At 44.7% G+C, this 144179-nt stretch overlaps 1 protein-coding gene and 2 long non-coding RNA genes across 11 annotated transcripts; 2 read left to right on the top strand and 1 right to left on the bottom strand.

Annotated features, from left to right (window-relative positions):
- The first annotated feature begins 10265 nt into the window (after positions 1-10265).
- On the top strand, positions 10266-22887 carry LOC116975290. The gene is made up of 3 exons (XR_004412586.1): positions 10266-10276; positions 19653-19657; positions 22757-22887. It is a non-coding gene; the product is annotated as an uncharacterized LOC116975290 (long non-coding RNA).
- A 34098-nt stretch (positions 22888-56985) lies between these two features.
- On the bottom strand, positions 56986-136064 carry fign (fidgetin, microtubule severing factor). 9 transcript variants are annotated; one of them, XM_033024181.1, is made up of 3 exons: positions 135854-135974; positions 132834-133148; positions 56986-63721 (listed from the first exon to the last, which is right to left on the bottom strand). In XM_033024181.1, the coding sequence occupies exon 3, from the start codon at positions 63711-63713 to the stop codon at positions 61563-61565; it is 2151 nt and encodes a 716-aa protein (XP_032880072.1). In that variant the 5' UTR covers positions 63714-63721; positions 132834-133148; positions 135854-135974; the 3' UTR covers positions 56986-61562. The 9 variants fall into 9 exon arrangements, with proteins under 9 accessions (XP_032880072.1, XP_032880073.1, XP_032880079.1 ...); XM_033024182.1 differs by lacking the exon at positions 135854-135974 and adding an exon at positions 134271-134735; XM_033024188.1 differs by lacking the exons at positions 132834-133148; positions 135854-135974 and adding exons at positions 72335-72344; positions 78880-78884.
- Positions 117254-123637, top strand: LOC116975288. Its single transcript, XR_004412584.1, has 3 exons — positions 117254-117294; positions 122380-122465; positions 123296-123637. It is a non-coding gene; the product is annotated as an uncharacterized LOC116975288 (long non-coding RNA).
- Positions 136065-144179: the final 8115 nt, after the last annotated feature.

Raw genomic sequence — 144179 nt, 5'->3', positions numbered from 1 at the left:
TCGGAGAAAATTAGCAAATGACACCCTACATAATCTTTAATCTAAGTCAATCTGTAATAATTTATGTAACTATAAGCAACCACATGCCAAAAATCATGGAGCACCAGCGATGTTTAATAAAGAATAATAATAAAAATAATAATTGAAATAAATATAATGGTCTTGTTTCCCAGTTATATCCTTCAGATTCTTTAAAATGGAAACCTTTTCTCTTAATAAAATGATTCCAACTCATTTAGAAATAAGTTTTGATGTTTACCATTATTTTTACATTGAAGCAAATAGGGTCGCATATTAATTAATTGAAGAAAAATATTACTAGGCCATTTTAAATTTTCCAATCTGGTATGATGCATATTCAATTATTGGTTAATCAATGACAATAATAAGGTTGACTGCCCTTCACAGTGCCACACTGCCATATTAATTATTCATTTATCTAAGGCACAGATAGGATATCTTTGACCTGATTAGGTTTGATTTATTGGCAATAATATTAATGGATCCAGAGCACAAGTTGAAACCAATTTCAAAGTTCCTTGCAGATGGCTTACATCTAACAAGGGGGCACCATTCAACAGCAATTGTCTGCTTTTGCATAAGTTCACAAGTTTTAGGAGCAGAATTAAGCCATTCAACCCACCGAGTCTACTCCGCTGTTCAATCTATCTTTCCCTCTCAACTCCATTCTCCTGCCTTCTCCCCATAACACCTGACACTACTAATCAAGAATCTATCAATCTCTGCCTTAAAAATACCCGATGATGGCCTCCACAACCATCTTTGGCAATGAATTCCACAGATTCACCACCCTCTGACTGAAGAAATTCCTCCTTATCTCCTTTCTGTAGGAATGTCCTTTTATTCTGAGGTTATGGCCTCCAGTCCTGAACTCTCCCACTAGTGGCAACATCCTCTCCACACCCACTCTATCCAGATCTTTCACTATTCGGGAAGTTTCAATGAGGCCTCTCAGCCTTGTAAAGCCTCCTTTGCACATTGTTTTAATAATAATAATAATAATAAATTTTATTTATGGGCGCCTTTCAAGAGTCTCAAGGACACCTTACAAAAATTTAGCAGGTAGAGGAAAAACATGTAAGGGGAATGAAATAAATAGTAGAGACATGACTAGTACACAAAGTAAAGACAGAATTCAATACAAAACACAATATGAGGCAATTAATGCACAGATGAAAAGGGAGGGGGACGTGGGGCTAAGGATAGGCAGAGGTGAAGAGATGGGTCTTGAGGCGGGACTGGAAGATGGTGAGGGACACGGAATTGCGGATCAGTTGGGGGAGGGAGTTCCAGAGCCTGGGAGCTGCCCTGGAGAAGGCTCTGTCCCCAAAACTGCGGAGGTTGGACTTGTGGATGGAGAGGAGACCGGCTGATGTGGATCTGAGGGACCGTGAGGGTTGGTAGGGGGAGAGGAGGTCAGTGAGATATGGGGGGGCCAGATGGTGGAGGGCTTTGTAGGTGAGGATCAGGATTTTGTAGGTGATCCGGTGGGAGATGGGAAGCCAGTGAAGTTGTTTGAGGACTGGAGTGATGTGATGCCAGGATTTGGTGTGGGTGATGAGTCGGGCGGCTGCGTTCTGGACCAGTTGGAGTCGGTTGATGTAGGTGGAGCTGATGCCAAGGAGAAGTGAGTTGCAGTAGTCCAGTCGGGAGGAGATTAAGGCATGGATGAGTCTTTCAGCAGCGGGAGGTGTGAGAGAGGGTCTGAGTTTGGCGATGTTGCGGAGATGAAAGAAGGAGGTTTTAATGACATGGCGGATGTGAGGCTCAAGGGAGAGGGTGGAATCAAAGATCACGCCAAGGTTGCGGGCCTGGGGAGATGGGGAGACAGTGGTGCCGTCGATGGTGAGAGTGGGGTTATTGATTTTGCTGAGTGTGGCTTTGGAGCCTATGAGGAGGAATTCTGTCTTATCGCTGTTGAGTTTGAGGAAATTATGTTGCATCCAGGTTTTTATAGCTGACAAACAGGAGTTGATATGGGAGAGGGGGGGGGGGGGGGGTTGTGGGGGGATTTGGTGCCGAGGTAGATCTGGGTGTCATCAGCGTAACAGTGGAAGTCCAGGTTGAAGTGGAGGAGTATCTGACCAAGGGGGAGGATGTAGATGATGAAGAGGAGGGGGCCGAGTACGGAGCCTTGGGGAACGCCTTGAGTGACTGTGGCTGTAGCAGAGGTGTGGTTGTGGAGAGAGATGAAGTGGGATCTGTTGGAAAGGTAGGAACGGAGCCAGCTGAGTGCAGAGCCTTCAATGCCGAGGTCTTTGAGTCTGGTGAGCAGGATGTTATGGTTCACTGTATCGAAGGCTGCGCTCAGGTCGAGGAGGATGAGGATGTTGAGGGAACCAGTGTCAGCAGAGGTGAGGAGGTCGTTGAGGACTTTGAGGAGAGCAGTTTCTGTGCTATGGAGGGGGCGAAAGCCAGATTGGAGGGGTTCAAGTAGGTTATACGCAAGGAGGTGGGAATGAAGTTGCGACGCAACGATACGCTCCAGGGTTTTTGAAAGAAAGGGGAGGTTTGAGATTGGGCGGTAGTTAATGAGAGAGGAGGGATCAAGACCAGGTTTCTTTAAGATTGGTGTAACAGCAGCAGTTTTGAAAGCGGAGGGGACAATTCCTTGGGACAATGAGGAGTTGAAGAGATTAGTGAGGTAGGGGCAGAGAACGGGGAGGCAGGACTTCAGCAGGGGAGTGGGGAGAGGGTCGAGGGAGCAGGTAGTGGGTTTGGAAGAGCTGATGAGTTTGGAGATTTCAATAGTGGTGACCAGGTCAAACTGGGAGAGGAAGCAGTGTGGAGGAGGGGTAAGGAGGTCAGTGGAGATGTTGAAAGGAGGGGCCTTGGTAGGTGGTGGAGTAGATGCTGGGGAGTCGGGTACAGGGGATAAAGATTGATAGATGGTGCTGATTTTATCAGCGAAAAAGTGGAGGAATGAGTTGCAGAGATCCGGAGTAGAGGTAGGGAGAGTGTTGGCTCGAGGCTTGAGGAGGTTGCCCACTGTGGAGAAGAGGGTTCTGTGGTTTAGGCAGGGATCGGTGAATATGGAGGAGAGGTAGGCAGATTTTGCAGCAATGAGGGCATCTTTGAGTCAGTGAGGTGGAGTTTGTAAGCTTCAAGGTGGACTGTGAGAGATGATTTCTTTGTGAGTCGTTCAAGTCGGCGACCAGTCTGTTTCAGTTTACGAAGTGCAGGTGTGTACCAGGGTGAAGATGTGTTGAAAGTTACGGTTCTTGTTTTGAGGGGGGCCATAGTGTTAAGGGAGGTAGACAAGGTGGAGTTGAGATGGTTTGTGAGATCATCAGGTGAGATGGGGGTTGAGTCCAGGGGGAGAGTGGTGGAGAGCAGGTCAGAGAGATGGTGGGGATCAATGGATTTTAGATTACGGAAGGTGATTTCTCGGAGGAAGCGGGGGCGAGGTGTCGGAGAAGGGATGGTGAACCGTATAAGCTTATGATCAGAGAGGGGGAAGAGGCAAGGATGGAGGTCGAGTACCGGTTGATTTGTGGAGCAGACCAGGTCAAGGATGTGACCTTTGTCATGGGTGGGAAAGGTGACGTGCTGAGTGAGAGAGAAGTTGTCAAGTTAAAAGGCGCATTCAGATGCGAGCTTGCAGGTGGGGGAGTCCATGTGAATATTTAAGTCACCAAGTAGCAGCAGACGTGGGGAGAGGGATGAGGCAAGTGTGAGGAGTTCAGTGAAGTCAGATAGGAAGGAGGGGTTTGGTTTAGGTGGCCGGTAAATGAGGATGACTGTCATGGAGGAAAGGGCTTTGAAGGCGAGGAATTCAAATGATGCTACTGGGGGGAAGGTGAGTTCAGTGATACGAAAATTCTGGTTGAAAATAACAGCAAGGCCACCTCCATGGCGGGAGGGGCGGGGTTTGGAAATGTAATTAAATCCAGGTGGGGATGTTTGATTGAGGGAGAAGAAGACATTGGGTTGTTGCCAGGTCTCAGTGAGCAGAAGGAAGTCCAGAGTGTTGTCAAAGATTAGTTCATGGAGGGCAAGGGCTTTGTTGTTGAGCGACCTGGTGTTGAGGAGGGAAAAGTTGGCATTATGAGAGGGTGGAGGGATGGGGGCAGGCTGGAGAGATCTGAGGTTGTCCCGGTTGACAGTGCGTGCGGTCAGCTGGGGTGGGGGGTGACGCGGTTGAGGGGGGGCAGAGCGTGGTAGTGAGCAGACGGATGGAATGGAATGTCCGTGGTTGAAGTAAACAAGCCTGCGCCGAGAGCCTCTGTGGATGAAACGGGGTCGACGCAGAAGTCTAAGCTGTTTAACGACCTAGATGCAGGATGGGATGTGGTTGTTGAAGAAAACAGTCATCTGCAGAGTTGAGTATTTGAGCATGATGGTGAGGGTGCAGAGAGGTGTCCAGCGGTGCAGGTGCAGGTGGAGAGAGTATCCAGCGGTGAGGGAGCAGAGAGGTTGTCCAGCAGAGCGGGTGCAGCGAGGTGTCGAGCAGTGAGGGAGCAAAGAGGTTGACCAGCAGTGCAGATGCAGCGAGGTGTCCAGCATTGAGGGAGCAGATAGGTTGTCCAGCAGAGCAGGTGTAGAGGTAGTCCAGTGATGAGGGTGCAGAGAGTATCCAGCAGTGCAGGTGCAGAGAGGTTGTCCAGCGGTGCAGGTGTAGAGAGGATCCAGCTCCCTCACTGGTGCAGGGAGGTGTCCAGCGTCAATGATGCACAGGCACAGGTACAGGCAGGGAACAGACAGGCAGGGAACAGACAGGCAGGGAACAGACAGGCAGGCAGGTAACAGGTAACAGGTAGGTAACAGACAGGGGGGGGGGGGGGAACAGCGGGCGGAGAAGCGGCGAACAGTCAACGCCAGCGTCCTCTCCGGGCAGCGTGCAGGGATTCTAGCGGTTCTGGCGGCTAGCAGCTAGAAGCTAGCAGTATAGGCCGCAGGGGGACGATCGTTCAACGGCCGAAAACGGCCAAAAAACACACCACAGACCACCGCAACCGGAGCGACCCTCCAGTGGTCCCACGTCAGGTGGTAGGTCAAGACCTCGTCCAGGATGGAAATAAACCGCAGTCGGCAATTGAAGCAGATGAAGCCGATTCGCGGTAAGGGACCGTTGTTAATTTGAATTTCCCGCCGCCGCCATTTTTTCCCGTTTTACTGGCATCGAAAACTAGATTCTTGTTTTGCTCACAACCCAACGGGTAAGAACATTAGTTACTACTTCTACTGGTTACAACCATCCTAGTTCCACCCATTCACATCCTTGTACCCTGTCGTTAGTACACCTTCCCCAGCCAAGAATGGGCCATTATTGGACTCCATCTTTCCTGAGGTCATCTGTTACTAATCCTGAATTTTTCTGGCCTTTTCTCACCTACAGTTTTCCTGCAGTGTCCCCCTTGTCCTCACCTTCCACCCCATCAGCCGTCGCATGCAGCACATAATCCTCTGACATTTACACCACCTCTAATGGGATCCCTCTATTTGCCACACCTTCGCATCTCCACCCCTTTCTGCTTTCAGCAGAGACCGTTCCTCCACATCCCCCTGGTCAACTCGTCCCTTCCCACCCAAAACACCCACTCCCCAGGTACTTTCCCCTGCAACCGCAGGAGATGCAACACCTGTCCCTTTACCTCCCTCCTCGACTCCGTCCAAAGACCCGAACAGTATTTCCAGGTGAGGCAGAGGTTCACGCACCTCCTCCAACCTCATCTACTTTGCCAGGTGTTGACTGCTGTATATCGGCAAGACCAAGCACAGGCTCGGAGATCATTTCATTGAACACCTCCGCTCAGTCCGCCTAAACCTACCTGATCTCCCGGTTGCCCAGCACTTTAACTCCCCCTCCCATTCTCAATCTGATCTTTCTGTCCTGGGCCTCCTCCATTGTCAGAGTGAGGCCCAATGCAAATTGGAGGAACAGCACCTCATATTTCGCTTGGGTAACTTACACCCCAGCGGTATGAACATTGACTTCTCTAACTTCAAGTAGCCCTTGCTTTCCCTCTCTCCATCCCTCCCCCTTCCCAGTTCTCCCACTAGTCTTACTGTCTCCGCCTACATTCTATCTTTATCCCGCCCCCTCCCCTGACATCAGTCTGAAGAAGTGTCTCGACCTGAAACGTCCCATTCCTTTTCTCCAAAGATGCTGCCTCACTCGCTGAGTTACTCTAGCATTTTGTGTCTACCATGTACCTGTCCAAGTGTTTTTTAAACGTTGTTATAGTTTCTGCCTCAACTACCTCCTCCAGCAGCTCGTTCCATATACCCACCACCCTCTGTGTGAAATTGGTACTACTCAGATTCCCATTAAATCTTTCCCCTCTCACCTTAAACCTATGCTTCTTGATTCCAACCTTGCCAATCAAAACACCCTCACCTGGATCCACCTATCACTTGCCAGACTTTGTCCTGCCCCCACCTCTTTAGTGCAGCTCCCCCCCCCCCCCCTACTACTATGGTCCCGACATAAAACGTTTCCTGTCTATTCCCTCCACAGATGCTGCCTGACCCGCTGAGTTCCTCCAGCACTTTGTGTTTCTTGCTTTTGTTAAAACGCGACTGCATAACAAATCAAGTACACAGTATCACAGGGAAGACCTCCCAGGGTAAAGTATTTTAAACATTAACCAGAATTAAATCATAAATTGACATTCATTCCCACCCCGGGCTGTATGTGACTGATTGAAAATCGCAATGACAATTCAAATAACTAAGATTAAAAACTCAGCAGAGAATAATTATTCGCACTTTACTCCATGGACATCACTAAGCGGAAACAATATGTGCACATAACAATTACCTCCACCAAACAAGATATACACTCAAAAAAATTGTCCTTTCATAAATGGGCAACAAATTACCTTAGATTAAATATGTATGATACCCATGCAGAAGTTTTAACATTGATTTTTCTTTCAAAGCACTGTTTTGTATAAAAGGGGGTTTGCAATTCTTGGTAAACGGAACACTCATACAAATCGTGCACTTTATACACAAAAAAAATCATCTGTTTTCCACGAATGTTTGATCGCGAGTGGGAATACTGTGTGCAGCCTGATTCTTCTCAAGTGTCATAGGGTCATTCACTCAGACCTGACTTGCTGGTAGAAATCAAGTCAGCTCTCTACCTCTCCACCGACTGAAGATATTTTTTGCTCTGCTGCACGTTCACACTGGATAATAGGATTTCCATCTTCTCCCGGTAACATTCTGGCTGGATATATAAACATTAAAGTGTGTTTCACAGTAACAATAACATCTATCGGCTATAAAACAACACATAGTTCCTTAGCATAATCTTCAAGTTTTTATATTTTAAAAAGGCAATTTTTTTCTCATCTGGCTTCCAATCTACTTGCTATATCATGCACATTAAAATTTATATTCAATTTACTCAGCGTAAAATTATGGCCTACCAGCAGAATTAAAGGTAGAGATTTAACTTGGGCCACTTGTGCTGTATGGGGGCTAAAACATTAGGCACCCATTGTTGCTTAATGTAGTTCCACCTGCCCGCGCTTGGCCCATATTCCTCTAAACCTTTCCTATTTATCTACCTGTCCAAATGTCTTTTAGGCATCCGGATGGAGTTTGCACATTCTCCCTATGACCTCGTGGGTTTTCTCTGACGTGTTCTGGTTTCCTCCCACATCCCAAAGACGTGTGGGTTTGTCAGTTAATTGGCCCTCTGTAAATTGTCCCCTTGTGTGTGGGGAGTGGATGGGAAAGTGGGTTAACATAGTGCTAGTGTAAATGGGTGACCAATGGTCGGCATGGATTCGGTGGGCTGAAGGGCATGTTTCCATGCCGTACCTTCAAACTAAACTATATGTTCTTATTGTACCTGCCTCAACTAGTTTAGTTTAGTTTATTGTCACGTGTTCCGAGGTACAATGGAAACCGTTTGTTGCATGCTATCCAGTCAGTGAAAAGAGTATACATGATTACAATTAAGTCGTCTACAGTGTACAGATACTACCTCTTCTGACAGCTCCTTCCACACACCCACCACCCTCTGTGTGAGAAAATGTCGCCCCTTAGGTTCCGATTAAATCTTTCCCATCTCACCTTAAACCTATATCCTCAGGTTTTCAATTCCCCTACCCTGGGAAAAAAAGCCTGTCAAATTATATAGATTAGATGGTTCAGCATTTCTCTACAAAAACAAATTGATTTACTTTTAAGTAGTAAGCAGTATGATTTGCAGGATGTGTCCCCTGCAAACATAGATGCACATCTAACCAGTGATGTGGAAGACAATCAGTGTAAAATACAGGATCATTCTGGCTCTGTCCCAGTATAGTTTATTTTCAGAATATCGTGTGTTACTTATAAGAATATCTGACAAGGATTTACCAAATAGATAATAAATACAAAATATATATTTTTTGTGTATGAAATCATAAGGAGAACTGATAGGGTGAATACACTGTCTTTCATCCAGCGTAGGGGAATCAAGAACCAAATGACGTAGGTTTAAGATTAAATATTTAATAGGAACCTGAGGGGCAACTTGTTCACATAGAGGGTGGGTACTGTATATGGAACAAGCTGCCAGAGGAGGTAGTTGAGGCAGGTACTATAACAACAATTAAAATACATTTGGACAGGTACATTGATAGGAAAGATTTTGAATGATATGTGCCAAATGCAGGCAGGTGGAACTAGCATCTTGGTTAGCATGGGCGAGTTAGGCCGAAGGGCCTGTTTCTGTGTTGTCGTTCAGTTTAGTTTATTATCACATGTACCAAGGTACAATGAAAAGCTTTGCCTCTCAATTGATGACTCTATCAATTGATGTAACGGTGATCGATACAGTCTGACACTAATTGCATGGTGTAATTCCATGATCAAATAGCCGCATTAAGATGCCAGCCATGACTGACTACAAAGTGACGAAGAACTCGTTTATCCTTGCTCCGAAAAGACAGACGTCACTTTGTTTAGTCCAGGAACCAGAGTGACAGAGATTCTGCACTTGATGAAATGGGAATGCAGAAACACCAAGAGTTCCCTTGAGAATTCACTGATCAGTTTTGGACAACATAAGACCAAGAAAAGATGCTGAAACACCCCACCATAATTGATGAGTAAGGGTGTCAGGGGCTATGGGGAGAAGGCAGGAAAATGGGGTTGAGAGGGAATGATAGATCAGCCATGATTGAATGGCAGAGGAGACTTGATGGGCCAAATGGCCTAAATCTGCTCCTGGAATATGAACCGATGAGTCATAAACTCCAAGTGCACTGCACTGCAGTATGCAGTATAGGATAGCGCACAACAAAAACCTTGTCACTATACCTCGGAACACGTAACAATCATAAGCTAAACTGGGCGGCACAATGGTGCAGTGGTAGAGTTACTGCCTTACAGCGCCAGAGACCCGGGTTCAATCCTGACTACAGGTGCTGTCGGTGCAGAGTTTGTACATCCTACCCGTGACCGCATGGGTTTTCTCCGGGTGCTCTGGTTTCCTCCCATACTCTAAAGGCGTACAGATTTGTAGGTTAGTTGACTTTAGTAAAAAAAAATAATAAATGATCCCCGGTGTGTATGATAGTGCTAGAGTACGGGGTGAATGCTAATCAGTGAGCTGAACGGTCTGTTTCCGCGCTGTAGCTCTGAAGTCTAAAGTCTAATATATCTTAAGTTTTGCAAGCTCGGACTCATACAGTAACACATTCAGTTTTTAAAATGTTCCCGAGAATCTATTTTAAGCATTCATTCTCTTTACTTTATTAAACACTTTGGTATTCTGCCTTTTTAGCAGTTTGGATTTTGAAAGAATAGAAGGCCTTTGATTTATCTGTAAGTGATTAAGATAAGAGGGAAGTATGCTTAGGATAGGATCACTGACATCGAGGTGCAAAAGCTACTGGCTTGCAATTAATTGTGAGTGAGGGGGATTTGATTCTGTAGCCTTGTAAAACTACTCCCACGTGGCCGAACCTGTGGTCATAAGACGTTAGGCAACATTAACTGTCTGCACATTTCAGCGGGGCTCTTGAGAAGCAGTGTTGGCATAGGGGCTCCGTTCTCAGGCACTGGGGGATGTGAGGCATCACTCCGTCCCCTTTCATCTTTGCTGAGATTTGGAAAGGGTTCAGACCACAGAGGCTCCTTAATTCTCACTAATTCATTTGCGCTCCTGATTCATTTGGCATGGAGGAACCCGAGAATGATAATGAAGCTGTGGAAGTAGTATTTGCTCCCTTGCCTTTGGATGTGTTCGGAATGCATGGAGTGTGCTCTGTAAATTCCACTCGCTGAGGGCGTCTTGTTAGCACAAGGCGTCAGAAGCAGCCTTCTTGCAGTAAGGTTTTTGATGTCGAATGTCATTTAGGAGATTAAAGGTAATGATGTAAGTCTGCAAAAAATAAAACTGATTTATTAAATGACAGCAGTATTAAACATTACAGGAGTGTAGTTTGGATTCTAAAAAGGATTCTAGATAACAGCAGGTGAGATCATTGATCTCCTTTTGGTAAGCAAATTAGGAGATCACATTCTCACATACCTGTGGATGGTGTGTGTGTTGTGTGTGTGTGTGTGTTGTGTGTGTGTGTGTGTGTGTGTGTGTGTGTGTGTGTGTGTGTGTGTGTGTGTGTGTGTGTGTGTGTGTGTGTGTGTGTGTGTGTGTAAGATGTTTTAAGAAATAATCTATATTAAAATACAAAATCTGTTCCCCTGATATAAAATGCATAAGTAAATATATATATGTGTGTGTAAATATATAGACAGATAAATATATAATATATAGATATATAGGTAAATATATAGATATATATAGCTAGATATATGTATACTGTTTATAACTGTGTATATATATATATATATATATTTATAACTGAAACTGATTATTACTATATATATATGACTATAAATTAGATATATAAAATATGTGACTTAAATACATATATAAATACACACACACACACACATATATATATTTGGTAGGATCAATTACAGAACAATATATATGTGTGTGTGTGTGCGTGTGTGTGTGTGTGCGTGTGTGTGTGTGTGTGTGTGTGTGTGCGTATATATGTAATATATATATGATATACATTATAGAAAGGTAGACTATATAAATATATATATATATGAATATATTTATTAACGTGAATTTTTTGCTAGAAATTGCAACAAAAGATGAATAAATGTAATGATATCCATTGATATTTATCTAGCTCAAGTGTTTCAGTGTTGATATCTGAAACATCAGACAGTTCTGAAGGATCCTACAATTTTCTGATTCTGCATTGAATCCAAACAGTCATGTCTATATCAGAGGAACAGATTTTGTGTTTTAATGCATATTATTATTTCTTAAAACACCATCCCAATTTGCATACCCAGGAAACACTGTGAGAACTATATATTAATAAAGGTATCATAAATGTTGTTTGTTGTTTCACTCTAGAATGTGGCAGGGAACAGATAAAACGTAATTAGCTCCAAGATGCCTGAACCAACTATACATTTTGAGGCATTTATTCTGAGGCATTCATGAGTACACCCATGGATATGTTTTATGCTCGCTAGTTCACATGCATTTTGCTTTTTAAAAAAATATTTAAATATTCAAAGCACTTCTTAAAGGAAGGGTTGAATTGAACTACAATTTTGCTGTATTTTAATGTGATATTTTGCTATATCTGTTGTTACTTCGTGGTTTATTTTCATCTTTATGGCGTTTAAAAAAAATTAAACCAAACACTGCACAGTAAGATACAGAAGTAAATTTGTCCAAATGTTCACTTTCATATATTCAATTTATTAAATCTGCTCGGCTGATTTTTGCAAAATTTTACATTTCAAACTCATGATGTATAATTTTGATTAACAACACATTCTGCTAGTTTACCTGACAATCACTGGAATTAAATATGTGCACTTGTATTTAGAGATTTTTAATCAAACACAGCAACGTTTTAATGCTTTGGATTTTATTTTTCTCATAATCCATATGATAACCATGAATGAGCCTTAATACATCGGTAAGTTTTACAAATGAATACATCCTATTGTACTCAAGGATTAAGTAGACATTGTCCATCATCCTGGTTTAAAAAAAAATCAAATGCCCTAATAATGCAGTTCCACATTATTATTCCTTAGTGAAAATTTTTAATAGATATGTGCCTGCAAGAATTGTTTTCTTTCCCCGCATTTTTCACTAGAAGTCGTTCAATATTTTTTTAATACGTGGATGAAGATCTCTCCTTCATATTCATGAAACATCATATAACACAGTCCTCTGACTTTTTAGATATGAATATACATTAACAAATGATGGTTTTTTATCTTATTTCTATGTTTGTGAAATATTAAATGTAAAATAAAAAATATTCCAATGTTTCCACATTTCTGGAATTTATTATCAGATATGCAGAACAAATATTAAAGAGACGATTTCTGTCCTTTGCTAAACTGACTCAGGTAAAGAGATAATATATTCAGGATGCATTCATGTAGCTCTGGCATAAAAGCACACTGATATCTCCCATCAAATGCTTACAACACCAGCACAAGAGATGATCATGTAGAAACAAGGAACTACAGACAAGGAACTACAGACAAGGAACTACAGATGCTGGTTTATACCAAAGATAGGCACAAAGTGCTGGAGTAACTCAGTGGGTCAAGCAGCATCTCTCATGGAGAAAATGGATAGTTTAGCTTAGAGGCACAGTGTGGAAACAGGCCACTCAGCCCACTGTCTCTGCGCCAACCAGCGATCCCCGCACACTAACACTATCCTACACACTGGGGACTGTTTACAATCTTTACTAAAGAAAATTAATCTACAAACCTGCATGTCTTTGGAGTGTGGGAGGAAACTGAAGCACTCAGAGAAAACGCATTGGTCACAGGGACTCCGTACAGACAGCACCTGTAGTCAGGATCGAACCTGGGCCTCTGCTGCTGTATGGCAGCAACTCTACTGCTGTGCCACTGTGCTGCCCTGTGCCGCTCTGATGTGACCCGTTAAGTTACTCCAGCATTTTGTGTCTGTCAAGAGATGATTACGCTCTCTTAGAGATATCAAACAATTTGCCAACAAGCAACATCATTATATTTTTGGCTACCAGTATACATTCACTGAAAGGCAACAGATAAATGGTATGCATACCTTGACATACTTTGCACTGAATAATTTTGTGCACTTGAGGTCTGCAGATGATGGGGATCACTTGCACCAAAGGGGGTTTTACAGGCTGCTCCCTATTTATTTGCTTTGGAGCATTGGAGGCTGAGGGGTGACCTTATTGAGGTGTACAAGATCCTGAGGGGCATGGGTGAAGTGAATACTCACCATCTTTTCCACAGGGTCGAGGATTCTAAAACTATAGAGCACATGCTTAATGTGAGAGGGAACAGGTTTAAGTGGGACCTCGAGTGCAACCTTTTCACCCAGAGAGTTGTCCTTGTCTGGAATGAGCTGCCAGAGGAAGCTATAGAAGCGGGTACAATTATGACTTTTAAAAGACATTTGGGCAGATACATGGATAGGAAGGGTTTGGAGGGATATGGGCCTAATGCAAGTACATGGGATTACTCCAGTACACCAACTTGGTCAGCAAGGACAATGGCCTGGATCATTGCTGTACAGCTCTATGCCTCTATAGAGACTACATTTGGAGTATTTTGAGCAGTTTTGGACCTCACATCTGAGAAGGGATGTTCTGACATTGAATAGGGTCCAGAGGGGATTTACGAGAATGATCCCCGGAATGATTAGGTTAACATATAATTAACATTTGACTGGTCTGAAACTGTACTCACTAGAGTTTAGAAAACTTACCGAATAATGGAAGGCCCAGATAGAGTGGATGTGTAGTAATGGGAGAGTCTAGGACCAGAGGGCATAGTCTCAGAACAAAATGACATACCTTTAGAAAGGAGATGAGGAGATGAGGGGTAATTTCATTAGTCAGGGGGTTGTGAATTTGTGGAATTCATTGCCTCAAAGCATTGTGGAGGCCGTCATTGGGTATTTTAAAAGCAGCGATTGACAGGTTCTTGATTAGTGAGGGGGGTCAAAGGTTATGGGGAGAAGGCAGGAGAATGGAGTTGGGAGGGAAAGATAGATCAACCATGATTGAATGGTGGAGTGGACTTGATGGGCCGAATGCCCTAATTCTGCTCCTATGACATGAATTAATGTAGAGTTGTGGTCTGTTTCAGCATTAGTTACAGGGGGAAACACATTTCTATCTAAGACCTCCATTGTCTATGCGGATAGAAGTTACCTTGCTGCACATCCGCACAGCTGCCTTTGCTGCCAGAGTCTCGAGGACCACCTTCTTGTAGGTCCACCCTCACACCCTCACCTGATCCCAGCTGCATCAGGCACGGCAGGGACCACACCGGCTCTGACCCGAAACATCACCTATTCTTTTCCCCCAGAGATGCTGCCTGATCCGCTGAGTTACTCCAGCACTTAGTGCCCATCTTCAGTGACATTCACGACGTTCAGGCCAGCGGCCCCGGGTTCAATGTGGGGAAGCAGTGACTCCTGCCGAGCTGTAAGCGGAGAGAGAGTTAGGGAGTTGCTGGTTCCTCCTTCCAGCCTCATCCCTTATCCACCAGGCAACATTAGTAAACTGTTCCAACTCAGCCACCATCTGCAGAACACTAAGATGCACCTTCCGCAGTGCCCCAACATATGTTGGATGATTTACGATGTCCTTATTTTAAATACGGGACTCCAGATATATCTGCCTCTGACGCAGGTTTGGCCAGGCCAGATGTCACCCGACCTTCTGCTCAGCTGTCACCTCCTCCTCATCCTCCACCCAGCTGCTCCAGCTTACTGTCAGTTCTGGTCCAGTCCCGACCACAGGAAGGATAGCTTTGCCTTGGGAAAGATCACTGGAACAACGCCGGCAATGAAAGGGTTAAATTGTAAAGGCCACTTGTAATAAGTCAAGTTGCACTATTGTGAGTTCAAAGCGTTCAAGTTTAGTTTAGTTTAGTTCATTATCACGTGTATTGAGGTACAGTGAAAAGCTCCTGGTCAGGCAGCGGAAAGACTATACATGATTACATGAGCCGTCCATAGTGTACAGATACAGGATGGAGGGAATAACGTTTCGTGCAAGATAAAGTCCAGTAAAGTCTGATTAAAGACAGTCCGAAAGTCTCCAATGAGGTAGATAGTAACTCTCTATTTGTTGATAGGTCGGTTCAGTTGCCTAATATAGCTGGGAAAAAACTGTTCCTGAATGTGTGTGCTTTCACACTTCTGTACCTCTTGCCTGATGGGAGAGGGGAGAAGAGGGAGTGGCCGGTGTGTGACTCGTTCTTGATTATGTTGGTGGCCTTGCCGAGGCAGAGTGAAGTGTAGAGGGAGTCAATGGAAGGGAGGTTGGTTTGTGTGATGGCCTGGGCTGCATCAACAATTCCCTGCAATATCTTGCAGTCTTAGATGGAGCTGTTCCCAAACCATGCTTTGATGCATCCTGATAAATTCTCAAAATATCTTATTAGATTACAGCACAGTCTATATCTGGTCAATGGCCTAATTCTGATGTGGCATATCCTATGGTCACCATTGTGAAACGTACCACACTAGTCTGTTATTTATTTTCTTAACTTTTGAAATTCTCTTAGAAAACCGTTCTTCTTTGTTGGAATTGCCATATCCGCATGACCTGGTACAGCAATCCCACCGCACAGGAACGCAAGAGGCTGCAGAGTGGTGGACTCAGCCCGGTCCATCACAGCCACAGCCCTCCCCTCCATCGAAAGCATCTACACCAGGAGCTTGAGAAGACGGCATCTATCATCAAGGACCCCATCCATCTGGGCCGTGCCCTCTTCTCACAGCCACCATCAGGCAGGAGGTACAGAAGCCTAAAGTCCCACACCACCAGGTTCAGGATCATCTACTTGCCTGCAACCATCTGGTTCCCGAACTGACCCACACAAACCTAATCCTACCTCAGCAATGGAACACTATGGACCACCTCTTGCACTACCATGGACTTCAGACTTTACAGATACAGCGTGGAAACTAGCACTGAGCCCACACCAACCAGCGATCACCCATACACTAGCACTATCCTACACACTAGGGTCAATTTACAATTTACAGAAGACAATTCACTACAAACCTGTAAGTCTTTGGAGGAAGACAAAGGAGGAAACCGGAACACCCGGAGAAACCCCACAAGGTCATCCCATATACCCACCACCCTCTGACTGAAAAAAGATACAGCATGGAAACAGGCCGTTCGGTCCACCAAGTCCATGCTGACCATTTGTTTACCCTAGTTCTATGTTATCCCATTTTCTCATCCACTCCCTACACACTCGGGACAATGAACTCTACCGGAGCCAATCAACCTACAAACCTGCACATCTTTGAAGTGTGGGAGGAAACCTGAGCACCCGGAGAAAACCCACATGGTCACAGGGAGAATGTGCAAACTCCATACAGACAGCGCCCATAGTCAGAATCGAACACGGGTGTCTGGCGCTGTATGGCAGCAACTCTACCGCTGCGCCACCATCCTGGTTAAATACTATTCTGGTTCATATAATTCAAGAAGCAGCAACTAGTTAACCTTGGACTTACATCTCTAGGTGTTGCAAAATAGTCGAGAGACTATTATACCCAGCAACCGAGCAGGAGCAAACATCTTGGACAGATATGCCGGCAGAATCAATGCAAGGAGGAATTGTTTCACGGGCTGGGTGGATGTGGAAGAGCAGTATAGAACTCAGGGAGCCAATAACAGTGGTAACTGCAAGCTTTAGCATCTCAGGACCTGTGCCTGAGATCTGAAAAAGGTCCAATTACCTCACAAAGGTAAGTCAAGACACCTGTGCCACCACTAATTGAGTCTTTGCTCCCCTCCTGACCTCTTACTCTTTCTCTCTCCAGCACCATGTGTCAGGGGAACTTACTAATGCAAAGGGCATCTTCTCCAAACAGTCAACCACCATCAAAACTCATGAGCAACTTTCAAAACTCATATTACTCGTCACAAAGGCAATTGTTTATTCCAAGGGCATTTCATTTAAAGAGACAATGCATCTTTGGAGTTACACTCTCGCAGAACATAGAACATGTTCAGGGCGGCATGGTGGCACAGCGGTAGAGTTGCTGCCTTACAATGATTTCAGCTCCAGAGACCTGAGTTCGATCCCGACTATGGGTGCTGTCTGTACGGTGTTTGTACATTCTCCCCGTGACCGCGTGGCTTTTCTGCGAGATCTTTGGTTTCCTCCCACACTCCAAGTACAACACAGAGGTTTGTAGGTTAATTGGCTTTGTATAAAAATGTAAATTGGCTCCAGAGTGTGTAGGATAGTGTTAATATGTTGGGATCGTTGGTCGGCGCTGACTCGGTGGGCCAAAGGGCCTGTTTCCGCACTGTATCTCTAAACTAAACTAAACTAAAGAACACAGAACAGTACAGCACAGGAACAGGCGTTTCAGCCCGCAATGTCTGTGCCAAACATAATGCCAGGTTAAACTAATCTCACCTGCCAGCACGTGATCCATATCCCTCAACCACCACGTGGCTACCTACAAGTCTCTTGAACACCACTGTCATTTGCTTCAGAGTTGGCCTCTGCAATATTTGATTTCTTATTTGAAATGATCTTATTTGAAATTTCTTATTTCTTATTTCTTATTTGAAATAATAATTTTACAATGTTCACTCATCGGTGATGTTTGGGAGTAACCCTTGAACTATCTCACAAACTCTGCATCACAAAGTAGTTTTGCATTGGCGAGGAGCTAGCAACTTCAAGTGCGACATTTGCAATTTACATTAAACTAATCTCAAGAAGGGTCCCAACCCAAAATGTTGCCTATGCATGTTCTCCAGAGACGCTGCCTGACCCATAGACTTACCCCAACACTTTGTGCCTTTTTTTGTAAATCAGCATCTGCAATCTATTGTACCTACATCTTAAATTGATCTACTCTGCCTGCTCGTGATCCATAGCCTTCCATTCCCTCCATACCCTTGTGCCATCGTATCTGCCTCCACCACCACCCCTGACAGTGCGTTCCAGGCATTCACCACACTCTGTGTAGAAAATGTACACATCTGTACATCTCTAAAGTTGTCCCTCCAAATACCCACCTGGGTAAATACATGGGGAAAGATGTCTGCAGTTTACAGATCTTTCAGGGCGGCACGGTGGTGTAACGGTGGAGTTGTTGCCTTACAGCGCTCGAGGCCCTGGTTCGATCCTGATTACGGGTGCTCTCCATGTGGAGTTTGTACGTTCTCCCTGTGACTGCTTGGTTTTCCCCGGTTGCTCCGGTTTCTTCCCACATCCGAAACGTGCAGGTCTGTAGGTTAATTGGCTTTGGTAAAATTGTCCCTAGTGTGTAGGATAGAACTAGTATACGGGAGATTGGTGGTTGGAGGGGACTCGGTGGATCTAAGGACCTGCTTCCACATTGTATCTCTAAATCTGTACTGAATAAATTCTACCTTAAAGTACCATGAAACAATGCATGGTTAGAAATATGCTGACAGTGCGGTACCTGCACAGACACGCAGGCATACACGGTGCACATGCATCTGTACATAATAATAATAATAATGGATGGGATTTATATAGCGCCTTTCTAATACTCAAGGCACTTTACATCGCATTATTCATTCACTCCTCAGTCACACTCGGTGGTGGTAAGCTACTTCTGTAGCCACAGCTGCCCTGGGGCAGACTGACGGAAGCGTGGCTGCCAATCTGCGCCTACGGCCCCTCCGACCACCACCAATCACTCACACACATTCACACACATTCACACACAGGCAAAGGTAGGTGAAGTGTCTTGCCCAAGGACACAACGACAGTATGCACTCCAAGCGGGATTCGAACCGGCTACCTTCCGGTTGCCAGCCGAACGCTTAGCCCATTGTGCCATCTGTCGTCCATACACACATACACACATGCGCACACACACTGCCCCAGTGGTACTGGAAAAGCAACATGTTTCTTAATGGGACTGCAAGCAGTTCCAAAAATAACTAACCTTCATTTGGAGTGGTGAGACCACACTCAAAAAGACTCCAAATCTTTATCCCCGGGGGAGAGGATTAAAAAAAAGGCACAGGCTTAAGGTGAGAGTGGAAATATTTAAGAGGGATCTCAGAAGCAACTTTTTCATCCTTATCTGGAATGAGCTGCAATAAAAGTGGATACAATTACGACTTTTAAAGGACATTTGGTCGTCATGGACACGATGGGCTGAAGGGCCTGTTTCTGACTCAATGATCAGCCAGTGTTGTGACTTGTACATGGCTACCAACAGGAAGCATGAACAACTAATAGCCACACTGACACCACCACCTCATTCCACCTAATTCCCTGTTAACCACCATACCGTCTGCTCTCCACTTTGCTGCTATGCATCTACATCTGCTCTGTCATAAGACAGTTGAATTTCTTTGTGTGTAAAATTACCCAAATGGTCCCAATGAGACATTATTGAAGATAGACACAAAATGCTGGAGTAACTTAGCAGGTCAGGCAGCATCTCTGGAGAAAAAGAATCAGTGATGTTTCAGGTCGGGACCTTTCTTCGGACATTATTAGGGTCTCTCTGGTGACATCTAGTGGGCAACAGATTTGATGAAAGGTTTCAAATGAAAACAGACGTACTGGAGTAACGACACAAGGACACAAAGTGCAGGTGGTGCAGCGGTAGAGTTGCAGCCTTACAGCTCCAGTCCTGGATTCAATCCTGACTATGGATGCTGTCTGTATGGAGTTTGTACGTTCTCCCAGTGACTGTGTGGGTTTTCTCTGGGTGCTCCGGTTTCCTCCCACATCCCAAAGACGTGTAGGTTGGTAGGTTGATAGGCTTGGTAAAATTGTAAATTGTCCCTAGTGTGTAGGATAGTGTTAGTGTGCGAGGATCGCTGGTCGGGGTGGACTCAGTGGGTCGAAGGGCCTGTTTCCGTGAGGTATCAATAAACTAAACTAAACTAAACTAAACTAAACTCAACGGGTCAGGCAGCATGTCTAGAGAACATGGATAGGTGACATTTTGGGTGGGGCCCTTCTTCAGACTGCTATCAATCATATCTGATGGACACCCATGTCCTTTTACCCTCTGAGAGAAAGGTTAGCCCATCTGCAGTTCCAGGGAGGAGTGGCTGTACAAATACTATGGAATGTAGGAAGCTGGAGGGTGACCTAGTAGGTTATATACAGTTAAGAGATGTATCAATGATGTAGATTAAGATTAGAAATTAAGGCAAACTAAAAGATAGGTTAGAACCTAAACCACACCACCTTGGCCACTCTCTCATCTCGCTGCTCCATTGGGAAGATGGTACAGGAGCCTGAAAACCATGACCTCCAGGTTCAAGAACAACTTCTTCCCAACAGCATTCATGCTCTTGAACACTACAGAACACAAACCTCAAAATGCAGAGGATTTAAGGAGAAACCCGCAGAGCTCGGGATCTTGATAGGTGAAGATAAAGCTGCCAGTTATGCAGCAATTAAGTTCAGGGTGATTCATAGACCAGAATCGGAGGAGTGCTGATATCTTTGTGTGTTGAAAGGAGTGAAAATGATTACAGCACTGGTGGGAGTGGGACAAGGTGATGTACTAATGAGGGACTCGGGTAATGGAAGGAGCATTGGAAATTATGATAAAGAGTTGTCAGGACGGTACTTCTGTTCAAGAGGAGTGACAAATGAAGTCAGTATCAGATAAGTGAGAGATTAATTTCTGGAACAGGCAGTCAGAGCAGAGGGAAAAAATAATGCTTGTTTAAAAAAGACATGGATTAATGAAGGAGAGACAGAGAGGAATGATAAAAGGGAAATTGAGCCTGAAAATATTAAGTCTCCTTGCGGAAATAATGGAGATTAAGGGAATTCAGCAGGTGCTATGCGTCTGGATTTGAATACAAGTTAGTGTAAGAGGTTCAGTATGTCTGTCAATGCAGTTACAGACAAAACTATGCGTGGGATGCAAATGCAGATGCCGTTTTACACTGAAGATAGACACAGAAGATAGACACAGTAACTCTTCTCCAGACAGTCTTCTTCGAGACCAGTCTGGAAAAGGATCCTGATCCGAAACGTCACCTATTCATTTTCTCCAGAGATGCTGCATGACCCATTGAGTTACTCCAGCATTTATGCATTTGAAACTGTAGCTGGTAATGGAGATGCTAGAACAAAACATCTATCTATCTATATATTAATAAAACGTCATCTTGTTTGTTTCTATGTGTGTCTGTCTGATTCGGTGATGTCCTCAAATGACGCCAAAACGGTACACGATAGACAATAGACAATAGGTGCAGGAGTAGGCCATTTGGCCCTTCGAGCCAGCACCATCATTCAATGTGATCATGGCTGATCATCCCCAATCAGTACCCCGTTCCTGCCTTCTCCCCTGACTCCGCTATTTTTAAGAGCCCTATCTAGCTCTCTCTTGAAAGCATCCAGAGAACCTGCCTCCACCGCCCTGTGAGGCAGAGAATTCCACAGACTCACCACTCTCTGTGAGAAAAAGTGTTTCCGTTCTAAATGGCTTACTCCTTATTCTTAAACTGTGGCCCCTGGTTCTGGACTCCCCCAACATCGGGAACATGTTTCCTGCCTCTAGTGTGTCCAAGCCCTTAACAATCTGATATGTTTGAATGAGATGCCCTCTCATCCTCCAGAGTGTACAAGCCCAGCAGCTCCATTCTCTCAGCATATGACAGTCCTGCCATCCCGTTGTAACCTTGTAAACCTACGCTGCTCTCCCTCAATAGCAAGAATGTCCTTCCTCAAATTAGGGGACCAAAACTGCATATAATAGTCCAGGTGTGGTCTCACTAGGGCTCTATACAACTGCAGAAGGACCTCTTTGCTCCTATATTCGATTCTTCTTGTTATAAAGGCCAACATGCAATTTGCTTTCTTCACTGCCTGCTGTACAATAGCACTACAATTTTGTACCACCTTACTCACGATTGTCATGTGGTGGTTTGTATCAAGGTTTGTTCAGATTTATGTTATATTTTATAAGTTATACACATTTTTAACCTTACAAAATCCAGTTTAAGAAAAATCACTTCAATTGGAGTTAGCAGCTATGACCTCACAATCGGATCTCATTTACATAAACTGCCGACTTAACTTGCTAGCCCTGCCCATTACAATATTGCAAATCACAGGACACTGAGTCCTGTCAGTGTGCAATTAGATTTTTTAAAGTGAAAAGTCAGTTTTTTTAAGTTTAAAAAAAGGGAGGGTGAAGAAAAGGGGGAGGGAGTACTGGGGGAAATGAGCCGCCCCAGCACAGTTGGGGGCTCTGGGTGAGGGTTGGAATAATGCATTGGGGGAATGGGTTGCGTTGGGGGAACTGGCGTGTGGTGGAATATTGCATTGAGGAATGGGTTGCGTTGGGGACCTGACCTCGCGTGGGGGCTATATGTGAGTGGTGGAATATTGCATTGGGGGAATGGGTTGCATTGGAGGATCAAGCCTCCCGTGTGACAGGTACCCAAGGGTCCCACTTGGTCTAGTATATATTACTAAAACTCTCATTTTGTTTGTTATTATGTCTGTCTGTCTATCTGTGTGTCTGTGGTGTCCTGAATTACGCCAAAACAGCACACAAAAGCACTACAATTTTTGGCCTGCCTTATTCACCATTGTCCTGTTTAAGAAAGAACTGCAGATGCTGGAAAAATCACTGAAAAAATTCTGTCCCGTCACTCTACACCTCCATCCCCCACCAGGTGGGTCTTAAAGCCCTCCGTTTCTTCCTCGACCACAGAACCAACCAATCCCCGACTACTGATACTCTCCTCCGCCTAACGGAGCTGGTCCTTACCCTCAACAACTTTTCTTTTGACTCCTTCCATTTCCGTCAAATCCAAGGCGTAGCTATGGGCACGTGCAGAGGCCCCAACTGTGCCTCTCTCTTTGTAGGGTACATCGAACAATCCTTGTTCGAGGCATACCGTGGCCCTATGAACATTGACCTCTAATTTAAGGTAGTCCTTGCTCCCTCCTTCCCCTCCCCTTCCCAGCTCTCCCACATCCCACTGTCTCCGTCTCTTCCATTCATCATCCGCCCCCTCCCCCCACCCTCACATCAGTCTGAAGAAGGGTCTCGACCCGAAATGTCCTCTATTCCTTTGCTCCATAGATGCTGCCTCACCCGCTGAGTTTCCCCAGCATTTTTGTCAACCATTGTCCTGTGTTATGTTGTATCAAGTTTCGTTCAGATTGATGGTATGTATATTGTACAAGTTATTCACATTTTAAACCTTACAAAACCCCACTTTGAAAAAATCTCTTCCATCTGCACTGGCAGTTAGCAGTGTAAGACATCATAATGGGATATGACGTCACAATGGGATCTCATTTACATTTAAAAAAGTGTGTTTTAAAAAACACAGCAGTGTTCCATTCAGATTGATGTTATATTTTACAATTTATTCACATTTTACACTTTGAAAAATCAACTTTTCTTTTTAAAAAAATCAAACTTTTCACTTTAAAACTTGCCCTGCCTGTTAAAATGTTACCAATTTACAGAACACCCAATGCAATGAGATTTGTTACATTGTTCTAAGGGGAAAGAGGGGGTGGGGGAGGGGAGACAGGATTCCCAGTGAAATGAGAGATTTGTTACATTGTTGTAAGGAAAGGGAGGGAGTGTGGGAGGGGAGGAGGAGATATGTTATTTAAACATTGTGTTTAGTGCAGGAGTGGGATGTGGAGAGGTGAGGAGTGGGAAAGCATAGAGATAGAGGGAGAAGAGGGGGGTAGGGAGAGGAGAGGGGTTATGGAAGGAGGGAGGGAGTGACTGAGGGTAGGGGAAAGGGAATCTGCGTTCCATTCAGATCGGTGTTATATTTTACAAGTTATTCACATTTTTGATTTTACAAAACCCCACTTTGACAAAATATCTCTTCCATCTGCACTGGCAGTTAGCAGCGTATAATGTCACAATGAGATCTCATTTACATAAACTGCTTGTCAGCAGTGTTCCACCCCACAATTACATCATCATTTACATTTAAAAAAATCTGTTTTCAAAAACACAGTAGCTTCCACCTCACAATGACGTCAAGGGGGTAGGGAGGGGAGAGGGGTTATGGAGGGAGTGAATGAGGGTAGGGAAAATGAGAGGGAGGGAGAGGTGAGGGAGGGAGTGGGGAGGGGAGGAGTAGAGGGGAAAGAAGAGAGAGGATGAAGAGGAGGGGGTGGAAATGCTGGAGTTGAGGGGGAATGGAGGAGGATAGGGGTAGGAAGAGAGATGGCGAGGTGCACTTGGGGAGGGTTGCCATGACTCGAGCCATGACGGGGATCTCTGCCATCACAACGGGAACCCGTCAGCCGCGCCTGCGCAGTTGGGGGCTATGGGTGAGTGGTGGAATATTGCGTTTGGGGACCAGCCCTCCCATGTGACAGGGACCCAACTGGTCTAGTTGGCTATAAAGGCATGCAAAGGAATGAGTGAGTTTCATTGACAAGGGCAATGGTGACCCTGGATCAGAGTAATGATCATTACAATGAGAAGTGTCCTAAATGATCAGGTGTGCTACAACACAAAGCGTAGCTGGTAGAGGCGTTGCCTCAGAGCGCCAGAGACCCGACCGACCCTGACTTCGGGTACCGTCTGTGTATGGTGTTTGCACCTTCTCCCTGTGACTGCGCGGGTTTCCTCCAGTTTCATTCCACATCCCAAAGACAGCAGGTTTGTAGATTAATTGGGCCTCTGAAAATTGATCCTTGTGTGTAGGGCGTGGATGAGAAAGTTGGATAATGTAGAACTAGTAAGAACATGTAATTGATGGTCAGCATTAACTCGGTGGGCCAAAGGGCCTTTTTCCATGCTGTGTCTTTGAATGAATTCGAAACAAAAGGCTAAGTTAAATATTAAAAATAACTAAAATGAGTTCCTGTTGTTCTTTGGGACCAGCAAATAATATCAGGAAAACAGAATATTTAGAAAATACTCAGCACGTGAGGCAGCATCTGTGGAGAGGGAAACAAAGCTAACCTTTCCGGTTCATGAAGGACATTAACTTTGTTCCTCTTCCTACAGCTGTTGAATGTTTCCAGCATTTTCTACTCTTATTTCAGACATTAGACTATAGACTTTAGAAATACAGCATGGAAACAGACCCTTCGGCCAATCAAATCCTCACCGATCAGCGATCACAAAGTGTTGGAGGAAGTCAGTTAGTCAGGCAGCATCTGTGGAGTGGATGGACAGATGACATTTCGGGCCGAGGCGTTTCTTCAGTCTGACTCAGATACTACCTGAGCTGTTAGGTTGCTTCAGCACTGTTTGTTGCACAGAAATGAAATTTAAACATAATAAAAAGCAAGTAAATGGCAGGGAAAGAGATTACCTGTCGTGTTCCGTTGTTGTGGTAAGGCTAGGATTGTGTAGGTTGGTTCTGGAAGCTGATGGTTGTAGGAAAGAAGCTGTTCCCGAACCTGGAGTAATTTATTTTGCCAGAGAGTGGTCAATCTGTGGAATTAATTGCCACAGACGACGGTGGAAATTAGTCATTGGGTATTTTTAAGGTGGAGATTGACAGATTCTTGATTAGTTAGGGCGTCAAAAGTTATGGTGAGAAGGCAGGAGAATGGGGTTGGAGAATGGGGTTGAGAGAAAAAAATAGATCAGCCATGATTGAATAGCAGACTAGTCTCGATGGGCCGAATGGCCTAATTCTGTTCCTGCATCTTATGGTGGTGTGTGCGGCAGGCTTCTGTACCTTCTGCACAATAGAAGCAGTGGGAACTGCACAGTTGCTGTCTTACTTCGATCCTGTCTACGAGTGCTGCCTGTATGGACTTTGAACGTTCTCCCAGGTGCTCCGGTTTCCTCCCACATCCCAAAGACGTGCGGGTTTGTACATTAATTGGCCCTCTGTAAAATTGTCCCTAGTGTGGAAGATAGAACTAGTGTAAGGGGTGATCACTGGTTGGCATGGACTCAGTGGGCCGAAGAGCCTTTTTCTACACTGCATAACTAAACTAAACTAAACTAAATTAAACTAAACTAAACTAAGATTCTAATGTAGAAACAAAGAGCTGCGGATGCTGGTTTATACCAAAAATAGACGCAAAGTGCTGGAGTAACTCAGCGGGTCAGGCAGCATCACTGGAGAAAAAGAATGGGTGATGTTTCGGGTCAGATCAGTCTGAAGAAGGATCCTGATCTGAAATGTAACACATACTTTTTCTCCAGAGATGCTGCCTGACCCGCTGAGTTACTCCAGCACAATGTGGTCAGATTCATAGATAGGCAAAATAGAAACCAGATGATGTTTATTCGGAGGTGGTACACTCGATATAAAAATAAGAATTTACTATACGAATCATCATTTCACAGAACTCTTTAAATTCAAATATCGTACCTTTGAACTAGAAAACTGTATTAGTGTAGAAGGAAGGGAGAAAGATATTCAGCAACTACAAAGCCATTGGTATAACAAGCATTGCGGGGAAGGTGCAGGAATTCATCATCAGAGACAGGGCTAAGCACTTGGACAAGTATGAGCTGATCAAAGGATGTTAGCATGGATTTAGGAAGGTTGGCCTTCGTTTTACTAATCTGTTGAATCTTTTGATGATATCACCAGTGCCATGGATAGAAGAATGTCTATGAATGTGGTCTACATGGAATTTCAAAGGGCTTTTGTTAATGTTCTACACCATGAATAGTTAGTAGGAATGACAGCACAGAGAGCTGGATATAAATGTGATATGGATTGGGAATTATTGGAATGATGAAAAATATAATACAGCGGGAAGTGGGGAGTAAGCTAAAAGAGAATATCAGGAAGGCAAAAAGGGGACAGGAGATAGCTCTGGCAGATAACATTAAGAATAATGCCAAGGATCAGCTTGTTCCATATCCTGTACCTTCCACACATTGTGTAAAAACGTTGCCCCTCAGGTTCCTATGAAATCTTCCCCCCTCACCTTCAATCTATGTTCTCTGGTTCTTTATTTGCCTACTCTAGGTAAAGGACTGTGTGTTTAAACTACCTTTTCCCCCCATGACTTTGCACACCTCTATGCAATCACCTTTCAGCCTCCTGCACTCCAAGGGATAAAGTCCTGGCCTTCCTAGCCTCTCCCAATAGCTCAGGCCCTCGAGTCCTGGCAACATCCTCTCTGCACTCTTTCCAGCTTGGCAGCATCCATCGTATAGCAAGGTGACCAAAACTGAGTGCAATACTCTAAATTTGGCCTCACTAATATCTTGTAGAACTGTAATGTGACCTCCCAACCTCTATACTCATGGGTGGGCATGGAGTTTACATTGTTTAAAGCCATTGTGCAATGTTCAGTAAATCAGTGTTGTGAGGTGGAGTGGAATATAATCCAACCTACTGAGCTTGTACATCAAGCCAACATGGTTAAGTTGAACCCTAACTCAGAACAAAACCTCACGGCTTAAACGACATTGAGAATGAAAAACCAAAATGGCTTGTTATTAATCAAAGTTAATAATCCAAGGAGATTTAACAGAGAGCCGGTAAAGAGGATTAATTAGGAGTCTTGGTCCATTAGGTGTTTATAATCAACGTTTCAGTACTGGACATCAGGAGTGTAAACACATTAGGAAAAAATTGTGCGACTGTAATAATAACAGTGGGTGATTTTAATCATCCACAAATGGGCTGTGCTTCAGTTTTTTTAATTTTATTTTAGCGATACACAGTAGAAACAGGCCCTTCGGCCCACCAAGTCCACACTGACCAGCGATCGCCCGTTCACACTAGTTCTATGTAATCCCACTTTCGCATCCACACCCTACTTCAGTAGGGGGAATTTACAGTGAGTCAATTAACCTACAAACCCGCACGACTTTAGGATAGGGGAGGAAAGCGAAACACCGGGAGAAAACCCACGCAGACTGTGATGCATACTGCCAGGAAAGGAAGAGACTTCCGCCATCCTTGTAGATTCTTTTTGGAGTAATAGATTTTCCAGAACATGGAAGAAGCCTTTGTTGTATTTCCTTCCACGTAATGGATGAAATATGGTGTGAAATAGATACCAGGTTTACTCAGGACCCAAGGGCCTGAGCTACAGGGAGGGGTTGGGCAGGGTAGGACTCTATTCCCTGGAGTGCAGGAGCCTGAGGGATGATGTTATAGAGGTGTACAAAATCATGAGGGGAATAGATAGGATAAAAGCAGATACTCTTGCCCAGAGTAGGGAATTGAGAACCAGAGGACATAGGTTTAAGGTGAGGGAAGAAAAACATTAATAGGAACCTGAGGGGTAATGTGCAATTGTCTGCTTTTACATGTTCATAATTTCTAGGAGCAGAATTAGGCCATTCTATCCATCAAGCCTACTCTGCCATTTAATCATGGCTGATCTGTCTTTCCCTCACAACCCCATTCTCATGCCCTCTCCTCATAAACCCTAGCACCAATACTAACCAAGAATCTGTCAATCTCCACCTTATAAATATCCATTGACTTAGCCTCCACAGGTGTCCATGGAATTGAATTCCACAGATTCACCACCCTCTGACTAAAGAAATTCCTCCTCATCTCCTTTCTCAAGATACATCCTTTTATTCTGAGGCATCTGCTCCTAGACCCTCCCACTAATGGAAGCATCCTCTCCACATCCACTCCATCCAGGTCTGTTATTCGGTAAGTTTCAATGAGGTCCTATCCTCATCCTTCTAAACTCACGAGTACAGGCCCAGTGCCGTCAAATGCTCATCGTATGTTACCCCACTCATTCCTGGGATCATTCTCGTAACCCTCCTCTGGACCCTCTCCAACGCCAGCACATCCTTCCTAAGATAAGGGGCCCATATCTCTCACAATACTCCAAATGCGGTCTGACCAGTGCATTATAAAGCACCATTGACTATTCTTGGCCGGACTGCTGATTTCTGTCTGCGCTTGAAAATCGCTTCATAGGAATGCAACAGGGTACAGGTTGTTAGTTATACCCGCAGGCTGCAACTCCGCAGCTCCTCTGCTGAGGTTTATTGCAGTGTCTTAGAATTTGTGATGCAGCAAACTAGAAAGGTATATTGTTATCATGGTATTCAGGTCTTGTCCCAACTTCATGCTGGCCATTGTAAATGAAGTAGATCTAAACCATTTCCTTTCTGCACTGCTATAGACACATGAAGAAGCTCAGCCCAATATATCATTTTTATAGTGCTTCTCTCACTTAATGTTACAATAGTTAACATGATAGATGCAACATTTAATGATCAACTGATTTTTGAATTCAAGTCTGGTTAGTTGCACCATCAATAATAAGGTGATCATTTAAAAAAAAAATCTCTGCATGCAGGTGAAATATTTAAAGTTTAATTTCAACTGAGCACAATTATTAATTTGCTAGTTAACATGTTAATGTTAAGTTCTTCTCCGCAACATTTCATCAGAGCCCTTAACCTGTTGAAGATGAATAGATCAATTTAGATATTAAATAGTGCAGATTAGAACGTAAATGTGACACATTGTGAAAGTGCCCAGCAGATATTAATAATAGGACACAAATTGTTGGAGTAACTCAGCAGAATGGGCAGCATCTCTGGAGAACATGGTTATGTGACTTTTCGGGGAGGGACCATTCTTCAGACTGATTATGGGGTGGAGAGGGTGGGAGAGAAGAAAGGTGGGACAGCTTTCTTTCCCCACCTTGCCCCTATAATCAGTCAACGTGTAGAAATAAGGAACTGCAAATGCTTGTTTACATGAAAGAACACAAAGAGTTGGAGTAACTCAGCGGATCAGGCAGCATCTCTGGAGAACGTGGTTAGGTGACATTTCAGGTTGGGTCTCTTCATCAATATCACTATCATCACTAGATAATTCTAAGTCTAAAAACCTTTCTATGTTTTTAATCAAATCTAAAACTGCCTGATTCAACTAAGTAACAGAACCTAAGAATAGATAGTCATCGAGTCTTACAGCATGGAAACAGGCCCTTCGGCCCAACTTGGCCAAACCGGCCAATTTTCCCCATCTACACTAGACACTCCTGCTTGCACTTGGTCCATATCCCTCCAAGCCTTCCCCCTAACCCTCTGTCCCTCTTCCACCACTCCCCCTACCCCTCCCTCCCCACTCTTCCACTTCTCTCCCCTTACCCCTTACTTGCGATAGTACCTGCCTCAATTACTCCTCCGGCAGCTCGTTCCATATACCCACCACCCTTTGTGTGAAAAAGTTACCCCTCAAGTTCCTATAAAATCTTTCCCCCCTTTACCTTAAACCTATGTCCTCTGGTTCTTGATTCCTCTACTCTGGGCAAGAGACTGTGCATTTACCCGGTTTATTCACCTCATGAGGGGAGAATAAGTGTTCGGCACGGACTAGAAGGGACTAGATGGCCTGTTTCCGTGCTGTAAATTGTTATATGGTTATATGATTTTGTGCACCTCTATAAGATCACCCCCTCATCCTCCTGCATTCCAAGAATACAGTCCTAGCCTGCTCAACCTCGCCCAGGTCCTCGAGTCCTTGCAACATCCTTGTAAATCTTCTCTGCACCCTTTCCGGATTGGCAACATCTTTCCCATAACATGCTGGCCAGAACTGACCACAATAGCGATATAACAGTGGAATGCGGAGACCAAATTGCAAGGTTGCTAGGTCTGAACTCTAAACAGCATAATTGGACACCGTTAGAAAGACTCTGTGAGGGAAGAGAGAGAACAATGCATGATTGCTCTGTCACTGCAGTTCCTGAAAGCCTGCCAGAACGACTGTGCGTGACAGAACAATTTAATATTTTGACAAGAAAAAAAGCATAAAGCAGCGTTTTACTCTGTGGAGAATTTGTTTGACACAAACGTGGAACTGACTGCGATCAATAAACTTAGTGGCAGAGGGTGATGCTATTTACAACTGTGGATTATGTAGAGAGAGAGAGGTTTGATATTGCCATTGGGTTTCTTGTGGTAATGGGTCGTACACAGTCCTTTCATGCCAGAGTTAGATAGTCACGGTTTCAGTAGCAGTATTCTGTGTTATCGGATCAGCCTCAAAGACACCAGAACTAGACAGATGATTAGTTACCTAAAACGGCCTTCATAAGGCAGAAATTGATGATTTAATATACTGCATGACAGATGATTACATTAATGCTAGATAAAGTGTCTGTGGTTTGTATCAATCATAATAGTTATTACTGGGCATATAAGAAAGCAGGTTTAATATCATTAATTCCAGCTATGTTGAGCTTCACATCTGGTTTTCATATACGCAGTGAAAGCACTCGAGGCTACCTATTCAGCTTGCTTACTGACGACGCCAATGTTTTTGTAATTTCAAAATGTCTTCGGCACCTGAAGCTAAGTGCAATAACGGTTTACAGATTGCCTTTGTCAACCCGTTTTGACAAACATCTCCATCTGCTTTCACCTCCGTCCACATCCATCTGCCTTTTTCTTTAAAGCCTTAGCTTCATGCTCAGCATACTCTTGCCATCAACTGGAATGTGGAAGCACGGCTAGTGGTGTCTGAGACAACCAGCCATGAGAATTACATTACTATCATCAGAGCAAACTTTCCACACAATGGTCGATAAATAATTACCTGCGGTGCTTTCTTTTTTGCAGACAAATAGGTGCAGATATGCACAATTAATAAACACGTGGTCAGAGATTAAAAATAACGATGGTGCCGTTCAGAGGTGCCGTTACAACACACCATCGCACAAAATGCACTCATTATCTCTGTCCATCTCACTATGAATTCTTCCCATTCGAGTCATAGTCATACAGCATGGAAACAGGCCCTTCGGCCCAACTCATCCATGTTGACCAAGATGTCCCATCTAAGTTAGCCTCATTTGCTCATGTTTGCTCTACATCCCTTTAAACATTTCTCATCCATATAGGATTGAAGTTTAGGTCTAGGTTTAAGTTTATCATTGTTACGTATACCAAAGTACAGTGAAGAGCTTTGTTCTGCATCCTATGCAAACAGATCAGATTATACCATACATAGATACAATCAAGTCAAACTCAAGTACAATAGGCCGAGCAAAGGGGATGATACACAGTGCAGGATATAGTTCTCAGCATGGTAGCGCATCAGTTCCAGAGACAAAGTCCAATGTCTGCAATGGGGTAGAGGTGAAACGGACTGTACCCCTGTTCATGAAAGGCCCGATCTGTAGTCTGGTGACAGAGGGAAAGAAGCTGTTCCTGAGTCTGATGGTGAGCACTTTCAAACTTCTGCTGGACGGTTGAGGGGAGAAGAAAGAATGACCGGGGTGGGATAAGTCTTTGATTATTTTGGCTGCTTTCCCGAGGCAGCGTGGAAGTGTAGATGGATTCATTGGTGGGAAGCCTGGTCTGTGTGATGGACTGGGCTACACCTACAACTCTCTGCGTTATCCACAAATCTTTAAAAATAACAAACACTATAAATATATTGCATGTAGTGTTATTAATTACATTGATTTTAAGCCAATAGCTGTAGCACCAGCTGCCCTTACTATTTTTTGATTGAAACATGTTCTTGGATTAATTCTCCTGCACACTTTCCTTTATTGAAAAATGGGGAGCACCATTGTGCAGCGGTAGAGCTGCTGCCTTACAGTGCTAGAGAACCGGGTTCTATTCTGACTAAGGGTGATGTCTGTGTGGAGTTTGCACGTTCTCCCTGTGACCACGTGGGTTTTCTCTGGGTGCTCCGGATTACTCCCACGCTCCAAAGACATGCATGTTTGTAGGTTAATTGGCTTCGGTAAAGTAAACTGTCCCTAGTGTGCAGGATAGTGCTAGTGTACGGGGATCGCTAGTTTGCACGGTCCCGGTGGGCTGAAAGGCCTGCTTCCGCACTGTATTTCTAAAGTCTAAACTCTAGTGTTTAAAATCCAAACCCAATATCAATTGAATTTCAAAGGCCCATTTTAATATTTAATTGCGACTTTGCACATGACCCTCCTAACGTATGCGACAACCAGTGATGGTAATTATATGCCAAGATACAGATTTAAAAAAAAATTATTTAAAGTTTTAAGCATCTTAGTCACAATTTTTCATGCTTGGTAACATTTAAACACTGAGTGAATATGATCTTGATATTTCACTGGTTAGAACCTTGCTTCTTGCAAACCATGTGCAAATATAGAACATAGAACAGTACAGCACAGGAACAGGCCCTTCGGCCCACAATGTCTATGCCAAGATGAACTAATCCCACATACCATAAATTGACCCATAGCTCTACATATCCATGTGACTATCTAAAAGCTTTTTAAATGCCACTATCATTTGCTTAAGTTAAGTTCATAAGGTATAGGAGCAAAATTAGACCATAGTCTGCTCCGCCATTCAATCATGGCTGATCTATCTTTCCCTCTCAACCGCGTTCTCCTGCCTCCTCCCCATAACCCCTGACACCCTTATGCTGAGTATGACCTCTGGTGCTAAACTCTCCACATCCACTCTATCCAGGCCTTTCACTATTCAGTAAGTTTCAGTCTAAAGAAGGGACTGGACCCGAAACGTCACCCATTCCTTTTCTTTAGAGATGTTGCCTGTCCCGCTGAGTTACACCAGTATTTTTTTGTCGTTCTTAAGACATACATTGTAAATGGTAGAGCCCTGGAGAATGTTGTAGAACAGAGGAGAGCAGGAGGCTGAGGAGTGACCTTATTGAAGTTTATAAAATCATGAGGGGCATGGTGAATGCTTTCCCCTAAGATAGAGGATTCTAAAACTAGAGGTCCTAGCCTTAAGCTAAGAGGGGAGTAAATTAAGAGGGACCACAGGGACAACCTTTTCACTCAGAGGGTAGTCCGTATCTGGACTGAGCTGGCAGAGGAAGATATAGAAATGGATACAATTCTGACTATCAAAAAATATTTGCACTCGTATGAATGGGAAGGGTTTAGAGTGCAATGGGCCAAATGCAGACAAATGGGACTAGTCCTGTATTGATCAGCATGGACATGTTGGGCCAAAAGGATCTGTTTCAATGCTGTACACATCATTACTCTAATTAGACTTTTTAAAACATTCTTAAAGAATTAAAAATCACGAATAAATGTAAACAGCTTTAAAAAAAACCTATTCTCACTGTTATTCCTTGCTTCCAAGACGGCGCCCAACACAGGCAACTATTTGTGTGCTAGCCACAGAAGCAGATATGCAATCACATATTACAATCACTCCACACGTTTCAATCTCTACTCCTACATCACCATTTCTTACTTTAGCAGACTTTACTAGCAGACTTTACTAGCTTTACCTTGCACTAAACGTTATTTCCATTATCATGTATCTGTACACTGCAAATGGCTCAATTGTAATCATGTATAGTCTTTCCGCTGTCTGGTTAGCATGCAACAAAAGCTTTTCACTGTACCTCGGTACACAGGACAATAAACTAAACTAAATTAAACTAAATTAAACTAAACTAAACTGCAGCTATCAAATTCTCCATTCAATTAAATTACCGGGATAGCTCTTGTATCTCATGCCAAGATCCACAAGCAGATTTCTGGGCTTAACACAGAGAACTCCAGCAAATTCGGCCGAAACCAGGTGCCCAAACGGGAATCAATTGTAAATTCAAGAGGCACGAGTCTTTAAATATCATGTACTGAAACAAACAATGAAATTCTTTCTTGCAGCAGCATAGCAGGTCTGTAAACACAGCTCAATAGATAACACAATATCCAAACCAAAAAATATATAAATATGAATAAGAAAACAATATTTGTGCAAAAGCCCAAAGTCCCTAGTGCAACCATGAAAGTTTAGTTGGTGCTTGCAGCGTTTAATAGCTTGATGGATGTTGGAAAGAAGGTAATAAGTAGTTATTTGCAATATTTTTTTTGAATGTCCACAATTTGTCCTCTCAGTTTCTTCCCAGGCATTCATCAATTGAGAATTAATAAGTAAAATCATTAAAATGAGTTATTGCCATTGGAGTTTGAGTTTAGATTATTGTCACGTGTACTGAGGTACAGTGAAAAGCATTTGTTGCATGCTAACCAGTCAGCGGACAGACAATACAGGATTGCAATTGAGCCGTCCACAGTGTACAGATACATGATAAAGGGAATAATGTGAATAACGTTCAGTGCAAGATAAAGTCCAGTAAAGTCTGACCCCAGATAGTCCGAGAGTTGCCAATGAGATAAAGAGTAGTTCACAACTATGAGCAGGTGTAAGATAGTAAAGCCCGGCAATAATGGACCTCTAAATGGTGGATTGTGGTTATAACAGACTGAGGCTCCCGTTGCACCAACCCCCACTGCCACCAGTTACCCAAAGAGCTGGCACCGGGTGGTGGGAGCTTCCTGTTGTGTGAGCGGAGAGAGCGAGCAGCACGAAGATGGTGTGAGTACCGGGCCTGTCCTTGGCGCATCGCGTGCAGGACTGGGAGCTATGGCCTGTGAATTCCCGCTGGTTTAAACCCCCCCGACAATGCAATTCTTCCCTCGCAGCCTTGAGTTAAACTTTACCCCCTCACTTGGTTATAGCCGACAATCGGCAATAACGGACACTATCCCCATCCTCCCCCACCTCATCCCGTTGTGCTTTTACGAGGGTTTACCATAAATGGCATTTCATGTGTAACGACCCAACACCTAGGCTGAGCAAGAACCATACTGACAGAGGTGCCTATTTTCAGCTGGTTCATTAAAGCAAAGCCTTACCTGCCCTGTGCTACAAAACTCTACGGTCTCAATACAGCAATACAGGCGGTGTTGGCTATAGATCAGGCCTGGAAGTGGCTGGGGAGGTGGTGCGGACAGGAATTGGCATCGGCAGCTCAGCCTGGTGGTGAGGATCGGCAGATATGTCCGCTATAACTGAAATCTGTTTTAAAGAGGTCCGTAAAAACGAGGGGAGACTACACTGACGATAGAACATCCTGTCCCAGGTAAATACATCCGATCCCAACCAATACATTCTGACATCAATAGACTATCTGCAGACATTGATGCAATTCATTTGAAAGTACCCCGAGAGTTTAGTTCAGTTTGTTTAGTTTAATTGTCACGTGTACCGAGGTACAGTGAAAAGCTTTTGTTCCGTGCTATCCAGTCAGTGGATATACTATACATGATTACAATCGAGCCATCTGCAGTGTTAAGATACTTGATGAAGGAAATAACGTTCCGTGCAAGATAAAGTCCAGTAAATGTCCAATTACCAATAGTCCGAGGGTCTCCAATGATGCAGATAGTAGCTCAGGAACACTCTCTAGTTGGTGATAGGACGGTTCAGTTGCCTGATAACAGCCGGGAGGAAACTGGCCCTGAATCTGGAGGTGTGCGTTTTCACACTTCTGTACCCCTTGCCTGATGGGAGAGGGAGTTAATTTTTAATTTAACACCCATTCTCCTAATTTCAAGATGACATAATTTATTATAAAGTGTTGAGAACATTAAGTTATTATTTCCTGGTTAATTAAAAGAATCAGATTGGCTTAAGGACTAAAACGTCAAAGAGGAGATTTGGCTTTGGTTTTAGCAAAAACAGATGGAACTATTAATCACATGCATGCCACAGCGACTCTCGCCATATCCAAAACATTCTCATTTGGGTATAAATGAACATCTGGAACTTGGATTTAAAAAAAAAAGTGAAATAAATTGGTTGGGGCATTAAAAAAAAAAGCCATTCTCGTTTCCAGAAGTTTTTTGCTTGTATGTTAGAAAACAATGGAAAATATTAAAAATCTAAGATTTTTGAATTCCACACAAAATAAATCGTTGTCAAGAGTATTACATTGGGCAAACGGTTTCAATACTCATTTTGTTCAGTCAACCACTGAGTCTATACATCTAAGTCTATACATGGGCTTAAGATTTGGTAACTGTTGGAAACACACACAAATTGGAAAAGATAGACTGAAGTATGATGAGCTGCCCAAGATCACAACTTTACAAGCCTGAAGAGCGAATATGCTTTTTCACTGAAATGTTTCTAGTGTGAGTTGGGTAATAGCAATAGGTGCCTAAAGGACTGTGAGTTGCTGAGAAAGATTAATAATTTACACATGTTTTGTTTCCTTGCAAGCAGGATACAGCTGGTAAGCATTAACCCTCCTATGGGGCATGTAAAACAACAATCAATGAGAAGAGTTAATATGACAAGTATTCGAAAGCACAGAAATACATGAGGATGCGAGGTATAAAAAAAACAAATGTTTGAAAATGCAATTTAGACCTTTTATATTAAATGCCGCATGAAACATTGTCAGATTTTTATTACTTGGGTTCAACCCTGAACAAAGTAAGCATTTAAGAGATTTTTGGATTGGCACATGGATATGCAGGGAATGGAAGGATATGGATCACGTGCAAGCAGGCCGATGAGTTGGTCTCGGCATCATGTTCGGCACAGACATTGTGGGCCGAAGGATCTGTTCCTGTGTTGTACTGTGCTATGAATACCAAATGAATTTTTTACCTTTATTAAGCATGAAAATCAACCATACAAATAACTCGCTTTACAATCACAGACTGCATCTATTATCCTTTTGCAACATGAGTTTAGAGAATGTAAGGTCAAGAAAAGATAGCAATACTTCACAAACATTCAACAGTTATTCTAAGTCTTAGTTTAGTTTAGCTTAGATCCAGCATGGTAACAGGCCCTTCGACCCACAGAGTTCATGCTGACTATCGATCACCCATTCACACTAGATCTATGTTATCCCATTTTCTCATCCACTCCCTACACACCAGGGGAAATTTACAGAGGGTCAATTAACCCATGAACCCGCATATCTTTGGGATGTGGAAGGAAACTAGAGCACCCGGAAGAAGCCCACGCAGTAACAGGGAGAATGTGAAAACTCCACACAGACAGCATCCGAGGTCAGGATTCAACCCATGTGTCTGGCACTATGAGGTGACAGCTCTACCCAGCTGCCAGCTCTACAAACTGTGCCACTGTGCCACTCATGTTCTTAAATATTCTTATGACATTTTAATTTAATTTTTTTATTTGCAAACAGGAACATTTGTGGAAGATTGCTATCTTTTCTAGGCCTTAGATTTTTCACCTATAGTTTTGTCATAGAACAGTACAACACAGGAACAGGCCCTTCGGCCCACAATGTCTGTGCTGAGCATGATGTAAAGCCAAACACTTCTCTGCCTGCACATCATCCATATCCCACCATTCCCTGCATTTCCATGCGCCAATATAAAAGCCTCTTAAACACCACTATTGTATCTACCTCCACCCCCAACCCTATGTGGTTCCAAAACTTGCCTCAGATAACACTGTGGCAGGGGCACAGAGGTAGAGTTGCTGCCTTACAGCGCCAGACACCTGGGCTTGATCCTGACTAAGGGTGCTGTCTATACGGAGTTTGCATGCTCTCACCACGTGGGTTTTATCCGGCTGCTCCAGTTACCTCCCACATTCCAAAGACGTGCAGGTTTGTAAGTTAATTGGCTTCTATGAATCGTCCCGAGTGTGTAGGGAGTGGATGAGAAAGTGGGATAACAGAACTAGAATGATACAATGATACGATACAATTTATTTGTTGTCATTTGAACCTCAGTGAGGTTCAAACAAAATTTGGTTTCTGCAGTCATACACACAAGTAGAGGAACCAAGACACAACACAATTTACACAAACATCCATCACAGCGAATCTCCTCCTCACTGTGATGGAAGGCAAAGTCTTATCTCTCCCCTGCACTCCCCATTCTCCTCCCAATGAACGGGTGATCGATGGCCGGCGTGGACTCTGTGGGCTGAAGTGCCTGTTCCCGTGCTGTGTCTCGAAACTAAACTACATATCTCTTTTGAACTTTGTTTCTCACTTTAGTTATGCATCCTAGTGTGTGGTATTTCCACGCTGGGAAAAATATTTTATTATTGGTACGATTAACAATAAACATTGAAATTATGAGAGGGAAAGAAGAGATTTATCAGAATGCTGCCCGGATTAGAGGTTGTTAGCTACAAGTAGAGTTGGGCACAATCGTATCTGCCTCCACCACCACCATCCTCTGTGGTAAAAAACTTGCCCCGCACATCTCTTTTAAACTTTGCCCCTCTCATTTGAAAGCTATGCCGTCAAGTATTTGATATTTCAATCTTGTGTAAAAGGTCGTGTTAAGCTTCAATGTTATACTGTTCACGATCTTTATTGCCGCTACTTTCTCACAGGCATATTGCAGGGTCGTTTGGCATCTCATTTAATTAGATGGACATCATCCTTCTTTTGCATTTTAGTTATAAACCGGTAACTTTCTTGATTACCTCAGCAACCCTCTACAGCCCAATTCACAAGGGAACTTTTACCTCTCTAAACATGAAGGAATAACGCTCTCCCAATTATCTCCTTTTGAACTTCCTTTTTCATTCTCAACTCTGGCAAGATACTTCTGTGCTGCTCAGCCAGTGAAGAAATGGTTCAGACTGAGAAATTAATTTGTAAGATTCGATGGCAAGATATTTTAATTTGCCAAACTGAAACAATCTTGCTGCACTTTTGAAATCTGTTATTCCCATTCTGATTGTCCCATTTTTGTACAGATTTTGCAATTTCTGAGTGCAAAAATCAAGAAACTATATTTTAACAGTTGTAATTTTGTTTTGCTCAAGGTAGCTTAAGGCAGCACAGTGGCACAGCAGGTAGGGCTGCTACCTTACAGCGCCAGAGTCCCGGGTTCATTTCTGACCTCGGGTGCTGCCTGTGTGTGGAGATTGCACATTCTCCCTGTGACCGTGTGGGTTTCGTCCGGGTGCTCCGGCTTCCTCCCCCATCCCAAAGACAAGCGAGTTTGTCGGTTATATGCCCCTCTGTAAATTGTCTCTAATGTGTAGGAAGTGGATGCGAAAGTAAGATAACACAGAACTAGTGAACAGGGAGAACACGCAAACTCCAAACAGACTGCATCCAAAGTCAGGATCAAATCTGATTACAGAACCCAACTAACCTACAAACCTGTACATCTCTGAAGTGTGGGAGGAAACCGGAGCACAGACCTGGAGTAAACCCACGCAGTCACAGGGAGAACGTAAAACTCTATGTAAACAGCACCCATAGTCAGGATTGAACTATTTCTGGGGCTGTAAGGCACCAAGTCTATCGCTGCGCCACTGTGCCACCCATAATTATTGCCCCAAATTCTTCAAATGTTTAAATTCTACAATTGACATATACCTGCAGACAATGGTAGAGTTAGGGAGTCATGATACAGCTTAATAGGATGTTGGCCAGGTTGCATTTGCAGTAAATTGTGCAGTTCTGTTCGCCCCATTACAGGAAGGATGTGGGGGCTTTGAAATGGATGCAGATGAAGTTTACTTGAACGCTGCCTGGATTAGAGCATATTAGCTACAGAGAGAGGTTGGACAGACTTGGATTGTATTCATTGGAATACCAAAGGTTGAGTAGAAGTATATAAAATTGATACGAGAGGCATGGATAGGATAGATAGCACCCATGGTGGGAATATCAAATACTAGAGGGCAAAGCATGTACGTGGAAGGGGTAAAGTTTAATGGAGATGTGCAGGATAGGACATAACCAAAACAAAAGTCCCAACTCCGTAGTGCAACCAAAACAGTTCGTAGTGTAGTTGGAGTTTGTAGTATTCTAGCACCTGAGCATTGCTGGTATGTCATAGTCATACAGCAAGGAAATATGCCCTTCAATCCAACATGCCCATGCCGACCAACATACCCATCTACACTAGTCCCACCTGCCAGCATTAGGCCCATATCCCCCTAAACCTTTCCAATCCGTGTACCTGTTAAATGTTGTGATAGTAACTGCATCAACTACCTCCTCCGGCAACTCGTCCCCTATACACACCACCCTCTGTGTGGAAACAGTTGGCCCTCGGGTTTCAATTAAACAAACCTATGTCCTCTGGTTCTTGATTCCCCCACTCTGAGTAAAAGGTAGGCATTCCAGAAACTCTAACACTCTGAACTCTGCACTGAACACACAGCCCCCATAGCCAATATTTTGTACGGCCACAACACTATACTGTGAAATATTGCACATTATGACGACGACGTTTTCTTGCCGTTTTTGTTATTTGTTATTATTTATCTGATACGTTGGAGCTCCGCTCGGGCAGTGCGCCTGAAATTTTGTTGTATGTATTTACAATGACAATAAAATATTATTATGATTATTATTATTATTATTATTATTATTATTATTATTATTATTATTACTATTAAAAGCCTTTACATCCACATCCACATCCACAGGGTAGCACGGTGGCGCAGTGGTAGAGTAACGGCCTTACAGAGGTTACGGTGCCAGAGGGCCGGGTTCGATCCCGGCTGCGGGTGTGGGTGACTATCTGTGCGGAGTTTGTATGTTCTCCCTGTGACCTGCGTGGGTTTTCTCCGAGAAATTTCGGTTTCCTCCCCCAGTCCAAAGACGTACAGGTTTGTAGGTCAATTGGCTTGGTATAAAAATGTAAAAATAGTCCCAGGTGTAGTGTTGTGTTAGTGTGAGGGATCGTTGATCAGTGCGGATTCGATGGGCCGAAGGGCCTGTGTCTGTGCTGTATCTCTAAACTAAACTAAACTAAACTAAACACTCCGTGCTCAAAGCTAATATTCTTGCTGCAGTAAAGTCATAGATTGCGCCGATATTTTGAGGTATCTCTCTGTGCGGTCAGCACATTACCTAACTATTCTCTTAACGAGAGAAAGATTGGTTGAGCCACTGCTTTGACTCCACCTGTGTTGATCTGTCAGTGTCTACAAACTCCCTCCAGGGGGTGTCTGAAAGTGCCCTCGGGGAATCTGTGACCTGATAGACTTTTTCTCTTCTCAAATCTTTCCCTGACAGCTTGCCTGTGGCCAGGGATTCAAAACAAGAGAGAAGGCCTCTGAACCAACATGTACAAGGTAACCTCACTGATACTGCTGGAGACCAGCCCCCATCCTCACTGTTTAAAGGTTGATGGTACTTTCATACATAAGCAAAAAGCCAATAAACTCGACTGACATTGTGTAAAAGGAGGCTTTGCAGCTTCCAGCAGTCACACGTTCTAGAACTGATCAGTGTAGAAACCCAAAGACAGACATAAAGTGCTGGGGTAACTCACCGGGTCAGGCAGCATCCCTGGAGAAAAGGAATAGTGCCCTTTTAGGTCGAGATCCTTCTTCAGACTGAGAGGAAGGGGAAAGGGGAACAAGAGGTATAGACAGTGCGTAGGAGAAATAAACGGAAGATATGCTAAACGCACCGACAATCAAGGAGATGTGGGGCACAGAATAAGCCACTGTTGGGTGTGGGATAGGTGATAACGAGACAACAGAGGACCTCAATAGGATGACAGTAAAACCAGTACACAACTAGAGTGGGGGAGAGACGGAGAGAGAGAGGGGATGCAAGGGTTACTTGAAGTTAGAGAAATCAAAATTCATACCGAAAATAGACACAAAATGCTGGAGTAACTCAGCGAGACAGACAGCATCTCTGGAGAGAAGGAATAAGTGACGTTTCGGGTTGAGATCCTTCTTCAGACTGACCCTCCTCAAAATTCATACCGCTGGGTTCTAAGCTGCCCAAGTGAAGTATGAGATTCTGTTCCCGCAGCTCATGTTCCTGAGCTACATTTTGTAGAATGCAAAATCTTACATAATCTCTTTGAAACTGAAGGAGCACTCTTCACCCAATCCCATTCCCCTCTTTTAAAAAAACTAGGTGTCACGGGTTACGTGGAGAAGGTAGGAGGATGGGGTTGACAGGGAAAGATAGATCAGCCACGATCGAATGGCAGAGTGCTCGATGGGCCGAATGGCCTAATTCTGCTCCTATGACTTATGAACATGTTACAAGGATGTTGCCAAGACTCGAGGGCCTGTGCTATAGGGAGAGGTTGAGCAGGCGAGGACTTTATCCCTTGGAGCTCAAGAAGCTGAGGGGTGACATATTAGTGGTGTACAAGATTATGAGAGGAATAGATAAAATGCACAGACTTTTACCGGTAGTAAGGGAAACAAGAACCAGGTTTAAGGTGAGGTGGGAAAGACTTAACAGGAAACATTAGTCTTTAGAGATACAGTGTGGAAACAGGCCCTTCGGCCCAACGGGTCCACATCGACCATTGAATACCACGTACACTAGCACTATCCTACACACTAGGGTTAATTTACAATTTTACCAAGGCCAATTAACTTACGATCCTGTACGTCTTTGGAATGTGGGGGGAAACCGGAGAACCCGGAGATAACCCACGCGGTCAGATGGCGAACGTATAAACTCCGCACAGACAGCACCCGTAGTTAGAATCGAACCTGGGTCTCTGGCGCTTTAAGGCAGCAACTCCACCGCTGTGCCACTCTGCCGCCCTAACCTGGAGGGGCAACTATTTTTTTAATTCACGAAGGTGTATGGAACAAGCTGCTAGAGGAGGTAGTTGAGGCTGGCACAATCACTACATTGAGGAAATATTTAGACAGGTACATGGATAGGATAGGTTTGGAGGGAAGGTAGAAACAAAATGCTGGAGTAACTCAGCGGGACAGGCAGCATCTCTTGGAGAGAAGGAATGGGTGATGTTTCGAGTCGAGACCCTTCTTCAGACTTGACCCAAAACGTGACACATTCCGTCTCTCCAGAGATGCTACCTGTCCCGTTGAGTTACTCCAGCATTTTGTGTCTACCTTCGATTTAAACCAGCATCTGCAGTTCTTTCCTACCTATAGGCTTAGAGGGATATGGACAAACAACAGGCAGGTGGGACTAGTGTAGATGAGGCATGTTGATCAGTGTGGGCAAGTTGGGACAAAGTGCCTGTTTGACGATATGACTCTCTTATTATTGTACTTTGCCCTTTGCAACATTTCATTTCAAACCTCAGTGGTAGTAATACACTCTAACATACACTCTTTCTTTCTCTCCATTGCCTTGCCTTCTGGTTTCACTTTCAATTTCTTTCTTCCCATTTTTCCCTTCACTGGACTCCAACTATAGCTGCGCGCTTTCATCTCTAAACAGACCCTGAAAACTTCTTTTCAGAACATCCCATTAGAGTCATCGAGCTATAGAGCAAGAAAACAGGTGCTTTGGCCCACCTTGTCCATGCTGACCAAGTTGGCATACTGGGCAAGATCCATTTGTCTGTATTTGGCCCATATCACCCCAAACGCTCCCATTCATATATTTGTCCAAATGTCTTTTAATTGTATCTGCTTCTACGGCTTCCTTTACTAGCTCATTCGAGATACGGACTACCCTCTCATGAAAAATGTTGCCCCTGAGGTCCCTCTTAAATCTCTCCCCTCTCACCTTAAGCCAACGGTTTAGTGGAAAGGAAATGTTGAGAGGGATATGGACCAAACTAGTGTAGATGAGGCATGTTGATCAGTGTGGGCTAGTTGGGACAAAGGGCCAGGTGGGACTAGCTTAGATGGGGCATCTTGGTCACCATGGGCAAGTTGGGCTGAAGGGCCTGTTTCTATGCTGTGTGACTCTAGCCTGGAAAAGAGACTGTGAGCATTCACTTTATCCACCTCAATCACACTTATTACACCTCAATAAGGTCACCCCTCAGCCTCCTAAGCTCCAAAGAAAAAAAGTACCAGCCTATCCATTAGGCTGGTACTTTTCCATTAACTCAAGTCCAGGTAACATCCTGATGAATCTCTTCTGCTCAAACAAGGAACTGCAGATGCTGGTGTACACTAAATGACACAAAGTGCTGGAGCTGAGTTGAGTTTGAGTTGAGTAGACTGAAGAAGGGCCTTGACCCAAAACGTCACCTATTCCTTTACCCCAGAGATGCTACCTGTTCCGTTGTTACTCCAGCATTTTGTGTCTATCTTTAGTATAAACCAGCATTTGTAGTTCCTTCCTACACATACCTTGATTCCATCCTATCCCCCCCTTGTCCAGTCCATTCCCACCTGCATCGGACACACCTCACATGCCCAAAACCCCAGTTCAAACCTTTCCATCCACACGCTCTCCTTTGCTCACTACTAATGTCATTGTTTCAGTGAAGTCTACACGGGGTCTTGAAGGCTTCTCCCATTATTAAAACCCAGAGGAGCACATAAGTCTTCCTCACAGCTAATTAACGCTAACCGATTTGAAGTGCTAAATATTTGATCTACATCTGCGAAGACTTTACTCACATTAACACGGTAATTTAAGCAGCACTATAGTTACGGCGTGAGAAGGCTAGGAAGATCTTTTTATATCTTAAACGGTCTTCGAATAAAATTATACTCCAAAATATTTCTCTCCATAAATGTCCTTTAATAATTAATGCCTTTTACTGAATGGAAAATGTTTTATAACATGATATCGTCATCCACGACAGGCCACCACCATTACTCAATAAAAAATGTTTTAGAACATGAGAGGAATAGATCGGGTAGTGGCACAGTCTCTGGCTCAGAGTAGGCGAATCAAGAACCAGGGGACAAAGGTTTAAGGTGAGAGGGGTTAAGATTTAACAAGCACTGGAGAGGAAACCTTTTTACACAAAGAGTGGTGGATTTATGGAATGACTTGCTGGAGGAGGTAGCTGAGGCAGGTAGTATTTCAACGTTTAAGAAACATTTTGACAGGTACATGGTCATGATTGGTTTAGAGGGATATGGGCCAAATGCAGGCAGGTGGGATTAGTGTAGATGGGACATGTTAGCTGCTGTGGACATGTTGGGCTGAAGGGACCGTTTTCACACTGTAAGACTCTGTGACTCAATGATTCAAGTCCCTGAGAAGATCGGGATGATCTTCTTTAAGAGCAAGTGAGACTAGCTTAGATGGGGCATTTTGGTCAGCATGGATGAGTTGGGCCAAAGGGCCTGTTTCCATGTTTTGTGACGTGGTTCAGCTTGGTTCAGCTTGATTCCATCCAATACTATGTTATGATGTTATATCAGTATTTGTAAAATGGTAGGTCAGATAATTTGTCATAAATTTAAAAAAGAATTGTTACCGCAATATAAACCTGTCATAGGTTTAACATATAAAATCCTTTAGTTAGATTTATTCCACTATAGGAGGATAAATCTCAATTGGAACTATAATTGTAATTGTAATTATAATTAATTTATTAGCCAAGTATGTAAACATACAAGGAATTTGATTTGCCAACAGTTATACAAAAAAGCACCAAGATACATAATCACATAAAAATTAAACATCAGTAGCCACCACAGCGGCGTAAGCGGAGACCCACAGCCATCAGTTCAATGTCCGGGCCACACACACGCTCCTTCACCGTGATGTGACCAGAGTTGTACCGACCGCTGTCACTCTCTCTGCAGTCCCTGTCCGCCCGAACAGCCAGAAAGCCGTCCACACTCGCACTAGACTCCAGGATGTCCTCATGGAGCCATGTCCCCGCAAAACACCGCGATCACGGCACTCACGGCAATCCCTCCGAGTCCTCACCAGTGCAGGCAACACGCCCATCGTGTTTTTCTCGGTGACCTCACATCCCCCACTGTGATGGAAGGCAAATAACTTATACCTTATTTCCTCCTTTTCTCCCACGGTCGGGGCAATCGAAACTTCCGCAGTCGGGGAGATCGAAGCTCCCGGAATCGGCGATTGAAGCTCCCGCGATCGGGACTGTCGAAGCTCCTGCGGTTGGAGCTCCCGCAGTCGACCCCTAACAAAGGGACCGCCAGCTCCACGATGTTAAAGCCGCAGTGCAGACGGAAATACGATGAAAAAGTTGCATCTCCGTCGAGGAAAGAGATAAAAAAGGTTTCCCCCAACCTTGCCCCCCCCCCCCCCCACATAATACAAAACTTAAAGCATACAAGTAAACACAGACCAAAACAGCAAAAGAAGAAAAAGACGTGACGAGACGGGCTGTTGGCGCAGCTGCCATGCATGGCGCCCCGTATGTATCATGTATATCGTACCCTAACTACTTCAGGACAGATAATTCCAGGCATTTACATGCACAAAAAAAATATTAAATGCTATTTGTCATAAATTTAACATATTAAATATTCTTCATAATATCTTGTAGATGCATGCTTGTAACTTGTTGATACTAGCTTCTAAAACATGATGCATTAGCTTTAATATGCCTCGCAGCCCCAGAGACCTGGGTTCGATCCTGACATCAGATGTTCTCTCTGTGATCGCGTGGGTTTCCTCCGGGTGCTTTGGTTTCTTCCCACATCCCAAAGTCGTGTGGGTTTGTACATTAATTAGCCTAAGTGAAATGCCCCCTCATGTGTAGGGAGTGGATGCGAAAGTGGAATAATGTGTATAAAATCATGATCGGGTAGACACACAGTAGGGGAATCGAGAACCAGAGGACTTAGGTTTAAGCTGAAGGGGGAAAGATTTAATAGGAATCTGAGTGGTAACTTCTTCACACAAGGGATGGTGAGTGTATGGAACAAGCTGCCAGAGGAGGTAGCTGAGGCAGGTACTATCCCAACGTTTAAGAAACATTTAGAAGGTTCATGGATAGGATAGATTTAGAGGGATATGGTCCAAATGCGGGCAGGTGGGACTAGTGTGGATGGGACATGTCGGCCTGTGTCAGCAATGTATCATTCCATGACTCTATGACTAACAAGAACTAGTGTGAACGGGCGATCGATGGTTGACGTGGTATCAGTGGGCCAAAGGACCCGTTTCCATGCTGTATCTCTAAACAAATACAATTGGATTCTAAACTCATTTATTTTGAGTTTCTGCTAATTACTGATACTTATATCCCACTAAGGAAAACAAAATCAATGTGATGGTATCTTCAAAGAACTGCAGATGCTGGTGAATACGCAAAAGGACACAAAGTGCCAGAGTAACACAGTGGGTCAAGCAGCATCCCTGGCGAACATGGATAGGTGACGTTTCGGGTCTCTCGATGTTCTCCAGAGATGCTGCCTGACTTGCTGTGCTATTTGTCCTAATGGTATCAACATGTTTGATCAACAGCAGTAAATGGGGCAGCAGCAGCATATCAGTCTCAACATTACGAGGCAAAGATTAACAACTTATTTCAGAGAGTGTTCTATCTCTTTGAATATTTCTGGATGAAATGCCCCATCTAAAATGACACTAGGCATAGGCAGTCAATTGCTGCCACATTAATATTACAAGACGGAATGGCCCCAAATGGACAATGCATAGACAGATAAGTCATCCTAATTTACGCATACTAATTGAGGTTATGTTTATTGGTAATCATATTTTGGGAGCAATTTTAATTCCTATTCATCTTAACCATGCTGTCTGCTACCTGAGTAAAAGGAATGTAGGGATTCTTGTACTTAAAGATATAACTTATATTTAAAAGTGCAAGCAAAATGTTTGTGGTTGCAGGAGTCAATACTTTACAAACTGTCTTAAGAAATCTTATGTATAAATTTATTTGCTGGATTGATGACTCTGAAAATGAAGTCATCTTGGCCTTATCAAACATAAGGTTTAGTATTAAACGCTACCAATCCCAGCTGTGGAGACATTGGTATAGGTGTCTCGTTGTAGGACACTGATTTTTTTAATTCTTGTTCTTAAACCATGTACTGTGCTTTTGTATGTAATTTATCGTGCTTTTGTAAATAATTTACTGTGCTTTTCTATGTAATTTATTGGGCCTTTGTATGCAATTTATTCCATGTAATGTATTTTATCTGGACCTTGAGTCTGTGATAAAAAGTAAGTAAGTATTCTTCTGCTCCGTTGAGTATTCTCGGATATTGGCTGCTTGTGTTCTTTCTGCTGCGTGCAAGAAAAGGAAAATGCTCGAGTTTGCAGAAGTCTTTAATGTACGGGAACCTTTGCTCTAATGAGTGATTTTTTTCTAGTGTTCTTAACCTTATCAGCAGCCCCTGAAGTGATAAAGGCTTCCCCATTATGTGTTGAAAGATGCTGATAATTCCCCGTCTAGATGGGAGAAAAAAGGACTTTTTGTCACCATTCAGAAGGCAGAGTTAAACGAGACAAGACTGGTCGCAATTACCATGCCAGTTTGTGTTGTGTGAAGTGGACAGCTACAGGAAATACAGGGGAGTCGGCAGGGAAAGGCCTTCCTTGTCAGGGCAAGAATTATTGCGTGGTCCCTAACAGAATAAGGACTACTTACAGTGTCGTGACTTGTGTCCTGAAAAATGGAAAATAGTAAGAGTTGACAGGACAGAAAGGAAAGGGTCTTCTGATGTTTGAGTGGCCACAGGAAGGAAACATACGTCGGAATGTTAAGTGGGGGAGAGGCAGAGAGAGAGAGCGAGAACAGAGACAGAGACAGAGAGAGAGAGAGAGAGAGAGAGAGAGAGAGAGAGAGAGAGAGGAGAGAGAGGAGAGAGAGAGATAGCGTAGAGATGAAGGAGTGAGAGTCTAGAGATCTAGATATCGAGAGATGATCGTCGCTCTACTCGATAAGGCTTTACTCTTCTCTCCTCGTGGCCTATCTAGGCTCCTCTCTCTTCTTAGATGCTTTCGAATGCCTCTTCTTCATACTCGCTCCTCGATCTGCTCTCGCGATATCCCTTCCGCTCTATCCTTTCAGTTTCCTCTCTGAGAGAGGGGCAGAGAAAGCCGAGAGAGCGGCAGAGAGCAATAGAGGCAGAGAGAGACAAAAGGCAGAGAGAAAGAGGCAGAGACAGAGGGAGAGACAGAGAGAGGAACAGAGGGAGAGACAGACAGAAAGGGACAGAGAGAGAGAGAGAGAGAGGGATAGACTGAGAGACAGACAGAGAGATGGAACATCTCTTCTCAAAGTAGAAAATAAAACCACAAGATATGAGGGAGTTTTCCGACAGCCTGCTACGGAGTCAGGAAGAATGGACCTTGTTTCTGGCAAGCAGATCCAAAGACAACGATAAAAATGATCAGCTGAATGGTTTAAGATGGCTGAATGTTTGAAGAGATGAAGATGTAATTTTGTCTCAGTTCCCAAAGGATCTGAATTAAATATGACTACAGGGCTTAATCAAATAGCTAGTCGCCGAACGACAGCAGAGGATGCATTTTTCTCCTCTTTATTCCGAGCATGTTTTCCGCGGTTGTATTATTTATGCAGAGGTTTGTCAGCAGTGAGTATTATTAGTGCTTAGAGATAAAACTCTAAGTGCGTTCCCAATTAACAGAAGAGTGACCATGTTCAGCGTTCGGGCTTAATGCCTGTGCTCAGAGAGAAGCTAGTTATGAAGGTCTGAGGAAATGAAACAGCTTAAGTATTCATTGTGAGTGGAAAGACAGCTCCTATTAACATTTAACAGCATTTGTGCAACTCTATACTGAGGTTATGATGCAAATGAGAAAGAATTAAAAGTGGTCAGGGGTTTGGCATTGATGGATTGCAGTCTAGAAGTGTTCATACTTCTGTCGTGTCCATCATAAACGATTACTGTATAATTAAACCTTATTTCTCTATTCTCCAGTGCATAATTACTTTGCAAACGTAACCATCATCTAAAAGCTACCAAAATGCTTTAGCATTTAGTCCTGCAGTCATTTTTACCCAGTGTCAGATATAGCCATCAGACAGTGCAAAGGAACTGTCACTTTTAATAAGAGGCAAAAAATTAAATGAAACAGTATGCTTATTACAGAAAAATTAGGCTTTCAAGTGGTAGAGTCCTTTTGTGATTTGCATAATTTATTCTTTTTTTTACACCAGCTAGCTTCTGGCAATTTTCCGCACATTTAAATAGATCGCACATTTAAGGCTACTTAAGTAAAATTATCACTTTGCATATTTTAATTGTTGAGAAGAAAGTGAATAGAGGGGTCGTCGGCACGGACTTTAGAGCTGGTCAGATGAGCGACAGTCTGATTCGGAGCTGAGTGCTGTTCAACTATAGATAACCCCACAGTTCACAGACATCCGCTTGCATTTCATCAGCATGCAAATGCCGCTTGAAGGAGTGTAACAAGTGGATCTTTGATATTTACAAACTATCCACTAATAACCAGAATGTAATTTGTCTGACACAGGACCAGATCCTGCTATCTTGCCTCACTGTGTGTCCATGGGTACCTTTGTTTGTGATTGGACCTTCTATAGCAAGTGGAGCTTGACTGGAAGCAACGCTATATAACAGCGGGTAGAGCCACTGCCTCACAGTGCCGGAGACCCGGGTTCGATACTGACCTTGGGGTGTGTGTGTGTGTATGCGTGTGTACGTGTGTGTATGTGTGTGTGTGTATGTGTGTGTGTGTGTGTGTGTGTACGTGTGTGTGTGTGTACGTGTGTGTGTCTGTATACGTGTGTGTGTGCACGTGTGTGTGTGTATGTATGTGTGTACGTGTGTGTACGTGTGTGTGTGTGTACGTGTGTGTATGCGTGTGTGTGTGTATACGTGTGTCCGTGTGTGGAGTTTGTATGTTCTCCCTGTGACCGCGTGGGTTTCCTCCGGGTGCCCCAGTTTCCTCCCACATCCCAAGGAACGCGCAAGTTTGTAGGTTAATTAGCCCTTTGTAAATTGCCCCTAGTTTATAAGGAGTTGATGAGAAAGTGGGATAACATAGAACTAATGTGAATGGGTGATCGATTGTCAGCCACAAAGTGCTGGAGTAACTCAGGGGGTCAGGCAGCATCTCAGGAGAACATAGATAGGTGACTTTTCGGGTCAAGATCCTTCTCGATCTGATTTTTGTCCATGTGGACTCAGTGGGCCAAAGGGCCTGTTTCCATGCTGGATTTCTAAATTAAACTGTAGACACAAGGAACTGTAGATGCTGGTTTACAAAATCAAGTGCTGGAGTAACCTCCCATTCCTCTCCTCCCCCCCCCTCTCCCCGCCCTTCCTTTTGCTCCATCGAAATGCACTCCCATCTCCCCCTCCCCCTACCCTTCCATCTATATTATTTTCTCATTGAAACTTACTGAATAGTGAAAGGCCTGGATATAGTGGATGCAAAGTGAATGTTTCCAGTGGGATTGTCTAGGACCAGAGGACTTAGCCTCAGAATAAAAGTACGCCCTTTAGAAATGAGATGTGAAGGAATGTCTTTAGTCAGAGGGTGGTGAATCTGTGGAATCCATTGTCACAGACGCTGTGAAGGCCAAGTCAATGGATATTCTTAAGGCAGAGATTGACGGATTCTCGATTAGTATGGGTGTCAGGGGTTATGGGGAGAACGCAGAAGAATGGGGTTGAGAGGGAAAAATAGATCAGCCATGATTGATTGAATGGCAGCGCAGACTTGATGGACTGAATGGCATATTCCTGCTCCTAGAACATGAATATTTCATGCCTCTTGAACATTGAATTCTCCAATAACAGGCAACTAATCTACAAACAATCTCCTCTTTCCCGAGTCTCATCCGGATCCACACCCATTTCACTCCATCCCCCTCTCCCCTTCCACCAATATCCTTTCATCTGGCTTCACAACTCACACTTCTTCTATTTCTATCTCGCACTTTTTGTCTCTTCATTCAACCATCTGTCTATCAGAAACCTCTGCCACCTATCTACCTAGGCGTCCACTAATCACTCGCTGGGCTTTGTCCCACCCCCATCTCTCTTCCAGCTTTCTCGTCCCCACTATAATCAGTCCAAAGTGAGGTCCCGACCTGAAACATCACCTATCCATGTTCTCCAGAGATGCTGCCTGACCTGCTGAGTTACTCCAGCTCTTTGTGCTCTACGCAAGATTCCAGCAGCTGCAGTTCCTTGTGCCCAGTCGGAAGTGGGGTCCTGACCCGAAATGTCACCCATCCATTTCCCTAGGGATGCTGCCAGACCCGCTGAGCTACTCCAGCACCCCATGTCTTTTTTTGAGACAAATACCGTGCCTTGTATCTATGCATTTTACAAGAATTCCTTGCAGCGGAAGACACTGCTTGTGAGTACAGACTGGCCAACGATTCGGAGCCACTGATACTGACAACCACAGCTCCACTCTCACCACAGACTATAAAGTAGGAAGCTTTATGCTGTGAGAAACGAGAGCAGGAAAAATTCCTGGCAACCCATCACAGAGCAGGAAAGGTAATACAAACGTCTCCAATTGTGAGCATTGTGAAGAGTGAAGCCAGCCGTGGTGGGGATACAAAAAGCTGCAAGTGGTGAAAATTGTTTACCAATTTCAATTGGACAATAAGTGGATGAAGATTACAAATATAAAGTTCGTTTTTGGCAACCTGTGGGGCGACATGGTGGCGCAGCGTCAGAGTCCCGGGTTCGATTCTGACGATGGATGCTGTGTGTGTACAGAGTTTGTACGTTCTCTCCACGCCCTCCGTAGGTTTTCTCCGGATGCTCCGGTTTCCTCTTGCCCTCCAAAGACGTACAGGTTTATAGGCTAATTGGCTTCTGTAAAAATGTAAATTGCCCCTAGTGTGTAGGATAGTGCTAGTGTACGGGAATCGCTGAACGGCGTGGACGTGGTGGGCCGAAGGGCCTGTTTCTGCGCTGTATCTCTAAACTAAAACTAAGCAAGATCTCTTTTAAATAAAACGATCATTCGTTAATTAGTTGGAAGAAGGCTCCCGACCCAAAGCTTCACCTATCCATGTTCTCCAGGAATGATGCCTGACCCGCTGAGTTACTCCAGCACTTTGTGCTTTTTATTCATTAATTAGCATTAATTAACTACATTGCACTTTTAACTTTTGCACTTTTTATAATGCATTTTTAATTTTGCTTTTCTTTTCTTTTAGTTCTTCTATTTTATTTCATTTTATTATTTCATTTATTGTGACATGTTTTTATGTGAAGCACTTTGAGTCTGCCTCGTGTATGAAATGTGCTATATAAATAAAGTTGCCTAAAGCATAGTTTAGAGATACAGCATGGAAGCAGGGCCTTTGGCTGTCTTTGAGCTGTGGGAGGAAACCAGAGCACCCGGAGGAAAGCCACGTGGTCACAGGGGAATGTGCAAACTCCTTTCAGACAGCGCTCGCGGTCAGGATCGAACCTGGATCTCTCGTGCTGTGTGGCAGCGGTTCTACTCGTTGTGCCACCGAGTCGCTCTTGAGGTATATCACATTTTATTTCATCTCAAGCTTTATTAAAAATACTTTAATAACATTTAAAAGACACCTGAAAAGGTACATGGATAGGAAAGGTTTAGAGGGATATGGGCCAGATGTCTACAAATGTGACTAGCTTAGCTGGGGCATCTCGGTCAGCATGGATGAGTTGGGCCGAAGGGCTCTAATAGAATGGACATGTCTTGGCACAAATTAAAGATACAAATATGCTTTTGGTTTCAAGTGTGCCCCCACAACAAAAAGTAAATCACTCCCCAAAAACATGACCAAATTTATGTTCATTATTTATAATTTTATTTTTTATTTTTAACTTAAAAAAAACACCAACTTTTTTTTCTCCACGTTTCTCAACAGCAAAGGCAGCTTCCTCACCAAAATCCGGATCGAATTACACTTGGAACTGCACACTTGCCCGTTTCACTTATGCATTCTGGATTACAACATTCAGATTTGTCGAGGAATTCGAGAGGGCAGCAGATGAGAAAATGCGGGTAACTTGGAGAGGAAGCAAATCTGAAGGAAAGGGGAAAGGGAAAAAAAATTTAAAAATGCGGCTCCTGATGGTCAGCAGAGCAGTGGGCTGGAGCCACGGGGGAATAGAGAGGCACATACTCACCTCCGCAGTGTGGGGCTCAGATGCATGACATCCCCTCCCCCAGCCTGATCAGCATTCCACAGCCACCAGGGATCGAGGATACAAGCCTGCCAATACATTTCCAGGGATGGACCATCACTGGACGTCACGGGAAAACCTAAGGCCTTTTATTTTGTCATTACACGACCAAGAATTCAATGCTCTCTTTACACACATTGGTCTACAAAACGGACAAACCGTATAGGGTGAATATGGCATCCAGCCATTGCTAAGAAGATTACTGGTGGACGGCTCGATTGTAATCATGCAGTCTTTCCGCTGACTGGTTAGCACCCAACGAAAGCTTTTCACTGTACCTCGGTACACGTGACAATAAATTAAACTGAAACTTTAGATTGAAAAAAATTTACTAAAGAGGGGAGAAAAATAGTTTGTAAATGCAAACAATATCTGTACACTGGATGGCTCGATTGTATTCATGTATAGTCTTTTTCGCTGGCTGGATAGCACACGATTAAAAATATATTTTTTTAACTGTACCTTGTACACGTGAGAATAATAATCTAAACTAGATTTACCTTTGGTTCCAGCTGTGAACAGCAGATGCCTCATTCATTACCTGTCCTGATAATTATATCGATTGAAAGATACAACGTGGAAACAGACACTTGGCCACCCATTCACACTAGTTCTATGTTATCCCACTTTCTCATCCACTTCCTACACTAGGGGGCGATTTAAGGGCCAATTAACTTACAAACTGCACATCTTTGGGGTGTGGGAGGAAACCGGAGCACCTGGAAGAAACCCATGCGGTCACAGAGAGAATGTGAAAACTCCACACACACACAGACTGCACCCGAGGTCAGAGAGTGGGAAAAAGTGAGGGCGAGACCAAGCGCAGGCTCGGCAATCGTTTCGCTGAACACCTCCGCTTAGTCCGTCTTAACCTACCTGATATCCTTAGGTAGGCTTAGTATCCTGATAGGCTTAGCACTTCAATTCCCCCTCCCATTCCCAATCTGACCTTTCAGTCCTGGGCCTCCCCCACTGTCAGAGTGTGGCCCAGCGCAAATTGGAGGAACCGCACCTCATATTTCGCTTGGGTAGTTTACACCCCAGCGGTATGAACATTGACTTCTCTAACTTCAGATAGCCCTTGCTTTCTCTCTCCATCCCCTTCCCCTTCCCAGTTCTCCCACTAGTCTTACTGTCACCGCCTACATTCTATGTTTGTCCCGCCCCCTCCCGTGACAGCAGTGTGAAGAAGGGCCTCGACCAGAAACGTCACCTATTCCTTCTCTCCAGAGATGCTGCCTCACCCGCTGAGTTACTCTAACATTTTGTGTCTACACCCGAGCTGAAGATTGAAATGGGGTCTCTGGCGCAGTGAGGCAAGCTGAACACACTGAAAGGTGGCATATGTACACGTGCTTTTTCATTTATTAAACAGACATGTCCAGTACATCTAAATGAAACTGGGTTACTTATGGACTCAATTTGATTCCATTCTCTCACCCATTGTAAGTAACGTGGAATAATCATAGCTGGATTCTCAAATTGACTGCATCTTCCGTCATTGGTTTTCCATTCCGAGGTCAGCATGAGACAACGCATAGCAAAGTTGACACAAGGAACTGCAGATGCTGGAACCTTGAGCAAATCACAAAGTGCTGGAGGAACTCAGCTGGTCAGGCAGCATCTGTGAAGGGAATGGACATGTGACGTTTCAGGCCAGGAGTCTTCTTCAGTGATGGAGTGGGGAGTGGAGAAAGCTGGAAAGGAGAGTGGGGTGTGACAAAGCCTGGCAAGTGATAGGTGGATACTTGAAGGGGGGGGGGGGGGATGGGTGGAGTAAGAGACAAAGGCTGGAGGCGAAAAAGGAGAGAAAAGGATGTTTGATAAGGAGAGGAGGTAAATGTAAATCCATGGGGAGAAGGGGACAGGGAGGAGGGGGCTTGATAGTGGGAGAAATGGTTGTGTATCAGGTTGATGGAGGGGTGGGGAACAGAAGAAAGAGAGAGGGGGTGGGTGGAGGAGTATTATTGAAATTGGAGAATTCAATGTTCATACCTTTGGGATGTATCTATCCAAGCGGAAAATATGAGGTGCTGTTCCTCCAATTAGCATGTGGCCGCACTCTGGCAATGGAGGAGGCCCAGGACAGAGGGGTCAGTGTGGGAAGGGGGTTAGCAACTGGGAGATCCAGCAGACCTTGGCGGACCGATTGCAACGACTGTCTTGTCTATGCTTGGTCTCGTCGAGATAAGGTGACTGTAGACACAAAAAACTGCAGGTGCTGGAATCTCAAGTCAAACACAAAATGCTGGAGGAACTCAGCAGCTCAGGCAGCATATGTGGAGGGAATGGACAGGCAAGGATTACGGTATGGAAGGAAGCTGGAGGAGAGATGGGACTGGGATACTGGGGACCTTTGATATTTTTGTACATGGCGAGAAATTAACTAGCAAACTTCCCCCCTCAGACCTCGTGAGTTTTCATGCATCCTTGCGTTTGTGTGAAGGAAAGAGATAGGCATAATCTTTCATATTCAGAATTTTATTTGAGGTATGCTTGTTCTTTTTGTTTCCATATTTAGTAGCATAGCCATATACAACAAATTGTACAATAGAGAAAACTTTTCATAAAAATATCTGCCTTGAACCACAAATTTTCTTTCAATGGTCACTACTTAAACTAGTTAATTCTATATGAAAATTTACTCCGATAATTTCCCTGTGGTAGCATGTAATTATGAAAAGAAAGATTCTATGTGGCTAGATAATATAATAGGATTTAGCACTGAATTTCCGTTTTTTCAGTGCATCACTACTTTCTACGAATGAGATGCAGAATTTTATGATCAGACTGCATCGCTGGGGGGGAAAACAAATGCATTGCAACAATTTCGGGGACTCAGTCAAGATCACCAGTTTAATTATAAAGCAGATTCCTATGCATATACATTCAACCATACATTGATCCCAACACATTGGCAAGTGAAACAAAAAGTCTGAACCAGAAGTGTTTCATTTACACAAATAATATTCACAAACTATGTGAATTAATTAATCAACCTTTTTCTTTAATCAATGATACCGTGCAGCCTAGATGACCAAACGACACAGTCTGGGAAAGACTAATTTAGTTTCAGCAGATACAAAATAATATGTACATATTTTAAAACCTGCTGAAAATATTTATAATTTATGACATCGAAGGTTTTCCTTTTTTTAAAAAACAAAACAAAATTTGAGGGATCAAGTTTTTTTTGTGTTAAATCCCTATCCTCAATTGTTCTTTGTTTGATGGGCCAGAATTAAATATGACATACAAATTATTTGTAGCATGTATGGCTACAGAAAAAGGCGAATACAGTAACAAACACCCTACAGAAACGCTCTGGCCATCAGTAACATTTTCCAGTCAGTCCAACAACATCACCAGTAGGTATGTATTTTTAATCTACACGGCTACACTTTGCCAATGCTTCCGAGCATTTAGCTTGATAATACTGTTCAGTGTAAAGACAGTCTTTGAGGTAGACTGTTCCAAACTCAAGGACAAGTCATTTTATTTTACAAATGCATGACATTCAAAAAGGACATAAAATAATAAATACTACATGTACAATATGTAGCAATGAGGTAGAAATGGTTACAAAGAATGCAAAAATGTTTGAATTTACAACAGATGTAGGCTAAAAGAAAATTCCAAGTAGTTAAATTGCAAATAATTTTTCTTTAAAGCTCTTTCACGATAGTAGCCTTATGATGAATTATTGTGCTCTGATACTACAGTAGGAATATTTTAAATACTGAACATTCAGTCCTGTCTTTTCAATTTTTTTCCTCAGTCCTACAGCATAGCTGACCCAAATTGTTTGCATTGTAACTATTGTAAGGACTCAGATATGCCATCCTTCCATTTTAGATTGAACTGCCTTTAACAATGCTGTATATTGTGCTGTATTACTTGTGTTACATACAAGAGCGAAGAAGAATTTAAAATGACAAGGAATGACTGGGTGCTGATACAGGAACAACTGATTAGGACTGAGGGTGGGGAAAGGAGGTAGTATGTGCCATTGTAATTAAGCGTTGCCTATCTCTCTCTGTGCTATTAGGTGGGGTTGTGTGTGATTTAAACGACTCCAAAAACATAACACAGACTTTCTCTGCCTGACGCACTCCTGTATCTCTGCCTGCATGACCTCCAGAACAACATTAAACCTATTTACACTTCAACAGCACAAGGGCCGACTAAAGAGCTTTCCACAAATAAAACTAATTTCACATTCCGTTAATTAGTTTAGACGGCTGGAATTTAAATTACTGTCGGAAATACCAGGCTGTAAAGGAAATTATGGAACAAATAAATTCTAAACATGGAAGCCGGTCTTTTAGGGTTTTTCCCCCCCAAATTGAAAATGATTTTTTTTTTTAAACCAAAAAAAAATCTATTTTGTTTAAGTAATGATGAAATATGAAATTTTACTTTGGGGGCACAATTTACCACCAATAAGTCAGAAACTTTGGTTCCTATGTTACATTCACAAGACTATTTATGGATAAAAACACACGTGGAAAATCCATGTTAATTTTAGTCGCTGTATTTGGTTGCAGGCTTGGTTCAAATTGGATGAAAATGTTTCACGTGAAAGCCAGTTTGGCTCCATCAAGGCTCCACAATGTGACAGGTCCAAGGCTAGCCAATGGCACCGCCGTTCATAATTACACACCCATTTTACTCTCAAAAGAGTCCAAGCTAAAGATAATATTGAAACCTATTATTGGCCTTGTGATCGGAGGGTTAGGTGGAATTATTGAAACATCTTTCACTTCTTCATTTCCAATAAATGCGTCAAGATTGAAATAAAAATCTAGTTTGAAAGCAGATACCAAAAATTAATGGCTAACCTAAAATCAAGGGTCAACACAGTGCATTGGCAAACCTTTAAGAGAAATATTGATTTTTTTTAGACCGTAGCTGCTTTACTTTTTTTTTAAATGGTGAGAATGATATTCTGAAATTTTAATTAAATGAGTTTTTTTTCTCTCCCCCACAATCAGGGAAAATCCTATGTCTTCTAGTTGGTATATTCAGTGCAGTTTTATTATTTTTTTTAAATGCTTTTAAAAACTTACATTATTTAATGGCAACACAAAGTACCAGTGCTTTTTGCAACAGTTCTTTAAAAACTGTATAAAATAAAGAATTGGAAAGGAAAACATTACATCCAGTGGGGAGTGAATGTGTTCGACTCACTCACGTAGTCACTAGCATTGATACAGGCGCCTTCTAAACTGCTGCTGTTCAGAGGCATTAGCCAACATCAATCAGCTGTCAAAAACAAAAAAAAAGTTGCACATAAAGCATTAAAGGATAAAAAGAAAGACAACACAGGAGGGGTGATAAAAATGCCGCACATGCCAGCTAATAGTTGTTCCAGAAACATCACTCCGCAGAGCGAGGGGTTGGCGGAGGGGAGGAGGGGGAATGAAATAGTGAAACTCACTTCAAGAGGAATAAGCAGCTCACAGAAACTTGTTCTGCAGGTTAGCATACCAAAGTGTAATCAGACTTTCCAAACACCCCCCCCCCCCCCCAAAAAAAGCCCTCTGATAATCTGCTTCGAGAGAGAGAACACAACAAAAATAAAAGTGAGGTAGAACAGAGACCAGGGCACGCTTCCTCCCAGGGTTTCCAACCAGTCTACAAGGGGCACTGGGTTAAATTAATCCAAAATGGTCGGTTTTCTTCCTGGTAACAGACTGAACATTTTGCACACATTTTCATACATCAGCCACTGCGCTACCAACTGCCCACCACATGTAGCTCTCTGACCCGTGACCTTCCAACACCGACACTTGAGGAGCTCTCCACTTCACTCCCTCCCTTCCTTTCCTCCCTAAACCCCCCCCCCCCCCACCCCCCCATCCCAACAACTCAGTAGCTCCAACTGTAAACGGCTAGCTTGAAGGTCAACAGTTACAGCTCGCAGCTAAGTGGACCTTCCGCGCAGTAACGGGTGACCAAACAATGGAAAAAGAAAAGATTATTTCCCCAAATACTTAATTATTAAAGTGGCTTTTCAAATGACACGTGCACCTTCTGACTGAATACTGCAGGTACTGTAATTTTACAAACATTGTCAGTTGCTAAAGTTCACAAAGCAGAGGAGTTTGGGCTGAATTTTAATCTCCCCCCCCCCTTCCCCTCCCTCCCTCCCCAATTAGAAATCAATCACTTTCACTATAAGGATTTATCCTTCTGCTTCAAGCCTGGGACGGCCAAACAGTGTAAAAGGCTTTGACAAACCACTTCAGAATAAACCCGGATACATTCAAAGTCATCTCCTCCCTATTCATTTAAATTTTTTTTGAGGTAAGCGTACAGTAATATCAGTAATGAGAAACCCAGACTATGACTGTCAGCAGTACATAGTGCTTCCAAAGACATTCTATTGAGGTACAAATCACACATTCCTGAGTATTTGTGGACCAAAGATTAAAAGAACTGAACTGCTAAAATTAAGGTCCAGATTATCGATACCCTGCGTATAACTGTTTGCAGGTGATACTGCACAACAAGGCAGGTTTTTTTTTTGAGGAATATTGTTGTCCTAAGAATGGCAAAAAAAGTTGGCAAGAAACCTCCTGTGACGATATTTTCTCAACAAATATCTTGTTCAAATAAAAACCGTTTAAAGTTACAGCTCTTGTGTGTTAGCACATGCCACCGACTGAATTGTGAGGCAAAAAAAATAAAAATAAAAAATAATAAAGCACCACTTCAGGCACTTGACAGCAACTGAATCTCAAGAAGAGCAGAATGGAATTGACACAAGAGGGCTGGCAACCTTTGAAAGCAACCCCATTTCTCTCCGCACCTTTTGGCGAGCGGGATCTTTGAGCGGAACTTTGCTTTGACGCAAGCTTTTCACGATTATACAGCTCGCTTCGACTTTGCGCTCTGCCTTCAAGTGTACCCGACTCTAGTCATTTGCCAAGGTCATCAAGCGGCCTCCTCAGTACCTCTTTCATTTGCAATACTACTGAAAAAGGGGTTTCTAATCCCCATGTAGCACAATACTGTCACCCACAATCACTGCCTGTTATCATTGGCTAGAGCCGAACATTTTGTTCCATTCAACGTACACATCCAGATCTTTCTGGGAGATACTTGGCTGGATCTTGCAGAAAGCATTATCAAGGTCCTGGTAAGTGATGGGTCTCAACTGGTTGGGCATGATGGCCGAGAGGTCCGTGCCTTGCATGGCGTGGAGAGGTCCCACCACTGCCTCCTGACACAACCGGGCAACATCCAAGCCCGAGAGGTTCTCGGCACGTTGCACAATCAGTGCAATCTCCTTGTCGCTGAGACAGTAGTTGTGTTGCGAGAGCAAGTGTAGCACCATCTGGTGCCTGGCCGGCCCGTCGGGCAACGGGATCAAGAGTCGTTTCATGAAGTACCTGCGCGCTGTCTCATCCAGATCTTCGGGCTTGCTGGTGGAGCAGATGACCAACACTTGGTCCTCCAAGGAGGTCACCAACCTGTCCAACTGCACCAGGAGCTCCGTCTTGACGCGGCCGATGGGGCTGGACTCCTCGTTGACTTGCGACGAGAGAAGCAGGTCGGCCTCACTGATGAAAACCACAGCGGGCTGCCTGCAACGGGCCACCAAGAAGGAGGCTTGGATGACTTTGTCGCCTTCCCCCAGCCACTTGGAGATAAGTGCGGAGCCGTTGATCCTGAAGAAGGAGGCACCCAGCTGGTTGGCTATGCAGCGGCCCAGCAGCGTCTTGCCCGTCCCTTGAGGGCCGAAGAAGAGGAGGCTTCGCGGCGGGGCACCGAGTCCGGTGAAGACGTCCGGCCTGAGCATCGGCCACAACACCTCTTCCTTGACGGCTGCCTTGGCCATCTCCAGCCCCGCTATGTCACCCCAGTCCAACGGGGGTGCCTGGCTGATAATCTCGTTGGACACCAGCTCGATGAGGTGGGCCTCTGTCTTCTTCAACTGCTCGTCGGCCGGTCGGTTGGTCCGGGAGCCGGCGGGGCCTTGGACGGGGTGCAGCGAGGTAAATTTCCCAAAGCCCTCGGCCGTCCTGGAGGGTCCCAGGGAGGTTTTGGCGTAGGAGGAGGAGGGAGGGGTGGCGGAGCGGCCGGGCTGCCCGCCGAACTTGCGCTGCTGCTCGGACACCATCAGCTGCTTGGTGGGCTTGAAGGCCAAGGACACCGTGTCGGGGCTGCGCTCGAAGCCCACATTGGGCATGGTGCCGTCCGCCATCCTGTACATGGGACTGTGCGCAGTCCGCTGGTGCCCGTAGCCGTAAGGTCCATAGCCTGCCTCCATCTCCCCTTGCCCCGCCATGTAGAAGGCCTTCCTCTTCAGCGAGTTGGCCGGGCTACTGAGGAGCGGCGTGGGGGCCACGGGAGTCAGGCCGTGGCCTTGATAGCCGTAGCTGGGCACCGTGGTGGGGGGCAGAGGGGTGGGGGCAGCGATGCCTGCCGGCAGGTAGGGAGAGGAGGTGGGGCCCGAACCGGAGGTGTAGCCGGGCCCCGCTGGGGCCTGCGAGGTGTAGGCTGCAGCCGGGTAGTTGTAGGCCCCGGCGGAAAGGTTCGGCGAGCCGGCGGTGTAGGCGGGAACCAGGGAAGGGGGAGGGGGAGGCTGCAGGAGGCTCGAGGGGTGAGGGGAGGGCTGCCCGGTGTAGCTGGAATGAAGGTAGGAGCCGTTGTAGGCAGCGGCATAGTCCTGAGGCCCGCCGACCGTCGGTAGGCCAGAGTGCAGGCTGCCGCAGGTACTGTTGGAGTAGCTGGTCTCCGGCAGGTTGGTGGGCACGCCGGGGGAGCTCCCGATGCTTCCGGAAGCTTCCGCGGAGGCCCCTACCCCGCCCTTTCCTCCCGAGATGACGTCGGGGACGCAGGTCATGGAGTAGACACCGTCCGAGTTGACCGAGGCCTGCCAGCCCTCACCCTCGGCCTTCCTCCCGTTGGACAGGCCCAGGGGACCTTCCACGTAGCTACCCAGGATGGACCGCTCGTTGGGGCCCTCCAAGATGCCCGAATACTTCTCGGCGTATTTCTTCAGCAGGTTGGAGGCGGTCAAGGCTGAGATGTCATCGTTGGCCCAGGCGTATTGGTAGGTGCGTTGCAGGTGCCCCCTGAATACGTCCGCCTTGTGGGCAGGAGATCGGGTGGTGGACGAGATGTCAAAGTGCTGCTCTGGCCACTGGCTCAGAGGTTGGGCATGCTCCGGGGTCCACTGCATCTTCAGACCTGCAACACACAAGGTTTCAGTCCATTAACAACCAACTCCTGCAAAGCCCACCAACAGCAGCGAACATTAGTGATCAAAGATAACCAAGGTGACAAGTCAATGTTCTCTCCCAGGCCACCAACCCCAGCACCAAGTCTATTGTCACTACCGATAGACAAAGTGCTGGACTAACTCAGCGGGTCAGGCAGCATCTCTGGACAACATGGATAGGTACATTAACCAGCATCTGCAGTTCTTTGTTTCTACATTTTGACTGCTGCACTGTGAAATCTCAAGGGCAGTCGAAAGGAGGATCACAATCTGAAACATCACCCATCTATGCTCTTCAGAGACGTTGCCTGATCCGCTGAGGTACTCCAGCACTTTGTATCTATCCTTGGAATAAACCAGCATCTGCAGTTTTTTTGTTTCTACAATTTTCACTACATATGGGTCACGTGCCGGCACAGGAGTTTGGCTTACCGAAGAAAACAGAAACAGGCCCTTCAGCCCATCGAGTCCATGCCAACCACTGATAGCTCATTCACACTCGTTCCAAGTAATAAAAAGGAACTGCAGATGCAGCCTTATACCAAACGCAGACACAAAGTGCTGCAGTAACTCAGCAGGTCAGGCAGGATCTCTGGAGAACATAAATAGGTGACGTTTCGGGTCAGGACACTTCTTAGCGCAGTGCAGCAGGCCCTTCGGCCCATATAGTCCGTGCCGAACATGTGTAGGAAAGAACTGCAGACAGTGGCGGACTGGGTCTAAAAATATTGGTTGCCAGGAGACAAAGGGGGCCCACTTCATCAGGGGCCCACTTGCCATCGGGCAAGCTGACACTCTGGCCAGTCCGCCCCTGACTGCAGATGCTGGTTTAAATCGAAGAGACACACAATATGCTGGAGTAACGCAGCAGGACAGGCAGCATCTCTGGACTGAAGGAATGGGTGATGTTTCGGGTCGAGACTGAAGTCTGAAGAAGGGTCTCAACCCGAAATGTCACCCATTCCTTCTCTCCAGAGATGCTGCCTGTCCTACTAAGCAACTGCAGATGCTGGTTTACAAAAACAGTCACATAGTGCTGGAGAACATGTTTCAGGTCGGGTAATAAGGGGCTAAAGGTCCAAGAGAGGTGGAGGTCTGTTGGTCAAAACATCAGTCTTAAACACCACTATCGTATCTACTTTCACCATTGCCCCTGGCAGTGCGTTCCAGGCCCCCACCACCCTCTGTGTAAAAAAATCTGACCCGCACATCTCCTTTAAACTTTGCCCCTCTTGCCTTAAACCTATGTCCTCTATCCCTTGACATTTACATTCTGGGATATAGGTTCTGACTGTCTACCCTATCTATACCTCTCACAAATCAGATCTCGCCTCAACCTCCAACGCGCCACAGAAAATAATCCAAGTCTTTCCAATCTCTCCCTGTAGCTAATACCCTTTAATCCAGGCATCATACTGGTAAACCTCCCCTGCACCCTCTCCAAAGCCGCCACACACTTTCTCTAATGGGGCGGCCAGAACTGCACATAAACGGTCTAACCAAAGTCCTATGAAGCTGCATCATGACTTCTTAACTCATATGCAATGTCCTGACTGATGAAGCCAAACATATCATAACGCCTTCTGTAATAATAATAATAATAATAATGGATGGGATTTATATAGCGCCTTTCTAATACTCAAGGCGCTTTACATCGCATTATTCATTCACTCCTCAGTCACACTCGGTGGTGGTAAGCTACTTCTGTAGCCACAGCTGCCCTGGGGCAGACTGACGGAAGCGTGGCTGCCAATCTGCGCCTACGGCCCCTCCGACCACCACCAATCACTCACACACAGGCAAAGGTGGGTGAAGTGTCTTGCCCAAGGACACAACGACAGTATGCACTCCAAGCGGGATTCGAACCGGCTACCTTCCGGTTGCCAGCCGAACACTTAGCCCATTGTGCCATCTGTCGTCCCGTTCTGTACCACTCCACCTACTTGTGTTGTCAACTACACTGCATCTCCAAGGCCAAAGAGACTGCAGTGTTTTCAAGTGGGGCATGGTGGTGCAGTGGTAGAGCTGCTGCCTCACAGCGCCAGACCTGGGTTCAATCCTGATTATGGGTGCTGTCTGTGGACAGAGTTTGTACATTCTCCCTGTGACCGCACAGGTTTCCCCCGGGTGCTCCGGTTTCCTCCCACATTCCAAAGTTGTACAGATTTGTAGGTTAATTGGCTTTGGTAAAAATTGTAAATTGTCGCTAAGGTGTAATGTGTAAAAATTGTAATTGCCACTAAAGTGCTAGTATACAGGGGTGAACGTTGGTTGGCGTGGACTCAGTGGGCCGAAGCACCTGTTTCCATGCTGTAACTATAAGATGATTAATAAAATATTAAGTATTAATATAGAACAGTCTAGCACAGGAACAGGCCCTTCGGCCTACATATTCTGTGCCAAGCATGGTGCCAAAACCAATCCTTTTCTGTCTGCACGTGATCCATATCACTCCATTCCCTGCATATCCATGTCCCAATCCAAAATTCCTTTGCTTATTATCTTTAAATGTATTCCTTCGTCTTCCCGGGCAGCCGGTAGCTTCTACACAGCATCCACCGCAAAAGTATAGAACTCATTGTGATGGGGGCAGAGATCACGTGAATCGAGTACTGTCCCTAACTTCCCTCTCTCGTCACAGGCTTGGTGATCGACAGGTACCTGCAGATGAAGTCTACATCACATGTACACTGACTACGCAACCAAAATCCACTCCTGGTTGGGGGAAAAAAGTCACTTCTCCTCAGGAGGCATTTAACAAAGGAATACAATATTTTTATGGCAACCTTTTCCAACTTGTGTCCACAAAGCAAGGAACAATGGCACCGCTGGGAAAAAAACATGTTTTTAAATTACATCTAACTTTAAATTACTGTGCTTGCACAATCATTGGTGATAAATCTATAAAAAATATATAAACTGCAAGTGAAATATTAGAAGCAAGATACTGAAATTCATATATTAGAATCAAGATACTGAAATTCATATATCAGAATCAAGAAACTGAAATTCATATATTAGAATCACAAAATTGCAATTCAAATTTTAGAATCAAGTAACTACAATCCCAATATTAGAATCTAGATACTGCAGTGGAAATATTAAAATCACAAAATTGTAATTCAAATATTAGAATCAAGAAAATCAAATTGAAATGTTAGAATCAAGAAAATGCAAGTGAAATATTACATTCAAGAAATTCCAATTCAAATATTAATCAAGAAACTGCAATTCTAATATTAGAATATTGGTAGCTTTTCTCAATCACTTTAAAATATTAAAGTACAGCAAAATCATTTTCCAGAGTGGAATAATGTTATATTTGCCATTTTAATTTACAAAAACTAAATTAATGACCCCCATCTCGCAGCATAGCCTGTTACTCAAAAGCAATCTAGACTCGCTGGGCACCTCCTAATACGGTTTCTGTTTTCTCTCTAATGTGGAATGAGAGACACAGCTGACATACATATCACTGCTAGGATACCTTTCTGATTTTATACCCAACACCTAGTTAGTGGGCTATAATGCACCCTTTGCTGAACAATATGACACAGACATTTCAGGTCATTCTATAATCCAACTCTCATCAGTGTGGTTCGGGGAGAAGTTTCAAATCTGCTTCACAGTTTCAAATCTGCAGCAAAGCAATCTTGCAGGCAGCGCTCAGTAGCTCTCATCACACAAAGCCTACAACTTGCCATGAATTATAACTGTCCCCTCTTTTTTTTTGCTTCTTCGTCCAGCGCTCCAAGCTCTTGGAGAAAAAAAAGCCTCGCTTGTCTGTCAGTCTTTCTTTTAACAGCCTTCGGGGTACAAAAGGCACTGGACAGCATAATCCTGCCATTTTCACACAAAACTCAAAATGCCATGGAGCTGAGCAGGGATGTTTAAGGTTGACTGAGACTAAAGGCACGGCATGTAAAGAAAAAACCTTGCATTTCATTCACCTAAATCCACACACTTCAGCTTCCCTCCCCCCGCCCACCCCGCTCCCCTCGCCCACCCCCCTCCCCTCAACCCCCTGAAAAAGTGTCACCCAACTCTGCCCCAAGTCTTACCCAAGCATGACGCACGTTACTGTTTCTCATCAGTGATTATCAACAGGGTTCCTTAATCTTGGTCATATTACCAACAGTGATTCTTCCCCCCCCCCCTCTCTTCCCTCTCCTCCCACCACACATACACACCCCTCACCACACACTTACACACGCACACACACATACACACCCCTCACCACACACATACACACGCACGCGCACACACACACATACACACCCCTCACCACACACACACACACACACATACACACACACATACACACCCCTCACCACACATACACACGCACACACACACACCCCTCACCACACACATACACACGCGCACACACACACGCACACACACACACACACACACACACACACGCACACACATACACACCCCTCACCACACACATACACACGCACACACACATACACACCCCTCACCACACACATACACACACACATACACATACACACCCCTCACCACACACATACACACACACATACACACCCCTCACCACACACATACACACACACATACACACCCCTCACCACACACATACACACGCGCACACACACACACTCACACACACGCTCACGCGCGCGCACACACACACACACACACACACACACACACACACACACACACACACACACACACACACACACACACACACACACACACACACACCCACCCACCCACAGTTCTAGTGCCCTCTGGTACAGATTCTGTGACAAGGGGAAAACATACAGATGAATCTAAGCATCTGTGGTACTGGGCCGCTCTGAATTATTGCCTTCTTTTCTTTACAGCGCGCACCCCCTCCCCTTCTTCTTCTTCTCCTCCCCCCCCCCCTCTCTCTCTCTCTCTGGCTGTTCACAGTCTGGAAGAGGCTTCAGATACGAACGAATGCTGTAATGTTGCTCCACTAAACAAAATGCAACATACAGTTTGCCTGGTAACTGATCAGTGCGTCGATCCCCATCTGACTCCCTCCCTGCCATTAGCCATCCACTGCACCAGACACGGTGAGCTAATTAACGCAACGCTGCTTTGTTAATTGTGTTAATTTACTGGGTCCAACTCAAAAGCAAGCCACAATACAGTTAGCACCCTTCTTTACGTTTCCAACTTAGCACCGGGGAGATGTATGAAAATGAGAAGACTTAATGCGCACAAAGACTGAAAAACAAATCAGGGATTACTAGGGAGGGGAGAAAGTCCAGCTTTTCACCACAGCAATGTCAAACTAATACTTCAACCTCCCACTGAAGCTAAAAAAAACACAAACATCCTGAAAAAAAAAATAAAAGCTCCTGTGATTGAACTAGTTTGATTATGTAAAACTTCTATGCGATCAGTATAATTTTTCCCAAGCTTTGAAATTAGTTAATAATTACTTGATCAGCAACTCATTGACACAATGACCAGCTTAAATGTCAGTGATTTTGTGATACAATAATTAATTGGCATTGCTCTTTGGACTTTGTCAAGGAACGGCCAAAGGAGCAAGCTTTTTTTTTTTTACCCCGCCGAAGATATGGATACGCAGATACACTAAACTTCAGTTTCAATTCCGTCAAGATGCCTTGAACTTTCTCTGTAATTAGTGCTCCTAATTAAATAATTATAAACAGCCACAGTTCACCATCAGTCATGCTGCCTGAGATTTTTTTCTTTGTGATTCTTGAGGCCTATGTCTCTCAATTGATTGTTATTTTATTTATTAGTCTAATAGACTTCTTTAAGTTTAATTATAAATATTTAGGGGAATGGTGATTACTCATCTGGTCCTTCTGCTTTGACTTTTTTTTTAAAGTGTGTATGTGTCGACTGGAATTAATGGCATTAACATACTTTGCTGATAGAATTAGAATGAAATAGCAACACACTCCGCCCACTTCATCCAGGGTCCAAACAAAGTATAATGTAACGAGCAACTTGCTCTCCAAGGCTAATAGATTCCAATTTAAATTGAGACTGAAGAGCAATTCTTTTAAATCACACTTTCACACCTTGAATTTGCAGATTATATTACATCTTGGGGCAAATTAGTTAATTTCATTTCATTGGCGTAGAGAGACACCCAAGATCATCTCAAAATCCTCTGCCTCTGGCAGTGCCTGTTTGTAGCAGGGAGGGATGGATGTAGCTCACAGCAGCAAATGTTAAATAAAATGGAAGCTGAAAGTTAAAAGTAAAACTCAATGACAGACTTGAAGCCATTCAACCCAAGCTTGAACTCCATCCATATTGGTGAAGGTTTTTTACCATCACGTGCACCGACGTACAGTGACAAACTTTATTTTGCCTGACTCCCAACCATTGGCTCCATCTACATTTTATGCTGCCGTGGGAAAACATAATGAAGGACCTTGCTCAATCTCGGTCATTCCCTCTTCTCCCCTCTCCCATCAGGCAGAAGGTACAGCAGCTCAAAAGCATGCATCACCAGGCTCAAGAACAACTTCTTCCCCTCTGTTCTCAGATGACGGAATGGTCCTCCAATAAGGTAGGGTGCAGTCCCGATCTTCCAACCTACCACACTGCAGACATTGTACTTTTTCCTGTAACTGTAATGCTACAATGCTGAAAAACTACTGTTATCCGACAATTGAACAGACCTCTCATCAGCTAAGGAAGAATTCCAGATCTTCCAATCTACCTTGTCGTTGACTGTCACTGTTAAAAAAATCTGCACTTTTCTCTACCTGTTATATCTGTGTATGGTTTGATTGTAATCATGTATATTATCATCTGATTTAATTGTAAAGGATGCAAACAAAAGTCTTTCACTGCATCTTGGTACATAATAAAGTAATATCAAATTATACCATATATGGCTACTTCAAGCAATGCCAAAGAGAAAATAAACTCGGACCAGAACACAGTGTTACAGCTAAAAAAAAGTGCAGATAAGCCTTAATTAGTCAGAGAATTGAGTATAGAAGTCAGGAGGTCACGTTGCAGACATAGAAAACGTTGGTGAGGCGATATCTAGAGTATTGGGTCCAGTTTTGGGCATCATGTAAGGGGGAATATGTTGTTAAGCTGGAATGGGTGCAGAGAAGAGTTACGAGGATGTTGCCAGGACTCTGGCCCGTGGCCCGTACAGTGCAGCCGTGAGTGTACAGAGAGCTGAACAAGGGGCTGGGAACGCATCCTCGTGGGACACGGACAAAACGTAACTGTTTGCAAGCCTGGCTTCATGGCAAACATTTCAAGTCATGGACACAACTATTACCCATGTGCAAAATTCTCTTCGCCACATCAGTGTGACCGTAAACATTTAAACAAACAAAAGGGAAGACAACTGGTCCTCAGTGGATGAGTCGCTAGATTATTAATTTAGTCTTGGCTCCTTTCCTATCGTGTGTTCGTTTCCAAATCACCTCGAGACAGTCAACTATTGAAATTGATTTCAACGCCTCCGGCTGCGCTGGTAGTGAAAGCACTGGGCTCTGGTAAGAGGACCCAGAGGCTATCGACTCATGTTGTAGTTTCCACTGAACAAGAGGACTAAAGTTCACCCTGCCCCAGGAAAGGATGAGGCTGGGTGTGGGTGAAGGTTCCTTGTAAGTGGGGGGAGGGAGGGAGGGGGAGAGATGGCAGCAGAGTGAGAGGGGGGGGGGGGGGGGGGGATGGTGAAACACCCAACCTTACGGGCCTGAGAAAAACAACCTCACTTTAGAGGTAGACACAAAATGCTGAGTAACTCAGTGGGACAGGCAGCATCTCTGGAGATAAGGAATGGGTGACGTTTCGGATTGAGACCCTTCTTCAGACTCTGTGATTCCTCCTGCTCTCCGACAGTACTCACTTTGGAGGTGTTACACTGAACACAGAACAGCACAGCACGTGGTGTGACCACATTTAGAGTATTGCATTCAGTTCTGGGCACCATGTTATAGGAAAGATGCTGTCAAGCTGGAAAGGGTGCAGCGAAGATTTACGAGGATGTTGCCAAGACCCGAGGGCCTGAGCTCCTGGGAGACGTTGAGCAGCTTAGGACTCTATTCCTTGGAGTGCAGGAGGATGAGGGTGATCTAATAGAGGTGTACAAACTCATGTGCAATTCTGTGTCACTGTGCCGCCCCTCACCTCTGCCCACAGCAATCAACAGCAACAATTGTTACCACCCTTCCTGAGGTCATCTGTCACTGGCCCTGTTTTGTTCTGGCCTTTTCAGTCTTTCTGTCTGAAGAAGGGTTCTGACCTGAAACGTCACCTGTCCATGTTCTCCAGAGATGCTGCTGAGTTACTCCAGCATTTTGCGTCTATCTTCGGTACAAACCAGCATGGAGTCTGAAGACGGGTCTCGACCCGAAACATCACCCATTCCTTATCTCCAGAGATGCAGCCTGTCCCGCTGAGTTACTCCTGCTTTTTGTTTCTATCTTTGGTATAAACCAACATTCGCAGTTCCTTCCTACACCTAGAGTCATGCAGTGTGGAAACCGGCCCTTCGGTCCAACTTGCCCACATGTCTCTTCTTCACTAGTCCCACTTGCCTGCGTTTGGCCCATATCCTTCTAAACCTGTACCTGTCTAATTTCTTCTTAAACGTTACGATAGTCCCTGCCTCAACCACTTCCTCCGGCAGCTCATTCCATACACCCACCTCCCTTTGCGTGAAAAAGTTAGTCAGATTCCTATAAAATCTCCCCCCCACCATGTCCTCTGGTTCTTGATTCCCCTACTCTGGGCAAGAGGCTCTGTGCGTCCACACGATCTATCCCTCTCATCTGCAGTTCCTTCCTACACAGTAACATTTGCTTACTGCTGTTGTCTTAGACCACCGAGATGCCTTTCACAACGTATTACCAAGTAATATCAAACACACTTCCACACAACACCAACAAAAAAATAACTAAAATCACATTCTGGTTGTTAGTTCAGAAGGGAACGGAGTAGAAAGTCCACAGCACCATTTTTTTTTTTTGCTAGCGAGTTTGATTACACAACATCCCAATAATGAAATAGTTTCTGACTGGCTCGAGGGGCTGCTCTCACATTCCAATGATTAGCAGCTCAAAAGACTCACAAAGAATGCACTTTTGTATAATTTAACAGCGCTTGGTGGTCAAGCCGTCAACACAATGATAAAAAACCTACAACATTTTACAGCACATTCTTCATGCTTTGTAAATGTCAATCTCCAGAAAAACATAAAGTGTGCTTTGCTTCTTTATATTTAATTAAAAAAAATTCCTTTTGTAGTGACGAAGCTGGAAGAATTTCCTGCATTTGGGTGAGAATTGTTATTTTTCTTACACACACACACACAGGATTACCAAAGTCTTTTTCTCTAAAACTCAAAAGTGTAATATTTTCTCCATCCAAGGCTCAGCGAGCAAACAACACAAAGCTGACCCTATTTAGTCCTATTAATCTCTATTCTTTGCCATTTTTAAGCAAACATGTCAGTGTCTCCAATATGATCATCCAATTTCCCACCACGTAAATTGGACTGCTGCACACACAATTCGCTATTCATTATGACACAGCTGAATGAAACACAGGGTGAACTGTTCTCATGATGGTTTTTGCCGGATTCCAAACACATCAAAAACAGAGAATTTTATGCTGGGAGAACACTATAATTGAAATTCATTCTCATTAGACTCATTACTGCTTTCATCGATTTGCAATACTAAAGGTACTTATTAAGTAACTATGCTCAATAAACCACCATGTATAAAACAAAATCTGTAACTAGTTCTGAACAGACGAGTTTCACCAGGATTATAAACGTTAAACTGCATTGTAAGAATCTATCAACAATGCTATCACCAACTACAGAGCAGTCCTGAGCTACCATCTATGTTATTGGAGACCCTCGGACTATCTTTAATCAAACCTTACTGGACTTTATAGAGTGATAGAGCATGGAAACAGGCCCTTCGGCCAAACTTGCCCACACCGACCAATATATCCCATCTACACTAGTCCAAACAGCCCGCATTTGGCCCATATCCCCCGAGACCTATCCTATTCATATACGTCCAAATGTTTCTTAAACATCGTGGTAGTACCTGCCTCAACTACCTCCTCCATCAGCCCGTTCCATACACCCACCACCCTCTGTGTGAAAATCTTACTCCTCTGGTTCTATTCAATCTTTCCCCCCTCACCTTAAACCCATGTCCTCTGGTTCTCAATTCCCCTACTCTGAGCAAGATACTCTGTGCTTCTACCCGATCTATTCCTCTCATGATTTTGTACACTATCATACACTAAACGTTAATTATTCCCTTTATCTGCACACTGTGGATGGCTTGATTATCATCGTGTTCTGCTCGCAGTTTAGCATGCAACAAAAGCTTTTCACTGTATCTCGGTACACGTGACAATAAACTAAAAAAGAGGGAGAGAAAGAGAGACGTTGGATGGCATGGGAAAGTTGGGCCGAAAAACCCGTTTCCATGCTGTATGACTACATTGGATGTTAAATGCAAAGATACAATTTAAATTCCTACTAAAATATCACATTGACGATTCCAAAGTAAAAAAAATCTTTTAAATTTAGAAAATGATTTTTTTTTAACTTTATGAATACATAGAACAGTACTGCACAAGATTTTGTAGGCCCATCAGCCCACTATGCCCATCTCAAACATGATGCCAGGTTAAAGTAAATCTCCTCTGTCTACACATGATCCATATCCACAGACTGCCTACAGTCTTTCCGTTTTTTTCCATCTTTTTTTTATTTTAGTTTGTCTAACCAGTTTGTTTTGGGGATACTTTAGTTTTTCTATGTGGGGGAGGGTAAGGGGGAAACCGCTTCCTAGTCGCTTCCTGGCGGGGATGCGACTATTTCTCCGAGTCGCGTCCTCGCCCCCCACCTTGCGGCCTACCACTGGATCGGACTGGCCTTTCCTACCGGAGACCGGGGACCAGACCAGAGCTTCGGCAGCGGCGCTGGATTCACCGCGGAGCGGGCGATACCTACCTGGATCGCCGTTTGAAGCTCCGGAGCGTTGGGCCTGCAGCATCGACATCACGGAGCTGTGGTTCGCGGAGCTCCCAGCGCGGGCGGCGCTGACCGACATCGCGGAGTCCCTGGGGCCCTTTGCCGAGGGCCGCCAGCGTGATTCTCCGCCCGGCGCGGCCTGGGGACGTCGGGAGCCGCGGACTTCGGTGGGAAGCGGCGGACGTTTTGGAGGTCCAAGCCGCTGAGGCTGGCCTCCCGTTCCAACATCCCGGCGAGCGGGCTGCCCGTAGCGGCGACTGCGGAGGGCTCCGGAGGCCCGACCACGGGTGAACATCAGGAACATTAGAGGAAGATGACTGACTTTGGTGCCTTCCCTCACAGTGGGAAACTTTGATTCTGCTGTGTGGGGATGGTTTATGTTGAACTCTATCGTGTGTTGTGTCCTTATTTTTATTGTATGGCTGTATGGTGATCACATTTCACTGTGCCAACTGGCACATGTGACAAATAAATGTATCTTGAATCGTGAATCTATCCCTCCATTATCTGTGTATCCATATCAATAAGGGCACATTAATATACAATAAGCTGCTGTTTGAAAGTAGGCAATGGTGATAGGTATTTACACTCTACATAAAAAGGAACAATTCTGCCTCAGGTTTGCTACCAGTTGGGAAAGTAGCATTTTACATTGTGGGGCTCGTGGGCAAAGTCCCTTGGGAGTGAGGGATAGATGTGTGCCTCTCATTTCAGACATTAAATTAATAGAACAGAGACCATTACTGCATCTACCTGCACGTGATCCAAATCCCTCCATTCCATGCATATTCAGGTGCCTTTCCAAAAAGCCTTTTAAACACCACTATCATATCTGCCTCCACCACCACCCCTGGCAGAGTATTCCAGGCACTCACCACCATCTGTGTAAAAAAAAACCTGCCCTGCACACTTGATTGGGATGCATCACAGCATGGTTTGGGAACTACTCCATCCAAGACCATAAGAAATTGCAGAGAATTGTGAACGCAGCTCAGACCATCACGCAGACCAACCATCTACACTTTACCCTGCCTCACCAACATAATCAAGGACCAGTCTCACACGTCACTCACTCTTCCCGCTCCCATCAGGCAAGAGGTACAGAAGTGTGAAAACGCACATCTCCAGATTCAGGGACAGTTTCTTCCCAGCTGTTATCAGGCAACTGAACCGCCCTATCCTATCAACAACTTGAGAGCAGTCCTGAGTTACTACCTACCTCATTGGAGACCCTTGGACTATCTTTAATCGGACTTTATCTTGCACTAAACATTATTTGCGTCATCATGTATCTGTACCATGTGGTTGGCTAAATTGTAATCTTGCCGCTGACCGGTTAGAAGGCAACAAAAGCTTTTCACTGTACCTCATTACACATGGCAATAAACAAAACTAAACCTCCTTTAAACTTTGGCCCTCACACCTTGAAGTTGTGCCCTCTAGTATTTGAATTTCCCATCCAGGCAGAAAGGTTCTGACTGTTGTGGAACAAGTCAGCATAAATTATGGACATTATGGACTGACGGGCCTGTCCCTGTGATGTCCTCCATCTATGTCTACTTTAGTTTAGTGGAGAAAGACAGTGCGGAAACAGGCCTTTCAGCTGATCACTGACCAGCGATCCCCACACAGTAACACAAGCCTACACGCGGGGGTCAATTTACATTTTGTGCCAAAGCCAATTACTCTACAAACCTGTACGTCTTTGGAATGTGGGACGAAACCGGAGCACCCGGAGAAAAGCCACACGATTACGGGGAGAGCATACAAACTCCGTACAGACAGCACCTGTAGTCAGGATCGAACCCGGGTCTCTGGCGCTGTGAGGCAGCGACTCTACCACTGCGCCACCGTGTCGCCCTACGTTCTTTGTCCCGATTGCCAAGTTTTAGGAGGAAATTGCTCAAATCCATCCTCAGTTAGTTCTTTTGCAAAAATAAAAATAATAACCAAGGCTTGCGAGGCCCCGCACTCAGTGAGATCTTGTGGTGGGTGTAAACTCTCCAAATGGAGGTCAGGGTCCATAATCAGGAGCAGTTCTGCTGCGTGCATTGTTTGGCAAGACCATAATGCTCCAACACAGGGATGGAGCCTTCTTATACGCTAAGGCTGCCAATACTTTGTAAGGGGGCCAGTCAGTAATCAAAATACAGCAGGACAAAAACCCAGAACATGAAGGAAAATCTTCTTTTACACTAATAACAGAAACATCTGATTAAACGGCAGCACGGGGCAGTATAACATGAGGGCAAGCATGTTGCTGGTGTATTGTAGCATCACGTTCACACTAATAACTCTCACAGATACAGCTCACCATAGGCGCTACTAATAAATCTAGCATCACAGGCAGCAGTCTGATGACCTTACGCTATCATACTGGCGTCTCATGCTGCCTTGAAACATGCAGTATAGATCAAAGAAAGATTGTGTTGCCAGCCATTGACATTGCAAGCTGCATTGCAGCAAAGAATCTACGGTTATTACAATAATTAAGGAGGCTAGAAAGAGCCCAGTTGTTTGCGGAGAACCAGGAAGGCATTGTGAAAGATAACAGATACAGCGTGGAAACAGGTCCTTCAGCCCACCGAGTCCGCGCCGACCATCGATCACTTGTTCACACGTTCGATGTTATCCCACTTTCTCATCCACTCCCTACCCACTAGGGACAATTTACAGAGGGCCAATTAACCTACAAACCCGCACGTCTTTGGGATGAGGGAGGAAACCCCGCGCAGTCACAGGGAGAACGTGCAAACTCCACAGAGACAGACAGCACCCAAGGTCAGAATTGAAGCTGGGTCTCTGGCACAGCGCCACTGTAAGACTGAAGGAAACGACACATACCATTGAGGGTTAGAGTTTGTAAAGTAAAAGAAGTCCACCGAGAAAACAGTGGAGAGGCCTCAGCAGATTGAGGAGATTCATTACGTCACCAAGTATGCTATTGAGTTCCGATACGTTAGAGAACAAACAGACTGGCTGTATTACGGTCTGGTTTGGCAATTCAAATACCCAGAAATGAAGGAAATCTAGAGAGTGGTGGACACTGCCCGGTCCATCACTGGTACTGACCTCCCCACCATCGAAGGGATCTACAGAGGGTGGTGGACACTGACCGGGTACTGAACTAGCAACTTTACCTTTCACCATGCGAGCACGGGTATTGACTGATGAACAAGGGGATCCTTGTTCATCAGTCACTGAAAGTAAGCATGCAGGTACAGCAGGCTGTGAAGAAAGTGAAGTTGGCCTTCATAACAAGAGGAGTTGAGTATATGAGCAAAGAGGTCCTTCTGCAGTTGTACAGGGCCATAGTGAGACCACACCTGGAGTATTTGGTGAAGTTTTGGTCCCCTAATTTGAGGAAGAACATTCTTGCCATTGAGGGAGTGCAGCGTAGGTTTACAGGATTAATTCCCGGGATGGAGGGACTGTCATGGAGCGGCTGGGCTTGTATACTCTGGAATTTAGGATAAGAGGGGATCTTATTGAAATAAGATTATTAAGGGTTTGGACACGCGAGAACAGGGGTCGGCAACTTACGGCCCCCCAGCCGAATGCGGCCCGTAACCCGAAATCACCGGGCCCGCAGGTGTATTTTTTTCCCGTAGTCATCTGGCCCGCAGACTTCCTTCATCTCCGGTACGTCCCAGGCCCGAGGCGCCCAGGAGGGGTGAAGCAAGGAGGCCAGCGGGGTCGAGCTCTGGCTGTACCGCATCCTGCGCAAAGCCGCCGGCACGGCCACGCACCTTCTGTGTCTGGACTTCATTGTCGGGATCGGGGTTGTCAATAGGCCAGGGACGAGTGAGTATGAGTATTTGAGCCACTGCCTTCAGGACAGAGCCAAGGCAATGGTCCGTAGGTACACCGTGTTCATGAGCGCCCGTAACTAGGGGCTAGTGCTCCGGGTGGCGTCCACGAAGGGGCGGGATCTATGTGAACACGTGGTAGATGTGGCCCGCCATCCGCTCACAGACATGCGTCCTGGCTGCTATGCGGAACAAGGTTGCCGACCCCTGCGCTAGAGGCAGGAAACATGTTCCCGATGTTGGGGGAGTCCAGAAGCAGGGGCCACAGTTTAAGAATAAGGGGTAAGCCATTTAGAACGGAGATGAGGAAACACTTTTTCACACAGAGAGTTGTGAGTCTGTGAAATTCTCTGCCTCATAGGGCGATGGAGGCCGGTTCTCTGGATACTTTCAAGAGATAGAGGTCTTAAAGATAGCCGAGTCAGGGGATGATCAGCCATGATCACATTGAATGGCGGTGCTGGCTCGAAGGGCCAGATGGCCTACTCCTGCACCTATTGTCTATTGTCTCCCCACCATTGGATGGATCTACAGGGGCCACGGCCTCAAAAAGGCAGCCGGCATCATCAGAGACCCACACCACCCTGGCCACGCTCTTAACTCATTGCATCGAGAAGAAGCTACAGGAGCCTGAAAACCGTGACCTCCAGGTACAAGAACAGCTTCTTCCCAACAACCATCAGGCTCTTGAACACTGCACAACACCAACCTCAGCAACTGTGATCTTCTATGGACTTTGTTTTTGTTGCGGTATGCAGTTCGGTTTTGGATTATTGTGATCAGGTTACCAAGTATTACTGATTAGCAATAGTTTATTTGTTCAGTAGGTATATATGTTATACCCTCTGTGTGAAAACGTTGCCCCTCAGGTTCCTATTAAATCTTTTCCCTCGCACCCTAAACCTATGTCCTCTGGCTCTTGATTACCATACTCTGGGTATAAGACATTTACCTTTCTATTCCTCTCATGATTTTGTATACCTCTTTAAGATCATCCCTCTTCCCTCAGCCTGCCCAACCTCTCTTTATAGCTCAGGCCCTCGAGTTCTGGCAACATCCTTGTAAATCTTCTCTGCATCATTTCCTTTGGCAAGGTGACCAAAACTGAGCACAATACTTCAAGTGTGGCCCCCTCAGTTTCTTGACCTCTGCTTTTGCTGCACAGATACTCCTGTCAAGCAGGGCTATGCTAATCCTTTTAAGGTGTAGTCAATTAGACTTTTGAGATACAGCATGGAAACAGGCCCTTTGTCCCATTGAGTCCGCGTCGACCAGCGATCGCCTCGTACCCTAACACTATTCTACACATTAGGGACAATTTACAATTTTCAGAAGCGAATTAACCTACAATCTTGCACGTCTTTGGAGTGGGTTCCACCATTCAATTGTGGTTGATCTATCTTTCCCTCTCAACCTCATTCTCCTGCCTTCTCCCCATAACCTCCGACACTCTTACTAATGAGGAGAGGAATAGAGAGGGAACGAAGGGGAGAGGGATAGAAATAGGATAGAACCAGTGTCTTGCTGATTGATGCTCGGCGTGGGTTTGGTGGGATAAAGGGCCTTTCCATGCTGTATCTCTAAACAAAAAAACTAGTTTTGCTCCCACAATGGGGTGCAGTGGGGCTTGACGCCAGGGTCTCTGGGCCCCTGCCTCAACACTGTACACACATGGCTGGTGCAGTGGGTGGGATGCAGGGGCCAGGGGTTTGCAAGGACAAAGGGGCTTGTTGACAAGGGGGGGGGGGAGGGGAGGGAGGAGAGAGGAGAGAGGAGAGAGGAGAGAGGAGAGAGGAGAGAGGAGAGAGGAGAGAGGAGAGAGGAGAGAGGAGAGAGGAGAGAGAGAGAGAGAGAGAGAGAGAGAGAGAGGGGGAGAGAGAGGGGGAGAGAGAGGGGGAGAGAGAGGGGGAGAGAGAGGGGGAGAGAGAGGGGGAGAGAGAGGGGGAGAGAGAGGGGGAGAGAGAGGGGGAGAGAGAGAGTCACCTTCCACAGGGAAGCGATTCAAAGAGTTTGGGTGAGATGGGTCAGAGATGATCCTACCTGCTCACTTCCGACCTTTGCATTGGGGAGAAAAGGGATAGAGAGAGGGGAGGGAAGGGATAGAGCGGGAGAAAGAGAGAGGGGATGGGGAGAGAGAATGTGGGGAGATCGGGTTAGAGAGAAGGGACAGGGAGAGAGGGATAGAGAGAGGATGGCGAGAGGGACAGAGAGAGGATGACGAGAGGGACAGAGTGAGGATGGGGTGAGAGGCAGAGAGAGGAGGGGAGAGGGACAGAGATAGGAGAGAGAGCGGGGACAGGGAGAGGATGGGGAGAGGGACAGAGAGAGCAGGGATGGGGAGGGGGACAGAGAGCAGGGATGGGAGCCTGACAGGGATAAAGAGAAGGACGGGGGATGGACAGAGAGAGGGAGAGTGAGCGGGGACAGGGGGCTGAAGGGGACAGAGAGAGAGAGAGAGAGAGAGAGAGAGAGAGAGAGAGAGAGAGAGAGAGAGAGAGAGAGAGAGAGAGAGAGAGAGAGAGAGTGACTGAACTGGAGGAAATTTGGATCTGACAGTGGAGGAAATAGATAAGTAAAAGGTCAGTAAATGGACAATGACAAAACCTTTAAGCCATCATGCATCATCTCATATATCTATATTTTACTGCAGCTAAAATGAATCGATTTCAATAATCACAGGTGATTACTGCAGGAATGACTACTGCTTTATCCCACATTACCTTTTTGCCTCATTTCATCACATTAATGAACAACTTAGACATGAAGAAGATCAATTTTATATCTGCGTGGAAGTCAAGCGAAGGCGTTCCAGCATCGCCTCTGCCCCTTTCCTCAAACATTTGCATGGTTTTCTTTATTCAACTTTACAATTTAATTTCATTTTAATTTCCTGAAAGTGCCGACATCACAAGGCACTATTTTCAATTTTCCATTTCACATCGACAACTTTATATCGGAGAAACAAAGAACTGCAGATATGGAATGAGCTGCTGGAGGAGGTAGTTGAGGCAGGTACTATCGCAACATTTAAGAAACATTTGGACAGGTACGATGGATAGGACAGGTTTAAACGTAGTGGTCCAAACGCAGGCAGGTGAGACGGGGCAGGTTGGTTGGCATGGGCAAGTTGGGCCGATGGGCCTGGTTCCACTCTGTATGACTCTAGATGCTGGTTTATACTAAAGATAGACACAAAGTGCTGGAGTAATTCAGTGGGTCAGGCAGCAACTCTGGAGAAAATGGATAGAAGATGTTTCGAGTCGCGACCTTTCTTCAAACATACTGAGACATTCAGACAATTCATATTATCTGTGACGAATTACAAATAAAAGCAGATTATAGTCCATTGGTGTGAAAGTTGCTTTCAATTGAACAAAACATTTCAAACAAATTCTATTCTATCGTTCTACTGTTGAATACCTCATTGGAGAAGCACAGAAACTCTTATTAACACAAGAGCTTTCTGTTTGAAAATGTAGTTAAATGCTGGTTAAAGCACATTCTGTTAAAGAAACTGAAATGTTACTCAACGGGTCAGACAGCATCTGGGAGGCGACGTTTTAGGTCAGTACCCTTCATCAGTCTGAAGAAGGATCCTGACTGGAAATGTCATCCATTCATTCCCTCCACAGGACCTGCTGAGTTTCTTCAGCATCTCGTGTCCCCCAACTAAAGCCCCTGTCCCACTTACGTGTCCTTGGCACACTAATTACGTGACCTCGTGGTCGTGTTGAGCCGCGAAGGTCGGCGCGACTTCATTCGACCGCACAGACGTCTGGATCGCGTGACGTCATTTGAAGATGGACGCAAAATGCTGGAGTAACTCAGCGGGACCGTCAGCATCTCCGGAGAGAAGCAATGGGTGATGTTTTGGGTCGAGACTCTTCTTCAGTCTGAAAGAAGGGTCTTGACCCGAAACATCACCCATTGCTTCTCTCCAGAGATGCTGCCGGTCCCGCTGAGTTACTCCAGCATTTTGTGTCTATCTTCAATTTTCTTGGTCCCGCTCTGGGAGTAGGAATGGGGGCGGATCCGGACCGCAACGGCCGTGAGTCCCAGGCCGAGCTCGGCGATCGTTTGCCTGCTTCTGCTGATGTTGAAGGTGAGACGCTGCGTCGCACCAGGGTCTTGGGCCTGTCCCACTTTGGCCGTCAGTTCCGCGACAGGCCGTTGGCGCGCAAAGATTTATTTTGCTACAAAATTTTCGGAGCCCTGCGCTATACTGCGCACAACTCCAAACCCCTCAGCGCTTCTCAGTGGGACCGGCCCCGCGTGGCCATACGATACCCGTGCGCCTCAACGCGACCACGAGGTCGCGCAATTTGCGTGCCAAGGACACATAAGTGTGACAGGCCCTTAACAATCTTCAATCATATCCTTTAACCGTTCAACATAGTAATTTGTAGACAGAAGGAACTGCAGGTGCTGGTTGGAGTTACTCAGTAGGTCAGGCAGCATCACTGGATGCTTGGAGTTGACAACCTTCTTCAGACAAGTGGCTCGATTGTAATCATGTGTAGTCTTTCTGCTGGCTGATTAGCACGCAACAAAAGCTTTTCCCTGTACCTCAGTACACGTGACAATAGACTAAACTCAACTAATTGTAGTGGGGAGGGGGGGGGGGCGAGGGAGGGAGGAGGGGGAGAGTTGAGGATAGTGATGGAGCGGTACAAGGCCCGGCGAACAATAGATGGATAGAGGTGAGGGGGGGGAGGGGGGGTTGACCCATTGAGTTACTCCAGTGCTGTCATTTTTTTGTAAACCAGCATCTGCAATTCCTTGCATCTACCAAGTTCATAGCTCTGCCTTGCATCACTCTCCCCGACTTTCCACCTTAATTTCATGAGAATTAAGTCAGTAAACCCACCTCACATTTGTGAATAACTTGCATTGACCTTATTGACGAGGAAATACAGGGGAGGCTAGTATCTGACTTCAGAATGCTTTGACCAGATACACTATAGCAAGAAAGTACACAGCTCTCTACCTCCTCAGGAGACTGAGGATATTCAGCATCTCCGATGACCCTTACAAACTTCCAAAGATGCACCATGGACTGTTGGGATGCATCACAGCTTGGTTGGGGAAGAGCTCTGCCCAAGACCGCAAGAAATCGCAGTGCGTTGTGGATGTAGCCCTGTCCATCACACAGACCAGACTACCCACCATTGACTCCATCTACACTTCTGGGAAAAGTTACAGAAGCGTGAAAGCGTGCGACACCGGACTCAGGAACAGCTTCTTCCCCTCTATCATCATGCTTCTGAATGGTCCTTCCATAAACAAGGGTACTGTCCGATTCACCTCTACTACATTGTGGATATTGTCTATGGAACTATAACCTGCACTTTGTATCTTCCACTTTGCTCTCCCTATTGTACATGAGCTTGACTTGATTGTACTTATGTATCGTATTATCTGATCTGATGGGATATCATGCAGAACAAAGCTTTTCACTGTACCTCAGTACACCTGACAATAATAAGCATAAACGCAAAATGAAAATAACAATAAAACAGACAACCTTTCATTCCTTAATTTCCTTTTCTCCGCTCTTTATGTCACGTTCCTCTCTGATCCCAGTTTCTGATCTTTTTTTCCACATGCCAAAGTTCATAAAACTCAACGTGTAGGAAGGGAAAACTGCAGATGCTGGTTTACACCAGAGATAGACACAAAATACTGGAGTAACTCAGCGGGTCAGGCCACGTCTCTGGAGAAAAGGAATAGGTGACGTTTCGGGTCGAGATCCTTCTTCAGATTGCGAGTCAGGGGAGGGGGAAACTAGAGGTAAAACTCAAAACTGGCAATGGTTGTGTATTTAGACACCATCACTGCTTACTTTCATCTTTACAGCCTCAATTGTTCTTCAGCTTATAGTTTGAAGACGTCCCTACTCATGTAAGAATGAGCGATAACCATCTTCTTTGGCTGTTCAGTGGACAGAAGGGTTTGATTCTTTAGGGAAGACCAGCAGGCTGTCAGACACTAGCCAAAACCATAGAACTGTACAGGTAATGGGTGATGTTTTGGTATTTGGTATCTAGGTATGTATTTATGTAACTAAGATATATACATCATTATTTAAAGCAAATTTTCCCCCATTACTGAACAAACTACATAAGAATATTCAATACTGGAAAACACTTCCTATCTCAATGGTAGGCAAAATCAATGCCATAAAAATGATTTTTTTACCGCAAATACTATATCTTTTTCAGACAATTCCGATATATCTGGCAAAAAACTTTTTTTTAAAATTGGACTCTATTGTTAATGATTTTATCTGGGATTATAAGAATCATAGGATAAACAAAAGACACTTGTGTAAATCAAAAATAAATGGAGGCTTGGTTTTACCCAATTTTTTGTTTTATTTCTGGGCAGTTAACATTAAAAATATGAATTTCTGGTTGGAAGAAATAGATCATCAACCAGACTGGTTAAAAATGGAAAAGGAAGATTGTTTACCTTTTGATATCGGTTCGATATTATTTGCCACGTCTAAATTAAACAAAAAAATTTATAGGGAAAACCCTATAATATTTAGTGCTATACGAATCTGGAAACAATTAAAAAAGACATTAAAATTAGATAATTTATCACTTTTTCTTCCAATTGTGAATAATCCTTTGTTTAAGCCTTCATGGTTGGACGGGGGTTTTACACAATGGAAGAATTATGGAATTAAAAATATGGGACAACTTTATAAGGAAGGTACTTTTCTGACATTTCAGGAATTGCAACAGATTTATGGACTTCGAGGAAATGATTATTTCAGATATCTTCAACTTAGAGATTATGTAAAATCGAACTCCCAAAATTTTCGAATTAGAAATTCAGAAATTCTTGATGAATGTTGGAATAAACATCCTAATACAGAAAAATTAATATCTTATATATACAATATTTTATTAGACAGTGACATTCCCTCGACGGACTTACACAGACAAACATGGGAAAAAGAATTAAATCAAGTAATAACGAAAGATACTTGGGAAGAAAGTTTGCAACACATACATCAGTGTTCACTAAACGCCAGACATTCTCTAATACAATTTAAAGTAATACATAGGTTACATTATTCAAAAACAAAACTACATAAAATTTTTCAACATATCTCACCTATATGTGATAAATGTCAACATTTAGAAGCTACATTATCTCATATGTTTGCAAACTGTATAAAAATAAAAAAATTCTGGGTAAATATTTTTAGTATAATATCTAAAGTAACCAGCATACAATTGGACCCAGATCCAAAATTAATAATACTCGGAATATTAGAATTAAATCAAACACTTAGAACAACACAAAGAAACTTTATTGATTATAGTTTAATAACAGGAAAAAAATTAATTCTAAAATTTTGGAAAGGCCCTACGGCCCCCACAATCAAAATGTGGATTATAGAAATGACGGAGACCTTAAACGTGGAAAGAATCAGATTTTCCCTGTTGGATAAACAGGAATCATTCGTTGGAACATGGTCTCCTTTTATTGATTACTTAAAGGGTCAGAATGGTTCAGCACAGGAACCTGACTAGCACGCGGGCTAAAGAATGGATGAAATATTATACTCTGAAATGTACGAATATATCTCGAATGAAGTCTTTTTTATTTTAACAAATTTTTCCATTCTTATTTAACAACCTTTTTTTTTTTTTTGTTTGTTGTTTTTGTTTTTTTTTTTTTTTTTGTTTTTCTTCTCTTTCTTTTCTTTCTTTACTTCATCTATCTCTTTAGTTCTATCTAGTTTAAAAAAAAAAAAAAGGTAAAAAGTATTGGAGACAATGTAATAATAATTGACATGTAATGATGTATTTTGGTTATGTACCTATCTCCAATAAAAAATATTTTCAAAAAAAAAAAAAAAAAAGAACTGTACAGCACAGGAAGTGGCCCTTCGGCCCACAATTTTCGTGCTGAACAAGATGCTAACTCAAACTAATCCCCTCTGCCTGCACGTGATCCATATCCCTCCATGCCCTGCATATCGACGTGCCCAGCCGTGCGGGTTTGTAGGTTAATTGGCCCTCTGTAAATTGCCCCTGGTTTGTAGGGAGTGGTTGGAAAAGTGGGATAACATTGAACGAGTCATCGATGGTCAGCATGAGCCCGGTGGGCTGAAGGGCCTGTTCCATGCTGTATCTCTAAATTCTAAACTAAAACTCCCTGCTAATGTGCTCCAGGCACCCACCGCTCTCTGCGTGAAACAATTGTCCCATACATCTCCTTTGAACCTTGCCCCTCTCACCTTAAAGCTGTCTAGTCTTTGAAATGTTTAATCTGAATAGAAAGATTCTGACTGCCTACCTATCTGCGCCTCTCAACTTGACAAATATTGTAGCATATGAGAAGATTGCACTAATGTACTTCATGAAACACCTGCTCAAAATCTGCGTTTCCAATCTTTAATTGAAAAGCTTTTCTCTGTACCTCAGTACACGTGATAATAAACTAAACTAAACTGAAGGCATGAGATGACACCAGGGCAACTGGGATCTTGGTAAGCTCGGCACCAACAGTTTATCTTGTTAATCAATTAAAGATTGGAAAGTCAACTCCGGAAGGATGGGGTAGCAAGCAGAACCAGGTAGAGAGAGAGAGAGAGATAAACAGAGCTGGGAGAAGGTCGGATTAGGAGACATAGAGGTAAAGAGGGGGCCTGAAACGCACTTCAGTGGTGGTGGTGGAGGAGGCTGATACGATGGTGGTGTTAAAGAGACTTTTAGAAAGGAAGGGAATGGAGGGATGTGGATTACGTGGTAAGAGTTGGTCTTGGCATCATGTGCAGCACAGACATTGTGGGAGGAAGTGCCTGTTCTTGTGTTGTACTGTTCTATGTTCAATGTGCACCTCAGACGTGATAGAGAAGGGTTTCATTACTAAGCAGGGAGAATGTCACAGCAACACTCAGAGAGGACATACTGGAGGGTTCATCTACTGAAGTAATACAGGCGGAAATCAAAAGTAACACATCTCTGAAGGATTTATACTGGAGATTGGCCAGTAGCCAGTAGGACATAGAGGAACAGATATGTACACAGATTATGGAAAGACTCAAAGCAACAAGATTGCCATAGTGTGTAGGAAGGAACTGTAGGTGATATATACCAAAGATAGACACAAAGTGCTGGAGTAACTCAGCGGGCCAGGCAGCATCTCTGGAGAACACGGATAGGCGAAGTGTGTACTTTGTTGATCTCACCGGCACTCCAGTGCTCAGGTGAGGCAGAGGTTCACTTGCACCTCCTACAACCCATTGTTCCCGGTGTGGACTAATATATATATCGGCGAGACCAAGCGTAGTATGGTGACTGTTTCGCTGAACACATTCGCTCAGTCCTCCTTGGCCTACACAATCTCCTGGTTGCCAAACATTTTTACTCCCCTTCTCATTTACATATTGACAGTTCTGTCCTAGGCCTCCTCCACTGTCAGTGAGGCCACACGCAAATTGGCGGAACAGTACCTCCTATTTCACTTGCATAGCTTACAATCCAGCGGTATGAATATTGATTTATCTAATTTCAAGTAACCACTGCATTCCTCCTCTCTCGACACACTCCAAAGGCATACGGGTTTGTAGGCTAATTGGCTTTGGTAAAATTGTGAATTATACATGGTGTGTAGGATAGTGCTAGTGAGGGGTGATCGCTGGTCGGTGCAACTCGGTGGGTCGAGGGGCCCGTTTCCACACTGTGTCTTTAAAGTAAAGTCTAAAGAACCACAACTGAAGAAGGGTCCTGACCTGAAACGTCACCTATCCATGTTCTCCAGTGATGTCACCTGACCTACTGAGTTACTCTAGCACTTTGTGTCTTTTTTTTAAACCTCTAAGCTCCTTGCATTGAAGTCATTGTCATACAGAGTGGAAACGGGCCCTTCGGCCCAACTTGCCCGCACTGACCAACATGTTCCATCTACACTAGTCCCACCTCCCTGTGTTTGGCCCAAATCCCTCTAAACCTGTCCTTTCCATATACCTGTCTAATTGTTTCTTAAACATTGCAACAGTCCCTTCCTCAATTACCTCCTCAGCAGCTCATTCCACACACCCACCGTCCTTTGTGTGAAAAAGGTACTCCTCAGATGCCTATTAAATCTTCCCCATTCACCTTAAACCCATGTCCTCTGGACATGAAGTAAATGCAATTTTTATGATACTGACTGTAAAGGGAAATTCATTTCGTTGTCTCTAATTGAGACAATGACAATAAATTTGAATACAATACAACAATACAATACAATAAACATGCTCGCTACCTGTCCAAGTCTTCTGTCCACTGATTGCGCATTATTTACACTCTACAGTTGATTCTGACACTCTTGCTCTGTTATTATGTCTCCCACCCCACCTCTGGATTAGTTCCAACCCTCCCCCACAGCACGTGAAAATCTCCCTGCACTCATATTAGTCCCTTCCCAGTTTAGAACAATAATTGATAATACCTCAGATTTAGATCTGGGGAGGTATTCAGTCAATCCTTTCTGGACAAGAAGATTTAGATTTTTAAGACTTTAGAGATAAAGTGTGGAAACAGGCCCTTCGGCCCACCGAGTCCGCGCTGACCAGCGATCACCCTGTACACTTGCACTATCCTTTCACAGGGAGAACATACAAACTCCATACAGACAGCACCCGTAGTCAGGATAGAATCCGGGTCTCTGGCGCTTTTTTGGCAGCAACTCTAACGCTGCTCCACCTTGCCGCCCAAAGATTGGGCAGATCATCATCTCATTTATTACTCCACACTGGCATCGTTTTGGCCTCAGTGCCCCAGTCACCCAGCAGTGTTAGACTGGTATGGTTAGGATTGTTCAAGCATGCCTCACTCCACCCCTCCTTCTGCTGATACTACCTAAACACCGTCCACCTGAAAGAACATAATTCTGGGCAATGCATTCTCTTAAAACACCACTATCCTATCTGCCTCCACCATCATTCCTGGCAGCTCATTCCAGGCACCCACCACTCTGTGTACAAAAAAATGTGGGGTACATGTGCATATGTACATATCCATTTGCCTATCCAAAACTCTCTTAGAAACATAGAAAATAGGTGCACGGGTAGGCCATTCGGCCCTTCGGGCTAGCACCGTCATCCAATATGATCATGGCTGATCATCCAAAATCAATTTTTTTCCATATCCCTTGATTGTGTTAGCCCGAAGAGCTAAATCTAACTCTCTCTTGAAAACATCCAGTGAATTGGTCTCCACTGTCTTCTGGGGCAGAGAATCACACTATCGATTAAATCACTCTATCGTATCTACCTCCACCACCCGCAGCGCATTCCAGGTAGCACCACCCTCCATGTAAAAAAATTCTACCCCATACATCTGCTTTAGACTTTGCCCCTCTCACCTTACATCTATGCCCACTCGTATTTGACATTTCTACCCTGGAGAAAAAGGTTTCGACTGTCTACCCTATCTATGGCACTCATCATATCATATCTATCTATATATTTTTTAAACTGTGTGTGTGTGTGTGTGTGTGTGTGTGTGTGTGTGTGTGTGTGTGTGTGTGTGTGTGTGTGTGAGAGATTTTGTCTTTGAAACGTATCTCCTCGAAAACCAGACGCCGTAACGGGGAAATGTTTACATATTTCAGTAGAGATTTTCCTTGTGATTTTTTAAATCCACTCCGGTGTACATTTGGTACATTATTCTCCCGACTTTTTTATTAAAAATGTTGACCAATCTGACCTTTTTTTAAAATATGACCGCTGCCCAGCTGCTAACGTTGCAATAACAGTGAAATTTTTACATCTTCTGGTAGAAATTTTTCTTATGATTTCAAAAATCCAATCCCCAATAAATTTGTTCAATTATTTCCCGAGATATTTACTAAAATATCACCAAACGGACATTTTTTTAAAATATAAAGGCTGCCCAACTGCTGACCTCACAATGCCTTTCCTCGTGGCCCCGCCCCCCCCGCTGCCGCTTTGGATTAATGCAGCTGCTGTCAACGCGCATGCAGTTTTCTCTGCCCCCCCACCCTCTCTGCCCCCCTTCCTCTATGCCCCTCCCTCCCTCTCTGCCCCCCTCCCTCTCTAGGGAGTGGTGAATATTGGGACCTATGGGTGAGTGGTGGAGTATTGCGTTAGGGAAACAGCCCTCCCCTGTGACGCCGCCCCCCCCCCCCACTCCTCAATCTCTACCCCCCTCCCTCTCTACACCCCTCCCTCTCCACCCCCCCCCCCTCTATAGTCGCCCTGCGCAGTTGGGGGCTATGCGTGAGTGGATAGGGCGGGGGATGGGGTAAAAGGAGCGATATGAATAATATTAATATAATATCAAGAGGGGGTTAGTGGTGTGTGTGTGTGTGTGGGGGGTGGTTAGTGTGTTGTGTGTGGTGTTGTGTGGGGGGGGCGGGGTTGGGCTGTAGTGTGGGTGTGGGGCGGGGGGGGTGTCGGGGTAGTGTGTGTGTGTGGGGGGCGGGGGAGTGGTTAGGGGTGGGTGTGGGGGGGTTCGTGTGGGTGATGTGTGGTGGGGGGGGGGGGGGGGGGGGGTGGGGGGGGGGGGGTGGGGGGGTGGGGGGGGGGGTGGGGGGGGGGGGGGTGGGGGGGGGGGGGGGGGGGGGGGGGGGGGGGGTGGGTGGGGGGGGGGGGTGGGGGGGGGGGGGGGGGGGGTGGGGGGGGGGGGGTGGGGGGGGGGGGGGGGGGTGGGGGGGGGGGGGGGGTGGGGGGGGGGGTGGGGGGGGGGGGGGTGGGGTGGGGGGGGGGGGGGGGGGGGGGGGGGGTGGGGGGGGTGGGGGGGGGGTGGGGGGGGGGGGGGGGGGGGGGGTGGGTGGGGGGGGGGTGGTGGGGGGGGGGGGGGGGGGGGGGGGGGGTGGGGGGGGGGGGGGGGTGGGGGGGGGTGGGGGGGGGGGTGGTGGGGGGGGGGGGTGGGGGGGGTGGGGGGGGGTGGGGGGGGTGGGGGGGGGGGGGGGGGGGTGGGGGGGGGTGAGTGTGTGGGTGTGTGGGGGGGGGTTAGTGTGTGTGTGTGGGGGGGGTGGTGGTTGTGTGTGTGGGTGTGGGGTGTGGTGTGTGTGTGGGGTGGGGGGTGGGTGTGGGTGTGGGGGGGGGTGTGGTGTGTGTGTGTGTGGGTGTTGGGTGGTGGGTGGGGGGGGGTGTGTGGGTGTGTGTGTGGGTGGGTAGTGTGGTGGTGTGGGGGGGGTGGTGGGTGTGTGTGGGTTGTGTGTGGGGGGGGGTTAGTGTGTGTGTGTGGGGGGGGGTTAGTGTGTGTGTGTGGGTGGTTGTGTGTGTGGTGGGTGGTGTTGTGTGTGGGGGGGGGGGTGTGTGTGTGGGGTGGGGCGGGTAAGTGTGTGTGTGTGGGGGGTGTTAGTGTGTGTGTGTGTGGGGGGGGGGGTTAGTGTGTGTGTGTGTGTGGGGGGGTGGTTAGTGTGTGTGTGGGGGGGGGTGGTTACTGTGTGTGTGTGTGGGGGTGGTTACTGTGTGTGTGTGTGGGGGGGGTTAGTGTGTGTGTGTGTGTGGGGGGGGGGGGGGTGGTTAGTGTGTGTGACGCCGAAGGCGGCCCCCCGCGCAACCGCGGGATGGGACCCAACAATCCAGGTGGGTCCCACCTCCCCACCCTCTAATACGGACATAATTCAAATTAAATCATTATTAATTTTGCAGGGATATTATATTTATCACTAATATAGTTTATATCTGAAATAAAATGTCCTGTTAAGAGCCAATTACAGAGCAACACCGACTGAGACACGAGCGGTGGGCTCAGTGCAGTTCCAGAAAGATTGAGAAAAATTACAATTAATTAAAGGCTAGATCTGACTTCAAGCCTTCGATTTCTTGTTCAGAGTGAAATACCCACGGAACTACACAAGTATGATGGACTACACATTGCGTCATTCCAATTAAAAGAAATAGTCCGCGAGCAATTTCCGATGGTGCCGACCTTGGATTTTGAAATTCAACAAGAAGTCAATGCTATCATCTTTCCTGCCCCGTGACTGATTTTAGCAGCTGTGTCAGCCCTTCAACCTCCACTCAGTTCACGTCTGAATCAGCCAATACACTATGCAAGCGGCACCAAAAGGTGAAGAACAACAGATGATTTAATGAAGACACGATGAACTGCAGATGCTGGCTTGCTAAGAAACACGCAAAGTGCTGGAGTAACTCGGCGGGTCAGGCAGCATCTCTGGAGAACATGGATAGGTGGCGTTTTGGGACCATATGACCACAAGCCGCCCTGAGCTACTATCTACCTCAATGGAGACCCTCGGACTATCTTTATTTGGACTTTACTGGACATTATCGTGCACTAAATGTTATTTCCTTTATCCTGTACCTGTACACTGTGGATGGCTCGATTATAACTTGTTTAGCCTTTCCGCTAGCTGGATAGCACGCAACAAAACTTTTCACTGTACCTCGGTACACATGATAATAAACTAAACTAAGACATAGAAGCAGAATTAGGCCATTCAGCGAATCGAGGCCACTCCATCATTTAGGTGGAGAAAGTTGGAATTAAATGAGGTGAGACTTTGCAAAGGGAAATCAGACCAGCAAACCAATCATTTTCTTTCAAGAGTCAAGAGTGCTTAAACGTCTTATGTATCGATAACGGAACAAGATATCCTTACTTGCCGCAGCGAAATAGGCCCATAAGCGCAATAACACAGATAAATAAATCATCATAAATGCAATAAATTATACTGCAAATTTCCCTAACGCTAATAAGTACAACCTAGAAAGACCGATCAAAAACGAGGGCAAATATAACTCACAAGTCAAATACATTACCACGCTATAGGGTGGCACAGTGGCGACTCGGTAGAGTGCTGTCTTATTGCGCCAGGGACCAGGGTTCGATCCTGACTATGGGTGCTGTCTGTACGGAGTTTGTACGTTCTCCCTGTTACTGCTTGACTATGCTTCGGTAATCCTCCCATGCTCCAAAGATGTGCAGGTTTGTAGGTTTTTGGGCAGAGTAAAATTGTAAATTGTCCCTAGTGTGTAGGATAGTGATAGTGTACAGGGATTACTGATCGGTGCAGACCCGATGGGCTGAAGGGCCTGTTTCCGTGCTGCATCTCCAAAGTTAACTAAACTATAAGCATGCGTGGGTTAATACACATTTGATCAGCTACTGAGTAAGAGGTGCGTTTCTGAATTGTATCTGTCCACTAATGATTGGAGGGTTATTTCTAAATGAAAATCACCCAGCTGTTTGGGCAGATCTAATGAGAACATCACCTTCCTCAATCTAAGATCTACCTGTCAAGCATAGGACACAGGTTATTCTTAAAGCAATGTTGTGTTTTATTAAATGGTTTATCCCCCGAGGGAAGATTGCAGCAGGCTGGATTTAGCTTCTTAGTAAATAATCTTGTGTAAATGTTACCAGAGTCGTAACTAACGATTCAATAAAATTCATCTGTTGAATGTGTTTGTTCATAAGTTCATGTTATAGGAGCAGAATTAAGCCATTCGGCCCATAGTTTACTCTGCCATTCAATCATGGCTGATCTATCTTTCCCTCTCAACCAAATTCTCCTGCCTTCTCCCCATAACCCCTGACACGCTTACTAATCAATGGCTTGCCTCCACAGCCGTCTGTGGCAATGAATTCCACAAAATCACCACCCTCGGATTTTAAACATTATTTCCCATCACCTTTCTAAAGGTTGGTCCTTTTATTCTGAGGGTGCGTTCTCTGGTCTTAGACTCTCCCACTCTCTCCACATCCACTCGATCCAGGCGTTTGATTTGGAAGTGAATTGAGTTTAGTTTAGTTTAAAGATACAGCAGGGAAGCAGGCCCTTTGGCCCACCGAGTCCGCGCCGACCAGTGATTACCCTGTACACTAGAAAGTGGAAAGACCTCTGGAGATCCAGCATATCAAAGTCCGACAGCGAGGAAACAGTCCCATCAGCCCAACTTGCCCCATCTCTGCTAGTCCCACCTGCCTGTATGTGGCCCATATCCCTCTAAACCATTTCTATCCACTTATCTGAACAAATGTTTAAGAAGGAATAGCAGATGCTGGAAAATCGAATGTAGACATAAATGCTGGAGAAACTCAGCGGGTGAGGCAGCATCTATGGAACGAAGGAAATAGGCAACGTTTCGGGTCGAGACACTTCTTCAGACAGGTGGGACGAAGAAAGGAAGAGGCGGAGATAGTGGGCTGAGGGAGAGCTGAGAAGGGGAGGAGAAAGCAGGGACTACCTGAAATTAAAGAAGTCAATGTTCATACCGCTGGGGTGTAAACTGCCCAAGCGAAATATGAGGTGCTGCTCCTCCAATTTACAGTGGTCCTCACTCTGGCCATGGAGGAGGCCCAGGATAGAAAGGTGGGATTCGGAATGGGAGGGGGAGTTGAAGTGCTGAGTCACCGGGTGATCAGGTAGGTTAATGCGAACTTAGCGGAGATGTTGGGCGAAGCGATCGCCAAGCCTGCGCTTGGTCTCACCGATGTGGAGCAGTTGACACCTAGAGCAGCGGATGCAATAGATGAGGTTGGAGGAGGTGCAGGTGAACCTCTGCCGCACCTGGAAAGACTGCTTGGGTTCTTGAACGGAGTCAAGGGGGGAGGTAAAGTGACAAGTGTAGCATTTCCTACGGTTGCAAGGGAAAGTGCCAGGAGTGGGGGTGGTTTGGGTGGGAAGGGACGAATTGACCAAGGAGTTACGGAGGGAGCGGTCTCTGCGGTAAGCAGACAGGGGAGGAGATGGGAAGATGTGGCCGGTGGTGGGATCCCGTTGGAGGTGGCGAAAATGTTGGAGGATTATTTGTTGTATGTGACGGCTGGTAGGGTGGAAGGTGAGGACAAGGTGGACTCTGCCCTTGTTATGAGTGGGGGGATGGGGAGTGAGAGCAGAGTTACGGGATATAGAAGAGACCCTGGTGAGAGCCTCATCTATAGTCGAAGAGGGGAACCCCCCTTCCCTGAAGAATGAGGACATCTCCGATGCCCTGGTGTGGACCACCTCATCCTGGGTGCAGATGCGGCGTAGACGGAGGAATTGGGAGTAGGGGATGGAGTCCTTACAGGAAGCAGGGTGGGAAGAAGTGTAGTCCAGATAAGAAACATTTATTTGTCACATGTACCAATTGGTACAGTGAAATGTGTGGTCACCATATAACCATACGAATAATAAAGAGCACAGAACACGATAGTCTTCAACACAGACATCCGCACACAGCGGAATCAGTTTCCCACTGTGAGGGAAGGCTCCAAAATTCAGTCATCCTCTGTTGTTCCCCCTTGGTCGGGGGGCTCCCGAACCCCTCGCAGTCGCCGCTACGGGCGGCCCGATGTTCGGGCCCTCTCGCCGGGATGATGGAACTCCGACGTAGGAACGGGAGAACCACCTCAACGCCTTAGACCTCCGAATCAGCCACTTCCTACCAGAGTCCACAGCTCCCGGAGTCCACAGGCCGCGTTGGGCAGAGATTCAACGCTGGCGGCCCTCGGCAAAGGGTCCCATGACTCCGCGATGTTGGTCAGCGCTGCCCGCGCTGGGAGCTCTACATACCCCAGCTCCGAGATGTTGAAGCAGCAGGCCCAGCACTCAGGAGCTTCAAACGGTGATCCCAGGTGAGGCATCGCCCGCTCTGCAGTGTATCCAGCGCTGCGCCGCCGCTGCTGAAGCTTTGGCTGGTCCCCGGCAGGAAAGGCCGTGCCAATCCAGTTGGTAGGCCGCGAGGAGGGGGGCGAGGACGTGACTCAGAGAATAGTCGCATCCTCGCCAGGAAGTGACTGGGAAACGGTTTCCCCCTTACCCTACCCCCTCCCCCACATAGAAAAACTAAAGAAACCTCCAAAACACACTTTCAAAACAGACTAAAAATTAAAAAAAGATAGAAAAATGGACAGACTGTAGGCAGAGGCTGCCATCAATGCGGCGACAGTGTGGAAATAGGCCCTTCGGCCCATCGAGTCCAACCAGTGATCACCCTGTATATACACACTATCCTACGCACTAGGGACAATTTGCAATCTTTGCCGAAGCCAATTAACCTAGAAATCTGTACGTCCTTAGAATGTGGGGGAACTCGGAGCACCCGGAAAAACCCATGCGATCATAGGAGGAATGTACAAACTCCGTACAGACAGCACTAGTCAGAATTGAACCCAGGTCTCTGGCACAGTGAGACAGCAATTATATACACCACCGCACCACTGCTGCCTCTTTAATTATGAACCAGAACTGATTCATTCAAAAGGTTAAAGTTGAGAGACTCAAGAAACTGCAGATGCTGATTTATAAAATAAAAACGACACAAAATGTTGGAATAACTCATCGGGTCAGGCAGCATCTCTGGAGAACATGGATAGGTGACGTTTTGGGATGGGACCCTTCTTCAGACTGATGGCCCCTTCTTCAGATTGATATGTCTAAAGAAGGGTTTCCGAACTGAAACGTCACCTATCCATATTCTCCAGAGATGCGTGCGGACTGTACTCGCTGAGTTACTCCAACTGTGTCTTTTTTTGTAAACCAGCATCTTTTTACAAATCTTTTTACTGTACATGGATATGCAGGGATATGGATCATGTGTAGGCCCAGAAGAATTGGTCTAGGCATCATGTTCGGCACAGATATTGTGGGTGAGGGGCCCGTGCTGTACTGTTCTATGTTCTGTGTAACACCAAGCTGCAGACAACAACTAAAATATCGCTAAATATCTTGCAGCAAGTGGCCTGTAACAATCGTTGAAAAACCGCTTAAATACGTGATAATTCATACCACAATTGTGATTAGATTATACCTCCTAATCGGTCTTAGCTTTCCACAAAAGAAATTGTCAATCAAAATCCCTTTGAGGAGGCTGACTGCCTCCGCAACAAAGAAAAGTGCTTATATATTAAAATATATAGAACGGTATGCGATTGTGGTTAGTTTAGTGAGGTTGTCAATCAATCAGAATTAACAGTACGACAGGGCATAATCTGGTGATGGTACAAACATAAACTGTATCTGTGGCACTGCATCAATGTTGAATAGACTGAGCCAAATCCAACACAGGAGCCTTCGACACTTAAACAGGTTTCGCTTTCCTGTGTACTACACAGCTCTCTCCTGGCCCTGTCAAATTAGTAATCGATGATGTTTTTGATACAGTTATGGCTTCTACCTTTGTCTGCCAATTACCGCTTCAAAAAGGCCTGTAATTGGGAAGTGCTTTTATTTTGCCAGAGACAGCCAAGAATCTTCCCGGCAAAAACTACCCCCTCTTGCTAAAAGAGCATCTCAACACCTAATTATAGATTTCCCAAACTGCACAAAGATTGTGTGACAACGAGCGGTGCAAAAGTTAATGCCTTGTAAGTATAACCTGCGAGGCAGCTCAAAACAGAGTGGGAATCTGTCCTCTGTCACAAATGTTGATGGTGACTGGGGCAGAAGCTGGGAATTCAATGGAAGGAAATCTCAGAGGCAGAGTTTAATTTGCCATTGCCACAGCACTGCACATTTACTGCAAGTGATTGAACAAATAGCAGCCCCGGTGAGTATTGCTGAAGTTTATTAAGCATTTACTAGCAATTTTGGAAGCTCACTGGTAAACAAATCACCAGCGTTATTCCATCGAGAGGAATCTATCCTTGGGAACATATTCGCTAACTTTTAAATAAAACTAAACAGAATTGTTTTCTGTCATCTCGGGCATCTCGCAAGTAAACAGGGATTCATTCAAAGCTGCATTTATAGTGTGGTAGGAAAGATTTAATAGGAACCTGTCGTAACTTTTTCACACAAAGGGCGATGGGTGTATGGAATGAGCTGCTGGAGGAGGTAGGTGAGGCAGGAACTTTTGCAATGTTTAGGAAACATTTAGACAGGTACATGCATAGGACAGGTGTAGAGGGATAAGGGCCACACGCAGGCAGGTGAGACGAGTGCAGATGGGACATGTTGGTCACCATGGTATAAGTTCGGCTGTAAGACTGACTGTGGGCACCAAGGTTTCAATGCTCTAATGCTCTGACATGAACAATCCAGAGGGCTGGTTTTAACTCAGCTCGTGATAAAACTTACTGAGTGACAGGGTAGAGAAATCTTTGCCAAAACTTGGGCTTAAAGACTGGGCTAATATAATTCTTGTGTGCCCTGTCTGGAACAGGTGGATGTACAAGGTGTTTAAGAAAGGTGTACATTGATAGCGGGTGGATGCAGAACAGGATTGGACTATTTATCCCCTCGAGGATGAGAGAGAGAAATAAAACAACTGGACATAGAACAGTACAGCACGGCAACATGCCCTTTGGCCCACAGTGTCCATGCTGAATATGATGCCAACATAAACTAACCTCCTCTGCCTGCACGGGATCCATAATCCCTCCATGTCCATGGTGCCTACCTAGAAAACACCACTATTGTATCTGCCTCCACCACCACCCCCAGCGGAGTGTTCCAGGTACCCATCATTCTACGGAAAAAACTTGCCCAGCACATCTCCTTTAAACTTCGCCCCACTCACCTTAAAGTTATGGCTTCTAGTCATTGAAATTACCACCCTGGGAAAATTAGGTATAATCAGAACGTTTAAGAAACATTAAGGCTGACTGCTTCCTTTAAGACACAACCGTCAATGGGAAGATCATTCTTGCAACTACTCTATCCAGCCCCATCCAGAATGTTATACTTCCCTCAAATTCCCCTCCCATTCTTTACAAAATGCAAGCCGAGTGTACATGAATCCCAGCTCCTTCTGACTGATCTCTGTCGTACATCCGGGCTTCTTGGTGGAAAGCCAATAGTTCTTTGGCGTTGGTAGAATCCTTCCACAACACTTTTTTGATCTGTGGTGACCATTGCCTCTAGCATGTTACCATTTAGGAAGCATCCCAGACACAAAGAATTGCAGATACTGGTTTACAAAAAAACACCCCACAAAGTGCTGGAGTAACTCAGTGGGTCAAGCAGCATCTCTGGAGAACATGGATAGGCAATGTTTCGGGTTGGGTCCGAAGACAGGTTCCATCCTGAAACGGCCCTATCCATGTACTCCATAGTTGATGACTGACCCACTTGAACTATTCCAGCACTTTGTGTATTTTTTAAAGGACATGCAGATTTGTAGGTTAATTGGCCTCTGTAAATTGTCCCTAGTGTGTAGGGAGTGCATGAGAAAGTGGGATAACATGGAACTAGTGTGAACAAGAAACGAAGAACTGTTGATGCTGTAAATATATGTAAACATAGTGTACAGTTGCAGTTTCCACTGGCCCCATCCAGAAACAGGATCTTCATCCCAACTTGCCCACAACAACCAACATGCACCATCTACACTAGTCTCACTTGCTGACATTTGGCCCATATCCCTCTAATCCCATCCTATCCATGTACCTGTCCAAATGTTTCTTAAATGTTGCGATAGTACCTTCCTCAACAACCTCCTCTGGCAACTCATTCCAAACACCTACCACCCTTTGTGTAAAAAATGTTCCCCCTATGGTCCCTATTACATATTTTTCACCTCACCTTAAACCTATGTCCTTGGGTCCTCAATTCTCCTGCTCTGGACAAAAGACTGCGCTTTTAATCGATCTATTCTTCTCAATAAATTGCCTTCATTTCCAAAAGCCTCAACCTTAGCTCACTGTTTCTTATGAGGGATTTTGGAAAGTACTTTGCAGAAGTCCACATAATTAACTTCCACAGAACTGCACAGCTCACGACCTTGGTCAACTCTCCCAATAAATTCAATCAGCATTGTCAAGCATGATATAATTTTCAAGGTGTTCAGTGTGTGCGCAGTTAATGACCAAATCCGGCAATTTCCCAACAGTTATTTGGCTGGCACTCCCGAATTCTCTCTATTGCTCAACTTTCTTAACTTACAAACTTTGGGCATCACAGTCGTGCAGCAGTGGAGTTACTGCCGTACAGCACCAGAGACCCGGGTTCGATCCTGACTACAGGTGCCGTCTTTACGTAGTTTGCACGTTCTCCTTGTGACCACATGGGTTTTCTCCCACACTCCGAAGACGTGCGGGTTTGCAGGTTAATAGGCTTCTGTAAATTGTAAATTGTCCCTCATGTGTGGGATAGTGTTATTGTACGGGGTGATCGCTGGTCGACACGGACTCGGAGGGACGAAGGGACTGTTTCCACGCTGTATCTCTAAAGACTAACAACTCAGACAATTTGCCAGCATGGTTCTCAGATAGAGTCATGGAGTTGCACTGCACAGAAACAGGCCCTTCGGCCCACCTTGTCCATGCTGACCATGTTGGTGTGCTGGACTAGCTCCATTTGCCCAGATTGGGTGATTACCCAGACTAGGCCAATCAAGAACTCGAAGGCATGAGTTTAAGGTGAGAGAGGAAAGATGTAATTGTCAGTGGGGACACTGTTAGACGGCTGCCCTGCCAGCAGCATGTTCGTCATTTCTAGTGTGTCCAAATGTGTGTTTTAATGTCTCTAGGTCTGTCTTGTGTTCGGGTGGTGAGGGGGGGTAAGGGGGGAACTGCTTTTGGTCACCTCCTCCACGGAGAGGCAACTTTTTCCATCTCCCTTGCGGCTTAACACCATGGATTGGTGCGGCCTTTCCCGGAGTCGGGCCCGGAGTTTCAGCAGCGTGCGAAGCATGGACCTCTCAGCGTGGAGCGGGCGAGCCCTTGCCGGAGTCGCCAGAAGGGAGTGCTCCGATCGCTAACACCCTGAAGCAGCGGTCTGTGGAGCTTCTAGCCGTGGGCGCAGCGTCCGGATCCTGGGACCCCTCGTTAGGGATCGCCGGAGAAGAGCTCCGACCGCTGGCCCATGGCCGATAACATCCTGAAGCCACGGTCTCCGGTAGGGACGCGCTGATTCGGGACATACCGTCCCAACGAGAGGGCCTGTACATCCGAATCTGCGGAGGTTTATGGCCCCAACCATGGGGGAACAATGGAGGGGGACTGAATGTACTTTGTGCCTTCCACCACAGTGAAGAATGCTGTGGTGGATGTTTGTGTTAAATTTTATTGTGTATTGTGTGTTCTTTTTTTATTGTACCGCTGCTGGCAAATGAATTTCACTGCACTTTATTGTGTATGTGATGAATAAAACTGATTGATTGATTGAATTGGAACCTCAGGTGGCAAAGGAGGCAGTTACTATAGCAACATTTGGACAGGTACATGGATAGGAAAGGTTTAGATGGATATGGGCCAAACACAGGCCAATTGGGACTTAGATGGGGCACCTGGGTTTAGTTTAGTTTATTGGTACATGTACTGAGCACAATAAAAAGCTTTTTTTTTTGCATGCTAACAAGTCAGTGGAAAGACAATACATGATCACAATTGAGCCGCCCACAGTGTACAGATACAGGATAAAAGGAAAAACGTTTAGTGCAAGATAGAGTCTAGTAAAGTCCAATTAAAGATAGCCCGAGGGTCTCCAATGAGATAGATCTTGGTCGGCAAGGACGCGTTGGGCCGATGGTCCTGTTTCCCTGTTGCACAACCATGAGTTGGGGTGAAAAGGGGTCGCGGGAGCAGGTTGGAAATTCCGACGCAGCCTCTGACATCTTCTCACCACATGTACATTGATGAAAAGAAAGACGGGCAAGATATTTATCTTGCAACTTCAGGGATCCCCAAATGCTTTACAATTGACCATTGAAGCATAGTCCCTATTATAATGCAGGTTTATGCTTAGCTTGCTTGTACAGCAGTAAGATATAACCGATCAGATAATCTGTTCCTGCGATATTAATGGAGGGATAAATATTGACTCCCACACTCTTCAAAATAGTTTCACGGGGTCTTCCAAATGCAACTAGGAATGCAACAGGAGACCGACACAAAGTGCCTCCATGCCTGGAGCTGCCTGATCCGCCAATTTCTTTTTCTCCAGATGCTGCATGACCTGCTGAATTACTCCAGCACTTTGTGTCTATCTTGGTCTACACTAGCATTTGCTTCTTTCCTATACAGTGCAACAGGAGAATCGGTCTCAGACTGCTTTCACTGCTAACACTAATACACTGCGATTGTCAGGCACTGTACAGGTTCACACATTTTTACAGTGCAGATCTCTGGCCCGAGTCCTGAACCCACATCTCCTGATTCAGAGGCGAGGGTGCCCAGTCTGATCTTGTTTAGTTCAGAGATTCAGCGCAGAAACAGGCCCTTCGGCCCGAGTCCGTACCGATCAGTGATCACCCCGTACACTAGCACTATCCTACACACTAGGGACAATTTACAATCTTTACCAAAGTCAACTAACCTACAAAGCCTGCATATCTTTGGGATGAGGGAGGAAATTGGAGCACCCGGAGAAAAATCTCACAGGGGGATATGTACAAACTCTGTACTAACGGCAGCAGTAGCCAAGATCAAACCCAGGTCTCTAGCTCTGTAAGGCAGCAACTGTACCGCTGCACCATCATGCCCATGCATTAGTTTAGTTTAGTTTATTGTCACGTGTACTGGGGTACAGTGAAAAGCTTTTTTTTTTGCGTGCTATCCAGTCAGTGGAAAGACTATGGTTGACAAAAGTGCTGGAGAAACTCAGCGGAAAGACTATACGGGATTATAGTCGAGCTGTCCACATTGTACAGGTACAGGATAAAGGGAATAAAGTTTAATGCAAGATAAAGTCCAGTGAAGAATGAATAAAGATTATCAGAAGGTCTCCAATGAGGTAGATGGGAGGTCAGGACCCCTCTAGTTGTTGGTAGGACGGTTCAGTTGCCCGATAACATCTGTGAAGAAAATGTTCCTGAATCTGGAAGTACGTGTACCTCTTGTCTGTCAGGAGAGGGGCGTACAGGGAGTGACCAGGGTGAGACTGACCCTTGTATGAATTAATTCATGATTCATAAAATTCCTAAGCAGTTGAGTGATATCATATTTCTGCCCTGCTGAATCACATTCTGGTTACACTGAGATTTCAACTTTTGGTCAAAGCATAAACTGGGTACTACTGAACTGTCTGATTGTCAAAGATTCTACATCATATCCCTCTGCATTGGAGATGGTGGATGGATAATCAAATAACTAGAAGTATTTTAAATGACTGTTAAAGTGACCCTGGAGAAATTCTTGTGAAAAACGCAAATTGCTGGATGAACACAGCGGGCCAGGTCGCATCTGTGGGGGAGGGGGGGACGGGCAGGCGACATTTCAGGTCGGGACCCTTCAGTCTGAATATCTGTCTATTCCCTCCACAGATGCTGCCTGACCTGCAGAGTTCCTCCAACACTTAGTGCTTTGTCTGAGATTCCAGCACCTGCAGTTCCTCCTCTATCTGAAGGAATTTGTTCTGTGTTGGTCGCGAGCCCTACCTTGCCAGTTGTCCTAAATAAAGCAGATGAACTAATCGTTAACCTTGCTCTTTGTGTACAAGGAGATCGCTTGCAGAATGACAGTTACTGCACATCATTTTGTGCTTTGGGGCATTTTTAAAGACATCTATTTAATTGCAGCATGAACAATGATTTCTATCCTAACTAAGTCAATTTAAAATGATTCCGTCTGCATTTATTTTGGTGGGTTGGTGATGAGATTCTTGTCGAGCATTCTGTAGGTCTTTAAACAATAAAGCAAGTCACATGAAGGACAGAATCACTGGTGTTGGTTTGCCGGGGGTGAGTGCAAAACCAGGGAGACACGGATCCCTTCTTACCACAGGGAAATAGCTAATTTCACTTCTGATAAAAATAACATCTGAAGTGGAATCTAAGTGCAATATTGGAACATAGTTTGCAACAGGATCCTGCTGCACTTCAAGAACTGGAATAACCTTCCAGCAAAACAAAATAGTAAGATTAAACGAGAACTTACCAGTTTGAAGTTTGATCTTGATTTTATGAGGAGTTACGATGAGCGATTACGTGAAGAAGGGCCGTCCGTCTGCGTGCGCGTCAATCTTCAAAGCAGCGGTGTTAAATCACAGATAAAAAAGACCTGAGAATAGTAAGATTGTGAAAAACTTGAACTTCCATATGACCTTGATAATATGAGGGTGGGAGCGGTGGGCACGTAATCGCTCATCGTAACACCTCATAAAATCAAGATCAAACTTCAAACTGGTAAGTTCTCGTTTAATCTTACTATTTTACTTCGGAGTCACGTGAGTGACTACGTGAAGATTTCAAAGCTCTGTGATTTTACGCCGGCTACGAATCCAAGCGTCACACACTGAATGGATTGACCATGGATGCGTGTAATCATTAAAGCATTCAGACATTACGTAGTTAAGTAAAGAAACTGATGCTTTAAATGAAAGAAAAGTTTTAAAAAAAGTTACCCCTCCCAACCTTGGGGGGAAACTAAGGGACAGAACTTAAAATGGTACGTGCAAACACCCCCAGTCCGGTTATGGGTTTGTTATAAAACCCGGTGGACCGTTATTTCATTCGTCCATCCTGCAGCCACTAGGATGTCGTTAAGGGGCACGTCCATAGCTCTTGCTGCCGACGTAGATGCAGCCCTGGTGGAGTGAGATTTAACGATATAAATGTTCACTCCTGCTACCGCCATTACCTCCTTTGACCATCTGGAGATGATTTGAGTTGATACCTTCTGGTGTGGTTTTTTATGGCTGATGAGGACCGATTGTTCTGAGCCTCTGAGGTTCTCCGTAACTCTCAGATAGTGGTGTTAGTATGTTACCACCCACACAACCGTTGGTCCTCTGGATATGCCAAGAACTGGATTTCCATCCCTGGCATTCCTGGCCTGCTCTGTTTTATCAGGTTCCTGATTAGGAATGTTATGTTGTTCATAATGGTGGTCATGTGGTCCAACTGTAACTTTTGCAGTGTCTGGACTCTTTGTCAGCATACCACCTTCAGGGTTAGTTATAGGCGGTCCCCACTGTCAAAGTAGGGTTAGTACCACGCTCACATCCCATGTGTCCGTGTAGCTTGGCCTTGGAGGTATTAAGTTGTAAATTCCCTTCATGAATTTTGTTTTAAAGGGGTGCGTTCCTATCGACCTGTGCCCTGCTTCTAGCATCAGATAGGAGGAGAGTGCGCCTCTGGCACTATAGATTGCACTATAACTTTGTTTATAGTTATGGTACAGAATTGATAGGAACTCCAAGACATCCGTTATCCGAACTGTGTTGTATTTGTTCGGACAGTCCTATGCCTTGACATGGCCTCCTCAGAATCTTCAGACCAACAAGTTAATACGTTCATGTAGTGGATGATTGCTCCCTGTAACTGGGTTCACTAGGAGGTCGCTGCTCTTGGGTACAGTCATAACTGGCTGGACTATAGTTCCCAAATTTTTTGGGAACCAGGCTTGAGTAGGCCAATCTGGCACTACCAATATGCCTGTGGCTTAGTCTTGCTTGATTTTGGTCAAGCATCGGTTTGTGAGACAAATTGGCGGAAAGCATACATAAACGTTCCTCCCCAATTGAGGGAGAAAGCATCCACTGCCTTAGCTCCTGGATCCAGCTCGCAGGACACATATCTGGGTAACTGATGGTTTGGTCTAGATGCAAACAGATCAATATCTGGTATGCCAAATCGTGTAGTTATTTCGTTAAATACTGCCCGATTCAACATCCATTCTGTGTTGTTATTAAACATTCGTGATCCAGCATCTGTCACCGTGTTATATCTACCTCGTAGATAGACCGCTGTAACCCAAATATTCCTCTCGATACACCTGTGCCAAATGAGGTTCGACAATCTGTCGCAAGATACAGATTTTACACCACCCTTGTGATTGATATATGCCACTGCAGTGGTGTTATCAATCTGAATTTGAACAAGCACAGGTTGCATATCGCTACAGAAAACCTTGAGTCCATATTGTGCCCCCAACAATTCTGGGTAATTGATTCCCCGTGTTGGGGAATTACAGACTCCTGCTCATTCCATCTGCCCCCACAGCTCTAGACTGTGTTTGTGGCTCCCCATCCTTAGCCGCTAGCATTGGTCTGAACCACCGATGGCTTTCGAGCAAAATTTCTCTTGAGCTGTCTCTCGTTCGTTATCCGCCATAGTTTATCAACAATGGCCTCTGCTGGTAATCCATAGTTTGCCAATTCGGCCTGCATGTAATCTGAGTGTTCGTTCCTTTGCTCGCTGTAAATTCTGGTAATGCAAAGGCCCGTGACGTAATGCTGGAAATGCAGGTACTATTTGCCAATTACACTCGCTGTTTGCCTGATAGATGGCTAGTATTTGACACCATCCTATCCCCCTTGGTCAAATCCCTCCCCACCTATGTTCTAGACACCTCAGACACTCTCCGCCGCCTCCACGCATTCCACTCTCTGGGCCCTCACCCCCTCATCTTCACCATGGATGTCCGGTCACTCTACACCTCCATCCCCCACCAGGATGGCCTCAAAGCCCTCCGGTTCTTCCTCGACCAGAGGAGCAACCTTTACCCAGCCACTGACACTCTCCTCCGCTTAGCGGAGTTGGTCCTCACCCTCAATAACTTTACATTTGACTCCTCCCATTTCCTCCAAACACAAGGCGTAGCTATGGGCACACGCATGGGCCCCAGCTACGCCTGCCTCTTTGTCGGGTACGTTGAACAATCCTTGTTCAATGCGTACCAGGGCCCCATCCCCGACCTCTACCTCCGCTACATTGACGACTGCTTTGGTGCCACCTCCTGCACCCACACACAACTGACTGACTTCATCCACTTCACCACCAACTTCCATCCGGCACTCCAATACACCTGGACGATTTCCGACACTTCCCTACCATTCCTTGACCTCACCATCTCCATCGCAGGGGACAGACTCCTGACCGACATACATTATAAACCCACTGACTCACATGGCTATCTGGACTACACGTCTTCCCACCCTGCCCCCTGTAAAGACTCCATCCCTTACTCCCAATTCCTCCGCCTACGCCGCATCTGTTCCCAGGATGAGACATTTCATACCAGGGCATCGGAAATGTCCTCGTTCTTCAGGGAACGGGGATTCCCCTCCGCCACCATAGATGAGTCTCACACCAGGGTCTCATCCATACCCCGCAACACTGCTCTCTCTCCCCATCCCCGCACACGCAACAAGGGCAGAGTCCCTCTGGTCCTCACCTTTCACCCCACCAGCCGGCAAATACAACACATAATCCTCCGCCATTTCCGCCACCTCCAACGTGACCCCACCACTCGCCACATCTTCCCATCTCCCCCCATGTCTGCCTTCCGCAAAGACCGCTCCCTCCGCAACTCCCTCGTCAATTCTTCCCTTCCCTCCCGCACCACCCCCTCCCCGGGCACTTTCCGTTGCAACCGCAAGAAATGCAACACCTGTCCCTTCACCTCCCCCCTCGACTCCATTCAAGGTCCCAAGCAGTCGTTCCAGGTGCGACAAAGGTTCACCTGTATCTCCTCCAACCTCATCTACTGCATCCGCTGCTCTAGATGTCAGCTAATTTACATCGGTGAGACCAAGCGTAGGTTGGGCGACCGTTTCGCCGAACACCTCCGCTCGGTCCGCCTTAACCTACATGACCTCCCGGTGGCTCAGCACTTCAACTCCCCCTCCCATTCCCAATCCGACCTCTCTGTCCTGGGTCTCCTCCATTGCCAGAGTGAGCAACAGCGGAAATTGGAGGAACAGCACCTCATATTCCGTCTGGGGTCCTTGCGCCCCTATGGCATCAACATTGAATTCCCCCAATTTGGCTAGCCTGTGCTGTCCCCTCCCCTTCCTTCACCCTCTAGCTGTCTCCTCCCACCCTCCCATCCGCCCGCCCTCGGGCTCCTCCTCTTCCCCTTTTTCCTTCTTTCTTTCCCCACCCCCCATCCGTCTGAAGAAGGGTTTCGGCCCGAAACGTCGCCTATTTCCTTCGCTCCATAGATGCTGCTGCACCCGCTGAGTTCCTCCAGCAATTTTGTGTACCTTCGCTAGTATTTGACTATCAGGTCATAGCAGGCTTACTTAATCTTGTTGTTTGCCCCTAGGCAAAGTCACCAACATATTTACTGTTTTTAATAGTAAATCCTAGGTAATCAATTACCCTTGTAGGTGTCAATTTTGATTTAACTGGATGGATGAGGTAACCAATTCTTTCAAACAGGGTTTTGGTTCGCTTTGACTGATGCTTCTGCCAATTCTTGGTGACTCCAAATTGAAAATGTCCTCCAAATATGCCATTACTATGTGGTTTTGAGACCTTTGTAGTCCCAGAATTGGTTTCCGTAGTTTAGTCAATAGTCTAGGAGCTGCTGTCAACCCATTTGGCAGGGCCATGCCATCCAGTTAAACTTCAAATATCTCCTGTTCTTAGTGAATAGACACCGAATAGTATGCATCTTTGAGGTTGATGCATGCCATGTGACCATTTTATAGGAAGCTCCTATAAAACAGTTGTTAGACCATAACAAAACTTTACTGTTCTGAAAGTCTATACTGCACCAATGAGTTAAACCTGGATGAAGTGACATCCTCCATCTGTCACCTGTCCTGGAAGGCAATCCTGCCCATAATACTGGGCCTGCCTCGAAGACTACTCCGGTCCGAGTTCCAAGTCTGCTTGGAACCTATGTATGTTGTGCAGTAAAATAATCAAATGTTGTTATCTGTTTTTTAAAACCAGATCTGAAATTCATGTTATTGTCATTTTGAACAAAAACACAAGAGTAAAATTACCAACATGTAACTGGTCCACAATCCCTTGTTTCGATAAACCCAGACCCACCTACCTCCATGGCTACTGGTGGTCTTGTGGTAAGCCCAAAGGCCCCTGATGCGGGTTCCTTTTCTCTCCTTGATTGGGAGTTGGACTGGTAGGGAGTGTGGATTCCATGTTTCTCCTGACCTCTGCTTGGGTCTTGGTCTGAAAACCTTATTATACTGAGCTTGCCTTGTAAGAAAATTCTGGCCATAATTCTGAGTCTGCCTTGAAAGACGACTCTGATCATATTTCCGTGCCCAGCTTTCAAGCTACCACCGGCTTCAGTGAACTGCTTATCCCCTATGGAGGTGTGGGGTGAGTTTGTCGCCTACTGATGAAGTTTGCTTGTCGTTGTACCTTGATTGGTCCGACAGCTTTTGCTTCCTTCTTCTGGTCTTACCTGAAGAGAGGATTCGGCGGCTAGTTTCTCCAATGTAACCCTGATAGCGCTGTTCCCTTGCCGGCATTTGTGCGAATATTCTGCCAACTGCTGGCTCTTGAGGCCATATGCATGCTTCAGTATGTTCATACTTTAAATTCGAGATCAGTTACCTACTGATCACTCACACTCCCCTCCACTGAGAGTGAGATTTGTAGGCAGCCCTGAAAACAGGTGCTGCCGCAGGCCCCTGAGGATACCTGCGCTGACATGGTCCCTCCAGCGGACCTAAATGAGATTCTTGCTTTGGGTCAGACTGAAACTGACCGTGGATGCTCCTCTCCTCAGAGCAGGAGACATTTGTGCAGCCCTGAAACAGGTGCCGCTGCCTGCGGGTTCTCCATAATTCCCGGGCTGATAACTCCCTCCTTTGGAGTATATCATTGTGGAGCACCTCTCCATCAGGTGCTCCATGTGGGTTTTGAACGTTTAAACACGTTACCCATGAAGGAGGTTATCCTCTCCATCCGGGATCCTCCTGGCCTACCCTCCAATTGGGTTTGCCTAGGTACTCCTGGCCCGTTTTGTTTTCCCCATGTGTGAGGCTGCTGGCACGGCCTGCTGTAGAGGCCCGTGCTGATAATGCTCCCTCCTTCGGAGCAGATCATTGTTGGAGCAACTTCTCCATAAGTTGCTCCATGTGGGAGAGTCGTCCTCAGACGCTCTCCGTTGAGGGAGGGTATCGCTCTTCCCCGGACTCATCTGAGTCAACGGGTGTCAGACTTGCGGGTGGTTTTTACGTCCCGCAGGACCACCACGGAGCTCCTCCACCTGCACCAAGTCTTTCCTGCCGGTTCTGCCGGCGGTAATGTCAGGAACAAGACCGTCGCCCGTTACTGGGAATGCTGCGGTCTTCGGCAGCCGACTTCCCCGCGGACCGGCTCCTCGACATCTGGGCTCTGAAACTACAAAAAGCTTCAAGTCCGAGAGAACGCAGGTAAGTAGTTCAACTTTCCTTACCTGCCGATCCTGACGGCTGGGAGGACACAGTGTCTCTCCAGTCCGTCATACGCGTTGCGTTCAGACGTAATGACGCGCACGCAGACGGACGGCCCTTCTTCACGTAGTCACTCACGTGACTCCGAAGTAAAATAAGGAATTAGTCACAGTCATACAGCATGGAAATAGGCCCATCAGCCCAACTTACCCACGTCATACCCCATCTACACTAGCCCCACCTGCCTGCGTTTGTCCGCTATTCCTCGAAACCGTTTCTATCTATGTGCCTGTCCAAGTATCTTTTAAATGTTGTGATGGTAATAGCCTCAACCACTTTCTCTGACAGCACGTTCCATTCACACACCACTCTGTCTGAATATCTTTTGATATTCAACACTTGACTGTCCCTCTAAATCTTTCCTATCCATGTAACTGTCCAAATATTTTTTTAAATGATGTAGTACCTGCCTTAACTACCTCCTCCTTCAGCTTGTTCCATACACCCACTATCTTCTGTGTGGAAAGGTTGCACCTCAGGTTCCTATTAAATGTTTCCCCCTCACCTTAAACCTACAGTGCCCTCCATAGTGTTAGGGACGAAGACCCTATTTATGTTAGGGACATAAGAATTTATTTGTTTGCCCCTGTAATCCACAATTTGAGATTTGTAATAGAAAAAAATCACATGTGGTTAAAGTGCATATTGCCAGATTTTAATAAAGGCCATTTTTATACATTTTGGTTTCGCAATGTAGAAATTACAGCAGTGTTTATACATCGTCCCCCCATTTCAGGGCACCATAATGTTTAGGACACTGCAATGTCATGCAATTGAAAGTAGTCATGTTTAGTATTTTGTTACATATCCTTTGCATGCAATGACTGCTTGACATCACCAGTTGCTGGGTGTCTTCTCTCGCGATGCTCTGCCAGGCCTGTATTGAAGCCATCTTTAGATTGTGCTTGTTTGGGGGCTCGTCCCCTTCAGTTTTCTCTTCAGCATATAAAAGGCATGCTCAATTGGGTTCAGATCTGGTGATTAACTTGGCCACTCAAGAATTTACCATTTTTTAGCTTTGAGAAACTCCTTTGTTGCTTTAGCAGTATGTTTGGGATCATTGTCTTGCTGTAGAATGAACCACCGGACAATGAGTTTTGAGGCATTTGTTTGAACTTGATAGGATGTGTTTATACACTTCAGAATTCATTATGCTACTACCATCAGCAGTTGTATCATCAATGAAGATCAGTGAGTCAGTACCTTCAGCAGCCATACATGCCCAGGCCATAACACCCCCACCACCGTGTTTCACAGATGAGGTGGTATGCTTTGGATCTTGGGCAGTTCCTTCTCTCCTCCATGCTTTGCACTTGCCTTCATTCTGATAGAAGTTAATCTTCATCGCATCTGTCCACAAGACATTTTTCCCGAACTGTAGTTGCTCTTTTAAGTACTTCTTGGCAAACTGTAACATCACCATCCTATTTTTGTAGCTAGCCAGTGGTTTGCATCTTGCAGTGTAGCCTCTGTATTTCTGTTCATGAAACCGTCTGCGGACAGTGGTCATTGACAAATCCACATATGAGCTGAAGAGTGTTTCTGACCTGTCAGACAGGTGTTTGGGGATTTTTCTTTATTATAGAGAGAATTCTTCTGTCATCAGCTGTGGAGGTCTCCCTTGGCCTGCCAGTCCCTTTGCGATTAGTAAGCTCACCAGTGCTCTCTTTCTTCTTAATGATGTTCCAAACAGTTGATTTTGGTAAGCCTGAGGTTTGGCTGAAGTTTCTTAACAGTTTTATTCTTGTTTCTCAGTCTCATAATGGTTTATTTGACTTTCATTGGCATAACTTTGGTTCTCATGTTGATAAAACAACAATAAAAGTTTCCAAAGGTGATGGAAAGACTGGAGGAAAGACTAGGTGCTGAGAGCTCTCTTATACCTGCATTAAGGAGGCAATTAAACACACCTGAGCAATTATAAATACCTGTGAAGCCATGTGTCCCAAACACTATGATGCCCTGAAATGGGGGGACTATGCTGTCATTTCTACATGGTGAAACCAAAATGTATAAAAATGGCCTTCAGTAAAATCTGACAATGTGCACTTTAACCACGTGATTGATCCTGTGTTGTGCTGCTCTACGAATGAGATTACTGGAAAAAGTTGCAAGGAGCCTACAAAAGAAACACAGAAGCTGTTGTTTAATTTTGACTTTTTATAGTTTTGACCCATAGTCAAATCAATTTGGCAAAAAAGAAATGTCATCTTCTTTAATAATAATGCGCTGTCAGAGACTGATTGATGGCAATGAGCTTAGTTCACAATCAGCTCTGAATCTCGTTCTGTGTTTGCCCAGATTTTCCCCTGCAACTTCTCAGTCGGCGTGATGCATGTAGAAATTCTACACAAGGGCACGCATAAAGAATTCCCCCAAACATCTGCAAGCATTCCTGACTCTTGTGTATGTGGAGTCCAGAGTGCAGGGAGAGAGGGGCTGGCTGCAAGGGTTGGTTTGTTCCTGTGCATTCCACTGCGCTAAATGAGGAATGATGAGGAAATAGCTAGCCAGTCATCTGGCCAATATTCTCCGTCGACAGAGATTGTACACAGCGATAAGCCGTCACCTTTTGGAACTTGGAGCAATTTTCACGTCAAATGCAGATCATTTAAATTGATAGCTCTAGAATACAGTTATTAAAGATAATTGTAAAAGACAAGCATGTAAGAACACAATGAATGTTTGTAGCTCAGGAGATAATAAGATGTCTGAACAACAAAATCCAGAATCTTTTCCACCCACTAAAGCTAAAAGGAAAATGACTTTATTTAAACTACTTTATTTTTAAGGCGGCACAATGGCACAGCTGGTAGAGCCACTGCCTCACAGCGCCAGAGGCCCGGGTTCGATCCTGACGTCGGGTGCTGTCTGTGTGTGGAATTTGCACGTACTCCCTGTGACTGCGTGGGTTTCCTCCGGGTGCTTCGGTTTGCTCCCACATCCCAAATAATTGCGGGCTTGTAGGTTAATTGGCCTCTGTACCCTAGTGTGTAGGGAGTGAATGAAAAAGTGGACTAACATAGAACTAGCGTGAACGGGTGATCGATGGGCAGACACAGAGTGCTGCAGTTACTTTTTGGGTTAGGCAGCAACTCTGGAAAAGAAAGATATGTGATGTTTCAGGTCGGAACCCTTCTTCAGACTACACTGTCCCAGTCTGAGGAAGGATCCTGACCCAAACTACCACCTATTATTTTTCACCAGAGATGCTGCCTGACCCACTAAGTTACTCCACAACATTGTGTGTCTATCTTCAATGGATCGAAGATAGTGTTTCCATTCTACAAATCAAAAAGGAAATTAAAACTCTAAAACAAAAAAGGAGAGAAAGGCTTATTTTGCTATCACCTTGAAACAATGCCACGTTATCATTCAGTAACAAAGATAGACTGATTGGCAAAACATGCAAAACATTCATTACATCAATCTGAAAGAGCAGGAATACACAGTCTGATTTTCCACTGACTTCTGAGATCAGTACAAGTTTACTGAACAATGAATGTTTGTTTCTCAGGCTAATGCACAGCTTTAAATGTCAGAGCTCAAAATTGATCACCACTGCCATTTTAAATCACTTCACAGGAAAGCGATAACATATATCTGGAACATTGGAACCTCTCGATGCCTTCTTCATACGCAGAGCTGGGGCAGAATGAGTGTAGCTGAGAGGCGAACTGCTTTTGTAAAATCAGCGATCCCACTCCCACCAAAAACACGAGACTGAGATCATTCTGTAAGGACGAGTCTCACCCCAGTCGGTCACTCCCTCTTCTTCCCTCAGGCATCAGGCAAGAGGTACAGAAGTTTGAAAACGCACAACTCCGGATTCAGGGATAGTTTCTTACCAGCTGTTATCAGGTAACTGAACCATCGGCACGGTGGTGCGGTGGTAGTTGTTGCCTTACAGCGCCAGGGACCCGGGTTTAATCCTGACTACGGGTGCTGTCTGTATAGAGTTTGTACGTTCTCCCCGTGACCTGTATGGGCTTCCTCCGGGATCTCCGGTTTCCCCCCACACTCCAAAGATGTACAGGATTGTAGGTTAATTGGCTTGGTGTAAATGTGCAATTGTCCCTAGTGTGTAGGATAGTGTTAATGTGTGCAGATTGCTGGTCGGCACGGGCTCAGTGGGCCAAAGGGCCTGTTTCCGCACTGTTTCGCTAAACTAAATCCTCTCATCAGCTGGATAGCGGTCCTGACCTCATTGGAGGCATTTGAACTAACTTTATCAGACTTTAATGTTACATCTTTGCACTAAGTGTTATACCCTTTATCTGTGTACTGTGGATGGCTTGATTGTATTCATATATAGCCTTGTTTTTGACTGATAGCACACAAACAAAAAGCTTTTCACAATACCTCAGTACACATGACAATAATAAGTTAAACTGAACAAAATCCATTCAAGTACTTTTTGCATTCTCTCTCTGTGAAAAATAACAAATTTAAAATCACAAGATCACCACAATTTATTTTAGAGTAACACTATTTTCATTAACTTCAGTCAAATTAGTTTAAAATACCATAATAAATGGAGTCCAGAGTCTTATAGGTACTTTTTTTTTTTTTAAAGAAACTGACCAAATGATAAATATCAAGACTCGTTATGCAATAAGTATAACCAAAAGTGGTAAGTTAATGATTTCTAAATGTTATGCTTAAAAACAAGAAACTTTCCTAATTGAGGAAAACCACAAAGTGTTGGAGGAACTCAGCAGGTCAAGGAGCAACTTTAGACTTTAGATATACAGTGCAAAAACAGACCCTTCGGCCCACTGAGCCCACTTTGCCAACCAGCGATCCCCATACACTAGCACTATCCTACACCAGGGATCGGCAACCTTGTTCTGCATAGGGGCCGGGACACACGTCTGTGAGCGGATGGCGGGCCACATCTATCACGTGTTCACATAGATCCCGCCCCGGATAGCAGGCATCAAATCACGTGTTCACAGAAGGTAGACAAAAATGCTGGAGAGACTCAGCGGGTGAGGCAGCCTCATGCAATCCTTGCACGTCTCACCCGCTCAGTTTCTCGAGCATTTTTGTCTACCTTCGATTTTTCCATCATCTGCAGTTCTTTCTTAAACGTGTTCACAGAAGGTGTGCGTTCGTGCCGGCGGCTTTGCGCAGGATGCGGTGCAGCCAGAGCTCGGCCGCTTTCGGGGCGGGTGCTCGGCGGGCCGGATGATTACGGGTAAAAAAATCCACCTGCGGGCCGGATGATTTCAGGTTACGGGCCGCATTCGGCCCGAGGGCCGTAGGTTGCCGACCCATCCTACATCCTACACACTAGGAACAATTTACAATAGCCAATTAAACTATAAACTGCGCGTCTTTGGAGTGCGGGAGAGAACACGTGCAGCCACAGAGAGACGTGCAAACTTCATACAGACAGCACCCAAGGCTGCGCCACTGTACCGCTGGGTATCTTGGGTTCAAAAACAAAATCTGAGATCAAGCAACGAGCACTCCAATAACTAATTACATAATTCACAACTCAAAAGCAACATAACATTTACATCCCCACAGAAATGCGGAAAATGCACTTCTGGAGTTTGTGAATACTTTGCTTGCCTGTTTAATATACTGCACAAATGATTCATCCATTGCTACACAGCAAACGCCACAAAGCTGAGCATGTTTCAGCCATGCCAATAGAAATTGTTCACTGCATACCTCCTATGTGTTCCTCTCCACCGAACAACAGGCCTAACGAGGAGACGGAAAATGAATATATTCCTTAATCCAGAAAACAGAACATTCAAACCATGTTGAGTGTCTTGTTTCCATGTTTTCTGTCATTCTCAAAGACACATCTATCGGTGCTTGACAGAGTTACTGGAAACCACTGGATCAAAAAATGAACTTCTGTTGAATTCTCCCTCTCTGAATGCCCGTTTTTATACACTGCCCCGGCAAGGCCAGCAGCATAATCAAGGACCAGTCTCACCCTGGTCGCCCTTCTCTTCTCCCATCTTCCATCAGGCAAGAGGTACAGAAGTGCGAAAACGCACACCTCCAGATTCAGGGACAGTTTCTTCCCAGCTGTTATCAGGCAACTGAACCATCCTACCAACAACTAGAGAGCGGCCCTGACCTCCCATCAAACTTTAATCGGACTTTACCTTGCACTAAACGTTATTCACATTATCCTGTATCTGTGCACTGTGGATGGCTCGATATTAATGGTGTATAGTCTTTCTGCTGACTGGATAGCATGCAACAAAAAGCTTTTAACTATGCCCTGGTACACGTGACAATAAATAAACTAAAAATGTTGTGGCAGTGGCATATTTGACAGACTGAGAGAATCAGTCAAAGATCTTTAAACACAAACAAAGACAGATTAGAATGTCTTGCAGTGTTATTGTGGGGATGGCTTTAGTTAAAACTCACTGGAATGTGATCACATCTTCAATCAATCAGTGCTCTACAAATTTGTGCCTGCTTCGGACATGTTCAACTTAAACATATTCTTCTGAGGTTTCTGCTTTTCCTTTTAAAAGAATTGATAATAAAGACATGAATGAATAAAATATCTGTACACTGTGGACGGCTCTGTTGTAATCATGACTTTTCGCTGACTGGATAGCACGCAACAAACAAGCCTTTCACTGTGCATCGGTACACGTGACAATAAACGACACCACTCATGGACAAAAGTACTAATTGGAAGCCAACAGAACAAGACTCGAGAACGGTAAAATTACATCAGTACAATTTCTAGCGAACTTCTTTGCAGTTCTTTAGAGTGGCACAGTGGCACAGCCGTCGAGTTACTGCCTTACAGCGCCAGAGACCCGGGTTCAATCCTGACTACGGGTGCTGTCTGTATGGAGTTTGTACATTCTCCCCGTGGGTTTTCTCCAGGTGTCCCACACTACGAAGACGTGCAGGTTTGTAGGTTAATTGGCTTTGGTAAAATTGTAAATTGGCCCTAGTGTGTAGGAAAGTGCTAGTATACAGGGCGATCGCTGGTCGGAGCGGTCTCGATGGGCGGAAGGGCCAGTTTCCGCAATATTTCTAAACTATATTAAAGTAACAGAAATATCTCCTGTTCCTGTCTGTTCCTGTCCAGGAACGTTGACTAAACTCCGTGTGGGGGAAAACAGCTACTTGGTAAGAATAGCCGAAGATGCCCACATGTATAATAATTTACTTTACAGACTGTATGCACGCGCTGGTGTTGACCAGATCAGCAAAACTAAACAAGCCTTTAAATTAATACCTCAGGGAAAAGCTAGATGCATTTATCCAGAAATGGACTGTGTATGACCATAAAGACAAACACACCTCTTTTTTTGACGTGGCAAATTAGCTGGCAATGCATAAATAATAATTAATCAGATATTGTGCAGATAGTGATCGGTGAGGTAGGTCCTAAACATTTAGAAAACCTAATACCTTTTAATAAACTATAATACCTTTTATTAATTCCACCACAAGATAGATACATTTCTGCATTAAGGCATTCAAGAGAGGAATAGGCTGTTGTTTTTTATTAAAATAGGCCAAAAATCACTAACTTTGCATTTAGAATATGTGACTTTATTAACATCTATAGATGAATGGTAGAATATTTAACAATGTTTAGAGTGTATATTGCATTAGAAACAAAAAATCACTGATCTTTCTTTTTGCACGTATTGATATTGTAATGTTGTTGATATTCATTTCTCATCAGTGCAGTTTTATTTTCTTCTATGGATGTCTTTAAACAAGGGTTAAGCTGCTACCTTACGGGCTAGAGATGCAGGTTCGATCCTGACTACGGGTGCTGTCTGTGCGGAGTTTGCACGTTCTTCTAGTGACTGTGTGGGTTTCCTCCCACATCCCAAAGACGAGCAGGTTTGAAGGTTAATTGAATGTTATCAATCCCTAGTGTGTGGGGGGGGGTGGATGAGAAAGTAGGATAACACATAACTAATGTAAACGGGTAATCGGTGGTCGGCATGGACTTAGTGGGCTGAAGGGCCTGATTCCATGCAGTATCTCTAAACTGAACTAAAATGTATATCACATAAATGTGTATAAAGCCTGAAAATTATATGGTTTACCAAATGTAGAGACATTTAAATAATCTCTCACAAATAGACAATTTTATGCAACACTATCCTTGCAAAACGTTGAACATATAAATACTAAAAAAAGAACTTTCAGATAGCAAATTGTTGAAAAGATTAAGACACAAGGAACTACTACTGTAGGAATGTAATGGGTCAGGCAGCATCTGTGAAATGGGAAGATGATGTTTCGGAAAGGGACAACATAGGTAGACAAAAATGCTGGAGAAACTCAGCGGGTGAGGCAGCATCTATGGAGCGAAGGAATAGGTGACATTTTGGGTGGAGAACCTTCAAGAAAGGGACCCTTCAGAAAGGGACTCTTCTTCAAACCTGTGTAAAAGATTGCTAGCATTAGTGTTAGTCATCAAACATCGCAACATTAATGCTTCAGGTTGCTTGTCATAAAGGTGGCTCAACCAAAAATTGGCAAGTAATTATAGATAATTATCAAACAATGGTCAAAAAAGCACACCAATGGCACAGCAAAGTTTAAGGAAATGTAGGGATGTTTTCTTTCCTCATGCAGAGAGTGGTGAGTGCCAGGACACACTGCCACACTGGTGGTGGGGACAGATACGATAGCGGCCTTGAGAGACTTTTGGACATGCAGGGAAAGGAGAGATATGGGTGTGTGCAGGCAGATAACAGTTGGTCTTGGCATTATATTTGGCAGAGACACCGTGGGCCAAAGAGCCTGTTCTTGTGATGTACCGTTCTATGTTCAATAATTCCCCAGGTGATTTATGGTTTTGGTCTGGGGCGTGGTGGTAATGCGTGGAAAGAGGTTTAGCTGTTGGAAGGATAGATAACTAAATGATGGCATTTAGAACATTTATTTCTAGAGACTAGTTTGGTTGGGATCATGCCGCGGAAGGTGGATTTATAGTCAATGAATAGGAGATTTTACTTTAGAGATAATCTACTGTATGCCCTCTAGTTTAGTTAGGAGGTACAGCATGGAAACCCCACACACTAACACTACCCTACACACACACAATTTAGAGCATAATTATACCTAGCCAAAAAGCCTACAAGCCTGTACATCTTTCGAATGTGGGAGAAGTTGCAGAAAAACCCATGCAGTCAAAGGAAAAAGTACAAACTCTGTACAGACAACAGTCGTGGTTAGGATGGAACCTGGGTCTCTGGTGCCGTAAAGCAGCACCTCTACCAGTGCATCACCATGCCTCCCAAAGTGTAACATAGATGGCTGTGTTACACACATGTTCTGCATTAAACCCCTGTCCCACGGTACGAGTTCATTCCGAGAGATCTCCCGAGTTTGCCCTGATTCGAACTCGGAGATTCATGGTAATGGTCACTCGTCAGTAATCGGGGCTCTTGTGGACATTTTTCATCGTGTTGAAAAATCTTCACGAGTCTTCCCGTGCTTACCTGCCATCAGCGAGTCTTCTCGAGTACCTGCCGTTAGCACTAAGAGGCGTCCCCGAGCTCCGACGTACCCGCAACGTTCATTCTCCGTTCTTACCACGAGTTTGATTTTTTTTAAACTCGGGAGAGCTCTTGGAATGAACTCGTACCGTGGGACAGGGCTTTAAATGTCACTAATGATCTGTCGTGGACAAACCACATGAAGTGACAGCCAAGAGGGCACACCAACACCTCTAACTCCTTCACAGCCTGAGGATGTTCAGCATGTCTCCAATGACTCTTACCAATTTCTTCAGATACCCCATAGAAAGCATACTGTCAGGTTGCATTACAGCTTGGTTTGGGAACAGCTCTGCACAAGACCACAATAAATCGCAGAGAGTTATAGATGCAGCCCAGTCCATCACACTGACCAAACTCCATATATACTTCATGTTGTCTCAGAACAGCAGCCAACATAATCCAGGATAAAGACCAGTCTGAAGACGTGTCTCAACCCAAAACATCACCTATCCATGATCTCCAGAGATGCTGGCTGACCCGCTGAGTTACTCCCGCACTTCGTGTCTGTTTTTGTAAACCAACACCTGCAGTTCCTTGTTTCTACATAATCAACGACTTGTCCCACCCCATTCCTCCTTCTCCCCGCTCCCGTCCAGCAGAAGGTACAGAAGCCCGAAAGCACCAGACTCAGGAACAGCTGATTTTAGAGATACAGAGATATTTTAGAGATTTAGAGATACAGCCTTTCGACCCACCGAGTCAGCGTTAACACTACGCTACACGCAGTACAGACAATTTATAAATTTACCAAGCCAATTAATCTACAAACCCGTACGTCTAAAATGCATGAGCTGCACTCAGTTTAGAGTAAACAGTGAATAGTGGCCCCAATCCCCCAGCGTTGTGGCAATGATAGCTTGACAGGTTAGACTCTGAGTGTAATGAACAATATGGTTTCAAATTTAATTTAGCAAACTTTCAAATGTAACGAATTTGCCCTATTATTGGAGACCCCTTTCTGAACACTATGCAATTGCACAGAATTATTAACCTAAATATTATTTAATTTCAAATGTTTAAACAAGATACAGTCAATCCTTGGAGTTAATGTGCCAATGATCGCTTCCAATAACATCGAGAGGGGAAAAAAAAAGAAGTCGATGCAATTCACAACACTGAAAATAGTCGAACATCTAACTTTTAGATTTAATCTGCGATCAGTGAGATCAAATGTACTTAGAAAGGTACATGGCTTTGTAACTAAAGTTTGTAAGATAATTTGAGGTTATCAGTACTGGAGCAAAGGAAACACTAGCTCAACATTTACCTATAACATAACGATATGATGTTCACGAAGAGAATTTTAAATTAGTTACTCAAAAGAGAGTTGGGAGGGAAAGATAGATCAGCCATGATTGAATGGCGGAGTACTCGATGGGCTGAATGGCCTAGCAGTATTCCTATGAATTATAAAAAGTTTGAAACTTATTTTTGTTACAAATACTATTGATAAACTTTAACACTCACCTTGGAATACATTAAAATACGCATTTACAAGGAAAATAAATTAAATAGAGTAAACATTAAATACTAGAAAAAAAATTAAAAGCAGAATGCACCTCATTTTAAAAATACAACATGGAAATAGGCCCTTCGGCTCACCAAATCCAAGCTGACCATCAATCACCCGTTCATACTAGTTCTATGTTATCCCACTTTCTCATCCACTCCCTACACACCAGGGTCACAATTTACAGAGGCCAATTAACCTACAAAACTGTACGTCTTTGGGGTGTGGGAGGAGTAAGGAGCATCTGGAGAAAACCCACGCAGTCACAGGGAGAACGTGCAAACTCCGTGCAGACAGCACCAGAGGCCAGGATCGAACCCTGATCAGGTCTCTGGCTCTGAGACAACAGCTCTACCACTGCACCACTGTGCTGGCCGATCAAATGTTATTCAAAATAATAACAAGCTATTTTTCCCTCTTCACACTCCTCTGAAATATTCTACATATTTTAAGAAGTATCCTTACTTTTAATAACATTCGACTCTGTTAATAAAAACAGCTGGAGGTCAGGCAGCATCTGTGGAGGGAATGGACAGATGACGTTTCAGACGGGGGCGGGACAAAGTGATAGGTGGATACAAGTGAGCGGGATGATTGGCAGATGGGTGGAGTAAGGGATAAAGGCTGGAGGTGAAAAGGAGACAAAAGGGTGTAAGATGAGGAAAGTTATTTGGTTGTGTTTGGTGAACATTGCAAATAACGCATCTCATTTCCTTTCCTGGTCGTTCCCTGTTCTCCCCTCTCCTGTCGATAGAGGCTTGAAAACACGCAACGCCAGACTCAGGAACAGCTTCTTCTCTGCTGTTATCAGACAAATGAATGGTCTTCCCATTAGCTAAGGTATAGTCCTGAACTTCCAATTTACCGCACTACGGACCTTGTACATGTTTGGAACTAACGCTATAATCTACATGACACGATCTGACTGGATAGCAGACAAACAAAGCTTTTCACTGCATATTAATACGTGACAATAATAAACTGATGGATTGAACCCAATTTCCATTTGCACATTCTGACAACCAAGTAGCAAATCTTTTAAAAATGCTACTTTTTTTTAAGCAGTTTAGACTTTGGAGATTAAGCATGGAATTATGTCCTTGGTCCATGCCGACCAGTGATCACCCTGTATACTACCACTATCCTACACACTAGGGGGCAATTTACAGAAGCCAGTTTGATCCCGACCACGGGTGCTGTCTGTACGGAGTTTATACATTCACCCCGCGACAGCGTGCATTTTCTCCGGGTGCTCCCGTTTCCTCCCACACTCAGAGAGGCGAAGGCCCTGTTTCCGTGCTGTATCTCTGAACTAAAGTAAACTGCACTACATTAATCTACAAACCTTCGCGTCATTGGAGTGTGGGAGGAAACCAGAGCACCCGGAGGAAACCCACGTGGTCACAAGAAGAACATGCAAACTACATACAGACAGCACCGGTAGTCAGGATCGTACGCGGGTCTCTGACGCTGTAAAGCAGCAGCTCTACCCGCTGCACCAGGCCTTACAAAAATACAAACAAGATTGATCCTGATCAGTTGCCTGAACTGAATTCATTCTTTTATGCTAAGCAAGAGTCCAAAAAGATTCTTGCAAGACCTCACAAAGTAATATCTGAGAGTTTTCATTCTAATCAAAATGAAATAATCTCTTATTTTCCCCCACACAGAAAATACCTGGCTCTAAACCGGTGGACACTGACAAGTTGGGCCGAAGGGCCTGTTTCCACACTGTATGACTATGACTAGAAATTTACAACACTCAAATTTTAAATCTAATTTAATATGGTGTGCATTAAAGGATAGAACACTGAATTATTATCATGTTTTCCATGATTGTGCGTTAGTATGCAGAGGCAAAATACAACTAAATTGGCTCATGGATAGTCAAAGCATAGAGCAATGGGTTCATCTGATAATAACATAACACAATGCTCTGCTGATTGGCGATACAAGCAATCATGAATTTCATACAAATGTACTTTATTCTATGTTTTAAATTATAAAGATAACATGGGTTCTCTGAACCCTACTGTAATGTTCTGGTTGCGATTAAAATGGCACATGCAAAAGAATCAATGGATTATTACGTGACAGTACAGGTCCACCACCCATTTTCCGGCACCCTTGGTTCCTGAGCCGTTTTGGATTATCTGTTTTGCCGGACATGAGGTCACGGCCTCTGAGAGGAGTCCAACAGTGCTGGAACAGTCCACCTAGGCCACCGAGGAGCCGTGATACCAGCCGGGAATGTCGGCCTCACCCGGCCAAGGCACCACAATTGCGGGAGGACTTCTGGGGATGATTTCAAATGCGCTCTTGTAATTTTGTCCGGATTAAAGGAGGTGCTGGAAAATCAGTGGTGGACCTGTACAACAAGATTCACCATGACATTGCCTGGGATTGAGTTTTTGGGAGAAGTTTGATAAACTGAGACTTTTTTCTACAGAGCATCAGAGGCAGAGGGGAGTCCTTAGAGTCAGAGTCATACAACACAGAAACTGACCCTTGCCGACCAAAATGTGCCATCTACACTAATCCCACCTAAATCCCTCTAAATTTTTCTTATCCACGTACCTGTCCAAGTCTCTTTTAAATGCTGTTATTGTATCTGCTTCAACTACCTCCTTACAACTTTATTGAGGTGTATAAGATCGTGAGGGACATAGATAATGTAAAAACTCAGTCTTTTTCCCCCAGGGTAGAGGATTCTAAAACTAGAGGACACAGGCTCAAGGTGAAACTGGAGTTTTAAGAGGGACCTCAGAGGCAACCTTTTCACTCGGAGGGTAGTCCGTATCTGGAACAAGCTGCCAGAGAAAGCTATAGAAGCGGATACAATTATGATTTTTAAAAGACATTTGGATTGATATGCGGATAGGAAGGGTTTAGAGCGATATGGGCCAAATGCAGGCAAATAGGACTTGCCTAGTGTGCTAACCTGGGCAGCATGGACAAGGTGGGCTGAAGGGTGTGTGTCTGTGCTGTACAGCTCCACGACTCCAAGAGAAGGCAGTCATATGCCCTGACAGAATAGCCTCAGAATAAAAGGACGCACATTTAGAAACTAGATGAGGAAGAATTTCTTAAACCAGAGGATGGCGAATCTGTGGAATTTATTGCAATGGACGGCTATGGAGGTCAAGACATTGGGTAAGGTGGAGATTGACAGATTTGTGATTAGGAAAAGTGTCAGAGGTTATGCGGATAAGAGGAGAATGGGATTGAGAGGGAATTATAGATCAGCCATGATTGAATGGCGGAGCATACTCGATGGGCTGAATGGCCTAATTCTGCTCCTATGATTTATGAACATTTAGAAATACTTTTCAGAAAAGGTATTTTCTGATTATCGGGCGGCATGGTGGCACAGCGGTAGAGTTGCTGCTGCCTTACAGCGTCAGAGACCGAGGTTCGATCCTGACTACAGGTGCTGTCTGTAAGGAGATTGTAAGTCTCCCTGTGACCTGAGTGGGTTTTCTCCGAGAGCTTTGTTTTTATCCTCCCACACTCCAAAGACATTTGTAGGCCAATTGGCTTTGCTAAAATTGTAAATTGTCCCTAGTGTGCAGGGATCGCTGGATGGGGCAGACTCGGTGGGCCGGAGGGCCTGTTTTCACACTGTATCTCCAAACTAAACTAAAAGCGACAACTGTATTTAGATTAAAACGCATTACGCACAGGGTTGAAAAAAACATTCTGCATTGCGAGAGGGCCGAGGTTTAGAAGTAAGATGACTGCATCCTGCAACACAGCCTATACTGTGGACAGCTACAGAATTATGAGGCAGTCGCAGGGTGGATATCAAGGTTCTTGGCCAGAGTATAAAACCACAACAGAAATGAGTATCGAGAGAAGGCCGGGAGAAAATGAAAGTAAGCACCAGATTAAATCAACAATAAAAAGCAGAGGCAGAAGCCGAGAGAATAAACGGAAAAAGGAATTTATATTAAAAAAAGGTATTCCAAGGTTTAGTTCATTAGATCTGCCAAACCGTTCGGGGAAGAATTAAACCAACAATTGGTGACCTTGGCGAGAACGTACAGAGCACAAACATCGTCAAATAAACCACTGGTATGGATTTATCAATGTGGAATATGCAAGAGTTTGCAGCATGTACAACATCAAGCGCACCTAGTGAATTTTATGCCTGCTTTTTTAAAATAAACTTTCTAACGCTGCTGTCCTTGGCCGTCCTGGGTTTTAGTGTCGAATGTCAACGGAGGCCAATATCAAAGAGAAAATATAAGCTGCTATTTTTACAAAACCCTCTGCTATCTGTGGCATTTAGCTGAAAAAATAAAAATACAAATGCCACTCAAATTTAATGCACATCATTCCAAAAGATCTTTGGACTGAAATGCACTTCAGTGTTTAATAGCAAGAATGTAACATTAGTTGGATTGCTAGCTACCATTTTTTGGGGGTTCGTCCCCTTTAAGTTTAAATTGTGCTTTAGTTTTCTTTCTCAAATCTCACATACAAACACTGAAGCAAACCAGTTGGAGGGCACTAAACTTTGCTACCATTGCTCTGTAATCGCCCACTGAAATGCTTGTAAGAATAATTCATGAGACGTGTGATTTAATTTCTTTCTATATCCCTCAAGAAACATTTCAGCTCCATCTCAAATTTTTGCATTGAACCAATGATCAGAATCTAGGCAATAATGTGTTGCAGTTAAATATTCCTTTCCGTGCCTCATTTAGTCAATCGTGGAACACTTGCCTAAGATTTTAATATGGCTATTCATTCCAGCGTGTTAAATTTCTATAGGAAAGAACTGCAGATGCTGGTTTAAATCGAAGGTAGACACAAAATGCTGGAGTAACTCAGTCTGAAGAAGGACCCGAAACGTCACCCATTCCTTCTCTCCAGAGATGCTGCCTGACCTGCTGAGTTACTCCAGCATTTTGTGTCTATCTTCGTGGTAAAATTCTAGCTGTTAAAAATTTACAAATAAACGTCAGGATTCAAAGTACAAAGCTTGCAGAAGACATGTAAACCAGTATTTTTTATTCCCGTTTCAAAGTAAGTTGAGCAATTGTTTCCATATTTACTTTGAATTTCAATGTTAAATAATTTTAAAACATCATTAACCATTTTTCCAAACTATTCTGATAATGTAAAAGTTTGCAATGCTATTCTAGTCTCTGATTAAATAGACAACGTTCTTTATTTCCCGATAACAATTTTATGACGCCGTCTCAAAAATGTATAATTAATCGCATCTGATAGATACTGTGGACGGCTCGATTATAATCATGTGTAGTCTTTCCACTGACTGGTTAGCATGCAACAAAAGTTTTTCACTGTACCTCGGTACACATGATAATAAACCAAACTTAAACATAATTTTACGCAGATGTGACCTTTACTTAACCAAATAACAAATATAGATAAATCACATCTAGGATGCAGGAACCAAACATTATATTTCGGGTGTGGGTAAAATGAACTCCAGTGCTCATGGCAATCCTTTCTCCTTATTGTGAAAATGTAAAGATTTCTGCCAAGCAGCATAAATCAGCAGCAAAAGTGTTTATGACACCAGTAACAAGACTATTTCATCCAAGAATGAATGGTTCTACTTCCAGGAACTAATGAAACTGCCGCCATATCACAATCTCATTGCACTTTCGCGGCAAAAACAAAAAGAGGCCAATCATGAAATTCTAGCACAAACAGCAAGCCCGGCATTTTGCCGAAGTCAGAATTGGGGCCTGTGCTTCCAAAGCAAAATAGCAATGCGGAGCGACTACTGGAGACTGGATGCGATTAATAGTATTGCTTACAGCACACAAGAGGGGTTTTCTCCTAACCCTAAAGCCACAACGGTGAAGAAGAAAGCAGATGGGTCACATTGCGACCTATGCACGTGAATGAATGACAAGTCATAATAGACCCAAATAACCAATTATTCCTTAGCTTCCGCAAACAAAATTTTCTTTAAAATCTTGCAGGGTGTTTAAAAAGCGGACACCTCATGCACGAGCGTATACACAGGTCACGTTTCAGACAATCATAAGAAGACAGTTAAGCGAAGGGGATCAAGCAGCTGTATCTGTGAACGTGGACACCACTGATGTGAACAGTAGCTCCTGAAATAGTGCGAGGAACTAAATTATTTCAGGCCTGCAATGGTAAAATATAGACCAAATATCTTCTATCTACCATCACTATCCTAAAATACTTTGCGTGGAAAATGCACCGAGTAACCAATAATTGCACCACTAATACACAATCCAACCACACCTAACACAAGCGACCACAATAGTAAAATTTAGCTAACAAGGGCAGATTGGCAACATCTTCACTTGTGTGCCTCATTTACAGCCACGCAAACACTATATAATGATTAAGGTCCATAAATAAAAACATATGAAAGAATATTTTTTTTTTAAACATTCCTTCAAAATTCACAGCCTAGCCTTTCATACCACAGATATTGCTCTTTATGAATAGTTAATTTGTGTTTTCTTTAGTTTTAATCTTGTCATCCCCGATTAGGAATATAATTCATTTGGAATTTTACTGTATACACAGCAAATAAATATTATGCAAATCATAAAAGCACTCATTTAGCAAACATAAATTAATATTACAAGCCAACACATCCAAAACAGCAAATGTTATTAAACTTAAACACACACACCAAAGGGAAGGAAATATAGTTACCAATTAGTGATTTTTAAGCTACTTTCTATATCTTAAAACACTTTCAATATAAAAATTACACACATCCCCTCATACATTAGACATAAAATAAATTAGTGTTAAAATAATTGAAATTCAAAAAGAAAACTGAGCTTATAAAGCAGATAATGAAATTAATGTGATATATGATTTTTGAGTCAATTGTTGCAGAGAATAACAGCTAAAATGCACTTTATACAGCTATTAAAGATATGACCCTTTGCATCCCTTCTTTTGTGGTGCACTTTTTACATCGGCAAGGCCATTAATCAAATGGCAGGTTCAAATTGATGCATTTTATATAGACAGCCCTGACCACACACTTTAATTGCCTGATATTAAATAGTAATTAAGTTTCCAAGCTTTAAAGTTTAATTAAAAAATTAAGTGGATGTTACAGCCGTTTATTGGTTTGAAGAAGTCTTTAGCAATCACAGTACTCTTCGTCTGAATGGTGAAGCTGCAATTTGTTATTGACAGTCACTCAAATATGGAGTCATCACACAAGCCTGCTATGGACAAAGGTGAACGAGGCAACTAATGAACGCTATGACCAAGAACAGCGTTGACAATCTGAAGGCAAACGGTAATAAAAGTTAGTAAAAATGCAGTGGTGATTAGGACACACCTTGACAAACTATCTCCAGCAAGCAGTACTGTTGACAATCATTTTACACTACAAGCAACACATGCAACCTGGCAGAGAAATTATAATTTCACTATTAGAACAAAAACATCTCTTTAAAATAAAAATCACAAAATTGCTCAACTCTGTAGTTAAATTAAACAAATACATTTGACTAGAAAGTGCACGTTCGTTAGGACCCAAGTATGAATCATTCCATTGAAATGTTGTACAGCACACTTCCTGTGAAATTATTCATGACTAAAACAGTATCTCACTTTTTTTAATATTTCATTTAAAATCTAAATGATATTCTGTCAAAGTATTAAATGTATAATCCCATGGGTACATTTCCTAGGTATTAATGCTCATATTAACCCTAGTTTCTTTTCTATATTTCTATTCATACAATATTTCCAATACAGAATTTATGATTCTGTTTTGCAATTTTAGCAGACACTTTCGTTCAATCACTCCTTATTTAGCACATTTGTGTAATCACTATGTATTAAGATTAAACTAACAAACATAAAAAACGATTTTTTAAAAACAGGCAACACGCTGACCAAGTGAACGACAATCAGACCGACCTGGGTGGTACTGGTTTTGATCCCAGTCTGTGCCACAGTACAGAGTTTGCCACACTTCTCCATGAGGTCGGGAGGAAGAACAGAAACACTCAGGATTCATTTTTTTTAATCCAATGAATCCTGTTGAGAACGAGTGTGCACATATAGACATCAACAGCCGACTAACGTTTACGGTCTTGACTTGCGTGTAGACAAAAGCCACCTTAAAAGTATCAGTGGGCAATTAAGCTCCATGCATAGAGAGACTCTCCAATAAGTCCAAGTGTTTATAAAATGGGGGGAGGGACAGGGGGAGAAATGGAGAAGATTATAAAGACCAAAGATTAACGCGAGTTCATCCTTGAACCAATTGCAGCAGAACCCCGCTCCGTATAACAACTGCGGTAGAATCATTAAAACATAAGCTACCAAAATGTTTTATTCTTGAAAAAGAATTTGCAATGCAGAACAATTTCCAATGAAGGAATACAAGGCTGGATTTGGTGAAGATGGTAGTAATTTTGCTAAACAGTGCTAGAGGAAATATATTACTGCCAATATTTTCATAAAGCACTTGTGAATATGCCTGATTGCTGTGCTAAAAGACAAGAATTATAAAAAACAAATGCTTGTACAGTCTCAGCTGGTTGGTTTAGAGTCAAATTTTAGTCAAGACTAATGCACTCCAGAAGGCAAAGAATTGTAATTGTGTTTTTCAGTTTCATATTGCAGCAAAGTTAAAAAATCAATACCGTTTGTCTAGCCTGCAGTAAAAATGGAATCTCTTATTGAGTAATTAAACTCCCATTATTGTCATGGACAGCAAAACAATGAATTTTAAAAGGGAACAAATTTTTATAATGAAATACTGGAGTGACAAATATGTTTCTAGAAATAGGCAGACAATAAAATGCCTAAATGCTTTTGGTATCGAACAAGGCAAATAACTGGAAGGAAAAATACACATACACTCTCTCACACACACACACACACACACACACACAATCAGGCAATAACAGCATAACCTTGAACTAAAATCATTTCAGCTGGAAATATAATATAGTGACCAATATTTGAACAAACTTTGAACTTTATCAGTGGCTCACTGTCAGTATTTAAAAGTTTAAAAAAAATCCACCCAGCAGTGTAATTAATTTAAAAAGGTAGAAATTTGCTGGATTGATTATTTGCACTATGTGAATTCAAATTTGTTGATAGGGTCTGAATTGTGAATTAGCAGTTGGCACATTTAAGAACGTGACTATTGCGGGTTATGGTCTATTTTGTGATTCTTTTATGCACATTTGTTTCCAAAGTTAGCTTTGCATGCTGGCCGAGTAAGTAGTGAGCCTGTACTGAATCTGCATTTGGCCATTGCAATGAATCATTGATTTACTAATACACTGGTCAGCAAGTATGCTTTTGGCTCGTAGACTTAATAAGCAGCTATTTCTAACGCAAAGTCTCAGACTGGAGTTTGAAGCTGATTACGCGGAGCTCTTTCCGACATTCCCCAAATCCTTATGGCAGTTTACCAACATTTTCATTGCTTCGTATTTCTTTCTTTCTTTCTTTCTTGATACTGACCAGGGAACCAATAAGCTCCCAGGTACCAAGCATCCTGCAGTCAATGCCTGGAACTCTGCCAACTACAAAGCTATAGGATGCTACAGAATCTTGCTGTAAAAACATTCAAAGGGCAGCAGAAAAAAAAAGAGAAATGTGCAGGGCGATAGAAAAACTTTGGAGATGAAAAACTAAATTCAGGAACTGGAAAAATGTTATTTTTAGTTTTTTCCCCCCATTATTATGAAAAAAGTCAGATTTCTATTTTCTGCTCAGAATTTACCATGAAAAAAAAATTGTTATACGGTTAGCCCTCAGCTACATAACCTGCTCGATTAACATGTGAACAGTGTAATAAAGACATCACGTTTTAGGCAAAAGTCTTCCTGTATCACTGGGGATATGATAATTACTGGTGTAAATCTATGGATACTCATGAATTCTCTACAAGTCCAGATTAAAAGTATTAACATTAAATCTCCTTCCCCCTCCACCCCCCTCATCCTCCACCTCTTTAGGGACTCCCCTGTCCAATTCCCAATTTCCACATAAACAATCCAATCACCGCTTGCTACCAGCAATTGATCTGCTTTTTTTTTACACAATGCAAAGCCAACACCAAGCAACATCCAAGATTTCTGTTTCTAAATGCATTAGATTAAGACGAGCGTGGAAACAGGCCCTTTGGCCCAACTAGCCCAGACCGACCAACATGTCCCATCTACACTAGTCCCACCTGCCTGCGTTTGCCCCATATCCCCCTAAACCTGTCCTATCCATGTACCTGTCCAAATGTATCTCAAACGTTGTGATACTACGTGCCTCAACGACCTCTTCGGGCAGCTCGTTCCTTACACCCACCACCTTGTGTGTAACTACTGTTAATTGTTGGGAAAAGAGACAGGCTCTCCACTCCATTCTATCTGCAAAAGGAGTGAATATTTCATCGGGGGGGGGGAAAGAATACTTTGAGGGAATCCCACACCGAAGGCTTCAAACAGAATCAGAGAGCAAGCAAAGGCAGGACAGAATACTGCGTTGGTGTAGAAAACTTTGTTTTTTCGCCTGGGCTTTAATTTGTTTGTGCTCCATGCTGCCAGTCAGAACACAAAAAAAATTGCCCAAGCAGACAATCTAGGCAGCTGAATGTTGATCGTGTCAGGGAAGTGTGTCGAGGATTTGTGGCTCTTCCCCTGTGCAAGAGTGCAAACACTTCCCTTCAGGGATGCCACAGACAGCTGCCTTTACTTCATAACGTTGCCCATACCAGGATCCACACAACTAAAAATTGTCAGCACTCACAGAAATAACACAAAGAAAAAAAACATATCCAGCTGCGGAAAGGTTGAATATCATGCATATTAGAAATGGGATTTGTTATATCTGCATGGTGCTACCTCCCTTGGGTCTCCTCTTTCTAATCTAAAGCACAAACACAACACTTAGCATATTTGCTTACAGATGACAGGCTGAGCTTGATGGCATTTTACTCCAGCAATCTTATTTACAGATACTGTACTATGCATCACGTTTAAACCAGGCTTACTGTACATTGCACACTTGCTGAACCAGCCATTATTTTCACTGCCCAAGCAAAAGCACATTTATTATTTTTTTAAAATCAGTGTCTCACTAAGTTTAAAAAAATATTTGAAGATGCAGCGGTGATTACCAAAAAATCATGCAATCTGTTTACATTTGTATAAAGCTTTTTTTTTTAACACACACACACGCAAAGATAAATAATCTGACCTTAAAGCCCCAACATTTTGCCCATTTTTAAACGACTTGAGCAATTAGCAACTGTCCCCTACTCACGCCGATCTCTGAAATGTTTTTTTATTCCTCCGTTAGGTATATTCCGTTTGATTAAACAAACGCACCCCACGCAAGACAGGTTTCTTTTAGAAGTCGCTGCTGTGCCTCTGTGGACGGGGAAGCAGATTGTTCACAGCAGGGCAATTGTCTCGCCTGGAAAATATTTCAGTGAAGGTCCCACCGCGTACTTGTCCTCATGCTTGTAACGCCGGCGTTTGCATGGGAATAGGGGGACAGAGAGGCTAGGATCTGGGGGAGGAAGGGGACAACAGATTGTGTAGGCGTGGGTTGCCAACAATATATAGAAGTACACTTCAGAGCAGGACTTCAATTCACTGAAGACAGACACAAATGCTGGAGTAACTCGTTGACCGGCTCGGGGAGAGGAAATTGCGTGGCCGGCCGGGGACAACTCACAAGTTTTGCCTGTGATTCCTACAGAGACCGGCCACATCTACATTCACCGGTAGCCCTATTGATTAGAACCAATTACAGATTCTCTGTAAACGTCTCATTAACTGCAAACTGAGCGTTAAAAAAAAAAATCAGATCTCCTCCAAATATCCACCAGCGGACTTTATTGCTACCTTCGATTTCTGACTTGGGAACTACTTTAACAGGCGGGACGTATTTTATTTCCCCTGACCACCCCGGGTTTGTTATGACCTGTGGTACACATCTGCACTAGAGGCTTGCAATTAAATGGCATCCAAAATTCACACACAATCCTCGCCAAACAAGCAATCATCCAGTCTCAGAGGGTCTCGTAAAGTATAATTGATTAATGTCTCCAAGTTTGGGTGCCAATAGATTTTGTTGTTGTTGTTGAAAACAAATGGTGTACAGGGTATTACAACCAACCCTAAACCACACGACTGACAATCACACTCGCTGGCCCTAAAGCCCGTGAATTTTTTCTCCCCCCCCCCCCCCCCCCTGGACTGGTCGCTGTGAAATCTGCACTAATTAAAACCAATCGCAAAGGTGGGGGAGGAAAAAAAAGATCACATTCCCGTCAAATGCCAGGTCTCATCACTAGTACTGGCCCCGATTTAAAATTTATAAAGCCGATCGCCTCTGCACTGTACCCAAAGCGCACCGCCACTAAATCCGCTATGAATATATATTACAGCGTTAAGGTGAAATCCGGAGCGCTCCAAATTATGAATGGCCCTATATTAAACGTGCAAGGAGGGAGAGAGAGAGAGAAAGAGAGAGAGAGAGAGAAAGAGAGAGAGAGAGAGAGAGAGAGAGAGAGAGAGAGAGAAAATAAGCCCCCGCTGCTCCCAGAGTCTTGTGTCTTTATTTTTGCAAATGACAAAATCACAACAGCAACACCAAAACATCACATACCGTAAACATTCGCGCTACCTGATCATTTCGTGCACCACGGATTCCAACGGTTGGATTTTTCATGAACCACTTTTTCTCTCCCCCCCCCCCCCCCCCTTTTCTTGACTATCAAATTTCACTGCCGAAAACGTGGAGCCCATGACCAGGTATTCATTTAACCTACATGCATATAATTAGGGTGCAGGGAGGAGAGAGATGGAAGGGCAACAACAAAAAGAGGGGGCTAGGGGAGAGAGAGAGCAGAGGAGTTAGAGGGAAAGGGAGAGAGAGGGAGAGAGAGCGCTCTCTCTCTCTCACACACACACACAACACACACACAACACACAACATAAAATACAACCACATGATCCTGGAATCCAAATCACTGTCAATTTCACTCACTTCCATGGAAACTAACAAGAACCTCCGGGGAAGGGGAGAAATGGGATCAACCTCTGGTATATACCGTGAGATTACACATGCCCCCCTCTCCCTGCTCCCTCCCCAACCCCACTACCCCCCCCCCCCCCCACCCCTCCACTCTCTCTCCTTACCCCCCTCTCCCCCCTCTCCTTCCCCCCCCACCCTAACACGCCCTCAGATGGTGTTTGTGTATCTTCTCAACCCCCAAACGTCACAGAGAAGCTGACATTTGGGGTCCACCCCCTCCCCTCAATTATTGACTTTGAAATCAAAAATTGAAATAACCCCCCCCCCCCTCTCTACAGGCTTCGATTAGACTTTCATTTGAAGTTATTCCTCTCTTTCTCTCCCCCCCCCCCTCCCCCCCACAGCAATTCTGACAACACTGACAGTGGGGTGGGGGAGTGAGGGAGCGAGGGTGGGGGGTTTGGGAGGGAAGAGGGAGGGGGGAGAGGGAGGGGGAGAGGGAGGGGGAAGAGGGAGGGGGAAGAGAGGGTGGGAGAGGGGGAGGGAGAGAGGGGGGGAGAGAGGGAGGGAGGGAGAGGGAGGGAGAGGGGGAGAGAGAGGGGGAGAGAGGGAGGGAGGGGGAGAGGGAAGGAGGGGGAGAGAGAGGGGGGGGAGGGAGGGATGGAGAGGGAGGAAGAGAGGGAGGGAGGGGGAGAGGGAAGGAGGGGGAGAGAGGGAGGGAGGGAAGGGGGAGAGAGGAAGGGAGGGAGGGAAGGAGGGGGTGAGAGGGAGGGAGAGAGGGAGGGAGGGGGATGGAGGGGATGGAGAGGGAGGGAAGTAGGGGGAGAGCGGGAGGGATGGAAGGAAGGAGGGGGAGGGAGGGGGAGAGAGATGGATGGAGGGAGGGGGAGAGAGAGAGAGAGAGAGGGAGGGAGGGAGGAGGAGAGAGAGAGAGAGAGAGATGGGGATTGAGAGAGAAAACTCTCCACCTCAAATTCTCACCAGGGCTTCTTACTTCAAATGCAAACTCGCGGGCTCCCTTTGTGTTGCGGGAGTCTCGGCTGCGGATCAGCGATGAACCATTGAAGATAAACAGTGGACAGAGACAGAGGGAGGGGGGAGAAGTCAGGCGCGGTTTCCCTGCCCTCTCCCCGCACACAAGCCCTCTGTGTCTATGTGTGTGTCTCTGGGTGCAGGGGTCGGAGAGCAGTGGTCTGCATGTGGACGAGGGGGTGGGGGGGTTAAAGTCTTACCTGGAGCTGTAGAGAGGAGGAGGGCGGCGGCGCCGGGACGGGGACGGGGGCGGCTCGGGGTCCCGCTCTGCACCGCTCGACTGGAGGCAGGGAGCGCGGCCGCTCCGCGTTCATTCCAAGTTTGCAAAGGCGAGCGCCAGCGGCCCTGCCATGTTGCAACCCCCAACCCAAAGCACAGCGGCCAGCACACGCACAGCACACGCATGCGTCCCGCTACAGAGGCAAATTCAAACTGCAACACATTCCCAGCAATTATTGTGCAGGATGCTGCCCGGGCTGGAGGGAGAGCTGTACACACTCTTTCACACACACACACACACACTCATATACACACTCACATACACAGACTCATATGCACACTCTCACATACACAGACTCATATGCACACTCTCACACACACACACACTCAGACTCATACACACTCTCACACACACACACTCTCATATACACCCTCTCACATACACACTCACACTCACATACACACTCTCACACGCACACAGACTCATACACACTCTCACACACACACTCATATACACACTCACATACACACTCTCACACGTACACACACTCACACACAGACTCGTATTCACACGCACACTCATACACACTCACACGCACACACACTCATATACAGACTCACACACAGACAGACTCATATTCACACAGAGACTCATATACACAGTCTCACACACACAGACTCATATACACACTCACACACAGATAGAATCATATACACACTCTCACATGCACACAGACTCACATACACCATCTCTCACACACACAGACACATATACACACTCTCACATACACACCCACTGACTCATATACACAATCTCACACACACACACTCTCACATGCACACACACTCATATACACACACACTAATATACACACGCTCACACACACAGACTCATATACACACACACTAATATCCACACACTCACACACACACAGACTCAAATACACACTCTCACACACACACTCATACACACACACACACACACACACCCATATACACATACGACCACATACTCATACACACTCACGCACACACATACTCAAATACACACTCTTACACACACACTCGTTCACACACAGGCTCAAATACACGCACACATTCATATACACACTCTCACACATACTCTCACATACACAATCACACACACACACAGACTCATATACACACTCACACACACAGACTCATATACACACTCACACGCACACAGACTCATATACACATTCTCACACGCGCACAGACTCGTATACACACTCTCACACGCACACACTCATATACACACACACACACTCATACACACTCACACACACAGACTCATAGACATACTCTCACACATAGAGACTCATATACACACTCTCTCACACACTCATATACACACTCTCTCACACACACACTCATATACACACTCACACACAGACTCATATACACAATCTCTCACACATACAGACTCATATACACACACTTACACACACACAGACATATACATATTCTCTCTCACACACACTCATATACACACGCTCTCACAGACAGACACATATACACAATCTCTCACACACCCAGACTCATATACACACGCTCACACACACACAGACTCATATAGACACTCTCACACACACTCTCACATACACACACAGACACATATACACACTCACACACACAGACTCATGTACACACTCACACACACAGACTCATATACACACTCTCACATACACACACACAGACTCGTATACACACACAGACTCAAATACACTCTCACACACACAGACATACACACTCTCTCTCACACACACTCATATACACACTCTCACATACACGCTCACACACACACACAGACTCATATACACACAGACTCAAATACACACACACACACACAGACTCATACACACTCACACACACAGTCTCAAATACACACTCACACACACACAGACTCATATCCGGAAGTGGCGGCGCTGTTAACAGCTGCGGCTCGCCTGCAGTCCGTCTGTCTTTACTTTTTTCTGTTGTTTTTTTTGTCTTGTTTTGGTTAAGTTTTAGTTTGTTGGGTTGTGTTAGACGGGGTGAAACATGTTCTCTGTCTCTTCCTTCGGGGGAATGTGACTTTTTCGTGTCGTATCCCCCTTCTCTGCCTCCGTCTGCGCTGAGGCCTAATGGCGGAGCTGGCGGCCTCCAACCTGCGACCGACCCCGAGGCTCCGGAGGCAGAGCCAGCCAGGACTTACCAACGAGAGGCTGGCCGTCTTCGGGGCTAAGGCAGCAGTGGCCCGACTTGCTGGTGCGGCGTTCTGGCTTTCGGCGGCGGCCTGGAGCTGATGCAGCGGGGCTCGGAGCTGAGACTGCGGGACCCAGAGCTGGGGCAGCGGCCTGGAGCTGGGGCGGCTACCCGGAGCTGGGGCAGCGGCCTGGAGCGGAGACTGCGGGACCTGGAGCTGGGGCGGCGGCCTGGAGCGGAGACTGCGGGACCTGGAGCGGAGACTGCGGGACCCGGAGCGGAGACTGCGGGACCTGGAGCGGAGACTGCGGGACCCGGAGCTGGGGCGGCGGCCTGGAGCTGATGCTGTGGCGGGCCGTCTCGGAGAGGAGACGGCGTTCCGGCTTTCGGCGGCGGCGACATCACCACGGTGGTCCGCTGGACTGGAGAGCGGCATCTCCGGCCTGGATCAATCGCCTCAGCGCAGAGGGAGAACAAGGAGGGAAGAGACGGAGACTAAGACTTTGCCTCCATCACAGTGAGGATGTGCTTGGTGAACTCACTGTGGTGGATGTTTAATTTGTGTTTATTGTATGTTTTGTTATTATTGATTCTGTGTATGACTGCAGGCAACATAATTTCGTTCAGACCGAAAGGTCTGAATGACAATAAAGGATCTATCTATCTATCTATCTATCTATCTATCTATCTATCTATTTATCTATCTATCTATCTATCTATCTATCTATCTATCTATCTATCTATCTATCTATCTATCTATCTATCTATCTATCTATCTATCTATCTATCTATCTATCTATCGGATCTATCGGATCTATCTATCTATATACGCACTCTCACACGCACTCTCACAAACACACTCTCACACACTCACATGCACACTGACATACTCACATACACACTGACATACACACACAGACTCATATACACACTCTCACACACAGACATATACACATTCATATACACACTCTCATACACACACACACAGACTCATATACACACAGACTCAAATACACACATACACACAGACTCACACCCACTCTCACAGTCTCAAATACACACTCACACACACACAGACTCATATACACACTCTCACACACACTCTCACAAACACACTCTCACACACACTCACATACACACACACACTCATATACACACTTTCACACACACTCATATACACACTCTCATACACACACTCATATACACACTCATATACACACGCTCTCACATATGCACTCTCACACACACTCTCACATACACACACACACTCTAACATACACACTCACACACACAGACTCATATACATACTCTTACACACACACATACTCATGTATACACTCTCACACTCTCACGCACACTCTCACTTACAAACTCTCACATGCACACTCACAGCCACTCAGATACACAATCACATACACACACTCACAAACACACGCACACAGACTCATATACACACTCTCACACACACAAACTCATAGACACACTCTCACACACTCATATACACACACACACACACAGAGACTCATATACACACTCTCACACACACAGACTCATATACACACTCTCACACACACACTCATATACACACTCTCACACACAGACAGACGCATATACACAATCTCTCACACACAGACTCATATACACACTCTCACACACATAGACGCATATACACACTCCCACACACAGACAGACATATACACACACTCATATACACCTCTCACATACACACTCACACACACACAGACTCCTATACACACTCACACTGACTCAAATACACACACACACACACACACACACAGACATACACACTCTCACACACACTCAAATACACACTCACACACACACAGACTCATATACACAATCTCACACACACTCTCACAAACGCACTCTCACACGCACTCTCACACACACTCTCACACACTCACACACACAGGCTCATATATACACTCTCACACACACTCTCACACACAAAGGCTCATATATACACTCTCACACACACAGACTCAGATACACACTCACATACACTCATATACACACTCTCACACGCACACAGTCATATACACACTCACACACACTCTCACATACTCACACACACACTCTTACATACACACACACCCACTCACAGATACACACACTCACATACACACTCACACACACTCACATACACACTCTCACATACACTCAGACAAACACACTCACACACTCTCACACATACTCACACACATTCTCACATACACTCACACATACACACACACACTCGCACCCACTCTCACACACACACTCTGACACACTCTCACACACACTCTGACACACTATCACACACACTCTCACACACACACTCTCACATACACACTCACACGCACTCTCACATACACACTCTCACACACACTCTCACATACACACTCACATACACAGACTCATATACACACTTACACACAGACTCCTATACACACTCACACAGACATATACACTCTCACACACTCATATACACACTCACACACACACTCATACACACTCTCACACACAGACTCATATACACACTCACATACACATTCATACACACGCAGACTCATGCATACCCACACACACAAATATACACACTCACACACACATGCATATGCACACTCACACACACAGACACACTCTCTTGCACACACACACACACACTCTCTCACACAGACTTACATACATTCTCTCACACAGACTCATTCACACACAAAGATACACACGCAGCCACATACGCATAGAGACACATACACACCCACACTCACATATACACAAACACACTCACACATACACGCACAGATATGGACTCACGTATGCACAGACACTCTTTCATACAACCCCCACACTCTCACATGCAGACACACACACACTCACACATACACACATATACACACAGATATGCACTCACATACACACACACACTCTCTGGCATTCTCAACCCCCCCCCCCCCCCCACTCTCTCATACACACAAATACACACACCTCTCTACAATCTCCTCTCATCCTCCTGTGCTCCAAGGAATAGAGTCCTAGTCTGCTCAACCTCTACCTATAGCTCAGGCCCTCGAGTCTTGGCAACATCCTCGTAAATCTTTTCTGCACCATTTCCAGCTTGACAACATCTTTCCTGTAGTATGGTGCCCAGAAATGAACACAATACTCTAAATGCAGCCTCACCACTGTCTTATATAGCTGCAACATGACCTCCCAAATTCCATACTCAATACTCTCACTGATGAAGGCCAATGTGCCCAAAGCCTTTTCAACTACAGGGTTTCGGCCCGAAACGTTACCTATCTCCTTCGCTCCATAGATGCTGCTGCACCCGCTGAGTTTCTCCACCATTTTTGTGTACCTTTGCCTTTTTAACTACCCTGTCTATTGTGATGTAGCTTTCAACGAACCATGTACCTGCACTCCTAGATCCCTCTGCTCTGCAACACTGCCCAGGTGAGTAGGTTCTGCCCATGTTAGTGCACCCAAAATGCAACACCTCACATTTCTCTGTATTATATTCCATCAACCATTCCTCAGCCCACCTGCCCTATAGAGATATAGGAAAGGAAAGGCTAAAGTATTCTGGTCATGTTCTGATATTAAAATGTCATTAAGATGGAGAAAGTGCAGAGAAGATTCACGAGGACGTTGCCAGGACTCGAGGGCCTGAGCTATAGGGAGAGATTGAGCAGGCTAGGACTTCATTCCTCGGAGTGCAGGAGGCTGGGGGCTGAAGAGTGATCTTATAGAGGTGTATAAAGTCACGAGGGGAATTGATAGGGTGATGGAGTAGATGGATCGCTCTCTAGTTGGTGATAGTTGGTTCAGTTGCCTGATAACCGGTGGGAAAAAACTGCCCCTGAATCTGGAGGTAGTTCTATGTTATCCCACTTTCTCATCCACTCCCTACACACGAGAGGCAATTTACAGAGGACCAATTAACCTACAAACCCGCACATCTTTGGGATGTGGGAGGAAACCGTAGCACCCGGAGGAAACCCACGTGGTCACAGGCAGAACATGCAAACTCCACACACAGACAGCATCCGAGGTCGGGATCGAACCTGGATCTCTGGCGCCATGCGTGCAACCGTTGAATTTTGCTTTCTATTCTTCATGTCCTGATCTGTTTTGTGTTCTTGTTCTTAATTTCTATTACATTTTTATTAATTCTCTGAAATTCCTCTGCCTCCAAAAATATCTCCATTCATGATCTCAGAATTAAAAAAGTGGCGTGTGATTAGTTGTCATTCTCAATGAAGCTATCCTTCTTCCCAACTAATCAGATGATACTTCATTAAACTCTGACCTGGATATGTCAGAAGAGTAGCGGATGAAACATTCCATGTAAAATTATGAGAATCTACAGGCGATAATTGTTGGATGAGGTAACTTGATATGGAACTAAGCCTGCCAAAATTAAAAAGGCTACCAAATATTCTGCATTGCAGGCTTGTGAGAAGTGGTTTAATATAAATGATTATGTTCGGAGTGCTATAGTGGTATCCAACATTATCTGATGAAGTCATTGGGGATTTAGGCATTTAATTTTTAAATTCCGGAAATATGCCATTATGTTAGTGGTATCACAATGGCGTTACCTCACATGTTGACAGAGCAAAAGGTAATGTCAAATCTTGAATTCTCTCCTGAACCTGACCCAGCAATTTAGAAGCCTTTATCTTTTATATTAGAATCGCTGCGTTTGTATTTTTTTGCAATAAATATTTTGAGCATAGAACATAAAACATAGAACAGTGCAATATAGGAACAGAAACAGTCTGGAGGATGGTTACGACCTGAAATGTCACCTATTCCTTTCCTCCAGAGATGCTGCCTGACCCGCTGAGTTACTCCAGCGTTTTGTGTCTATCTGTGGTGTAAACCAGCATCTGCAGTTGCTTTGTACACATTTTGTCCACTCCACTGTGAAGGCTCCTCTAAGTATGCCTACTTTGAAGAAGTGCTCCTCCTCTCTGCGACAGTTCTGCAACACTCTACCTCGAGTTTCCCTCTCCCCTCCCTGACTCTCAGTCTGAAGAAGGGTCTCGACCCAAAATGTCCCCTGCTCCTTTTCTCCAGAGATGCTGCCTGACCCACAGAGTTAATCCAGCATTTTGTGCCTATTTTCAGTACAGCCCAGGAATAGTCCCTACGGCCCACAATGTCTGTGCTGAACATGATGGCAAGACCAACTCCTATCTGCCTGTACGTGAGCCATATCCCTCAATTTCCTGCATATCCATGTGCTTTTCCAAAAGTTTCTTTAAACGACACTATCGTATCTGCCTCCACCACCACCCCTGGCAGTGCGCTCCAAATATACTTGCCCCACACCTTTCCTTTAACCTTTGTCCCTCTCGCCTGAAAGCTATGCCTTCTAGTATTTGATATTTCCATCGTGGGGAAAAAGGTTTTGACTGTCTTCTGTATATTTCAATATATAAATGAAGTCTTTGTCATCTTCATATGAAAAATAAAAATATATTTGATATCAATGAAATCATGCCAATATATTTTTATTGCACTCGATCATATTAAAATATTATGGTCACAGTTTTCTTTATTCTTAATCCAGATTGTATCCAAAAGTGAAGCACAGAGTGGCACAGCTGGTAGAGCTGCTGCCTTACAGCGACAGAGACCCAGGTTCGATCCTGGCCTCGGGCTCAGTCTGTGTGGAGTTTGAACATTCTCCCTGTAACGGTGTGGGCTTCCTTTGGGTGCTCTGGCTTCCTCCTACATCCCAAAGATGTGCCGGTTTGCAGGTTAATTGACCACGAGTAAGTTTCCCTTAGTGTATATAGGGAGTGGATGGGAAAGTGGGATAACATGGAACTGGTGTGAGCGGATGATCAATGGTCCTCACGGACTCCGTGGACCGAAGGTCCTGTTTCCATGCTGACTCTAAGCTAAACAAAAACTAGATTAATTGTGATTGCATTTCTGAACAAAAACCTGTTATTACAAAAAAATATAGGCATTACAGACTATAATTTTCTGAATTTGTAACTAATTACATTGCATGATTGCTACAGAAATAAGACCAAAATGCCCAAATGTCAAACTATTTACTTTATACATTTTTACCACAAACTG

The sequence above is a fragment of the Amblyraja radiata genome, chromosome 7 (assembly GCF_010909765.2).
Source record: "Amblyraja radiata isolate CabotCenter1 chromosome 7, sAmbRad1.1.pri, whole genome shotgun sequence".
Classification (NCBI taxonomy): Eukaryota; Metazoa; Chordata; class Chondrichthyes; order Rajiformes; family Rajidae; genus Amblyraja; species Amblyraja radiata.
Note: the sequence above shows the minus strand (reverse complement) of the source record. Positions and strands in the feature narration are given on the sequence as shown.

Bases quoted from the DNA above. Each gene is read 5' to 3' on its own strand.
- fign (XM_033024180.1), bottom strand. From the start codon at position 136,058: ATGCGTGTGCTGTGCGTGTGCTGGCCGCTGTGCTTTGGGTTGGGGGTT. The intron at 63,722-135,853 runs GTAAGACTTTAA...TGTGTGTTGCAG, and splicing joins CCTCCTCTCTACAGCTCCAG to GTCTGAAGATGCAGTGGACC.